At 41.4% G+C, this 143209-nt stretch overlaps 2 protein-coding genes, 3 long non-coding RNA genes, 16 other non-coding genes and 1 pseudogene across 23 annotated transcripts; 13 read left to right on the top strand and 9 right to left on the bottom strand.

Moving 5' to 3' along the window:
- Window positions 1-8250: 8250 nt before the first annotated feature.
- On the bottom strand, window positions 8251-16799 carry LOC138984914 (uncharacterized). Of its 2 annotated transcripts, none has more exons than XR_011462166.1 (3): window positions 16630-16799; window positions 15673-15898; window positions 8251-13591 (listed from the first exon to the last, which is right to left on the bottom strand). It is a non-coding gene; the product is annotated as an uncharacterized lncRNA (long non-coding RNA). The 2 variants fall into 2 exon arrangements; XR_011462165.1 differs by having other exon boundaries at window positions 8252-13591; window positions 16516-16647.
- A 14418-nt stretch (window positions 16800-31217) lies between these two features.
- Window positions 31218-45399, top strand: ZNF311 (zinc finger protein 311). Of its 2 annotated transcripts, XM_070361077.1 has the most exons (7): window positions 31218-31280; window positions 32536-32887; window positions 33206-33281; window positions 38783-38874; window positions 39193-39319; window positions 39944-40048; window positions 42693-45399. In XM_070361077.1, exons 2-7 carry the CDS (start codon window positions 32837-32839, stop codon window positions 44225-44227), a joined length of 1986 nt encoding a protein of 661 aa, XP_070217178.1. In that variant the 5' UTR covers window positions 31218-31280; window positions 32536-32836; the 3' UTR covers window positions 44228-45399. The 2 variants fall into 2 exon arrangements, with proteins under 2 accessions (XP_070217178.1, XP_070217179.1); XM_070361078.1 differs by lacking the exon at window positions 31218-31280 and having other exon boundaries at window positions 31287-32845.
- Window positions 45400-48182: 2783 nt separating this feature from the next.
- Window positions 48183-48264, bottom strand: TRNAL-AAG (transfer RNA leucine (anticodon AAG)). Its single transcript has one exon. It is a non-coding gene; the product is annotated as a tRNA-Leu (tRNA).
- Window positions 48265-51483: 3219 nt separating this feature from the next.
- Window positions 51484-51555, bottom strand: TRNAE-CUC (transfer RNA glutamic acid (anticodon CUC)). Its single transcript has one exon. It is a non-coding gene; the product is annotated as a tRNA-Glu (tRNA).
- A 742-nt stretch (window positions 51556-52297) lies between these two features.
- On the top strand, window positions 52298-52370 carry TRNAF-GAA (transfer RNA phenylalanine (anticodon GAA)). Its single transcript has one exon. It is a non-coding gene; the product is annotated as a tRNA-Phe (tRNA).
- Window positions 52371-63459: 11089 nt separating this feature from the next.
- On the top strand, window positions 63460-63532 carry TRNAM-CAU (transfer RNA methionine (anticodon CAU)). The gene has a single exon. It is a non-coding gene; the product is annotated as a tRNA-Met (tRNA).
- A 2943-nt stretch (window positions 63533-66475) lies between these two features.
- On the bottom strand, window positions 66476-66548 carry TRNAK-UUU (transfer RNA lysine (anticodon UUU)). Its single transcript has one exon. It is a non-coding gene; the product is annotated as a tRNA-Lys (tRNA).
- A 2172-nt stretch (window positions 66549-68720) lies between these two features.
- On the bottom strand, window positions 68721-68793 carry TRNAM-CAU (transfer RNA methionine (anticodon CAU)). Its single transcript has one exon. It is a non-coding gene; the product is annotated as a tRNA-Met (tRNA).
- An 808-nt stretch (window positions 68794-69601) lies between these two features.
- TRNAL-AAG (transfer RNA leucine (anticodon AAG)) lies at window positions 69602-69683 on the top strand. Its single transcript has one exon. It is a non-coding gene; the product is annotated as a tRNA-Leu (tRNA).
- Window positions 69684-74201: 4518 nt separating this feature from the next.
- On the top strand, window positions 74202-74273 carry TRNAQ-CUG (transfer RNA glutamine (anticodon CUG)). The gene has a single exon. It is a non-coding gene; the product is annotated as a tRNA-Gln (tRNA).
- Window positions 74274-74692: 419 nt separating this feature from the next.
- TRNAL-CAA (transfer RNA leucine (anticodon CAA)) lies at window positions 74693-74803 on the bottom strand. The gene is made up of 2 exons: window positions 74766-74803; window positions 74693-74738 (listed from the first exon to the last, which is right to left on the bottom strand). It is a non-coding gene; the product is annotated as a tRNA-Leu (tRNA).
- An 8720-nt stretch (window positions 74804-83523) lies between these two features.
- Window positions 83524-97854, top strand: TRIM27 (tripartite motif containing 27). Its single transcript, XM_070361342.1, is given in 10 exon segments — window positions 83524-84327; window positions 85513-85608; window positions 87539-87769; window positions 91549-91571; window positions 93411-93430; window positions 93433-93525; window positions 93645-93677; window positions 95371-95397; window positions 97025-97354; window positions 97357-97854. Coding segments are annotated over 10 exon segments (1536 nt in total). The 5' UTR covers window positions 83524-83907; the 3' UTR covers window positions 97620-97854.
- Window positions 97855-98809: 955 nt separating this feature from the next.
- LOC106701293 (uncharacterized) lies at window positions 98810-103964 on the bottom strand. The gene is made up of 3 exons (XR_001351773.2): window positions 103675-103964; window positions 103272-103513; window positions 98810-100594 (listed from the first exon to the last, which is right to left on the bottom strand). It is a non-coding gene; the product is annotated as an uncharacterized lncRNA (long non-coding RNA).
- TRNAL-CAA (transfer RNA leucine (anticodon CAA)) lies at window positions 103861-103966 on the top strand. The gene is made up of 2 exons: window positions 103861-103898; window positions 103921-103966. It is a non-coding gene; the product is annotated as a tRNA-Leu (tRNA).
- A 329-nt stretch (window positions 103967-104295) lies between these two features.
- Window positions 104296-109765, top strand: LOC138984899 (uncharacterized). The gene is made up of 3 exons (XR_011462142.1): window positions 104296-104490; window positions 105415-105535; window positions 106826-109765. It is a non-coding gene; the product is annotated as an uncharacterized lncRNA (long non-coding RNA).
- LOC138985159 (U6 spliceosomal RNA) lies at window positions 105928-106024 on the top strand (annotated as a pseudogene).
- Window positions 109766-110102: 337 nt separating the features above from the next.
- Window positions 110103-110175, bottom strand: TRNAR-CCG (transfer RNA arginine (anticodon CCG)). The gene has a single exon. It is a non-coding gene; the product is annotated as a tRNA-Arg (tRNA).
- Window positions 110176-114517: 4342 nt separating this feature from the next.
- On the top strand, window positions 114518-114589 carry TRNAA-AGC (transfer RNA alanine (anticodon AGC)). The gene has a single exon. It is a non-coding gene; the product is annotated as a tRNA-Ala (tRNA).
- A 7819-nt stretch (window positions 114590-122408) lies between these two features.
- Window positions 122409-122480, top strand: TRNAA-AGC (transfer RNA alanine (anticodon AGC)). Its single transcript has one exon. It is a non-coding gene; the product is annotated as a tRNA-Ala (tRNA).
- Window positions 122481-127028: 4548 nt separating this feature from the next.
- Window positions 127029-127100, top strand: TRNAA-CGC (transfer RNA alanine (anticodon CGC)). Its single transcript has one exon. It is a non-coding gene; the product is annotated as a tRNA-Ala (tRNA).
- Window positions 127101-136625: 9525 nt separating this feature from the next.
- On the top strand, window positions 136626-136698 carry TRNAF-GAA (transfer RNA phenylalanine (anticodon GAA)). The gene has a single exon. It is a non-coding gene; the product is annotated as a tRNA-Phe (tRNA).
- Window positions 136699-138245: 1547 nt separating this feature from the next.
- On the bottom strand, window positions 138246-139967 carry LOC102285464 (elongation factor 1-alpha 1). Its single transcript, XR_001351772.2, has one exon. It is a non-coding gene; the product is annotated as an elongation factor 1-alpha 1 (transcript).
- Window positions 139968-143209: the final 3242 nt, after the last annotated feature.

Genomic DNA, 143209 nt, shown 5'->3' with positions numbered 1-143209 from the left:
CAAGATATAAGCACTGACATTCTAATAAGAGCTAAGGAAGTTTTGCCATACAATATTGTAAAGTAAAAAATAAAATAAAAATAAAAAAGAGCTAAGGAGGTCACAGCGATTCTTATAAGGAAACTGACTCTCCCCTTTGCTTTTTCATCACAATTCTGTACCAGTGAGCCCGGCCTTCAGTCTCCCTTAGTGGCAGATTTTTGTCTCCAGATTTTCCAGTTTGAAACTCACCCATCTTCACCAGAGGACCTGCAGCCCATTAACTCTGGCCGAATTTGTTTGGGCATGAGGTTCTTGAGGCCCGGATCACTTTGCTCTCTTCTACATTTGGGATTGCCATCTTCATCAGTTCAGTTCAGTTCAGTCGCTCAGTTGTATCCGACTCTTTGCGACCCCATGAATTACAGCACGCCAAGCCTCCCTGTCCATCACTAACTCCGGGAGTTCACTGAGACTCACGTCCATCGAGTCAGTGATAACATCCAGCCTTCTCATCTTCTGTCATCCCCTTCTCCTCCTGCCCCCAAACCCTCCCAGCATCAGAGTTTTTTCCAATGAGTCAACTCTTCGTATGAGGTGGCCAAAGTACTGGACTTTCAGTTTTAGCATCAGTCCTTCCAAAGAACACCCAGGGCTGATCTTCAGAATGGACTGGTTGGATCTCCTTGCAGTCCAAGGGAGTCTCAAGAGTCTTCTCCAACACCACAGTTCAAAAGCATCAATTCTTCGGCGCTCAGCTTTCTTCACAGTCCAACTCTCACATCCATACATGACCCCAGGAAAAACCATAGGCTTGACTAGACAAACCTTTGTTGGCAAAGTAATGTCTCTGCTTTTGAATATGCTGTCTAGGTTGGTCATAACTTTTCTTCCAAGGAGTAAGCATCTTTTAATTTCATGGCTGCAGTCACCATCTGCAGTGATTTTGGAGCCCAAAAAAATAAAGTCAGACCACTGTTTCCACTGTTTCCCCATCTATTTGTCATGAAGTGATGGGACCAGATGCCATGATCTTCATTTTCTGAATGCTGAGTTTTAAGCCAACTTTTTCACTCTCCTCTTTCAGCTTCATTAAGAGGCTTTTTAGTTCTTCTTCACTTTCCACCATAAGGGTGGTATCATCTGCATATCTAAGGTTATTGATATTTCTCCCGGCAATCTTGATTCCAGTTTCTGCTTCCTCCAGCCCACCGTTTCTCATGATGTACTCTGCATAAAAGTTAAATAAGCAGGTGACAAGATACAGCCTTGACGAACTCCTTTTCCTATTTGGAACCAGTTTGTTGTTCCATGTCCAGTTCTAACTGTTGCTTCCTGACCTGCATACAGGTTTCTCAAGAGGCAGGTCAGGTAATCTGGTATTCCCATCTCTTTCAGAGTTTTCCACAGTTTATTGTGATCCACACATTCAAAGATTTTGGCACAGTCAATAAAGCAGAAATAGATGTTTTTCTGGAACTCTCTTGCTTTTTCCATGATCCAGCGGATGTTGACAATTTGATCTCTGGTTCCTCTGCCTTTTCTAAACCCAGCTGGAACATCTGAAAGTTCATGGTTCACGTATTGCTGAAGCCTGGCTTGAAGAATTTTGAGCATTACTTTACTAGCGTGTGAGATGAGTGCAATTGTGTGGTAGTTTGAGCATTCTTTGGCTTGCCTTTCTTTGGGATTGGAATGAAAACGGACCTTTTCCAGTCCTGTGCCAACTGCTGAGTTTTCCAAATTTGCTGGCATATTGAGTGCAGCACTTTCACAGCATCATCTTTCAGGATTTGAAATAGTTCAACTGGAATTCCATCACCTCCACTAGTTTTGTTTGTAGTGATGCTTTCTAAGGCCCACTTGACTTCACATTCCAGGATGTCTGGCTCTACGTCAGTGATCACACCATCATTATCTTGGTCGTGAAGATCTTTTTTGTACAGTCCTTTGTGTATTCTTGCCACCTCTTCTTAATATCTTCTGCTTCTGTTAGATCCATACCATTTCTGTCCTTTATCGAGCTCATCTTTGCATGAAATGTTCCCTTGGTATCTCTAATTTTCTTGAAGAGATCTCTAGTCTTTCCCATTCTACTGTTTTCCTCTATTTCTTTGCATTGATCACTGAGGAAGGCTTTCTTATCTCTTCTTGCTATTCTTTGGAACTCTGCATTCAGATGCTTATATCTTTCCTTTTCTCCTTTGCTTTTTGCTTCTCTTCTTTTCACAGCTATTTGTAAGGCCTCCCCAGACAGCCATTTTGCCTTTTTGCATTTCTTTTCCATGGGAATGGTCTTGATCCCTGTCTCCTGTACAATGCCATGAACCTCAGTCCATAGTTCATCAGGCACTCTATCTATCAGATCTAGTCCCTTAAATCTATTTCTTACTTCCACTGTATAATCATAAGGGATTTGATTTAGGTCATACCTGAATGGTCTAGTGGTTTTCCCTACTTTCTTCAAGTCTGAATTTGGCAATAAGGAGTTCATGATTTGAGCCACAGTCAGCTCCTGGTCTTGTTTTTATTGACTGTATAGAGCTTCTCCATCTTTGGCTGCAAAGAATATAATCAATCTGATTTTGGTGTTGACCATCTGGTGATGTCCATGTGTAGAGTCTTCTCTTGTGCTGTTGGAAGAGGGTGTTTGCTATGACCAGTGCATCAGAGGGCAGACACACTGAAACCATACTCACAGAAACTAGTCAATCTAATCACAGTAGGACCACAGCCTTGTCTAACAGTGAAACTAAACCATGCCCGTGAGGCCACCCAAGATGGGCAGGTCATGGTGGAGAGGTCTGACAGAATGTGGTCCACTGGAGAAGGGAATGGCAAACCACTTCAGTATTCTTGCCTTGAGAACCCCATGAACAGTATGAAAAGGCAAAATGATAGGATACTGAAGGAGGAACTCCCCAGGTTGGTAGGTACCCAATATGCTACTGGAGATCAGTGGAGAAATAACTCCAGAAAGAATGAAGGAATGGAGCCAAAGCAAAAACAATACCCAGTTGTGGATGTGACTGGTGATAGAAGCAAGGTCCGATGCTGTAAAGAGCAATATTGCATAGGAACCTGGAATGTCAGGTCCATGAATCAAGGCAAATTGGAAGTGGTCAAACAAGAGATGGCAAGAGTGAACGTCAACATTCTAGGAATCAGAGAAGTAAAATGGACTAGAATGGGTGAATTTAACTCAGATGACCATTATATCTACTACTGCAGGCAGAAATCCCTTAGAAGAAATGGAGTAGCCATCATGGTCAACAAAAGAGTCCGAAATGCAGTACTTGGATGCAATCTCAAAAATGACAGAATGATCTCTGTTTGTTTCCAAGGCAAACCATTCAATATCACAGTAATCCAAGTCTATGCCCCAGCCAGTAACGCTGAAGAAGCTGAAATTGAATGGCTGTATGAAGACCTACAAGACCTTTTAGAACTAACACCCAAAAAAGGTGTCCTTTTCATTATAGGGGACTGGAATGCAAAAAGTAGGAAGTCAAGAAACACCTGGAGTAACAGGCAAATTTGGCCTTGGAATATGGAATGAAGCAAGGCAAAGATTAATACAGTTTTGCCAAGAAAATGCACTGGTCATAGCAAACACCCATCTTCATAGGGTCAGGCAATTTTTCCTTCATCAACCAATCCTCCAACCTACACCCAGTTCCCCAGACACATGCACACACACACACACACACTTTTATAATTACACTCTTTCCTGAGAAGATGGCAAACTCTACCCACATCTTCTCGATATCCGCAGCATCTCTAATTCATAAATTTGCTGCAAGAATGTGGTGCAACAGGCATTAGGATAAATACAGCAACATCACACAGTGAGAACCAAATAACAAGATTTATTGAGGAAACACAGGAAACCAAGAGTCAGGAACAAGAGGCAAAGTACTTCCACCCTCTCATAATCTCAGGGAGAGGAGAATCAGTGCCAGGGTCAAGCTGCTCTAGTCCTGACACAACTGCTCTACCTTCTCAAAAGGTAAACTTGAATTCCATTTCTTAGTGAGACATCAAGACTACTTGGTTGCCAGGCAGTCTGGGTTTAGACGCCAACTGTTTGAGGAAGGCCAGCTGCCTGGCACCTGAAGACCATGGATACCTGGGAAGTTGGAGCCTATCCTGTTAGGGAGTATAAGGCACTGGTCCAATGGAAAACTGAGTTTAAGTGCACCACTTCCCTCCAGGAAGAGGGGGAAACCCCAGTTCCAGCTAGCTCCTTTCCTAGGCAACCTAGAGTGAGATCTCAGGATCACTTTTGAGTAGTTCTATTCATTGCCACACAGAAGATTAAGAAAAATATTTCACCCAGTGATTAGTATAGTCTGTAATTAAAGTTCTCAATAAATATTAACTATTATAATTAGTTCTGTTCGACTATTATTTCTTTTATATAAATCCATTAAGAATCTCATATGGAAGGAGTATCAGAAGCAATTCACAGGGATGGACTTAGTCTTTTCTGAATCCACTAGCAAAAAAAAAAAAAAAAATAAAAGTACCTCAAACCAATTGTGTAAAGTGGACTTAAACTATGCACTAAACCAGATTTAACATTTACAAAACATTCCATCCAAGAATAGCAGAACACATATTCTCAAACACCCATCAATATTTTCAAAGATAGATCATAAGAACTAATATTGTTAAAATACTCATACCTACCACCTAAGGTAATCTACAGATTCAATACAATCACTATCAAAATTCCACTGGCATTTTTCACAGAAATAGAAGAAACAATTCAACATTTGTGTGGAACCATAAAGAATCTAAATAGCCAAACCAATTTTGAAAAAACAAACTAGAAGGCATAACACTTCCTGATATCAGACTATACTACAAAGCCACAGTAATCAAAACTGTATGGTATTGGAATAAAAACAGACACATAGGTCAATGGAACAAGAATAGAAAGCCTAGAAATAAGCTCATACATATACAGATACTTAATTTACAATAAAGGAGCCAAAACCAGGCAATGACCAAAGGACAGTCTCTTCAATAAATGATGCTAGAAAAACTAGATAGCCACATGCAAAAGAATGAACTAGACCTCTCATAATACTTAACTCAAAGTATTACATCTCTCACAATAATTTACTCATAAAAGGATTAAATAAAGACTAAAATTTCATGACCTGACCATAAAACTCCTAGAGGAAAACATTATGGGAAATAAATGTTTTTTTGGATATGACACCAAAAGCACAGTTTAAAAAAAATGCAAAGACAACCTATGAAATAGGAGAAAATCTCTGTAAAACATATATCTACAAAGAGGTTAATATATGAAATCTATAAGGAACTCATACACTCAATTGCAAAAAGCAATTATCCAATTTTAAAATGGACTGAGTACCTGAATAGATATTTTTCCAAAGAATACATACAAATGGCCAAAGGTACATGAAAAGATGCCCAACATCACTAGTCATCAGGAGAATGCAAATTAAAACCACAATGAAATATCACCTCATACCTGTCAGAATGGCTATTATTAAAAAGCCAACACAAATAACATGTTAGTAAGGATATAGCAAAAAGTGAACCCTGTACACTACTAGTAGCAATGTAAACTGGTATAAACCATTATTTTTAAAAGTATAATGAGTTCCTCAAAAATTAAAAATAGAAGTACCATATGACCCAGGAATCCCACTTCTGGGTATATATCCAAAGGAATGAAAACAGAACTCAAAATTATATCTGCACTCCCATTTTCATTGCATTGTTATTCACAATAGCCACAATATGGAAACAACTTATGTGCCAATCAACAGGTATGAATGGATAAAGATGTGGTATATATGATGTAGAATACATAATGGAGTATTACTCAGCCATGAGAAAGAATGACATCCTGCCATTTGTGAAAATAGGGATGGACCCTCAGTGAAATGTGCCAGAGAAAAATTTCATGATATCACTTACATGTGGATTAAAAAGAAAAAAAGAGTATAAAAATGGTTGACAGGGGCTAGGGAATGGAGAAATAGAGAAAGATTTATAAAAGGTTACAAGGGGAATTCTTTGCCAGTCCAGTGGTTAGGTTCAATGCTTTCACTGTCATAGACCTGAGTTCAATCCCTGGTTGGGGAAATAAGATCCCACAAGCCACAAGGTGTGACCAAAAAGGAGGGGAGGGAAATGGTTACAAACTTTAAGATACATAAGGTCTGAAGAGCTAATGTAAAACCTGGTGACTGTAGTCGATAACATTGTATTTTATAGTTGAAACTTATTAAGAGAGAACTTAAATGTTCTCACTCCCTAAAATAAGAATAAATATGTGAGGTGATGGTGTATTAATTAACTAGATGGGTGAGGAAGAGGGTGATATCCTTTCATAATGCATACACATATCAAATCACAATGTACACTTTAAATATCCTACAATTTTATACTTCAATAAAGGTGAAATTTAAAAAAGAAAGGCAAAGCAGGATAAGGGGAAACACTCATGGAAAGTGCTATTTAGAAAGGATGGTCAGGAAGTTCTGAGTATGTGATATGTGAGCAGAGACCTGAATGAAGAGTCAGTCTTGCAAAAAAATATAGGAAAGAGAATTCCCAGGAATTGCAAGATATGTTTCACATGTTTGCCAAACAGCAAGAAAGTCAGTGTAAAGCAAGTGGTGGAACTGTAGGAGATTCTTTCTACAGGGACAGAGCTAAAATGAGAGGCCTTATACCTCACATACTATATTCTGAAGGTGATCATTCAGAATGTAGGATGGTTCTATAACAGCTGTTCCCAACCTTTTTAGCACCAGGGGTAGGTTTCATAGAAGACACAATTTTTCCACGGACTCGGGGGCAGGGGGCAGGGTGCAGAAGGATTGCAATGGTTCAAGCTCATTTATTCTGAACTTTATTTCTATTATTATCACATCAGCTTCACCTCAGATCATCAAGCATTAGATCTCAGAGGTGGGGACCCATTTTCTATAAATCAGATTGCCTCAACTCTTTAAACAATCAATGCTGCTGCTGCTGCTGCTGCTGCTGCTGCTAAGTCACTTCAGTCATGTCTGACTCTGTGTGACCCCATAGATGCAGCCCACAAGGCTCCCCCATCCCTGGGATTCTCCAAGCAAGAACACTGGAGTGGGTTGCCATTTCCTTCTCCAATGCATGAAACTGAAAAGTCAAAGTGAAGTCGTTCAGTCCTGTCCGACTCTTAGCAACCCTATGGACTGCAGCCAACCAGGCTTCTCCATCCATGGGATTTTCCAGGCAAGAGTACTGGAGTGGGGTGCCATTGCCTTCTCCCATGAAAGAAAAGTTGAGTGATTTGTTCTAGTTCCACATATCCAAAAGAAATACCACATAAGCAAGAAATGCAAGTCGTATAAGTATTTTAAGTTTTTTAAGTTTTCTTGCAGTCATTTTTAAAAAGGTTTAAATGAATAGCTGAAATTTTAATCATTTAACTAATTCATATATCTAAAATATTATTTCAACATGTGATGAATATAAAAACTGAGATATCTTATTTTTTTCTGTACAAAATAAAAACTGGTATGGATTTTAACTGACAGCACATCTCAATCACATTAATAGCATTCAGCTCAGTAGTTACATGTGACTAGAGTCTACTATATTAGACAGCATTGCATTAGACAGCATGTTGTTCAGTCACTAAGTCATGTCTGACTCTGTGACCCCAGGGACTGTAGCCTACCAAGCTCCTCTTTCCATGTGATTTCCCAGGAAAGGATACTAGAGTGGGTTGCCATTTCCACATAGTTCTAAATCAGACTAAAGAAACACAACTACTGCAATGTGTATACCTTAATTGAATTCTGATCGATGGGGAAAAAACAGCTATAAGACTTCTGAGGATAATGGGGAAATTTGAATGTGGGCTGGATGTTAGATGTATTATTGAATTAGTAATTTTCTTGAGTATGATAATGGTATTGTGACTATGAAAAAGAATGCCACTATTGTCAGGAAAGCATTCTGGAGTATTTAGGGATAAGTATCATATTTCCAACTCATTTCCAAATGGTTCAGAGAGAGGCAAAGTAAATATGACAAAAATGTTTTATAAAAGTGGGGAGTGATGGGAAGCCACTGGAAGATTTTGACAGCACCTGATTTGCATGTTCAGATAATCTGATCAACTGCTCTGTAGTCTGTCTGCATCTATCCTGTAGGGAGACCAGTGTGACATGACCTAAATGGAAACAGTGAGAAATGTATTCAGGATATATTTTAAATATAGCATTAGCATGATTTGCATGTCTTCTTGTGAAAAAAAAAGGAAGACGACTTTCAAGAAAGTGGTATAAACACAGGTATTTATTTTTTCCATTTCACCATCTGCCTTGAAATGACCCCATGAATACAGAAATACCATGTGTGTGGTTTATGTAAACATACTGCTGACATAGAGATGATAGCAGAGCATCATTTAGTTTAACAGGATTGGAGTGAGGGTCAGGAGAAGACACAAACAATTAAGACCACTTGCCTAAAGAATAGAGCATGATACTCAGCCACAACTTAGAACAGGGGAACCAAAAGGAGTCAGCAAAAGCAAGAGGAAAGGAACAGTTGTAAACATTCAAAGGCAACCCTGAAAAAGCATATGATGGAAACCAAACATTCCAATCAAAAAAAATCTTACTGTGCCCCACCACCACCACATTTACCAGACAAGGTTCCAGTGACCTTGAATCTATCAGTAAACAAGAGACTAAGTTTTTTGTCCTCATGGAGTTTATATTCAAGGAAAGGGATAATACATATAATAAACATTATAAATGAAATATGTATTAGAAGTTATTAAGAGGCATGGGAAAAAGTAGGGTAGGATAAAAGCAATTGAGAATACCAAGAGGCAGGATACAATATTAAATAAGGTTAAGTTCCCCCAAAAAATAAGGGTTCCTTGGTGTCAAATGTTACAGGGAGGTAAATATGGATATGGCTGAGAAAATAACACTGGACTTAATTTTTTACTTTCACACTCAGAAAGTTTCTCTTCAATATGTGTTCTTCTCTTATGTTCACTGGGATCTGTATTCACTCTAAAAGCTTTCTCATACTTTTCACATTTATATGGTTTCTTTCCTGTATGGACTTATAAGGTGTACGTTACATTTTGAGCTTGGATGAAAGGTCTTCCTACACCCTACATCCTAAAGAGTTTCTCCTCAATATGTACTCTTCTGTGGTGCCTTAGGCCTAAGCTGTAACTGAAGGCTTTTCCACACACTTGACACTCATAAGGCTTCTCCCCATTGTGGGTTCTTTTGTGTTCAGTAAGACTTCCCACCCAAAGCCTTCCCACACAGGTTACAACCATATGGCTTCTCCCCATAGTAAATTATATTTGATTTCACATCTGCAACTGAAAGCCTTCCCACACTCAGCACACTGGTAGGGTTTTTCTCTTTCTCCAACGTGGATTCTTTTGCATTTGGTAAAGTCTGCACTCCCACTGAAGACCTTCCCATTTCTGCACATTCACAGAGCTTCTCTCCAGTGTGGATCCTCTGATGCATTGTAAGGTAGCATCTAAACTGGGATTGCCAGTCAGAGCACTCATAAGACTTCTCCCCACAATGGATTTTCTGATGCATGGTAAGGCAGCTCCTGGTCTTAAGGGCTTTCCTACAGTCACTGACTCAGAGGATTTCCCTCCATTGTGTATCCTTTTATGCAGAGAAAGGACTGACCTGTTACTGAAGGTCTTCCAACATTCATTACATTCCAAGGGTTTCTCCCCATTATGGATTCAGTGGTGTTTAGACAGGGTTGAGATTTTCTTAAAGGATTTCCCACAGTCCTCACATTCATAGGTCCCCCTCCAGTGTGAATTCCCTTGTGTTTATTAAAATAGAGCTGAGCTCCCACTAAAGGCTTTGTAACACTAGTCACACATACAGTTTCTCCCCACTGTAGATTTTTTATAGTGTTGGATTAGGGCAGAGTTCCAGCTGAAAGCGTTCCCCCACACTTTTATATCTGCAAGGTTTCTCCCCAGTGTGGATTCTTTTATGTACAGTGAGGGCTGAATCACCCTCAAAGCTTTTTCCATATTCAACACATTCAGTTTCTCTTTGGCATGCATTTTCTCATGAAGAATAAGATCTGACTACTGACAAATGTTTTTACAACCTGTGAAGTGAAGTGAAATCGCTCAGTCGTGTCTGACTCTTTGCGACCCAATGGACTGTATGTAGCCTACCAGGCTTCTCCATCCATGGGATTTTCCAGGCAAGGGTACTGGAGTGGGTTGCCATTTCCTTCTCCAGGGGATCTTCCCGACTCAGCAATCGAACCCGAGTATCCTGCATTGCAGACAGACGCTTTACCCTCTGAGCCACCAGGGAAGCCCTTTACAACCTGTACTACACTCAAAGAAACTGTTCCCATTTGAAATTTTCTCATACTTGGCATATTCTGAGCTTATGCACAAGTCTTCCTCTAAATCCTTATCTTTTTGTTCTGAAATGAGGATTTTCTTACCTTTGTCTTTCAGCTTCCTAGAATTTCTATTCTTATTCTTTAGTGTTTCTGTAGATTTTCCACGTTGATTTTTATGAGTATTTGTCAAGATGACCCTTTGTCACTTCTCATTTTCAAAAGATAGTTTTTCAGTTGATTCCCTACCTCCAATCTTGATCTTATCACTGGACACTAAAATAGAGAGAGAGAAGAAGAAGAAGAAAGGAGGAAAGGAGAAAAGAGGAAAAGAAGAAAGGAGAGAGAAAAAAGAAAATGCCACTTGTTTATTGCACTCATGTGGGGGAATGGATGGTGATTATATGGAAGAAGAAAAATGAGCTATGGTGAGACATTTTCTAAGCCTAAACATTGTTTAAATATTAGGGACATGACAACAGACAAAATTAAGAAACACCAGGAGACAGCTATCCAAGAAAGATAAAGGAAAACGAAAATGAGTTGAAGCAGAAAACAAAAGGAAATAAAATACATGATAAAATAAAATGGAAAATCTTAGGCACATAAAGAGGGATTTTTTCATAACCTCAGAATACCCTCCAAACTGAACAAAATGAGACTAAAAGACAGGTTACATTTGCAGTGATCCCACCAAGGAGGCTCAAGAACAAGAGCAACTCAAGGAATCTGTTTAGCCCAGGCCTAATGTCACACATCTCACTTTGAACACATTCTCTTTTGAATGCTAGGTTATTTTCAGTATTTTCTTTCAAACTATATCTCTGAACTCCTCTTCTCTATATATAAGTCACTGAACACCCCTCCTATAGGAAACCTCCCAATTAACTCAATCCAACCTTTGTCATACAACGACTGAGTTTGTCTCTGAGTTCTCTTAAAAATTACTGTTCATGTGTACTAGTATGTGAGTTGCTGTATACATTATTTTGTTAAATCTTAGCTAATTAGGTCATATATTTGTTTTGTCTCCCAAACAAGAATGTAAAGAATACACAGAATCTCTGGCATAGATTCTACCTATTCTAGGAATAATTTCTTCATCAAAATTCAAAATAAAGTTACAGAAGTCCCCTACATACAAATCTTCAAGTTGTGAATCTTCAAAGATGTGAGTGTGCCCAGAGAAAGGACAAAGACAAGAGGAAGAAGTAACTCAAAAACTGAAGACATTCAAAACAGGAAATGGCAAGAGGATCCTGAGGAGGCATTGTTAGTTTTTGAGGCATAAGACTCAAATGTAGAATGGTTTACAAAGGTTGCAGCAGTCATTCAGAATGCAATCCAGTGCCACTATGTCATCTATGACAAGAAAAAAAGCTATGACGCAGACATCATGGAATCATTTTTCAAGAAAGTAGACAGAATTGAGCAAAGCAACAAACCAGAACCAGAACCTGTGCCATCGATGTCAGGTGTGAGTGAAACTGCAGCCTGCCCTATCTCCTATTGCTGACAATCCTTCAGCTCTACCAGTTTCCACATCCTCTCCCATCTCCAGTCAGTAGTTCTTGCCTGTTCACTCAATGCCTGTAGGAGACAGGCCTACTAAAAGGCCTGGCAAAAGAATTAAACAATCTTGCTGAGAGGACATGACTCAGTATGTGACTCCTGAAGGAATCCAAGAAGGAACAAAAATCATCTTGCAAGCAGGATGTATGCCTGGGGATGAAAAGCCATCAACAGATTGTTCCTATCTTTGGCGGCTGGGAAGCACATAAAGATTAACTAGATCTTTGTCCTTGAGGCAGAAAAACAAGGATACAAAAATGTTAAATGTTAACTGCATAGGATTATCACTGAAGGCCATGTGGCCTGCTATGCTCATATAAACAGTCTCAAAAAGTATAGTAAAGCAGACTTGAGATCAGTTTGGGCACCTTCACCTCGTGATGGTGTCGGTCCCCTGATCCCTGCTGTAACTTTCTTGAGTGTTTCTCATTCTTTCGTCATGCAGCACTTTCAGGAACCTGTACTGTCGAGCTGGACTCGACAGATGCCAGCCACTGTAAGCCAGCTGTTGTAATGTACTATTGTACTTTCCAAGGTACTGTACTATAAGATTTAAAATGTTTTATTTTTTGTTTGTTATATATTATTTGTGTGAAAAGTATTATAAACCTATTATTGTACAGTACTAAACAGTTGATTGAGTATATAATTAATTGGGTACCCAGGCTAACCTTGTTGGACTTATGAATAACTGGACTTACAAACACACTCTCAGAACGGAACTTGTTCATGGGACTTGTTCATTTGTAGGGGACTTACCATATCCTCAATATAAGCACATGCATACTAAGTCACTTCAGTCGTTTCCAACTCTTTCCAATCCAACAGACCATAGCCTTCCAGGCTCCTCTGTCCATGGGATTCTCCAGGCAAGAATACTGGAGTGGGCTGCCATGCCCTCTTCCCGGGGATCTTTCCAACCCAGGGATGGACTCTGAGTCTCCTGCATTGGCAGGTGAGTTCTTCAACACCTGGGAAGCCCCAATATAAGTACAGTATAGTTGAACAACATGAGAGTTAGGGGTGCTGATCCTCTGCTCAGTCAAAAATCCACATGTAGGGACTTCCCTGGTGGTCCAGTGGTTAAGACTCCATGCTCCCAACACAGGGGACACCAGTTTGATCATATGCAACTAAGATCCCATATATTGCATGATGTGGTCAAAATAAATAACAACAAAAAAATTTACAACGAGGTACCACTTCACACCAGTCAGAATGGCCATCATTAAAAAGTCTGCAAATAACTAATACTGGAGAGGGTGTGGAGAAAAGGGAATCTTTCTCTACTGATGGTGGGAATGTAATTTAGTACAGCCACTATGGAAAACCGTATACTTCGGCTACTGCTAAGTCACTTCAGTCGTGTCCGACTCTGTGCGACCCCATAGACGGCAGCCCACCAGGCTTCCACGTCCCTGGGATTCTCCAGGCAAGAACACTGGAGTGGGTTGCCATTTCCTTCTCCAATGCATGAAAGTGAAAAGTGAAAGGGAAGTCGATCAGTTGTGTCCAACTCTAGCGACCCCATGGACTGCAGCCTACCAGGCTCCTCCGTCCATGGGATTTTCCAGGCAAAAGTACTGGAGTGGGGTGCCATTGCCTTCTCTGATGGAAAACAGTTTGGAGGTTCCTGAAAAAACGACAAAAAAAAAAGAAAAATAGAATTACCATGTGATCCAGCAATCCCACTCCTGGGTGTATTATCTGGACAAAACTATAATTCAAAGAGATATATGCACCCCATGTTAATATTAGTACTATTTATAATAACCAAGACATGGAAACAACTTAAATGTCCATTTAAGAATGAATGGCTAAAGATGTGGTACATATATATAATGGAATATTACTCAGTCACTAAAAAAAAAATCTGCTTGTAATTTTACAGTCCATCCTCCATATTCGAAGTTCTATATCCTCTCATAAGTCGTGCAGTATGTTTTTTTAAAAAGAAATGCATGTAAGTGGACCCACACATTTCAAACCTATGCTGTTCAATTGTCAACTGTCTATTATGCAATGATGCTGTCTATAGACTGCAGACATAGCACCAACACCTGAAATAGAGACCAGTATATACATGGGCTTTTTCAAAAAGTGTTCATACAACAAATATTTATTAAACACAAATCATATGTCATGATGTTCTAGGGATAACTCCAGTCTCTTGCCGCAAAAATCTCAGTCTAGCACAATGCGTCTCAAATCCTTTTCTCTGATATACCCTATACATATACTCAAACATAAAGCCAAAAATTTTTAAGCCAAATATTTTATTCCCATTTTACCGCTGATCCTACTCCCACAACACCCTATACCTGCTTCTATCACAGTGTTTATCACACTGGACTGTTATCACAGATTTTCTAGTCTGTTTCACTAACCAGACTGAAGTAACTTGAGGTACCATACTTGGTATCAGAATCATTACCTGGCACTTCAAATACACACAACAAATGTGTGAATGAATGTGTGAATGCATGAATTAAATGAATAAATGAATTGTTTAGCATCTGCTCCAGGTGTACAAGGCACTGACAGGGAAAGCTGGTGTTATTAAACTGAAGGTTGGCCTCTCCTCCCATAGATATATCAGGTATAGTACAGCCCAGTGTTCACTTGGGTCTATTTTTTTTTTTTTTTTTAGTAATAGTCATATAGTTCCACTGGTGCCTCAGAGGTTAAAGCGTCTGCCTCCAATGCGGGAAACCTGGGTACCATCCCTGGGTTAGATCCCTGGGTTGGGAAGATTCCCTGGAGAAGGAAATGGCAACCCACCCCAGTATTCTTGCCTGGAGAATCCCATGGTCGGAGGAGCCTGGTAGTCTACAGTCCACGGGATCACAAAGAGTCGGACACGACTGAGCAACTTCACTTCACTTCATATGTGTAACAACCAAAAATCAGCTCTTGGTACCATCATTTTAAAGATATGCTCCTTTTCCAGCAAAATTCACCTCATAAGTAGAAAGATGACTGCTAGCTCCCCACCTCTCTTTTGCAGGATTCAAGAAAAAGGAATGATATTTTCAGGCTGGATGACTACGGGCCAGTGTTGAGAAAACAGTGAATCAAAAGCCAGTGCCAAAATCTCACATGCCAAACTCTGCCCTTCTTGGGTACTGGATGGAACCTAAATGTAAGAATGTCATCAAAAGGAAAGGAGGGACTTCCCTAGTGGTCCAGTGGCTAAGACACTGTGCCCCTAATGCAAGGGTCCAGGTTCAATCTCTGGTCAAGGAACAAGATTTTACATGCCACAGCTAAAAGTTCCCATGCTGCAGCAAAGATCCGACAAGCCACAACTAAGACCTGGCGCAGCCAATTGAATAAATAATTTTTTTTTTAAAAAGGATTACTTACGTGTTAAAATCCCAGTAAAGATATAAAAGAGCAATCTCTCTGGATTACAGTGAAAAGGAAAATCCCAAGTTTCATTCCATTTTAGGAAAAGACAAACAATACATACAGTCTTTCCTACAAAAGCATGCAACTTTGAAGACCATCAATACAGTCAATTACAAAGCAGTTAAGGGAGAATCTCAAATGAGGTATTTTGTCAGTATTTTCTTTAACCATTAAGAAAATCACATCATTCATTGTTTCTCTCCCCTGGTCTCCCCTTACCCATGCTTCTCCATCTAGATCTGGCTCTCAATCTCCCATCACTCCTGTGACCATCTCTCTACTAAGTGAATCATGTAACCATACCCAGTACCGTCTCTCTCCGGGTAGGACATCCAGGGCCTGCTGCTCAGGATAGGCCTCCTCAAGGGAGCAAAAGTCCTGTGAACCCCATCAAAATAACTGCCTTCTCCCAGTAACTGACATTTTGAGCCAAGAGACAGGAGCCGCTCTGCATTTTTTGTCCACTGGCAGTATGGCTTTAGAGACCAGTTAAGTTTAGAAGCTCCACTCTGCATTTTAGGTTACTGGCCTGAAAGAAAAGGGCAGGGAAAAAAAAAGAGAGAGAGGGAAAGTCATGAATGGGAGCAGTACCACATCAACAAAACTCACAAAAGAGCCGAGCAGCCTGACGGGAAAGAAAGTGGCAAAGAGGAAGTTAAAGCTCTAATCAGAGATTCAGAATTCGTGAGGAAACTAGTGTTGAGGTTAATAGCACCATATCGTTTAGGTTTTTTTCCTCACCTTAGCAGGTATGCGACTGTACGTAAGTTTTTAGTATAGCTGGGCTTCAAGTTGCTTATCTAAAAACTGGGGGAGTGATAATACTTACCTCATTGGATTGTTTGAGAATTAAAGGAGTTAATACATACACTGCACTTAGAACCAAGGCCGACCCAAAATAAATACTATATTAACCAGTTTGCCAAATAAAAATTTTTAATTGTAATATTAAAGAACAGCCTAAAGAAGGACGAGCAAGGGCGGGGCGGGGACGTGGGGGGGTGGAAACATGAATAGAAAAAGTAAAGATAAAATAGGCTTCAGCAGGCAGGCCCTCCTACATCCCATCCCACCTCAGATCGCAGGCCCAACCCCAGAAGGCCAGAAAGAGGCTCCCGCCAGAACCCCGGCAAGGGCCTAACAGACCTGCCCCGCGACCTCTGCATCTTCCCGAGTCTTGCCGGTCCTGTCTTCGCCGCGGTGGGGCCGAAGAAGCCCAAGGACCTCCTCAGAAGAGGCCAGAAAAAAACCCATCCTTACCTCAGAGTCCAGGGGCTGAGCCCGGAAGTGCAGATAGCGCCTTTCCAGACCGTGGTCTCTATGGTAATGCGCGGCTTGCCCTTCTAGGACCTCCGGAGGACTCTTCTCTTTGGTCCAACGTTGCAAACCCTGCGAAGCTGGACGGTCCCAGTCCCTGCTTACTAGATTGGGACTGATGCCACGTGGAGAACAGATGAGCTTAAATATGAAACTGATTTTCTTCAGCGTGTGAAGAGGGAAAACAACGAAAGAAAATGGAGCACCGAGTTAATCAGAATTACATGAATTTAAGCTCCACCAGGCAGAGATCTTTGTTTGTTTATGTAAACCAAGCTCTTAGAAGAGTTGCTGAAGAAATTCTTGTTAAATGAATGAATTGAAATGATTCTGAAAAGCTATTGCCGCAAAGCATCATTTACTAATATAAGTATTTGCCTCTTATTGGTAGTTTTATTTAAAAGAGAACTATGTGTCACATACATTGACATATGTTATAATTTAGGGATCATGAAAACTCGCAAGCATACATTATAAGTAACGTATGCTGTATTTTCAAAAATATTATATTTCTAAAATGTTATATTTTCTGTATTTTCCTTACATTATGTTTCAGTGTAATGATTAGCAGAAGAAACTTGAACAGAAAATATTTAACATATGTAAGTAAGCACAAAAGTTATATTTAAAAATTTGAGGAAATGGCAAATACTTTTTAGATTGTCCTTTCTTACACTGGAATATGAATTGGCTAGCGTAAAGTTATGGGACATAATCGTTTTAGAAGGAGAAACTCCAAGAAAATTATTTCAAAAAGACAGCCAATATAAACAAAATGAAATCCATAAACTCAAAGACTAAAAACAAATACTTGCTGAATTCTGAGCTGAACTGGAAAAATAATCAGAATAATAAACAAGATTATTGGAAGGAAAATGAAAAATACCTGTGACATAAGATAAACGAGCTAAAGATAATTTTTTCATTAAGGATAAATCTCAGAGTCATGAAGCTGAGCATGTACAAAGTCCATAATAACCCCTATGAAGCATTCTTGCCAAAAATACTCAACCTAAATCAAATCAAGCCTTTCAAACTTAAATATGTACAGAGTGAAACTATATGTATAAAATTAGCAAAACAGATAAATTATATTATAAAATGTTTATGGCTACCCACATATGTACTAACAATATTTAAATGCGCTTTGAAATAACAACATCAATATCAAGGTAGTAGCTAACCTGAAAGGAAGAGGAGAGGAATTGGAGAAGAGTAGACAAGGGGATATAATTATATCTGTAACATTTATGTCTTAAGATAGATGTTAAGTGTTTCTTACATCATTGTTTTGTAAGACTGAAATATTTGCTGTCTTTTTTTAAAAGCCCCTGAAAATGAATTTAGTAATTTCAACAGACAGAAGAGGGGCTATAGAATTACTTAACACCAATCAGGCTTCTGTTTCTCCATCAAGGATAGTAATCTTCAAATTGGGAATGGTAGGACAAACATTAATATGAGGAAAGTAAATTTCGGGACATACAAGGAGATAATGAAAGAATAACTACTTGCCTTAAATGAGTGCAAGTCTTCATATCCAAATAAAATGGCTATAAGGATTCAAAATACCAATTGCAGGTAGATTGACCACAGGGCCCCTGAAGGCCATTTTTAAGAAGTGTGACTCTTGGCTGAGATTGGCAAATATCCAAATTTTCAAAAACTAAAAAAAAAGAGAGAGAGAGAGAGATGAACTGTGGAATTAGGCTGAAAAGCTTGACATGGATCCCTGGCAAAATTCCAGCATTAATTATTTTAGGAGACTTTATGAGCTTAGCATTAACCAAGAATAATGTAAATGAATTATATCTCAATCGGGCTAGATTATTTAAGTCATAGTCTGAGGATCTGCTGTGTAAGGAAGGTATCTTCATGTCTGCAAAGGTTATAGCAAAGTCTCTCGTAAATGTACCCTGTGATATGTGTACTGGCCGTTAATACTGTTAAGAAGATTTATATCAGGAAGAAAGACTGTATCAACTCAGCCTGGAGGGTGAGTTGTCACGGTCTTTATAGACCGGCACCTGGGAACTGGAGTCTACGAAAAGAAAGACACAGGGGACCCAAGTCTCAAGTGAAACAAGGGTATTTTATTTGTAGCAGCGTGTGCTTTATATATCTCCATACAAGAAAGCTTTAAGCAGCAAAAATAAAGTTGAGCAAAAACAAAACTAGGCTGTCAGGGAATGTTCAGCTTTAAGGGATCCAATATGTTATTCTTTTCTTTTGTGTGCCGTTTCTCAAAGATTCTCTATTCCATATCAGTTCCTGGAAAACAGGAATGAGCAGAGTTGCATGCAGTTCTTAGGACTGAGATCATGAGAAAGGGCACCTTCTTGGATTCCTTTCAGTGACTCCCTTCAGTGACCTTGAAAGTGAAAGTGAAGTGGCTCAGTCATGTCTGACTCTTCAGGACCCCATGGACCATAGCCTACCAGGATCCTCCATCCATGGGATTTTCCAGGCAAGAGTACTGGAGTGGGTTGGCATTTCCTTCTCCAGGGTATCTTCCTGACCCAGGAATCAAACCTGCATCTCCCGCATCATAGGCAGATGCTTTACTGTCTGAGCCACCAGGGAAGTCTATTCAGTTATGCCCCTCTTACTCAGGATATGGAATGCTTTCTGGCCCTTTGAAGATCATTATTTGCTTGGCTATGTTTTTGCTCAATTTTTTTACTGCTTAAAGCTGCCTTGTATGAAGATATATAAACATGCTTTTCTGCAAATAAAGCACCCTTGTTTCACTTAAGACTTGGTTCCCCTGCGTCCTTCTTCTCGTCAACTCCAGTCCCCAGGTCCCGGCCTACAAAGACCGTGACACTAGGCGAATAACAATTGTCACAGGGGCCAGAAGACAATCCATATCCTGAGTAATAGGGACGTGACTGAATAGATTACATTAAAGTAAAAGATCACTGAAGGGAATACACGCATGCACTCTGTCTCATGACCTCAGTCCTGAGAACTGCATGCAGCTCTGCTCATTCCTGTTTTCCAGGAACTGATAAGGAACAGAGGGTCCTTAAGAAACAGCACACAAAAGAAGAGAACAACATGTGGAGTCCTTAAAGTTGAACGTCCCCTGACAATTCCCCCTTTTTTATTATTTTTGTGAAAAAGGCCCTGACCAACTGAGTTTATTTAGTTTGAACAATTTTAGTTAAAAGGCATCGGTATATTACAAATATAATTACCAGGACAATTATCAATGTTACAGTTCCAGACCCAATACTATGAGTAATGCTTCGGAACCATCCTCGAGGGTCTAGCCCAGATAATTGATCAGCTAGCTGTTCAGCTAAAGTTTCCAAATTGTTGGAAGAGGGCAGACTCTTAGAGAAGGCTCTGAAGATTTTTTTTTAATAATTGTACATTTAAGGAAGCATTATCATGTTTGTCTTGCAAGTGAAATTTGATTTGTTCCCAATTATAAGCACTATAGTTGAACCGAACAGGAGTGATACAATTGAGTAGAATTCCAATCACATTTTAGTAATACTTGTTTTTGTAAATCTACTAATTGATCTCTGACCCACTGGATGACTGTTCTCAGTTCCTGTATTTTATCTTGAACTTTTTCACCTATCTGAGCCTGAGTGGCCCACATAGTATGAGCATCTTTGGTCCAATTTTGAATGAAGTTTTGTGTTTGAATTGAAGTTTGTAAAGCGATGCCTGCTACAGTGGCAGTAGTGCAAATGGCTATTAATCCCAAAATGCCAAGAATTAGCCATCCAATGAATTGTTTAGATCACCAGAGTAATTTATTGAGTAACCGGGAGGCAAGTCCTGCCATGAGACCCTCCTCTCAGGGTCGTTGGAGATCTACTGGCAACCACAGACTGCATCAAGATCAAAGAATCAAAAGGGATTCATTTTTTATACAAATAGAGGAATTAAGACAAATATATAGTTTGCAATCTATAGAAGTTACAGAACTTATTGAACTGTAAGTTCCATATGGCTATAACAAAAGGAAGAGGAACATAAGCCTGTATGAAATATAAATGATTATAATGAAAGAAATAGTCACTATGAGTACGATTGGTCCTTGTGAAGTATCCAGTCCAAGTTCCAACTTCTTTGCTGCTCACAGCAAGTTTCTAGATGTCCCTTTGTTCAGGCCCAATCCGTTTATTGAGAATGATTTGAGGGTGAGGAGGTGCCATTCCACCGTCAAGCCAGCCAAGAAGTCCTTTGTCATGGAAATGTTCCATCGTAGTTTTGGTAACCTTCCATGCTACTTGAGTAGCATAATCCCATATAGTGCAATTAATGTCATCTGAGTGGTTAGATAACCACATACCATGGGGTCCCCAGTCGGCAATGGTGTAATTGGCCACAAACATTAATTTCCCTGATTTAGCTTGACATCTATCCCAATAAACAGGAGTATATTTAAAGTTCTTATAAGTAAACCCCTTGCATAATGACTTTTGTCCTTTTCCTAGAGTTTTAGTAGTGTTGACATGGTTCTTATAGAAAGATAGGGCAGTAAACAGTCCAAGCAATGTACAAAAGTTCTTTTTTGGAGGCAGGACAAAAGCCCACATTTGTCAACTAACATTAATACATAATTCTGTTGGACCCATGCATAAAGGAAGGCTTTCATAACCTAGAGAAATATTAATTATTCTTCCTTCTTCCTCAGGATGAGAGGGCCCCTCCAAGCTCCAAGGAGGAGGCATATGTACTGAGTCATTGGTGGATACAACCGGTCCTTTATCTGTCCATTCTACAACCTGCAATAAAGGGGGGTTAGATATATAGGCCCAATAAGTATGCTTAATCAAATCAGCTTGAGTGGGGGAAGCAAAAGCAAGCATAGCAACAAAAATATTTTCAGGATTCCAAGGTATTCCCTGTTGAGAAACCAGATTTTCAGCTTGATTAGTAAGGGTTTTTATCTGTCCCCAAATAGGGAGGACATGAGGTTGATGATGTCGAGGGCAGTGCTTCTTGGAGATTTTTAGAGCCTCCATTGCCTGTATTGAAATTTCTTCCTCCTGGGGATTTTGTCTTTTTTTTTTTTTTTTTTTCTATTTTGAATACTGGAGGCTCCCTTGGGAGAATCTTCCGAAGAGGGAGCCAGTTGATTTTGTTGGATCCACCTAGAGAAATGCAAGCATACCCCTTTCCCTGTAAGACTAATTTTCCAGATTTCCATTGTTTAGTTAGCCTGTCTTGTTACCAAATGTGAAGTCAAGTGGGCCTTAGAAACCATCACTATGAACAAAGCTAGTGGAGGTGATGGAATTCCAGTTGAGCTATTTCAAATCCTGAAAGATGATGCTGTGAAAGTGCTGCACTCAATATGCCAGCAAATTTGGAAAACTCAGCAGTGGCCACTGGACTGGAAAAGGTCCGTTTTCATTCCAATCCCAAAGAAAGGCAATGCCAAAGAATGCTCAAACTACCACACAATTGCACTCATCTCACACACTAGTAAAGTAATGCTCAAAATTCTCTAAGCCAGGCTTCAGCAATATGTGAACCATGAACTTCCAGATGTTCAAGCTGGTTTTAGAAAAGGCAGAGGAACCAGAGATCAAATTGCCAACATCCGCTGGATCATGGAAAAAGCAAGAGAGTTCCAGAAAAACATCTATTTCTGCTTTATTGACTATGCCAAAGCCTTTGACTGTGTGGATCACAATAAACTGTGGAAAATTCTGGGAATACCAGACCACCTGACCTGCCTCTTGAGAAACCTGTATGCAGGTCAGGAAGCAACAGTTAGAACTGGACATGGAACAACAAACTGGTTCCAAATAGGAAAAGGAGTACATGAAGGCTGTATATTGTCACCCTGCTTATTTAACTTCTATGCAGAGTACATCATAAGAAACGCTGGGCTGGAAGAAGCACAAGCTGGAATCAAGATTGCTGGGAGAAATATCAATAACCTCAGATATGCAGATGACACCATCCTTATGGCAGAAAGTGAAGAGGAACTAAAAAGCCTCTTGATGAAGGTGAAAGAGGAGAGTGAAAAAGTTGGCTTAAAACTCAACATTCAGAAAATGAAGATCATGGCATCTGGTCCCATCACTTCTTGACAAATAGATGGGGAAACAGTGTCAGACTTTATTTTTGGGGGGGCTCCAAAATCACTGCAGATGGTGACTACAGCCATGAAATTAAAAGACGCTTACTCCTTGGAAGGAAAGTTATGACCAACCTAGATAGCATATTCAAAAGCAGAGACATTACTTTGCCAACAAGGGTCCGTCTAGTCAAGGCTATGGTTTTCCCTGTGGTCATGTATGGATGTGAGAGTTGGACTGTGAAGAAGGCTGAGCGCCGAAGAATTGATGCTTTTGAAGTGTGGTGTTGGAGAAGACTCTTGAGAGTCCCTTGGACTGCAAGGAGATCCAACCAGTCCATTCTGAAGGAGATCAGCCCTGGGATTTCTTTGGAAGGAATGATGCTACAGCTGAAACTCCAGTCCTTTGGCCACCTCATGCGAAGAGTTGACTCATTGGAAAAGACTGATGCTGGGAGGGATTGGGGGCAGGAGGAGAAGGGGATGACAGAGGATGAGAAGGTTGGATGGCATCACTGACTCGATGGACGTGAGTCTGGGTGAACTCCAGGAGTTGGTGATGGACAGGGAGGCCTGGCGTGCTGCGATTCATGGGGTCGCAAAGAATCGGACACGACTGAGCGACTGAACTGAACTGATACCAAATGGGCAGAGGAAGAGAGGTGCCCTTCAATTCCTCGAAATGTTTTTCTGATCTTGTCAAGATATCTCCTTGTGATAAGTTTAAAAAATTTAAAACAAATAAAGCTGTATTAACAGTCATTATAGGATTAAAAAATATATTGCATTAGAATCTAGTAAAGTCTGCTCTGGATAAGGAAGATAGAAGTGTTCCTGTGTATTCCCCCTTTTTTAATTTTTTTATTTGTAGTCTCAGTGTGTGATGTGCTCATTCAACTATGTCCTGTGTTTGTGAATTATAAGGAATACCTGTAATATGTTTAATAGGAAATGATTGTAAAAATTGTTTGAATTGCCTAGAAACATAGGCAGGACCATTGTCTGTTTTTATAGAACTAGGAGTTCCCATTACTGCAAAACAAGCTAATAGGTGAGTTAATGTGTCGTGTAGCCTCACCTTGAAGAGGTGTGGCCTAGATAAAAGAAGAATTTGTGTCAAGACAGACACGTAAGAAAGAAAATGGAGAAAGTTCAAGGCAACGAGTTACATCCATTTGTCACAGTTCATTGGGTTGTAATCCTCGAGGACTGATACCTTGTGCAATGGGTCAAAAATGTAGGGGTCTACAAGTAGAGCAATTATTGATTTTCTTGGCATGGTGGTATGGAATTTTTCAAATTTGGTGTAAGGAGCCAGCATTATTGTGCAATAGAGCATGTTGCTCCTCAGGAGTAGCAAAAGAGACGAGTTTATCAGCTTGTTCGTTACCATGAGTCATGGGGCCAGGAAGGCAGGAATGTGTTCAAATCTGGGTAATATAAATGGGGGAAGTGCGGCTCCTAATAAGAGACTGTAGTTCGAGAAAAAGCTATTGAATAATAGGTTGATTGGAATTTATAGTAGAGGTTTTTATATTTCTTAATATAAAAACTGAATATAAGGAGTCAGAAACTATATTAATAGGGTAAGGATATAGGTGAATAACCTGAATAAGAGCATATAATTCATTTTGTTGAGCAGAATGAAATTTAGTATAAAAGACTTTATAGTCTTTGAGAGACCAGAATGAGGTTTTGGGGTTTTTAGTCCCATCTATATAGAAAACATCAGCTTGAGGTATAGGTTGTGATGTAACAATGTGAGAGATAATAAATTAAGTATTTTTGAAGAAATTCCAAAGTTTGTTAGAGGGATAATGAAATGAAATTTCTCCAAAATATTCCAAGAAGGCTATTTGGAAATTGGTAGAAGTTTGTAATGCATTCTTGAATTGAGATTTATTAATAGGTATTACAGTTTTATTTATGAGGATCGGAGCCAATTAGAGTCTTAGCTCTATTTCTTCCTTTGATAATGATTAGAGTGATCAAATCAAGAGAGGGTGTAAGTGACCTTGTCCCTCTAAAGTGAGTATATATCCATTCTATTGGGTATTCTTGTTGGGCAAGAAGTCCTGTGGGAGAATGGAGAAAGGAGAATATAAACAACTCTAGAGGTAATTCAAGTCTAATATGAGTAAGAAACTGCTTTTGCAATTTATTTTGTACTAAACAGAGATTCTTTTGTGCCTCTTGTGAAAGTGAACAAGGGCTATTTAAATCTGGATCTCCTTTCAAAGTATTAAATAGATTAGTCAGTTGATAACTTGCAATGTCTAAAGAGGGTCTAATCCAGTTTATGTCACCTAAAAGTTTTTGAAAATCATTCAAGGTTGATAATTTACCAACATGAATCTATGTTAGTTGGGGAGTAATATGTTGTCTATTAACAATAGATCCTAGGTAATGGTAAGGTGTAGAGGTTTGAATCTTTTCAGGGGCAATGATTAATCCAGAGTCTTTTAAGCATCATTGAGATATGTCAAACATCTGTTGAGTTTCTATAACAGATGGAGCTGAAAATAATATATCATCCATATAATGAATGAAAAGAAAGTTAGGAAATTGTTTTCTCACAGGTTCAAGGGCTTTGGCTACATAATATTGACACATGATGGGAGAATTCATCATTCCTTGAGGCAACACAGTCCATTGATACCGTTTATGAGGCCCAATATGATTAGGATAAGGAAGAGAGAAAGCAAATCTCTCTGTCTAGAGGTTGTAAGGGCATAGTAAAAAAGCAATCTTGTAAATCTGTAATAGTAATATGTCAGTTCTGAGGAATAGTGGTATGTGATGGAATTCCTGGTTGCAATGCACCCATAGGTTTCATAGATGCATTAACTTTTCTAAGGTCTGTTAAGAGACGCCATTTGCCAGATTTCTTTTTTATTCCAAAAATGGGAGAATTCCAAGGGGAATAAGATTCCTCAATATGTTTTAATTTCAATTGTGTATCTATAAGTTCCTTAGTAGCCTCTAAGGGGCTTTTGTAAGGGGCCATTGCTCTGTCCAAATAGGCTAGTCATTTCTGGCTTCTTCTCTGATTACACTACAGGAAATAGCAACTTCCAGTCTAGCTGAAAAATCAGCATAGGCTTCATTAGGCCCTTGTAATATCTTAGTGTAGCTACCTTTAGGTTCCCCTTGAGGAGTAATTCAATCCCAAGCTTCAAGGGCAACTTCTTTCAATTGCTCATGCAACAAAGGAGGGCATTGTATTTGAGCTTTCACCTCATCAAATTGCCCTGTACCGGTTAACATTTCAAAAGTAATTTGGTTTGGGGGAGTGCCAGCTCGAGCACTAGAATTGGCACGATCTAGGGCTACATCATTAAACCACATTGTCCACTAAAATCGAAATTGCCTTCATCGGGGAACCAGGGATTACGTTCAACCACCGTTTGGAGACAAGCCTCTATTCGTTGATGTGAAACTGAAAGTCCCTGAACCTTAAATAAATGGTGAGGTAAAGTAGAAAAGTGGTGGGGCTTTCCAGCCGTTTGTCCCATAACCCCGCACTTACTGACCTCCGTAGGTCCTAACAGTCACTCCGTCCACCTGCCAAGGGCGTTCACCAGGTTCTTGTTCAGGCGCCTCTTGTCACGGTCTTTATAGACAAGGACCTGGGGACTGGAGTCGACAAAAAGAAGGACCCAGGGGACCCAAGTCTCAAGTGAAACAAGGGTACTTTATTTGTAGCAGCGTGTGCTTTTTATATATCCATACAAGGAAGCTTTAGGCAGCAAAAATAAAGTTGAGCAAAAACAAAACTAGGCGTATAGTAACAATCATCACAGGGCCAGAAGACAATCCATGTCCTGAGTAATAGGGACGTGACTGAATAGATGACATTAAAGTAAAAGGGCACGGAAGGGAATCCACGCTCTGTCTCATGACCGCAGTCCTGAGAACTGCGTGCAACTCTGCTCCTTCCTGTTTTCCAGGAACTGATAAGGAACAGAGGCCCCTTGAGAAACAGCACACAAAAGAAGAAAACAACATGTGGATTCCTTAATGTTGAACGTCCCCTGACACTGAGGAACCATGTATTGCATCTTTCCTGCAGCCTCTTGCTCAATGCCTTGTGTAGTATTCCCTGAACTCAATTTCAGAATTAGGTACTTAGGGATCAGTCTAATCAAAACCCAATTTCCTTTAGAGGAGAAGGATACATTTGTATTAAATTGGAGAATTGAAGAAAATTTTTAATATGATGATCATTATTTAGCAATTATGAGCTATGCACTTTCATATATAATATATTGTATTTTCATCCTCACAATGTTGTTGTTTAGTTCTTCAACTCTTTTGCAACCCCATGGACTATAGCCCACCAGGCTCCTCTGTCCATGGAATTTTCCAAGCAAGAATACTGGAATGGGCTGCCCATTTCCTTCTCCATGTATGAACCAGCATCTCCTGCATTGGTAGGTAGATTCTTTACCACTGAGCCACCAGGGAAACCCTAACCTTACAATGAGCTGAGATTAAAGAATTTATTACAGTTTTACAGATGCAGCAACTGAGATGCAAAGCAGTTAGATGACTTGCCCAAAATATCAAGCTAGTGAGTGGCAGAGCCAGGAATCAGGTCTTCAAAACATAAGACTGATGAACTTTCCATAGCACTGTTTTGTAACTAATGTGCCAAGTACTTTCAAATCTCTTTTATTTTTGAATAGATAGAAGCCCTGATAGGTCTGAAAGACTGCTTTTTATCAAAATAGCCCCAGTATGAGATCCAGGACTCTGGAGTCATTCGTTTCTTTTCTAATTTTATCCTCCTTTGTAGTTTTAGACAGAATTTTAATCTCTTGGGCCTCAGGTTTCTCAAGAGTGAATGAATGAATCTTACCTTGGTCAAAACTAGGGTCTCTTTCAGACTCGCAGTTCTATTATTTGAATCATGAAATTTGATGCCAGGTAATGTGTTAAATGATTTCCGTATATTGTCTCCTTGGACCTTGCTTAGGTTCTCATGTACCTGATTACCAAGTAATTTAGTATGAATTCAATCTCATAATGAAGTTAATTTTATTTGATTTTGATAAGCTGTAAAAGAAGTTATAACCATTCACAAAGCTATGCAATCACTCATTCCACTGAAAGGAACCAAGACTCCTTGGAGAAATGGCTAATTCCAGGTCTGGAGCAGGAAATAGAGAAAATGATCCTGAAATATCTTGTCCTGCCAGAACTAAAAAAAAAAAAACTATCAAATATTCAGAGTTAGATGAAAAGAACACAGGAAACAAAATAAAGGGACTCCCACTGGCCAAAGATGGAATCACTTAAACATCAAAAATAAAATATAATAATGACTGCAATTAAGACTCATTTGACAAAAATAAGCTCAAAATGGATTAAAGATCTAAACGTAAGGCCAGAAACTATAAAACTCCTAGAGGAAGACATAGGCAAAACACTCCCCGACATAAATCACAGCAGGATCCTCTATGACCCACCTCCCAGAATATTGGAAATAAAAGCAAAAATAAACAAATGGGACCTAATTAAAATTAAAAGCTTCTGCACATCAAAGGAAACTATAAGCAAGATGAAAAGACAGCCTTCAGAATGGGAGAAAATAATAGCAAATGAAGCAACTGACAAAGAATTAATCCCAAAAATATACAAGCTGCTCATGCAGCTCAAAACCAGAAAAATAAATGACCCAATCAAAAAATGGGCCAAAGAACTAAACAGATATTTCTCCAAAGAAGACATACAGATGGCTAACAAACACATGAAAAGATGCTCAACATCATTCATTATCAGAGAAATGCAAATCAAAACCACAATGAGGTACCATTTCACCCAGTCAGAATGGCTGCTATCCAAAAGTCTACAAACAATAAATGCTGGAGAGGGTGTGGAGAAAAGGGAACCCTCTTACACTGTTGGTGGGAATGTAAACTAGTACAGCCACTATGGAGAACAGTGTGACGATTCCTTAAAAAACTGGAAATAGAACTGCCTTATGACCCAGCAATCCCACTACTGGGCAGACACACTGAGGAAACCAGAATTGAAAGAGACATGTGTACCCCAATGTTCATCACACCACTGTTTACATTAGCCAGGACATGGAAGCAACCTATATGTCCATCAGCAGACGAATGGATAAGAAAGCTGTGGTACATATACACAATGGAATATTACTCAGCCATTAAAAAAGAATACATTTGAATCAGTTCTAATGAGGTGGATGAAACTGGAGCCTATTATACAGAGTGAAGTAAGCCAGAAAGAAAAACACCAATACACCAATATACCAACGCATGTATATGGAATTTAGAAAGATGGTAATGATAACCCTGCATGCGAGACAACAAAAGAGACACAAATGTATAGAACAATCTTTTGTACTCTGTGGGAGAAGGCGAGGGTGGGATGGTTTGAGAGAATGGCATTGAAACATGTATATTATCATATGTGAAACAGATCGCCAGTCCACGTTCAATGCATGATACAGGGTGCTCAGGGCTGGTACACTGGGATGACCCAGAGGGATGGGATGGGGAGGGAAGTGGGAGGGGAGTTCAGGATGGGGAACACACGTACACCCGTGGCAGATCCATGTCAATGTATGGCAAAACCAATACAATATTGTAAAGTAACTAGCCTCCAAAAAATAAATAAATAAATAAATAAATAAAAAAAAAAAAGACTCCTTTGAAGGGAAAAAAAAAAAAAAACTCCTTGAATGTTTTTTAAAAACCTGTGAGTTAATGATGCTCAAAAAGAGAAAACAATAAGAAATATTAGTTACCAATTACTGCATAATAAACTACCCCCAAATTTAGAGTCAAACAGCAAATATTATCTCACACAGTTTCTACAGGTCAGGAACCTGAGAGCAGCTTAAAGATTGGTTCTGGTTCTGTCTTAAGGTTGCAGCCGATTTGTTGACCCAGGTTGCAGTCATCTGAAGGCTTGGCAGAGAGCTGACAGTTCCACTTCTAAACTCACTCATATGGCTGTGGGCAGAAAGCTTTAGTTCCTCACCACCTGGGTCTCTCCTTAATGTATGGCAGCTGGCTTTCCCCAGTGTGAGTGATCTGAGACTATGGGAGGAAAAGAGAGACCAAATGGACACCACAGTTTCTTTTATTACCTAATATTAGAAGTAACATCGGAGAACGTAATGGCAACCCACTCCAGTACTCTTGCCTGGAAAACCCCATGAACGGAAGAGCCTGGTAGGCTGCAGTCCATGGGGTCGCTAGGAGTCGGGTACGACTGAGCGACTTCACTTTCACCTTTCACTTTCACACCTTAGAGAAGGAAATGGCAACCCACTCCAGTATTCTTGCCTGGAGAAGCCCAGGGACAGAGGAGCCTAGTGGGCTGCCGTCTATGGGGTCGCACAGAGTCGTTCACGACTGAAGCGACTTAGCAGCAGCAGCAGCAGAAAGTAACATAATATCATTTCTGCCATACTCAATCGGTCACACAAACCAATTGGTATAATATGGGAAGAAGCTACACAAAAGTATGAATACTGGAAGGCAGTGCTCATTGATGATTATTTTGAAGAATAGTTAATGTGTAATAACAGCAGCCATGGCACCTAGGGCACGGCTGTTTACCCTGAAAATTGGCAGTTAAATAGAAAGGTAAACATTTATTTTGTCTTTTCTGTTAGAACTCACATTTCAGAATAACCAAACAACCGTGAATTGATAGGTTAAAGAGATAAAATCCTTCTTTTAAAAGGAATTCCAAATCATAAATATGAAAAAAAAAAAAAACTGAATTAGAAAATCCCGGTTTTGCAATAAAATACTTGATTCAGGCAAAGATCATCAGTGGATGAAACCACCAGATGAAAGGTTGATGAACTTTACCTGGAAGGATCCAACTATTGGAAAGATCCAATCGATCTCAGCCTCACAGAGAGTGAAATTATCTGACTTTATATGCCTCCTAATGTAAAGCAAACGGAAGTAGGTAGCACCACGTAAAAATAATGCTTACCCATAAAGGTAAACCAAACTAAACCTTTAGAGCTAACATCTAGTTAACAAATACAAGGCTAGAGAAACAGATTAAATGGGGATGGACTTAGACCAAGCCAGCATGTGGAATATTCAGGACAAATGACCAAATGTGTACGATAGGGGAGAAAGTGAAAGATGGAGGAACTATTCTAGATCTAAGTATAAAAAGAGTTAAGAGAAATAACCAAATAAAGTACATAGACTTTAGATCTTGATTCAAAAAAGCAGCATATTTTATCTATTTGGGAAATTCAAATATGGACTCAGTATTAGATGGTACCCGGGAGTTATTTTAATTTTGATAGGTGGGATAATGACATTGTGGTTCTATTTTAACAGATGCATTCTGAAGAAAGTAAAACAAGAAATAACACATTTGGGCTGCGGTTGCGGAGGGTTTCTAGGGAACTCCTCAACCAGCGAGTTGATGATTTCCTAGAAAGTCACCGGAAATGATTATTGAAGGACTAGGAAGTGGAGCTAGAATAGGTTCCTTTATTTTGTCATTTCTAGAGGAGAATATCGGCAGGAAGGTCTGTGTCGCCAGCCAACATGGGATGGGACTGTAGCTGACGGGCTCCCAAGCTGCCACTGGGGTCTCCAAACCCACCGAGGGGCGGCTGGAAGGAGGCCGACACCGCCACCTGCTTCACTTAAATCATAGTATTAATACACCTCCTCCCAGGGGCCCGGAACGGCGGGCGGGGGTGGGGCGGGGCTTTGGGGCCAGGTTCCCCAGGATCTGGAGTCCGCCGCGGGCTTTTGCCCCACCAGGGCTTTTTCCTCCGCCTCCCCCGCGCTCTTCTTGCTCTCAGCGGCCCCTTACTTTTTTTTTTTTTTTTTTTCCTCATTTATTTTCCTCCGCAGCATCCATTCGTGCGTTATTTCATTTGGCCAATTTCTAGCTGAGCGACTGCTGGTGCAGGCACTGTTTTAAACGTTGGGAATAGGTCAGTGAACAAAATAGACAAAAAGTCCGTGCTCTCAAAAGCCTAGGAGCTTACATTATAGGGAAAGGAAGACCTACAATAAACAATGGAAAGTATATAATTAACTTATGCACCTTGTTGGAAAGTGCTGTATAGGTGAAAGCAAGGCATGTCGGGATTGGAAGGAGGGGGTAGGCTGTAATTTTAAATAGGGCACCTAGAGTAGGTTTCCTAGGGAGGATTACATGCAAGCAAACAGTTGAAGGAGGCAAGATTATTCATCTTGAGGATAGCTTGAGGTAGAGGGAACAGCCAGTGCAAAGTCCCTAAAATGGAACCGTGCCTAAAAAGGAAGAGAAAGATCTGTGGGACTGAAGGGGGTTGAATGGGGGGGGAGAATAGTAGGAGAGGTAATAGCAACCCTGTAGACTTATATGCCACTGTAAGGACTTTAGCTTTTATTTTGAATGAACAGAGGCGATGCAATGAGATTCTTTAGGGCCTTATATGCTACTCCTTATTTTGAGTAAGATAGACGCTTAAAAGCAGAGAGCTGAAATAATCCAACTAAGTTTTAAATAGCCCACTTTATTGTATTGAGAAAAGACAAATAGAAGACAAAAGACAAGGACAGAAGCAGGAGACCAGTTTGATGGCTAACACAATACAGGTCAAGGCAGGCAATGGTGGCTTGGGCCAAGATGGTGGCAGGAGAAGTTCTGGATTTCTGGATATATTATCATCTTCAATTTGTTCCTCTTCTCCCTCATCTCTCATAGATACTCCAGATTCTCAGTGATTCCTTCTTTTCACTTTGGTCACATCCCTCTATTCTCTCTTCCCTTCATCAAATATACAGGAAAACAAGGTATGGGATCACCTCTAGCTTATTACTGCTGATAAACCCCACATCTAGGGCAGTATTGATACATCAAACCAAAAAGCAGCTGCCCTGTGGGTCAAGAGCAGTCTTTTGACTGGTATCACCAAGGCTTATATCCCTGAAGGGAGGCTGATATCCACTGGAGCCACTTCAAAACTGGTTATCTGGGCAAAGCCAGGATTGACTTTAGGAGCTGGATCCAACCAGCAGAGAAGAAACTGGGACAGTGTTAGAAGACTGGAAAAGAAAAGAAAGAAAGAAGACTGGAAAAGAAGACATGCAGCAGGTAAAAAGAGGAGAATCTGCAGTATATCACAAGGAGAAAGAAGTGAGTCCAGGAAAGGAGGAAAGCATTGGAAGTGTGGTGAGGTTGGATTGACTGTGAGGAAGTTTTCTCCTTCAAAATACTTTTTCTGGATTACCTGGTGATGTTTTTAAGTTATAGAATAATTGGATGCCATTTCTGTTTTTCATAAGGTATATCAGAGACTGAGCCCATGTTTTTCTCACCCTTTTTGGTAGTTTGGAGAGTTGACTTCCATGAATAGAACTTTATAGTTGGTTGCATAACCAACCAATATGCAGCTTCCCATAAATTTTCTGTCCCTCCATAACTTCTCCAAATGTTTTCTATTCCTTGCAATAGATCGTGATATCAGATGAGAGTCCAGGATCACCAAACCAGCTTTGCATCCCTGATAGCATGTTCCTACAGGAAAGAGGTAATGTACACAGGGTATTGTGGCAGGAGTTATGGCAGCTAAAACTGGGGCAGGGACACAGACTAGGTGAGAGATGCTTCCTGGGGCCTGGAAATTTGCTCATTATTGAGTATTTATAGAAAAATCTATTATTTCTATACTAGGCTTCGCCTGGTATTGACAGGAACTAAATTATTCAGTTTCTGCCCTCATCGTAAATCAAATTTGGAAAAAAATAAAAATTCATAAGAAAAGATTCTTCAAAGCAGTTTATGGAAGATAGTGAATGTATTCATCCACTTATTATATGTTCAACTCAATATATATATGACAAGTAGCTTACATATGTGTATATAAATATTTGCACATGTTAAACTTGTATAATTTGGTAACGTCTCCCCAACCACAGTTTTACCAACATGTAAATTTTGATTGTATGTCATTTTATTTCTGTACATCTGTTAACCCTGAGGTTTTTACATTTTAGTATAACTGAGAAATAGAAGATAAAGCCATGGCAAAAGAAGGAGCAAAGGTTTTGTTGTGAAACTCTGGGAAAAATAAAGAAGGGGAAATGTGGGACTGGGCTTTAGATATGCTCTTCGGTGGCATATATGAAGAGAAAAGTGGATAAGATTTGTATGCTGTGCTAAGTCTCTTCAGTCGTGTCTGACTCTGTGCAACCTTATGAACTGTAGCCCACCGCGCTCCTCTGTCCATTGGATTCTCCAGGCAAGAATACTGGAGTGGATTGCCAGTCCCTTCTCTAGGGGATCTTCCCCATCCAGGGATGGAACCAGCATCTCTTACGCCTAACCAGCATTGGCAGGCGGGTTCTTTACCGCCTTGTATAGACAGAGGCTGTTAGACAGAGGCTATTAGACAGAGGACTAGGCACCTGGACACCCCTAAAATAGGCTTTTAGGATGATACATATTACGTGCAAAGAAAAAAAAAGGTAAAATGAATTTCTAAGCATATTATTGGAACTTCCAGAAGAGAAATCTTGAAATTTCTACTGTAAAGTAATCATAAAGGAAAACTTAATACTATAGAACATATTTATCACAAATTTAAGAGGTAGAAAATAATAGATATTGCTTAACATGGTTGTTAATTTTATTTCATTTTTTTAAAGTTTAAAAATATATATAACTTTATGGTTCATATCCTACCTGAGTATTCCAGTCCTTTTTCTCAAAAGATATTGAATTATCTTCCTATAAGTGATTTTTAGAGCCATAAAGTTTACAATTACTTAGCATAATATGTAAATGAGTTAATCTCATCCTGGATAATATCTGTACATTGCTTTAACTAATAGTTTTGTCATGGGCTGAATGTTTCTATCCCCTCAAAATTCATATGTTGATGCCCTAACCCCCACCCCAGTGTTATGGAATTTAGGGGTGAGGCTTTGGGAAGTAATCAGTTTTAGATGAAGTCATGAAGTTGGGACCCCAATGATGAGATGAGTGTCCTTAGAAAAGGAAGAGACTCTCACCCATGTGTGAATTCCCCCAAGTTCATTTTTAACTGATCTTTCAAATTCAGAAACTAAGAAATAAAGTTTAAGAATCACTACAGTGAAGAGAATGCCCTCGCACTCCAGTCGTTAGGACTGCTGCTGTTGCCTAAGTTCAACCACTGATGGAAGAACTAAGATGTCACAAGCCGAAATGCACAGTTCAGTTCAGTTCAGTCTCAATCTGTCCGACTAACCCCATGGATTGCAGCATGCCAGACTTCCCTGTCCATCACCAACTCCTGGGGAAAAAAATCACTACAATGGTTACCAGGGGCTGAGGAGAAGGAAAAATAGAGTTGTTGTTTTGTTGTTTAATGGGTATAGAGTTTCAGTTTTGCAAGATGAAAAAGTTCTAGAGATCTGTTATGATTTTCAGTTCAGTTCAGTCACTCAGTCGTATCCAACTGAACTGCAGCACACCAGGCCTCCCTGTCCGTTACCAACTCCCGGAGTCCACCCAAACCCATGTCCAATGTGTCAGTGATGCCATCCAGCCATCTCATCCTCTGTTGTCCCCTTCTCCTCCTGCCCTCAATCTTTCCCAGCATCAGGGTCTTTTCAAATGAGTCAGCTCTCTGCATCAGGTGGCCAAAGTATTGGAGTTTCAACTTCAACATCAGTCCCTCCAATGAACACCCAGGACTGATCTCCTTTAGGAGGGACTGGTTGGATCTCCTTGCAGTCCAAGGGACTCTCAAGAGTCTTCTCCAACACCACACTTCAAAAGCATCAATTCTTCTGCACCCAGCTTTCTTTACAGTCCAACTCTCACTTCCATACATGACCACTGGAAAAACTATAGCCTTGACTAGATGGACTTTAGTTGGCAAAGTAATGTCTCTGCTTTTTAATATGCTGTCTAGGTTGGTCATAACTTTCCTTCCAAGGACCAAGCGTCTTTTAATTTCATGGCTGCAATCACCATCTGCAGTGATTTTGCAGCCCGAAAAAATAAAGTCTGACACTGTTTCCACTGTTTCCCCATCTATTTGTCATGAAGTGATGGGACCAGATGCCATGATCTTAGTTTTCTGAATGTTGAGCTTTAAGCCAACTTTTTCACTCTCTTCTTTCACTTTCATCAAGAGGCTTTTTAGTTCTTCACTTTCTGCCATAAGAGTGGTGTCATCTGTGTATCTGAGGTTATTGATATTTCTCCCGGCAATCTTGATTCCAGCTTCTGCTTCTTACAGCCCAGCATTTCTCATGATGTACTCTGCATAGAAGTTAAATAGGCAGGGTGACAATATATAGCCTTGACGTACTCCTTTTCCTATTTGGAACCAGTCTGTTGTTCCATGTCCAGTTCTAACTGTTGCTTCCTGACCTGCATACAGGTTTCTCAAGAGGCAGGTCAGGTGGTCTGGTATTCCCATCTCTTTCAGAATTTTCCACAGTTTATTGTGATCCACACAGTCAAAGGCTTTGGCATAGTCAATAAAGCAGAAATAGATGTTTTTCTGGAACTCTCTTGCTTTTTCCACGATGCAGCGGATGTTGGCAATTTGATCTCTGGTTCTTCTGCCTTCTCTAAAACCAGCTTGAACATCTGGAAGTTTGCAGTTCGTGTATTGCTGAAGCCTGGTTTGGAGAATTTTGAGCATTACTTTACTAGCGTGTGAGATGAGTGCAATTGTATGGTAGTTTGAGCATTCTTATGATTTTAGTGTGGTACATTTGTTACAAGCGATGAACCAATATTGACACATAATTATTAACTAAACTCTAAACTCCCTAGTTTGTATTGGAGAAGGAATTGGCAACCCACTCCAGTATTCTTGCCTGGAGAATCCCAGGGACTGAGGCTGCCATCTATGAGGTTGCACAGAGTCAGACATGACTGAAGCGACTTAGCAGCAGCAGCAGCAGCAGCAGCAGCAGTTTATATTAGGATTCATGCTTTGTGCTATACAGTTTCTACAGTTTGTGCTATATGGGTTTCTACAAATGAATAATACTGTATATCTGCTATTAAAGTAGCATGCAGACTATTTTGATGCCCTAAAAATTCTGTTCCACATATTCATCCTCTGCCCCTCATTGTGAATATTTTAACACTATTGAAATACTTAGAAATAGTTAAAATGGTAAATTTCCTTTTATATTTTTTACCACATTTAAAAACAGTGTTTAACGTAAGGAACACTTAGGAAAAAAAGCCACTACAAAGTAACAAAACTTTTGTAATTTATGAAGAAGATATGGTAAAAATCCAAATGGGATGCATATGGAGGAGAGTTTGAGTTAAATAAGAGTATGCTTTGTCAAAAATTTAAGATTTAAACATTTTACTGTATATAAATTTTACTTTAAAAATAATGTAAACAAATATTCAACTTTAGTTAATGATATGTGTCATAGTGTTAGGGGTGATGTATGCTTATGTCTTCAACTTACTTTGAAATGCAACAAAAAATAAAATGAATTTATAGATAGTTAGATGGACAGATACGTGATAAAGCAAATATTGCAAAATGTTAATAGTAGAATGTCAGTGGTGAGTATATGGATGTTCCCTATATAGTTCTTTCAACTTTTCTGTATATTTGAAAATGTTCATTATAAAATGGTGATTGAAAAAAAAAATTGGGAGGTTAAAGTTTATTGATATTATAAGGAAAGAACTGTTATGGAACATTTCAGAACAAAGCGTGTATCTGCTGTGAGCTCTGTGCCTGCCAGGTGGTTGGTTTCCCAACCAACCAACTTTCTGAGACAAAGAGTTATAAAGTAACAGACTTTCAGAGGAGATAGTGGGGAAACTGTGTGGAATCCACAATGATTGAACACAGACCTGTTTTGATCAAAAGCTAAGGGTGACATAGACCAAAGAAGAATCTTCTTGGCATATTTCTGAAGAAAAAAGCCAATTTTTTCCTAAATTGAGGTTTTGGTGAAATTGAAGTGAGAGTTTTGGGGTCCTGAGGCCAAGGGATGAACCTAGAGTCTTACCAATAAGTGACTTCGGACCAGAAAGGAATGGTCTTAAACTGGGGAGTATGTTGATAACTGTAAAGAAAGATAAACCACCATAAACACTGAAGCTACAGAAAAGCCACGTTGGCCTGCAAGGAATAAAACAGGGCCCCATTAACCCGTAATGTGAAACTGTACTTTTTTCCCAATCCATATGGATCATACTTGGTCATTTGTACACTCTGAAAAAGTTTCTTCTGCATTTTAAAAAGTGGTGTGTGTTATACTATACTGGAAGGGCAGTTGGGGGCGGGGAGCAGAATTGCTTAATACTAGGTAATTAACAGGAAAAAGACTCAGAATCAAAGCGGGGAAGTGATTTTCTCTAATAACAAGAGAAAAAATGTTTCTAGTGAACTAAGTGGAGGTAGACCAACTAGTAAGTTACATAAGGAAGTAAGCTTTGGACCTATCCCTTTTTATTTATATTTATTTATATTTCCTTTAAAAAAATACTTATTTGGCTGCATTGGGTCTTAATTGTGGATGCGGGTCTTTCAGCTGGTAGTTGCAGTGTCCAGGGTTCGTTGCTCTGTGGCAAGTGGGATCTTAGATCCCTGACCAAGGATCGAATTTGTGTCCGAACCACCAGGGAAGTCCCTCTGTGGATATTTCTGATGCATACCTCTCCTTTTTTCCCCTCCACCTCCACCCCAAGTCTTTCTGGACAAAATTACTGCAACATTCAAATACAGGAAGCCAAGCTATCATATTAAGCTGGTAGTCAGTGATTTGGGCCTCTTAGGTCTTCTAGGATTAAGGGAGACAGAGTAAAGGATTTAGTAGGTGAGAGAAAAGAAGACTGCACTTACAGTTGGCTTGGCTGCTAGCCAGGTCATGATACCTCACACTGGAAACTGAGACTAGAGGAATATCAGAGAAAGAGGATAGTGTAATGTAGTCAACTTACCCCCTAGATCAGAACTTCATAAGCTTCTAGGTTGAGGCAGGAGAGGATGAAAGTAGGCTTCATTAACACTGTGCTGAATTGACTCTAGGCTTATTTCCCTTCTCTCAGCTCTACCATTTCCTCAGTGCCCTGCCTTAGCCAGAGATGGAAGCCAAGGAAACCTGCCAGGAGCAAAACATACAGTGATGAGCCAGCCTCAAGTGAGCTAAGGCCCCTTCCTTCCTTCCTGAAAATATATCACTGTCTCCTAAATGTGGCCTTGTCCTCACTCCCAAGTCCAGGTGCTCCCTCTCATAAGGGGTGCTTTTTTGGATGACAGACCATTTGTGGATTGTTTGTTTGTTATTTTTTGCTACTGAAAGCCTATGCTCCTTTTCACCTTGTCCCCAGATAAACACCGAACAGTAACAGCCTTTCACTTCTGTAAACCTTCTCCCTACAAATTCTTTTCTTCTGCCTCTGTTTCCTGAGGGAACTATGAAATTTCCTCCCACAAAAGCAGGAACATGTTGTTTCAGGAGTCAGTGACATTTGAGGATGTAGCTGTGAACTTCAGTCATGAGGAGTGGCAGTGTCTGACCCACGCTCAAAGACACCTCTATAAAGATGTGATGTTGGAAAATTATGGGAACATGGTGTCACTTGGTAAGAACGTTCCCTGCACTTGGCTTAGTACTTTCTCCCTTCCTTTTTCTTTTCATTGCTTTGTTGATGAGTATGGGGTCTCATATTGAAAATCAGAGCCCTTGTTCTTTATCATCAGCATCTTCCTCCCAAATTAGTTTTGAGTTGTCCCTGTTTACATAGCAAGATGTAACTTAGTTGCTGTTTTCTGATTCTCTGAAATGAAACTCTCTCTGAATAGAACAGAAATGCTTAGCTTCTGTTCTCCCTAGATTCTTGCCTCCTCAAGCCTCTCATTTTCTATTAAATGCTCTGTATCCATCACCTAGTCATGAACTCCTTCCTAGTGGCTGAAAGCAGATTAGCCTTCCTCTACAAACTCCCATTCTCCTAAAAAGAACAGGGAAAATATAACCAACCAACAGTTTTCCAGAAACTCTTTCTTTGCCTTTGTGAGTATTGACTTCTGAGAAAGTCCTTCAACCTGTTTCATTTACAGGTTACCAGACCCCTGAATAAACCCTTTTCTCTGCCCAAATAAACATTTCTTTCCTATTTTCATATGCAAACAGAGGGATCAAGGTAAATGTTAGGACAGTTCTTTGTTGCTATACACACTTATTCCTTCTTCCTCTGTACAACCAGGATTTTCATTTTCTAAACCACCTTTGATCTCCCGTCTGGAGCAAGGGGCAGAGCCCTATGTTCAGGATCGACAGGACTGGGAGTTCCTGAGCTGCTCCTATCCAGGTGAGTGCTAGAGAAGCTGTCTGTCCCCTTGTGTGTTCCACGTGACAAAATGATTATAGAATGTTCTTAGTGGTGGGCCATCCATCCTCAAGGGCCCAGAGGGAATCTATTTAGGAAATCTTAAAGGCAGAGAAAACATACTATTTGGGTAATTATTCTGTCATTATCTAATTGGCTCTTTGCAACATATCTAATAGAATTTTTTCGATTTCTTGCAAAAAGGCTCTGACAATTTATCTGCCCTCTGTGTATCATTTACTGCAATGCTCAGAGAACATTGCTTTTCTGCCTCTGCATTTTAGGGGGTTTTGTTAGTTTGTTTTTTCTGGACCTTCCCTCTTTCAGAGCCCTGAGCCTTTGACCCTTGTCTTTTTCTATTCTCTCTTGTTGTGAAGCTGGATGCCTGCCACACTGACAGTGCTAACCTTTACCTCTTTCCTGGGCAGCAGTCTCATGTTTCTAACTCCTGATTTTTATTTGAATATTGCATTGTCATCTAGGAAGCAACATATCTAAAGACAAACTCATCTCTCCCTCCAAGGCTGTCTCTTCATTAAGCTCTCCCTATTTCTATATCTGGTTCTACCTCTTTCTTACTTTTCTTTCCATTCCCTGAACCTCTTATGTAGTGAGTCATGAAATATTACCAGCTCTTCATTTAAACTATTTTCTACATTTATCATTCAAAAAAAATTGTCCTTTGCTGACACGGCAACTCCAGCTTCCCTATCCAAATACCTACTCTTCTGTCCTACCTTCCATCTAAAAAGCATAATTGGGCAACTGTTATGTGCCAGCTATTACATAAGGTTCTACAGATAGACAGTCAGATAAGATATGGGCCCTGACTTCCAGAAGCTTGTTTTCTAGTGGGGAAGGCAGATAGGTAAAGAAGTAATTTGGCAAAACTAATACAATTATGTAAAGTTTAAAAATAAAATAAAATTAAAAAAAAAAAAAGTATCTTTATGGAAAATTAAAAAAAAAAAAGAAGTAATTATACAGTCCAGTATAATGGGAGTTACTGAGATATATAAATAAGGATAAGCACCTGATATACATAAACAGAGAGGAAAAACACCTAAATCTGACCTGGGGACCAAAAGACTGCAGGAGGAATGACAACTGAACTAAGTTATGTGGAATAAGTGAGGTCATTTCGTTGAAGGAGGGGAGAGTCCTTCTAGGCAGAGGGGAATAAGAATGTGAACTGTGAATAGTTCAGTATGACCAGAGCAAAGGACTTGCAGTAGCCAGTGGAGACACTACAGGAGCAGTGGACAGGGGCAAGATCATGACTGAATGAGTTTTTGGTAAACTACAGACCTTGAACTTTATTCTTATACTAACAGGTAAGATGATTAAGTACTTATTTCAGTGTTGCAGGTGCTTTACATACATTGACTCATTTCATTATCATGGGTAACCTAGACCCCATTTTGCTGATAAAAACAATGGGTCACAGAGAGAAGTTACATCATCCTCCCAAGTTGGCACAGTTGTTAGGTGTCAGAACTAGGACAGTGAGCTGGGGCTCTTGACTGTACATTTTACTTCCTGTCTGGTTAACTATGGAGCACCATTGAAGTGTTTTAAGCTAAAAAGTGATGTGATTAGATTTGATTTTTAGAAGGAATAATCTAGAAGCAGTGTACAAGATGGATTAGAGAGGAAGCAGACTAAAGGACTTTTGAGGGGTATTGAAGTTAGCTAGTGAGAATGCACTAGAAATAGAAATGAAGAAGGGATAGAGTTAGGAGATAATAAAAGATAGATTTGGACTCTGGTTGCCAATAGTAAAAATTAACTCAAGCTAGCTTAAGCAAGAGAAAACAAATTTACTTATTATTCAGGGTGTCAAAGAACTTAAGAGCAAGTATACAGGAGGCTTAAGAAGGGCTGGAATGCCATCAGGCCCTGCTCTCCAGCTGTCTTCTCTGCTACTCTGTGGGTCTGCTCCATTCTTCTTTCTTGGCAGATCAATCTCTGCTTGTCAGTCCCAGTGACAGAGCTTTCCATCCCCTATACAGCACCCATATCCCAACACCACTCAAATTTAAGTGCTAAAGATCCAGCCGTCTTCAGAGCCGGGCCTTACCTGCTTTCACATCATGATTCCAGAGTTCATGAGGAGAGAATCTGGTCTGGTTTGGATCAGGTCTTCCCCAGATCTAACCTGTCCTACCCAAGTGGGCAGAGGTACACCACAGAAATATGGCTCTCCAAGGTCCACTGTCAGGAACAAAGCAGACATATCCTTACAAAGGGGGCTGCACTGGCACTTGAGCGCCACCTCTGCAGCTCACTTCACCTGTAACATTTGTAAAATGTTAGTGAGTATTAGAATGAGTTGAAAATGATTTCCAGTTTCCTGTTTAGGGGCTTAAGTGTATGAAGTTAGAGTTTGTGAAACTAGGAGATTCTAGAACATGGATAGACTTTGGAAGGATTTATGTCAGGTTTACTCAGTTTTGAATATCTTCGTACTTTTCAGTGTTTCAGCCTCCTTTGACCTTTGCCATAATGTTAGCAATTCTTCAAGCGTGAGAAAGTCATTTACTCTTCCAACAACTTACCATTGCTTCCCCTGTCCAACTCACTTATCTCCTTTCCTCTATCTGACAATTTTATTTTCTTGTTTAAGTATCAGCTGCCAAGACATGGCCTGAGAGTGAGAAGGCAAGATCAGAACAGGAGGTTTTTGAAAATGGAGAAGTATGCTGGGTGAAATTTAAAAGTCTCCTAAAAGTTGTTTCCCAGGATCCAGAGGTTGGAGAAGTTTGTGTACAAGATGTCAAATTAGAGAATCAATGGGAAATGCCTGTGAGAGAGAAATGGAGAGAAGAGAAAGAAAGCTGTGATAAAGTGACTTTCAGGAAAGGAAAGAACCAGAAGGGACTTATAAAACACTTCAGTCCAAACTCAGAATGTATTCTGTATGGAGTTCTTACAGAAAAGAAACAGCATGAATGTACCCGATGTGGCAAAAACTTCAGTTGGCATTCTGACTTAATTCTCCATGAGCGAATTCACTCTGGCGAGAAACCCTATGTGTGTAATGAGTGTGGGAAAGCATTTAAGACCAAAAATCAACTTTCCATGCACCAGATAATCCACACAGGGGAGAAACCCTTTAACTGTACCCAGTGTGGGAAGGCCTTCAGTAGTAGATCCGCTCTTTGCCGACATAAAAAAACCCACAGTGGGGAGAAGCCACACCCGTGCAGTGACTGTGGGAAGGCCTTCAAGACCAGGTACTGTCTCAGGATGCATCAGATCATCCACACAGGAGAGAAGCCTTACGAATGCAGTGACTGTGGGAAGGCCTTTCAGTTTAAGCATTCCCTCATCATCCACAGCAGGAGCCACACTGGGGAGAAACCCTATGCATGTGAGGAGTGCGGGAAGGCTTTCAGCGGGAGTTCAGACCTCATCAAACACACAAGAGTCCACACTGGGGAGCGACCTTATGAGTGCAATGAGTGTGGGAGGGCCTTCAGCTGGAGCTCAGACCTAAGCAAACACAGAAGACTCCACACTCAGGAGAAACATTGTGAGTGCCCTCAGTGTGGAAAAGCCTTCAGCAACGAAGCAGAGCTCACCAAACATAGAAGAATCCACACCAAAGAGAAGCCTTATAAGTGTAAGGAGTGTGGGAAAACCTTTCATCATAACTGTAAATGCCGGGCTCATGAACGAGGACACACTGGGGAGAAGCCCCATCGATGTGGGGATTGCGGGAAAACTTTCCAAGATCAACACTGCCTTACCATCCATCAAAGAATCCACACCGGAGAGAAACCTTATAAATGTTCAGACTGTGGTCGAGCTTTCAGTGGGAAATCAAACTTGACCAATCATCAAAGAATCCACACCGGAGAGAAACCTTACAGGTGTGAGGTGTGTGGAAAGGTCTTTCATCAGAGCTCAGTCCTGAGACAGCATGAAAGAATCCACACGGGTGAGAAGCCATTTACCTGCCATGAGTGTGGCACGTCTTTCCGTCAGAGTTCGGCCCTGATTGGACACAAGCGAGTTCATACTGGAGAGAAACCTTATATATGTGAGGAGTGTGGAAAAGCTTTCAGAGTGAGCTCAAATCTTACTAGACATAAGAAAAGAAAACATAGAGTGTGGGAAACCCACAAACGTGGAGAGAGTGGGAAATCTCTCCAGTAACTGGTTCTCAGACCTTTTCATTCATCAATATTTTGACCACCAACACCTGAGAGTACTGATTCTGGTGTTTACACTTTATCATTTCTTCTTCTACTTCTTATACTGATCACTCTTGTCTCCTGTGTTGGTTCTTCCTGGTTCCCTGACCCCTCTAATTGTGAGATCTCTCAAGCCTTTGTCCTTGACCTTCCCATTCAGTGTTTCTTTGGTGAGCACATTCACTTCCAAGATTTTGTCTATCAATAATAGTACTGTAATACTACATACTAGTGCCCTACACATGCCAGGCACTATTCTTTACAGTTTTAAATAATTTAATCATACAACGTCCCTGTGGGATGAGGAAATTGAGGCATTAAAAAAATTAAGAAACCTGTCACAGATCCTGTAACTGGTAAATTCTAAACAAATGCCTGCTGAATGCTCAGACTTCTCTGAGCAATTTCTATAATCCTGTACCACATTTCTTGAATGTGAGGCTATACCTCAGTTTAGCACAGAACATTTTTTTGATTAATAAACATTGATCACTTTTAGTAAGTTTTTTATTTTTTTATTTTTTTTGGCCACAGTTCTCAGTTCCCTGACTAAGAACCAACCCTGTGCCCCTTAAGTGGAAGTAAGGAGTCTTAACAACTAGACCACCAGGGAAGTTCCAGCAAATTTTAAATTAAAGCTTAAATGGTACTCTTCTATATAGATTCAGAATTTCTGAGATTCAGCAGAGGAAGGAAGACAAGGCAAAGGCAGATTTTTTAAATTACAAATAAATAGAAATCAAGTGTGAGCTTTCCAGGTGTTGCAGTGGTAAAGAATCCACCTGCCAATGTAGGAGATGCAAGAGATGCAGGTTCAGTTCCTGGGTCAGGGAGATCCCCTGGAGCACTACATGGCAACCCACTCCAATATTCTTGCTTGGAAAATACCATTGACAGAGGAGCCTGGTAAACTACAGTCCATGGGGTTGCAAAGAGTTGGATGTGACTGAGTACACACTGAGAAGTCAAGAGTACACAGCTCAAGTGGAAGTTTACATATGGAAGAGCATGAAGCCTGTCCCACTTTGTTATAAATGTACTAAAAGGTCTTCAAGGTGTTGATTTCTTAAATATTTGTTTTATCTATCTGCATGACATATGAAATGCTCTTTCACAAGGATTAATAAATGTATATCTTTTCAAGTCTTTCAGTGTCTCTTAACATCTATCCTTTCTCTTTCAAATGTTACAGATTCTTACTGCAGACAGAATTAAATATACACATGCAATAAGGCTAAGGAAATGGCAACCCACTCCAGTATTCTTGCCTGGAAAATCCCATGGACAGAGGAGCCTGATGGGCTACAGTCTGTGGGATCACAAGTGTCAGACACAACTAAGCAACTAAACCACCACGTTCAATAAGGCTACTAAGATAGAAATTGAAAATCCTAGAAGAGGATGCAAGTGTGTGTCAGTTAACATAATGACCATAATTGAGAATTAAATTTAGTTCTAAGTTCCCTGACTGGTCAAGAAAGAGATGAGCAGTGGGTTACCCAGTATTTGTCAAAGGTGTTTTACAAGCTAATTTTTTTTAAAACTAACACGTTTAGGAAATGCTGGCTAGGTGGGGATTTTTCTTCCCTTAAAGACTTCTCAGGGTTTATAATATGCTGATGTCGTTTCTAAATCTTAAACAAAGGAACTGTAAGAAGCATTGCTTTCCCAAAGGGAAGGACAAAAAGAATCCTGTTTGGAGGAGCACCTTCATGCCCTCTTGTTGCACAGAAAACATTTTGGGAAATGGTTACACCTTAGCTAATTGGACAGAGTCCAAGATATACAATTTCCTAGTAACAAATTCCAAAGGGAATTACATGGCTTATTACACAATAGACAGATTAAACATTGGTCTTCAGGTTCAGTGTCTACAGTATATTAGAGCATGTTCCTTATATAGGCATTTCTTATATAGTTTGTTGAAGAAAACTGAGATGAAAACATTTCGGCTCTAACTCTAAAATTGCTTCTATGGAAGATGAAACTCTGTATATGTGGTTTTCAGATGATAGATACAGTGTGACTTAAGAACAGAGTTCAGGATGTGTCTGGAGAATTCAGAGTGCTTTTCCAGTCTTTTTTAAGTATGAAGACCCCTTATTTGATGATGAAAACTTTTCACCAACACCTCATGCATACACGTACTACAAGTAGTTGTACTTTAATGCTGATGGCAAAGTGTTGTCATGTTCTCCAGAAATCTGAGGTTTCATTAATTACAACAGCGTACATGCTTTTGTAAAATGTATATACATGTTCAGGATGTTTATTTTACCTGCAAATTATGACGTGCATTTAGATTTTGGACTCAAAAGTCCTTAGCCTATCATGAGAACCCTCAAGTGCATCCTTTCATGTCGCTTCTTTAGTCCATCTTCTAACAGAATCTGGCAAAGTTTCAATTCCAGTTAAATTCTGGACAATTCTGGAGTGTTGCTGTTTTGTGTTATTGACTGCACAGTCATGTCTTTCAAACACTGATTAACTGAAGGAGGTGGCAAGCCTGACATCCCATTGTGAAAGTTGAGCAACCTCTGTATTGGGCCCAGATAGAGAGACTTCATCCTCATGAGTCCATCTTCAACATGACTGTTGTCTCCCTAAAATAGTCCTATGATTGTGACACCTGGCTTTATTTGTTTTTATTGAAGTATAGTTGATTACAATATTTTGTTCACTTCAGGTGTACAACTGCCTTTAAAACTCCCAACTGACTCTCAGTCCTGCAGTAAAAACCCCCAAATTACTAGCTCAAACTCCAGGAATCTTTTGATACTTCTTTAACACTGAAAATGAACATTATGAAAAAACGCTTAAGAAGTTTAGGATATTTTACCTGTGGAAAAGTCAGCACATTTTAAAAGAATCCTAAAGTGGGGTGACAGAAAAGGCAATGGCAACCCACTCCAGAACTCTTGCCTGGAAAATCCCATGGACGGAGGAGCCTGGTAGGCTGCAGTCCATGGGGTCGCCAAGAGTCGGACTCGACTGAACGACTTCAATTTCACTTTTCACTTTCATGTATTGGAGAAGGAAATGGCAACCGACTCCAGTGTTCTTGCCTGGAGAATCCCAGGGACGGGGGAGCCTGGTGGGCTGCTGTCTATGGGATCTCATAGAGTCGGGCACGACTGAAGCGACTTAGCAGCAGCAGCAGCAGCAGCAAAGTGGGGTGAATGCTCAGTTACTCAGTTGTGTCTGACTCTTTTTTAGACCTCAGGGACTGTAGCCCACCAGACTCGTCTGTCCATGGGATTTGCCAAGCAAAAACTGTAGAGTGGGTTGTCATTTCTTCTTCCAGGGAAATTAGGATAGACTCGACTCTGCTATATAGTTGTAAATTTCGGAAAATGTTTGTATGCCCTCAGGTCAAGAAAAGATTTTTCAAACAAGGAGCCGAAAAAAGACGATTTTGATACTTTTCTCCATTCCCATCCTATAAGTATTTCCAAATTAGAGAAGGACACGAAGGAAGTGAGCTGAGAGAGGCTGGAGAAAGGATAGTGACTATTTTCAGTATAAATTATTCCCTCGGAGGCACTGACAGGATCTATATTGAATTGCAGGGCATTCCCAGGAATCTAACATCCAGTCATTTGTTTGTAATAAGGATTGTATGCATAAAAGCACTTATTGTTTGTGTTATTGATTGTTGCATCCTCAGGGCCTAGAATGATGCCGAAAATATACTGGCCGCTCAAACAGAATGAACAACAATGTATAGACTAAGAGATTATTTGAGCGCATGTTTTCCGTTGAGCATTGTTTTGGGGTAGTTACCTATGGCCCTTGGGTAAACAGAAGTCAAAATGGGGGAAGATAAGGACTGACTTGTAGAATATTAGAACTGCCCACTTCGGGCATGAAGAAAAGTCGTCTAACATCACGCAATCTCACAATAAAGAAAACAGCCCTGGCAGCGGTGGGATTCGAACCCACGCCCCCGAAGAGACTGGAGCCTTAATCCAGCGCCTTAGACCGCTCGGCCACGCTACCTCTTCCGGCGCTTGTTTCTTCCTCATTTTTACTAAGAGTGATAGTCTTCCCTTTACGGTTCCGTCACGTTCCCGTTCTAGGACATTTATCTGGCGTTCTCCTCACCAATACTGCCATAGAATTCTGCCTGGCATTCAACCACCACCCAGCCTGATCCCTGATACCCTATTTCCCCACAGTTGGGAGCAGCGGGGAAGGAAATCAGGGGATCCGAGCCGCCCGCCCGTTTGTAACCAACCCGGGAGGAAAGAGCTGCAGGTGGTCGTGTGGGTTGCAGGTCCACGGTGGACGGTGATGTCCCCCGCAGCCGCGACACAGCTGAGAGTCCAGGAGTGGTTTTGGATGAGGGGAAGCTAGGGGGAAAGACAACCCGACGAAAGGAGCACAGAGCCCAGTTCTCAGGACGAACGCGGTCTCTGCAGAAATGCCCCCAGGACCAAAGGCACTGGGCGGTTCATTTTGAAACGCCAAGGTTTGAATCAAAACTATAAAGAGAGGCGGGTTCCATCCCTGGGACGGAAAGATCCCCTGGAGAAGGGCATGGCAACCCACTCCAGTATTCATGACTGGAGAATCCCATGGACAGAGGAGTAGCCTGGCGGGCTACAGTCCATGGTGTCGCAGAGTCAGACATGACTGAAGTGACTTAGGCTGCATACATGCATTATCCTTAGCTGCAATAATTTATCAATTACCAGGTGTTATTTTCTAAGGAGATTACCTTAGGAAAATCTCTAAGAAAAAGGGTTCTCAACAGAGCAAAAGCAACATAGTCACCCCCTACTCTTCCTAAAGCTTCTTTCCCTAGTTTCTCCGTATATCCCAAGCTAGGAGCCTCTTTTCTCATCTGCTGTGTCATTTCGAGCCCTCTCCGTGGTTCTCCCTCTCGGTCCCTCACAACACCAGTAGACTCTCCTCCACTATCAGTATTATTAATATGTACTCCCACCAGTCCTGGATGGCAATATGGACATAATTTGATGGAAACTGACCACTTTGTGACAAGTTTAACCCTCAAACACAAAGAGCAATGATATCCTCCTGCTAGGTACTAACTAGTTTAATACTTCATCAGCATCATCTTGATCCATCAAAGGCATCAATTTAGAGACCAGTTTTCTCTTTCTGGGGTTTGCATTCCTACATGGTAAACTAACAAGGGGAAAAAAGAAAATTGAAGAAATAAATTGAGATAAACTGACTATATCAAAGATTGGGCATCAGGAGCCCACTCATTCATTCAACAAGTATTGATCCTGGGCACCTGGGCGCTAAGCTGTACACTGAGTATTCAGTAGAAACATTTGACCAGTGCTATCCTCACCCTCAGAACTACCAGGGAAGGCAAACATTCATCAGGTAATTATAACTCAGGGTTGTAAATAAAGGAGGGCTGCATCCACATTTAGTTGGAAGAGCTAACTTAGCATAGATCTGGAAAGGCCTGGTTGGAAGAATTTATGAATGCACTGAGGAATGTATGTTGGAGTGAGACAGACCTGGTGAGAAGTGTAATAAGGAAAGTTTGGGTGGAGGGAGGCCAGGGTCAAGATTGAACCTGCAACCCATTTCCTCCAACAGGCCCTCTCCTGGAGGGAAGACAGAGATTCATGAAGAAGTGAGAAATGCAAGCAGAGAGAAAGAGGTGAGGGAGAAATGATCTCCATGCAGAAGAAGAAAATTCAGGTAGCTTTCAAAGAAGAGTCCTTTGTCTCTAATCCAATCAAGTTTATGTGGAAAAGTTTTAATATTTAGAAGAGCATTAAACACATTTAAGGGTTCTACCCAGACTCCTCTCTAAAAAACAGATATTAAAAAGAAATGAAGCAAAAGATTCTTGCTACATAGAAAGGAGACAAAATATCATTAAAAGAAGATGTTGTTCAAGAGGTGTTTGCCAAAAAAAAAAAAAAAGGTGTTTGCCATCAGGCCTATAGGTTGATTTCCTCTGAAACATTAAGCAAAAAAAAACACAAAACAGCTTCAGTATACAGAGAAATTCAACAAACTACTACTTTTATGCTTAGAGAAAAATAAAATTTCTTATATAAATTGATATTACATAGGTGTTAAAATGTATTAACATAAGAAGACTGTTGGCAAACTAACAAAGGAGTGTCCCAGCTCAAAGAGGTTTTGAAATTTGGGGATTTATATTTGGGGGTTGGGGGAGAGCAGGAAATGTGCAATTAGTTAGAAAGAGTACTACTGTTTCATTTAACATGATCATAAAAACACCATCTGTTTGTAGAGTAAGATCAGGGACACCATGATTTCTATTTGGAAATTTGTGAAGAGTTCAAATGCACACTGAACTTTTATAAGAAATGAGAAGGAAATAATAAGCAATACACCTGTGACTGTTATTTAGACAAACCAAGTAACAAAGCTTCGTGCCCCAGTACTGTCAGACAGAAGCTAGTTATCACAAAGGCATGAAACTGTCAAAAGTCAGGAGAATAACAGGATCCGCTTTTCCTCAAGTAGTTATCAGTAAATTTCTCAGGTGCGCATTCAGACATGCTCAATACTTTGCCTGTTTCTTAGTTTTTGACAGTTTTCCTTTAATGATCTAGCCTTCCCCTATTTTCTTTCTTAGCAAACCCCAGACAAATTGTAAATTCGTAGCTAAAGAGAGGTGGAGGCGCTGGGGAGATCAGGCAGTCCGGAGCTCGCCTAGGCCCAAGATTCAATTACCCTGCCAGTATTTCTGGCGATCTCCCTTCTCCCAAAGCAGTGAAACTAGAAAATCCACCAGAGAGAGTGCTTTTCAAAATTCCAGCTGCTCTCCCGGATTCAGAAACTCGCCCACAACCAGCGAATACAAACGTCCAGAAAATAGCTTCTCGATTTCTTTCATCTTCATTCGTAACTGTTTTTTCATTATGTTATGCTAATCTCAATCAACTCCTAAAGCTAATCAATTGCCTCCAAAATTTGCCTCTCACTGGATCATCCAATCGAATAGATTAAAATTTTGAGGCATTTAGGAATAGTGGACAGCTTTTTGATCAATGACAAGTAACTAACTCATTTACCCATTCTTTGTAAACCATTGAAATTTACATCATTTGTCATTTTGAGCTTAGAATATCAAAACCATTGCAGGGCTTCTAAACCGAAAATGTTTCATATGGAAATTAAAAGTTAGCTTGCATACACTTCTAAAGTTTCCCCTATGCGGGAACACTGGTAGTAAAATCAAAAACGAGCTATTTCTTCCCTGACCGGGAATCGAACCCGGGCCGCGGCGGTGAGAGCGCCGAATCCTAACCACTAGACCACCAGGGAAGGTGCTAGAAAGCTGTCAAGAAAAACCTACGAGGCTAACGCTTCTTAGGTACAAAGTGACACTGATAGGATCACTTTCGTTTTTACAAGGACCTCCTGTCCGCACCCGGAGAAGGCAATGGCACCCCACTCCAGTACTCTTGCCTGGAAAATCCCATAGAGAAGCCTGGTGGGCTGCAGTCCATGGGGTCGCGAAGAGTCGGATACGACTGAGCGACTTCACTTTCATTTTCCACTTTCATGCATTGGAGAAGGAAATGGCAATCCACTCCAGTGTTCTTGCCTGGAGAATCCCAGGGACGGGGGAGCCTGGTGGGCTGCCGTCTATGGGGTCGCACAGAGTCGGACACGACTGAAGCGACTTAGCAGCAGCAGCAGCAGCCTGTCCGCGCCAACCAATAAAATATGGAAGAGAGGAAGATGTGGCAACGCCGAAGAAGAAGAAATCGGAGCATTGTAGCTTCACAGTCTCTTTCCCTGCTCCAGACCTGTGGAGTTACTCAGGAATAAATTGTACATTTAACGAAGTCATTACAGCAGTTCTTAAAACATTAATTTGTAATTGTCTTCTCTTTCTCCTTATAAACTGGTGAACCATTAGAAGATGAAAGTCCTTTTAAAATTTATCTTTGACTTCCTCAGGCGCTTATCGTGATGTTTATCAAACGAATTCTTAATAAGTAGTGACTAAAAGGACAGAGAATAAAGCCATTACACATTATTTTAAAGGCTTGTGGGCGGAGCCGAAATAGCTCAGTTGGGAGAGCGTTAGACTGAAGATCTAAAGGTCCCTGGTTCAATCCCGGGTTTCGGCAGGAAGGCGATTTATTTTAGTGTTTATTAAAATACTGAATGTACTAATGTAAACAAAATACACACAGAACCAAAAAAATAGGAGACTTTTTTTTCTCAAATTCATAAAGGAAGACACAAGAGGATTGTGCAATAAGACGATTCTTTCAGTCGGAGAAGCCTAGGGATGGACTTCTACATTTAACTAAATGGAAATAGTTCCAAATGTGCTAAAGGAAAACCACTTTCCCTTCTTTTTTGTAATATTTAGTGTGTATCTTCTTTCTTGGTTCGGATTCTGTTCCATTTATGCTATGATCCTCTTTCTTCAAACCTGCATCTTCTTCATTCCCATGGAATTAGTCCAGCAACCGTTAGCCAAAATCAAGGGGACTCCACTTTCTCCCGTTCATTTCTACTTAATGATGTCCCCTTTCCCCCTAATCTTATTCTCTGCCAGATTCTAATGCAAAGGATACTAGTCTCCCAGGTAGATATGAAAAAGAAAAGTTTAATATGAGGAATATCAATTACATTTTTTTCTCGACATCATTTTCCTTCAGTAAAAATTTATTGAATAAGTGGACTCCTATGTAATTCTGAAGAGAAAGAGAGAGGCAAGGCAGGAGAACTGAAGAAAGTTTCCTAGAAAATGAAGTCATCTGAGTTGAATTGAAGAGGTGGCTCCTGGCTGGAAGAGAGTACGTGGCAGGGTGTGTGGTAAACTGAGCCAGAGCCTTGAAAGAAAGAAGACTCATGATACTCCTGTGGTTTATTTTTTCCCTATCTCCTAATTTTCTGGTTCTTCACATATTCCAACCTCTTGCTACTCAGAGGAAAAGTTTTCCCTCATTTCCAAGGTTAATTAATACTCCAGCTGAGCTTTTGACAACCTTCTCCTGAATTCCATTCTACCCTTGTGTCTTTGATCTCTCTCCCTCTTACCTGCCTCTCTTCAGACTACAAAATGCCTAATCCTCATCTTTAGACAAGAAGAGAACACATGCTCTCCTGTCTTGCCCTCAGGTTTCTTCCCCAGAGGCTTTCCTTCCACTCACCACCAAACTTGTGTCAGGAACAGTATTTGTCTTGGCTTCCTTGCCTTAATTGCTCATCAGCTTACTTCTGCCTTCCAATCCTAAGAAAACATTACCATCAGCCACTCAAGTTTCTAATGCTTTGGCTTTTCCCCCAGCCCTAATCTAAATTTTGTGCAGAATGCAAACTATTGACAACTCTTCCTTCTCGACACAATCTTCCTTGGACCTCTGTGCTTTCCGGCTGCTCTGTTTCCATCTTCTCTCTCCCCAGCTTCTAAGGACTCTTTTCAGAAATGGCTTCTTCTCAGTGTTCTGACCTCTGTCTTTTTAAAATTCATTTTTAACTTTTAGATGATTGTAAGTTCACATTCAGTTATAAGAAATAATGAAGAAAGATATCATGTATGCTTTACTGAGTTGCCCCCAATAGTGACACATTGCAAAATTATAATGCAGTATCAGGAGCAGGGTATTGATATTGATAAAGTCAAAGTACAGAACATTTCCATCACCACTAGGGTCCTCAGGTTGCCCTTTTATAGATGCTGACCTCTTACTCCCCCCACCCCAACATCTGGCAACCACTAATCTGCTTTCCATTTCTACAACTTTGCAATTTCAAGAATGTTATATAAATAGAACCATATATACAATATAATCTATTGGGACTGGCTTTTTGCACTCACTGTAATTTTCTGGAGATTCATCCAAGTTGTTGAACCTTTCGTAGTTCGTCCTTCTTATTACTGAATAGTATTCTGTATATTATTCACCACAGTTTGAACATTCTCCATTGAAGGACATTTGGGTTGTTTCCAGGTTTCTACCAGTATGAATAAATATACTGTAAACACTTGCAGATAGTTTTTATGTAAACATCAGTCATCATTTCTCTGGGATATATGTTCAGGAGTGCAGCTGTTGGGTAGCATGGTACTTGCATATTTAGTTTTTAAAGAAACTGACAAAATGTTTCCCAAAGTGGTTGCACCTAACCCTAACCCTAAACCCTAACCCTAACCCTAACCCCTAATCCTGACCCTAACCCTAACCTATCAGCAACATATATAGCCTCATCAACCTTTGGCGTTGTTACTAGTTTTATTGTAGCTCTTCTGATAGGAATCTAGTAACATCTCATTGTGGTTGTAATTTGCATTTCCCTAGTGGCTAATGATGGAGAAGGCAATGGCACCCCACTCCAGTACTCTTGCCTGGAAAATCCCATGGACGGAGGAGCCTGGTAGGCTGTAGTCCATGGGGTCGCTAAGAGTCGGACACGACTGAGCGACTTTCCTTTCACTTTTCACTTTCATGCATTGGAGAAGGAAATGGCAACCCACTCCAGTGTTCTTGCCTGGAGAATCCCAGGGATGGGGAGCCTGGTGGGCTTCCGTCTATGGGGTCTCACAGAGTCTGACACGACTGAAGCGACTTAGCAGCAGCAGCAGCAGTGGCTAAAGATGTTGAAAATATTTTCGTGTGTGTATTTGCCATCTATATATCTGCTTTGGTGAAATGTCTCTTCAGGTCTTCTGTCCAGTCGAGGAAGAACTTTTGTGTACAGGTTTTTGAGTGAGAAGTTCCTGAAAATAACTTAAAGTTCAGACCTGTTGCACATCTGTCTTGGATTATACACTTGTCAGGTAATGCAATATACTGAAGCAGTACTTACAAAATGCAATAGAGCCTCACTGTTTTGCGGAAGGCTGATTTGCAAAGTGCAGAAATCCCCGGGATAATAAGTCATTAAGAAGAGTTTCTTCCAGTTTGCCTGACTGCACCACCCTACCCCTGTGTGCAACATGTAAAGATAAAGCAAACAGGTAGTGTTAAAAAAATAATAATAATAAAGTCAGGCCCAAAATGGAGTCATTTATGCTAAGCCTCATTGTCACCAAGCCCAGACTTAGCGTTTTTGCCCGCCTGGAAATGTAATGTAAAACCAGTCAATCAGGAATTACCTGATCAGTATTAGTTAGATAATCTAGCTCCTGCCATCCCCTAAAGGAAAGAAATTTAGCAATAACTAGGTTCATGCCTGGAGAATCCCAGGGATGGGGGAGCCTGGTGGGCTGCCGTCTATGGGGTCGCACAGAGTCGGACACGACTGAAGCGACTTAGCAGCAGCAGCAGCAATCATCTTTTTTCCCTAATATACCTTCCTTGTTCCTGCTCACTTCTACCAGAGCCTTCCATTTTATACAGCTCCTCGGAGCTCCTTCCTATCCGCTAGATTGGATGCTGCTCCACTGGCATCGATTTTTGTTCAAATAAAATCTTTTTTAAAATTTAAGATGCCTCAGTTTATCTTTTAACAGCAGTATGCGCCCTGAAGTCAGGTGGTTGACCGAGAATAATGCTGAGGAAAAAATGATTTTTTTTTTTTTTTTTTTTTAAGAGAGAATCCTGTAAAGGGAAGGTGAACAAAAGAGACCGGGTCTCGTCGGATGTCCGGGCAGAACTGCAGGCACTGCTCGCAGGCGCGGTCCCACCGCCGCCCAGCACGGGGAGTTTGACCTGCTCCGTGTCCGGCCTGGGCCGGGTCCCCCCCTCCTTAGACAACCTGGTACCCCCGGGCTCCCCCGGGAGCCCCATGTTGGTGCCGGGCCCAGTGCGGACGCCCGCTCTACACAGCGCCGGAGTCCCGAACCCCCGGGCACCCACGATCCGCCGGCCTCAGCCTCCCAAGAAGCTGGGATTACAGGCGCGCGCCACCGAGCCCGGCGCTGGGAGACGAGGCGCCGCGGGCCTGGAGGCCGCGGCCGGCTGCCCTGCAGTGATGCGGTGCGGGACCCACGCGGCGACTCCCTGTTCCCAGCCCACTACCCCCTCAAGATTGCTGGAAGGGGCTCAAGAGACGCAGATAGCAAGGGCAGAGATGTGAATACGCTTCTTTTATTGTGTTGTCCTGGGAATCTTTGCATAAACGGCCGTAAATGTATCAGAGGATGAGCGTTGAGCGTTCTTCGGAAATTTCAATGCGCGTACAAAATCACAGGGGGGTCTCGCCAAAATGCAGGTTCTAATGATATGGATCTGGGGGTGAGCTCTGAGATTCTTCATGTCTAAGAAACTCCCAGGTGTGGCCAATCAGCGGCCCGTGCGGCAAATTCTACACTCTTATTTAACAGTGACAGCTTTATATTAGAACATTATGGAGAAAAATAAAAGATACCCACAGTTGTGCCTTCCCAAACGATCGTAGGCATCTACCCCACCACCCCCACCCCGTACCCTTTTTAGTCCCCGCCCTCCTGCATGCACAACTTTTTGCCTGGTTGAAACCTTGACATATGTACAGTACCATGTTGGATGCATTTGTTTGCTGCTTTGTGCTAAGTAATAAATAAACGCAGTATGTGTGTTAATTGCTTAGTCGTGTCCGACTCTGCGACCCCATGGACTGTAGCCGGCCAGGCTCCTCTGTCCATGAATTTCTCCAGGCAAGAATACTGGAGTGGGTTGCGATTTCCTGCCCCAGGGGATCTTCCTGACCCAGGGATCGAACCTAGACCTCCTGCATTGCAGGCAGATTCTTTACAGAGATAATAATAAATGTAGAGAACTGTTCAATTACTGCTCTGTCAGCCAACATTTACTGAGACCCCTCTTTGTGCTGTCCATCTGGGGAATCAGAGAGTACAAAATGCACTCTTCTGAGGAGCTTATGGCCTGATTAAAAAAAATGCAAACAAATAAATCAGTGAGAATTAAAAATTGTATTCTTCCATAGATGTAAGGGCAGGGTTTTGTGTAGAGGACATCATCAATCCAGGCACCTAACCTAAAGATGGGGAGGGTTTATTGGAGGAGATGATAGCTGAAATGTGTCTTAAAGATGAACTATGATTAGGCAGGTAAGGAAGGTGTGGTCAAGATTTATAATAAATATTATTGGGTCTTCCTCACAGGACACACAGTTTCTGAAACCCTAGGACTTTCCTAATTGATGAGAACCATAAAGGTGCCTTTTGTTATGTTAATGAGGGAATTTTGGAACAACTCACTTGGAGGGGTCAGATTGCAAGGAAACTAATCTTCTGATTGAAGGATTGAAACTCTCAGTCCCACCTTCAACTCCAGGGAGGGGAGAGTGGCTAGTTCAGTTCGGTTCAGTTGCTCAGTCATGTGACTCTGCGCATGGACTGCAGCATGCCAGGCTTCCCTGTCCATTGCCAGCTCCTGGAGCTTGCTCAAACTCACGTCCATTGAGTCAATTAAATTACTGATGGCCTATGATTTAATAATAGTGCCTATATAATGAAGCATCCATTAAAAAAAAATTTTTTTTTTTAAAGGACAGGGTTTGAAGAGTTTGGGGCTGGAAATGTGAGGACTTGGAAATGTGAGGACTGTGACCAGCTCAGAGAAGGGATGAAAGTTCCATGTTCCTTTACCCATACCTTGCCCTTTGCAACTCTCCCTTCTAATTATTCCAGAGCCTCTTATAATAAGCCAGTAAACTCATACAAGCTCAACATTCAGAAAACTAAGATCATGGCAAATGGTCCCATCACTTCTTGGCAGACAGATGCAGCGGAAACAGTGACAGACTTTATTTTGGAGGGCTCCAAAATCACTGCAGATGGTGACTGGAGCCATGAAATTAAAAGAAAGAAAAGTTAGACCAACCTAGACAGCATATTAAAAAGCAGAGACATTACTTTGCCAACAAAGGTCCATCTAGTCAAAGCTATGGTTTTTCCAGTAGTCATGGATGGATGTGAGAGTTGGACTATAAAGAAAGCTGAGCACTGAAGAATTGATGCTTTTGAACTGTGGTGTTGGAGAAGACTTGAGAGTCCCTTGGACTGCAAAGCGATCCAACTATAAAGGAAATCAGTCCTGAATATTCATTGGAAGGACTGATGCTGAAGCTGAAACTCCAATACTTTGGCCACCTGATGTGAAGAACTGACTCATTTGAAAAGACCCTGATGCTGGGAAGATTGAAGGTGGGAAGAGAAGGAGACGACAGAAGATGAGATGGCTGGATGGCATCACCGACTTGATGGACATGAAAAGTGAAAGTGAAGTCGCTCAGTCATGTCCGACTCTTTGCAACCCCGTGGACTGTAGCCTACCAGGCTCCTCTGTCCATGGGATTCTCCAGGCAAGAATACTGGAGTGGGGTGCCTGGGAGTTGGTAACGGACAGGCAGGCCTGGGGTTCTGCAGTCCATGGGGTCGCAAAGAGTCGGACATGACTGAGCAACTAAACCAAACTGAAACTCATATATAAAATGTTTCTCTGAGTTCTTTTATCTAGCAAATTAATCAAACTCAGAGAGAGGAGTTTTTTAAAAATCTCATCTATAATCAGTTGATCATATGCACAGCTGACAACGTGGACTCGTGATTGGCATCTGAAGTGGAGGGCAGTCTTGTGGAACCCAGCCCCTAATTGGTAAAATCTGACATTATCTCTGGGTAGATAGTGTTAGAACTGAGTTGAATTGTAGGATACCCAGCTGGTATAAAGAACTGCTTGGTGATGTGGTGGAAAATCACACATTTTGGAATTATGTCAGATCCATAGGGCATGGAAAGATTCTTTCCATGAAGCATCAACAGGTACAAAGCTGATGATGAAATGATGAAAGTTGCTCAGTTGTGTCCGACTCTTTGCGACCTCATGGACTATACAGGTCAGTGTTCTGGCCTGGAAAATTCCATGGACTGTATAGTCCATGGGCTCGCAAAGAGTCAGACAGGTACAAAGCTGAAAAGGTGTCAAAATCCCTAGTTCCAAGTTCAAGTAGACCTGAGCAGAGCATCAACAATGTACAGGCCAGAGAATAAGATTAAGATGATGTTGCAGATGAAAAAAGAATTAGCTTGTGTGGTAGTTAGTCTCCCAAAACAGACCCCAATGTTGCAGGTCTCTCAGTAATCACACCTTTGTGTAGCACATTTTCACAATTAATCTTGGCTGACCTAGTAGAATTTCATTGAAATGACGTTTTGCCCATTCCAGGCCCATCTGAGTCATAAGAACCCCAGCAGCTTCTGATGAGGTTTCTTGAAATGCTCAACCTGAGAAGCTCCCTTTCAGAACCCAGGCACATGGAAAGGCCACAGTCAGGCACTCTGGGCAACAGTCTCAACGAAACTCCTAGCAGATCACAAACACCAAATGCCAACACCTGTCACATGAGCTGTCCATCTTGAACAAGTCAGTCCAATCAAGTCTTCAGAGGATCGAAATTCCTGCTGACATCTCCTGGAGCAGAGTTGCCCAGATGAGCCCAGTCAACCAACAGAATCAAGAGAGATAATAAAGTGGTTTTCTACTGCTATCACAGCAAATGTAGTGGCTTGAAACAACACAAATTTATTATCTTAGAATTTTGTAGGTCAGAAGTGATACATTTGGGGACTTCACTGGTGGTCCAGTGGTTAAGACTCTAAGCTCCCAATGAAGGGAGACTGGATTCAACACCTGGATGGGGAACTAAGATCCCACATGCTGTGTGTCCAATAATAAAATAAAACAATTAAAAAAGAAGAAGAAGTGAGGGCAGGGTATTGGCAGCCTGCATTCCCTTCTGGAGGCTTAAGGGGAGAATCTGTTTCCTGCTTCACAGAGTTGTTTTTTGCAGTGGTAGGACTACAAAAGAAGTCTCTGTTGTCTGCTGGCTGTAAGCTAATGGACACTCCCATCTTCTAAAGGCTGCTACCTTCCTTGGCTCTTCAAAGCCATGAATGATGTGTCAGAGTCCTCAAAATCATATCTCTTTACCTAGTCTTCTTTTCCCCCACCCCACTTCTAAGGACTCGTGATTAGGATCATCTTCCTGTCTTATGGTCCTTAATCACATCTGAAAAGTACCTCTTACCATGGAAGGTAACATTCACAGGTTCCAGGGATTAGAGAATGTTTTTAGAATGGCCGCTATTCTGCATACCACAAACCACTGTGTTTTGGAATTCTTTGTTACATATTAGTAGATAGTGAGGACACAGTGGGAGCCTTATCTTCAATGCCACACACTTGAACTTTACCTCAAAGTTCCTTCTCTATTTCCTCCTCTTCCCAGTCTCTAAATTATGGAGTTCTCTAAAGTCCCTACCTGACCCCTCATGTATTCCCGGCATTTATCTTCTCCCTTCATGAGCTCACCTGATCACCTGACTTTAAACGCCACCTACACCCTGATGATTCCCAAACTTTAATTTTCAACCCCGCCTCTCCATTAAACAGATCCATTTACATGACTGACATTTCCACTGAATGTTCAAAAGGTATCACAAACTTGGTATGTTCAAAGGTCTCTTGATTTCCTACCCATCCCCAAACCTGCTACCTCTCCAGTTCTCTTAATCTTGATAAATAATCATAGCAGTAATTAAAATGTGTGAAATAAAACTTAGATTCCAAATAAGTTATATTGTACTTTTAGCAAATAAGAAAATTCTGTTTTTCTTGCTATTTGGCTGCCCCTTTCTGGTATTATTATTATTTTCATTCTTAAGTAGTCATATTTCCCAGAAAATGAATCATTTTTTCAGTGTATGAGTTTTTGTCACGATCAACATAACATTAAACAATACTGGAGAAAGAGCATATACATTTCTGATTTACTATAGTACTTTTTCTTATTCCCATCCTTAAAGCATTTCCAAATTAGAGAAGTACATTCTTCTTATCCCATTCTTTGACAATAAAGATTTTACAGCAGGCCAAACCTCAACGTATTTTCTATGGCCAGCAACAATGACAGCCACGTTGGAGGCCCAAAAAGTTTATCTCATTACATTTGTATGGGGTTAAAAGTCTCAGTAAGTGCTTCTGCACATTTTGAAGAAAATAAAACTGACTATAAACTTCAATAAACTATGAAAACCTCAACATCATGAGTAAACAAGCCACAATCTTTTAAAGCAATGCTATATGCACATGGAGTGCAGGACATTTAGCAGATAAGACCTTTTCATATTCTTTGGTAAGGCTAAATAGAATTTGCCAAAATTCACATTTGCACCTCTGCAAATTGTGCAGATAGGAGAAGGAAATGGCAACCCACTCCAGCGTTCTTGCCTGGAGAATACCAGGGACGGGGGAGCCTGGTGGGCTGCCGTCTATGGGGTCGCACAGAGTCGGACACGACTGAAGCGACTTAGCAGCAGCAGCAGCAGCAGATGAACAAGGCCTAGTTTGTAGTTAAGCAAGATATCAACCATCATTTAAGTATGTAGCGGTTTTGTTAAATCTACATACAAATCAAGAATACGATTTTCGACACTATGTTTCAAGCGAAAGTCGTAGGAGCTAGGGAAACATTTTTTGGTTGCCGTATTTTGACACATCACTTGAAGTTGTTATATTGTAGACAGCAAGCTCATCAGACAGAATCAACTCCACGTTGCAAGAGACCAATACATGGTATCGAAATTTACCTTTTTGTTTGCCTCCCAATTGCAACCTCTGAATCAGGACTTTTCAAGTGCTATACCCAACTCTATTTTTGAATGAGCACTGGTGTCATTTGGAGACTAAGAAAATCTGATTGGAAAGTTCTCTCCCGTCTAAACCCAGTTTTGGGAGATTCGGTCTCCCCATGTACTTTCACACCTCCTTTTTCACCATGCCCAAATCCAAATCCTTTTCTACATACTGTGCAGTTGCTTCTGTAATTTACCTCCCTAATCCAGTTGTATGTGTTCTTCAATCCGTCATTTAGACTTTTTCAGTGATCTGGGTCATGCTGGAATTCCCACGGGAGTTCGTTTGTTCCCACTTTCATTATCTAGACTCTTAGAAAATATGGTCATAATATCCGCAATGTTAAACATAAAGCTAACACTATTTGAACAAAAAGCACAACAGTTAATCTACAGACACGGCCAAACTGTTGACGCCCACGACTACGGATAACTTATTTCGCACATTTAAGGTGCAGCACTCAGAGGGAGGCAACAATAGACCGCCCATTGTTGCGAACCAGAAATTACCATTGCCCTTATCAGCGGCCAGGGGGAAACAGCGACTGCAACTACAGAAGCTGAAAAAGATGTGCCGCATCCATCTACGTAAGTCAATGTTCCTTTCAGCCTTCCGGGGTGAGGAACCCCGGGGCTATAAAGTTGTAATAGGATTTTTTGTACTTTCCCCAACCGTCCGTAGCCCATCTCTGAATGGGCTACGAAATGGCCATTCTCTGAATGGCCCGAAAACACTGACTTTTCTCAACTAGAAAAGAGGTTTCCTGGAGGTGGGGCTTTCCCGAGACTTTTCCTGCAAACCAAGTGAAAGTGTTAGTCGTCGGTGGTGTCCATCTCTGTGCGACCCCATGGACTGTAGCCCGTCAGACTTCTCTGTCCCCAGGTAAGAATACTCGAGTGGGTTGCCATTTCCTTCTCCAAGACAGCAGGTAAACCAGGCTTTTCACCTATTCTTGTTTCTGTAACTACAACTCTTATACCAGCAGATTCCCACGAGTTTGCAGCAAGGACACCTTACTCTTTGAACCATCAAGTGCCACATAGTCCGGGAAACCCATTTGGACTTCCTCTGGACGGAGCGGTGGTCGAGGAAGATTGTAGTCCGTTGAAAAACTGATGGGACTGGGGGAGGTGTTTAAAAATGAGGACGAACCGCTTTCTGGGAAATTTGCCTGCGAAGGAGCAAACGATATAGAGCGACGGCTTGAGACCAAGGCGCCGAGTCAAAGGAAATGTTTAAGACAGTAAACACTTAAAAGTGTTCAAAATACTGATGCAGAAGAATCGAGTATTGAAGGAAAGAGGGATCATGAGAAAGGAAGTGGGCAGTTTTCCTCTTCTCTAGAGACCACAGAGATGGACGCCGGTGTAGTTTTAGTGCAGGTTTCTGGGCAAGACGTTAAGGAAATTTTTCTTCGGTTGTGAGAAGTGGAGGTCATCAATTCAGAACGAGCGAGATCAATAGCGACAATCCTCATCTGACGCAGGTTGTAGAAGCTGTTCCACTTGTGCAGAACAGCTTTGCATTTCCAAATTTTAAAGCGAGGGAAATATACAGCAAGACCAAAATTTAAGCAAAGTAAAATCCAGTGTTAAAGATATTTAATGAGGAGGTGTCGCCATCTGCCTCCTTAGCGCAGTAGGCAGCGCGTCAGTCTCATAATCTGAAGGTCCTGAGTTCGAACCTCAGAGGGGGCAGTTAGCTTTTGCCCTCAGGCGTCAAAAAGTTATAGCCTCTCGTCAAAGTCTGCTTACTGGCCATTGAGTTGAAAGTGCCCTCGAAGAGGTTAAGATTAAACTTTATCTTCCTCCCAATTGGTAAGTACAAAAATATGCAGACATGTGCCTCTTTATGTGTAGTGACTTGTTTTCTTCATTTCTTTCCAATGGACAACCTCTTATCCAAATTCCTCTGATTACTATTTCTTCTTGGAGCAGTATCCTATTGGTGCACTCTAATTTATTGAAAAAAATAATGTACAGATATATTAAAATCTGATATTCAGTTTTCTCAGTAAGCTTTTTGTTTCCTCTTCAAATATACATGCCGTCTCCTTGCCCTGGCCTCCCTATCTAATCTGGTTCTAACTGGTTTCCCACCTGTACTACAGTAAATTGTTGTTCTTTAGTAGATAAATCATGTCTGACTCTTTTGTGACCTCATGGCCTGTACCCTGTCAGGCTCTGTCCACGGAATTTCCCAGGCAAGAATACTGGACTGGGTTACCATTTCCTTATCCAGGAGATCTCCCTGACCCAGGCATCCAACCTGCCTCTCCTACAATGGCAGGTGGATTCATTACCACTGAGCCACCAGGGAAGCCCATGGTATAGTGGTCCACAAAAACATCCCCACCCAAAACCTCAGAAAAGGACCTTATTGGAATTAGAGTCTTTGCAGTTGTTTTGGGCTTGCCTGATGTAATCGGGCTTGCCAGGTGACGCTAGTGGTAGAGAACCCCCCTGTCAACACCATAGACCTAAGAAATGAGGGTTGGATCCCTGGATCGGGAAGATTCCCTGGAGGAGAGCAGAGCAACCCACTCCAGTAATCTTGCCTGGAGAGAACATAGAGAAGCCTGGTGGGCTACAATCCATAGGGTCGCACAGAGTTGGACACGACTGAAGCAACTTAGCACAGATGTATGCATATGTAATTAGTTAAACTAACATGAGGTCACACTGGATTGGGGGTGGGGGGAGTACCTTAAATTCAGTGGCTGGTGTCCTTATAAGAAAGTGTGTTTCATCCACTCTTGTATTTCCAATGCCTAGCACAGTATCTGACAAACAATAAAAGTGAAAGTCCCTCAGTCGTGTTCAACTCTTTGCAACCCCATGGACTGTATAGTCCATGGAATTCTCTAGGCCAGAACACTGGAGTGGGTAGCCTTTCCCTTCTGCAATAAAGACTTGTCAAATAAGCCAGTGAATTAAATAGCATATTAAATGCTGCTGTTTTTGTTTTGTGTGTGTGTTTGCCATATTCCCTGTAAGAAAGGTTTTTTTCTATCAAAGGAGAAGTTATAAAAAATAAAGAAGTGATTCATTCTTAGAATAGTTGAACAGAAAGGTATATAGCCAGCTTGTGAATAAGATTCCTAAAATGAAGGCTCATTGCCAATCCTCTGTTCTTTGCATTTCTTGATTCTCCTTCCTCATAAGAACATTTTGGCGGGCTAATTTTGCCGGGTTTATCCTGGACATGCGCAAAGAACTAAAAGAATGGGGAAAGTAGTTAATATAAACCCTCCAATCAGGAACTTAACAAGTGCTACTCGTGGCCCTCATGGAGACCAATCGTCCAATAAAAACTTAGGTGACCTCCAGGAAAGATTTTAACTCTGGTCCTCAACCTATGAGGAGCAAAAGGCGGGAAACTGCGTCTTTGGGATAAAAACCGAGTGGATTCTGTGTTTGCCTCCAGACCTTAGTCTATAGGACTCCCTTCTGCAGAAGTAAACTGCCTTGCCGAGCCGTTTTCGATTTTGTGTCTTATTCCTGAGACCCCTAGAGCATTTCCAACATTCCCTATCACTATATTCAGTTCAGTTCAGTTCAGTCGCTCAGTCGTGTCCGACTCTTTGCGACTCAAGGCAATCAACACATCAAATTTGGATTTTTGCAATAATCCCCGCAAGGAGCCCTACCTACTGAAATTCGTCCTACAGTAATACTTCTCTGGCTTAGTCTGTGCTGGAAAAAGAGAGCACAATACTTAGGCTTCTCCTGCTAACTATCCAGACCTCAGACAGTCTATATTTCAGGGTAGTTCTCTTAACAGTTCATTCTGGTGCAGAATGGAAGAGGTGTATATTGGGGAACATTTTAACCACGTCCTCTTGAGCCTCAGTCTCTGATTCCAGGAGCCTGCATCTGCTACAGTTTAAGCAATGCAGTTACGGATTGCAGAGAGGCCAAAGGATTGGATTGTCTGGCTGTTAGGCAGTTCCTTAGAGAATCTTGATTCTTACTGGAGCCACCACTATTCTGAATCTGTTCCTCTCCTTTATAGAATTAGAAGCTATTTTTTAATTCATTCAGATTTCTTCAGACTTGCAGGACTGATCACAATAGCCAAATATTAGAGAAATTCCAAGCCAGAATATGAACATATTATAGCCATATTGATGTTTGATCAGCATATTCTTTCTCATGTAAAATAAACTCTATAGTGGAAAGCAACCAATATTGGAAGATTGCTCTATGCACCTGTAATCAGAGTAATGGAAGTATAAAATATTAATGACTATGATATCAGGCAAGGATGGTCCACTGTACTCACCACCGAAATAGTCAAGCCAAGCCCCTCAAAACAATAGAATTCCGATCCTATCATGATGTTTTTCTAAATAGGGCCACATTATCAGGTAGATATTCTTTTTACCCTTACGAAGCTTTGCAGTCCAGAAATGCCTTCTCAGCCATCCATTATCAACCAACTCACTTTTAGGAAATTCTTTTGTTCTGGTACAAGGCCGTGTACCCTAAGATTCATTCTTAAACGTTAGCTGCGACCGTTCTGATGTAGAAATCCCATATATTCAGCTCAGCGTTTGCTTGAGAGTCACTTAACACTTTTCCTCCGCGGAAATACTCGCGGAGGCGGAGTCAGAACTGGATATCAAAAGCCTAGGAAAGCGCCCGAACAGGGACTTGAACCCTGGACCCTCAGATTAAAAGTCTGATGCTCTACCGACTGAGCTATCCGGGCTCCCTTAGTGATGGCTTGTTTCCTAAATATCCTAACGTGAAAAAAAGTAAAGTACACGGACTTTAAAGTACAAAGTTTAATTTTGTTCATATTCCTTTATCTTTATTCCTAAATCTATTTTTGCAGCCTTAAATAGAGCTCACAACTACTTCTGCCCCCAGGTCATGAGAAAAAAATAATTCTCATAACTGAGTGATAGTAACCAACTTCTTCTAAATATTGTATGTAACTAGAGATGTCACCTGGTCCATCTTGTCCTTCATCTTCAAAATTTGAGCTCCAAGTCTCCCCCTAAGCCCTTAAGAATGCCTAGCACAAAAAAAGCCTTTAATAAGTAGGCTTTAAGAACTTATTTTGAGCAAGCAGCTCAGCTTTGCCCTCGGCTTATAGAGTGGAAGGCCACCACCTCTGCCCTAGTGGAGTTTTTACTCTTTAGAAGGGAGTCAGCCTTTTAAATGACGAATTACATAATAAGTGTTTGGTTACTGTGATAAATGTGCTTAAGAAAAAGTACAGGTTACTGAGATGTGTAGAGAAACAAACATATAATCTCATGACCTGAATTTCCAAATTGAATGAAGTAATACAAGTAAACTCTTGGAATAGTGTCTGGGATTTGCTAATTGTTCGGTGAAAGGTAAGTGCTATCATCGTTATTATTTTTATTGTAAACTACATGAATTAGAATATCATATTTAATCATTTGGTCATGCTACCTTAGACAAATTACTTAATCTCTCATCCACTTTCCTCCCTCAAATCCTACAACAGAAATTTCTTCCTCAAAGATTGCGTTTAACATGATGATAGGAGATACATTTCCAATTATGTATTTATTCATGCCACTATTCAAAATAGATTTGAGGTGGTCTACACAACTTCACTGTAATAAGATAAAAAGAAAAACATTACTAGACTTAAGTTAGGATAGAGGTAGAAAATTAAAAATCTGCACAATAAAGTACCCCCCGTCTCCAGATCTCCAAGACAGTGGATTATAAGGGGAGGTGACCTCTTCCAGGGGTCAGAGAAGAATTTTCCAAGAAGACAATGTTTAAACTGAGAGTCAAAGGCTTTGTACTGTAAAGTTTATAGTAATAAACTGGACAAAAATGTGGCTCCCACATTCCAGGAAGTGCAAAGAGCAGAACACTTTGAGAACTTAATGAAGGCCTATTGTACTTATGAGCAGATCTCTTCTTGGGACAGTATTGTAAAAGTGGGGGCAAGTTGAACAGAAAGACAGAGACAAACCAGAGACTGACAGGCTCAGAGGCTATGGCTAAGAATGCATCATCCAGACTTTGTTCTTGCAGCAATATAAAGTCATTGGGGATTTTAAGCAGGGAGGAACAACATGGTCAGAGATAATTTCAAATAGAGCATACTGGTTTCACATAAAGAATGTGGCAGCATGGGACAAGAGATGATAGACTTGGCCTACTGACTGACTGTGTGGCAGTGCTGGGGAATGGCAGTACTGGGAACACTTGGGCGCAGACTCTTCCTTGGGACCTAGAGAGGAAGAAGTGTCAAAATCATTTCTCTCTGTAACTCATTGCCCTAATAAGCACTTTACTGGGAGAGGCAGAAATAAAAGAGAATAGGAAAGGGCACTTTGAATCTTTTGCGAATTCTCTGGAAAGCATAGAGTGTTTGCTCTGCTTTTGATCTGCCTTGTGGATACCTGAGGGTTCTGCCACCAGCAGCAGCAGGCAAGCTCTGAGTGATCAGAATACTGGAAGGAAGTGACCTTCTCCACAATTGTCAACATGAGATAACTGCATATGTGCTGAAGGATTCCAAAAACTTGTTCAGCTGATTGCATTCAGATCGGATCTCCTGAGGTTGCTGTTAAAAATCCAGATTTGTCTTGTCTGTCATGTCCCACTCAAACATAGGAAATAAATTCCATGAGATCAGGAGCATCTTCTGTTGTATACAGTGTGGCATCCTTCAGCCCCTATGTTATCAGTCAAGGTCTACAACTGGAACAAGAATTTTGGAGTAATCCTACTGAAAATTACTATTTTGTGTCTGAATCTTACACGGTTCTGTAAAAGAACAATTACCCGTTCGGTTTCATCAAAGCGAATTTCTTCGGTTTTGTGTTTATTTTTTTAAGACCTACGGAAGGAGAAGAAAACAAAACAGAAAAGTAAAACTGTAGGCTGCCCCCTCTGAGGTTCGAACTCAGGACCTTCAGATTATGAGACTGACGCGCTGCCTACTGCGCTAAGGAGGCAACTGTACCGCCCCTTTCAACAAAGGGTCTACCAACTTTATTGCAAGAAAAAGATTCTCGGAATCACAATGCCTCAAAAGAAGATGGAACTATGGTTTAATTCGCGTCTAAAATATCCAAAATTTGGAAGGCAGAGCCACGCAGCCCAGCTCGTTTCCCCTGAAAACTGTCCTGCGAAGACTTAGGGGCGGTGAGGGCAACTGAATCTGGACTTTGCAGAAGTTCTGTTTGCTATAACCAGGACCTGTGGAGATGCGCTACCTTCTGAAAAGCAAACAGGACTTCAATAGCAAGGACTGCAGTCTCTGCCTCCCTCATGAGGTTCCGTGGAGGAGTTTGGTCTCTTGAGATGATGGAGGGCGGGAAAGATGGGACCCTCGAGATTCTTTCCTCGTTTTTTTTTGTCAACCTTTCTCCAGGCTCAAACCAAACTCCCGGACTTGCTCACTCCTGTAGTCCGGGGGCTTACTCCGGAGTCCACGTGGATCTGGAGCCCACAGCATTCACTGGAACTCTCAGTCTGCGTGACTCTTTTTTCCTGTATTGGTGACAGATGGGGCAGGTGCCTCTTCCCGCGCCACCTGCGGCGTCACCATTCAAGATGAACCTGGGAGCCATGAGAAAGTAAAGTGTCAGGGGTCAGGGGGTTCTCGGGCTGTGGTGGGAGTGGGGAGGGGAACGCTGGAGGAAGGGCCCCGGGGACAGTGCAGAGTGGCGGGGGTGTGGCGGGGCGAGAGAGAGGAAAAGGACCTGAAATGGGTAGCAATTTGGGTCAGATGATATGGACGTAAAAGCAGGGTTCGTAGGAGGTAGCGTGGCCGAGCGGTCTAAGGCGCTGGATTAAGGCTCCAGTCTCTTCGGGGGCGTGGGTTCGAATCCCACCGCTGCCAGGGTCATTTTGCACCTCAAGCTTGTCTAGGTGTTCCAAGTCCAACTCACACAACAATTCTCACAGGCTCCAACTTCAGGTAGGTTCCTCTCCTCCTACAACATCTGTTTTCCTAGAGACCAGAGAGAGATGACAGCTATAGGCACTGCCCCAGAAACAGTGTCCACCTCATGATAAACCTTCAACTGATTATTCCAATGAACAAAAAGTTACTGAGCATCTACTGTGCATGGTATTTACTCCCTCGTATTTTCATCACCCAGCAGTATAGAACACATAACAGACTTTCTTTAATTCATTCTTTCATGTAAAAAAAAAAAAATCAGATCCTACTGCGTACCACCTCCTAAGTACTTACTTAGGCCCCGTAAATGCAGTAGTACTTATTATGGATGCATTATTCCATATATGGTGGACTGATGAACGGCGGTCAGTCTCCCTGAATCCATTTGCAACTGGAGACAGATCCTGCCCGGCCGCAGTTCTCAGCATCACTGCAGCCTTCTCATTTCACATTTTAAATCCTATTTATGCTGATCTGAGATGTGGGGGTTCTTCTTACACTCCGCTGCCCTTCACCTCACACTAAATCGAGGCGCTTTCCCCACTCAGCAGGTGTCTCTGCGTCTTCTGTTGGGCGCCCTCGGTCTCTGCTCCAAGCAATTCCCCCTGCCCTCAAAGTTTCTTGCCCTTCAGCTCTGTAGTTGCTGTCTCCTGGAAGCCTCCCTTGATCTCTCTCCAGAATCACAATTAGGCACTGAGCACCTGGATGGGAACAAGGAAGGAAGTCCCTGCCCTGGTGCCTAGGAGAGAAGACAAGCAATAGAGGCATAATGGCCACTGCTGCTGCTGCTGCTACGTCGCTTCAGTCGTGTCCGACTCTGTGCGACCCCATAGACGGCAGCCCACCAGGCTTCCCCGTCCCTGGGAGTCTCCAGGCAAGAACACTGGAGTGGGTTGCCATTTCCTTCTCCAATGCATCAAAGTGGAAAGTGAAAGTGAAGTCACTCAGTCGTGTCCGACTCTTCGAGACCCCATGGACTGCAGCCTACCAGGCTCCTCCATCCATGGGATTTTCCAGGCTAGAGTACTGGAGTAGGGTGCCATTGCCTTCTCTGATAATGGCCACAAGAGGGCACAATTTCCACTGGTAAAGAATCCAACAAGGAAACTATGAATGACATTGTAATATATAGTTACTAAAACAAAGAACATTACCTCAAGACAATGTATAGAAGGACATACTTCAAATTGTTTCCAGTGGTAACAGTGTTAGAGGACAGGGAGATTATAAATTGTACTTTAGACACTTGTTTGAGTTGTTAGATTGAGTGGATATTTATTTTATAAGTCCAATAGGTGAATTCACAAGTCTTGTAACTTAAAAAATTTTTAAGCCCAATCTGATAAATACAGCAAAGAAGAAATGGAACAAGCTGGGGAGCTTGTAGCAGGCCTCAGCTCAGCCATCCCTTCCTCTGGCAGGTTTTCCTCATTGCTACCTGACACTAATGGCGTATTCCTGTTGTTTTGCATTGGTCATGCTCTGTTATCACTCTAGCCATCACTTATTTTAGTATTTACCATAACTGTTGGAATTGGAAAATTTTGTGTAATTGTCTGCTTTTCTCTATGCATCATAAGCTTTGTCAGGTATAGAACCATATTTCTCTCACTTCTCCACATCATGAAAACTAAACATATTTCTGGTAAGTAGTAATGAATAAATAAATACATGAAAGAATATCTTCCTCATTTGTGAAGTAAGGTATATAGAGCTGAGGCACCAGGAAGACCTTGAGATCTTCAGTTTGAGGTAGGGTCATGGGTTCTAAAGCCCAATTTCTACAGGACACTCCAGCTGAACTTGGTTCTTGACCACTGATTTAGCCACACTGACTTGCTCTTTTTGGATTCAGCTCTGCTACTAGGTAAGTGTAAACCGTTCTTGCTCAGATTATGAGGGAACAGATTGCTTCTGGATTGTTGGACCCAGTCATTTCTTCCCCTAGACATTCCCCTCAGTGGTTTTTGTTGACATTCACCTTGCGATATGAGGTTCACATTCACCTTGTGAACCAACCATGGATGATTCCAAGGGAAAAGAGCAATCTTCTGAACTCCAAACTCATGAATAAATAAACCAACCCATGGCCAGATCGGAGAAGGTGGTGGCACCCCACTCCAGTACTTTTGCCTGGAAAATCCCATGGATGGAGGAGCCTGGTAGGCTGCAGTCTATGGGGGCGCGAAGAGTTGGACACAACTGAGCGACTTCACTTTCACTTTCCACTTTCATGCATTGGAGAAGGAAATGGCAACCCACTCCAGTGTTCTTGCCTGGAGAATCCCAGAGACGGGGAAGCCTGGAGTGCTGCCGTCTATGGGGTTGCACAGAGTCTGGACATGACTAAAGTGACTTAGCAGCAGCAGCATGGCCAGATGCCCTATCTTCCAGCTCCATAACCACTATCCTTCCCTGAGATAAAAAAATGTGCTAAGGTTGAAAAAACATTGATTTATGCCCCTTTTTGCCTTGTCTAGCCTCAGAGGACAATTTAAAGGATATTGCTGAAGAGTAGGCTTTTGAGGTTCTGGTTTAATTTTAAAACCAACAGATACAATAGAATAGAGAGTTGATGCGCATGGAGTGAAGAATTTAGGAGAACTGTATAGTGACCTGGGCAAAGTCTTTGAATTTCATTGTTGCCCTCTCTACCTCCCCAAAGATATATTCACTTCAATCCACATTTACTGAGCACGTGTTTTGTGACAGGCAACTTGCTCGGTTGTAAATCCAGCAAAAGGATGAATGGCAGAAAAATGATTCAGGAATTCATAAGCAATTCATTCTTAGGAGACTACCAGAGGTCCATGAAGAATGTAGGGTCAGTAATTAATATTTAGACTGACTAAAGTAGTAATTTATACTGAGTATTTTTTCCAGTGATGCTACATGTATGATCTCTTTATTATATGTTGTTCTTAACAATTACTAGATAAATAATCATGCTATGTCAATAAAATGAAAATTTAGAGAAATAAATGACCATGCCCAGCACTATGACGTCCTCTCTTGGCCATCCACATTCCAGGACACGTTTGTGGGGCCCTATGGCTACAGTCCATGGGATCGAAAAGAGTCGGACACGACTGAGCGACTTCATTTCATTTCATTTCATTTCATTTCATGGCTACTGGAATGTCGTACCTGGGAGCTAGAACCTGGAAAGGAACCCTCTACTTGGCAAAAAGCCACAATTATGTCCTTTAGACTTGTCAGATTTAGCCTATGGAGAGAAGGAAAAAGACACCTCTCCAAAAAAGTCCGACTCTGGGCTATTTATTCAGTCCTTCTTTAATTCATGCAAGCATTCATTGATTCATCCTTTAATCTATGTGTTCATGCAGCAAGCGGAGAAAGAAATGGCAACCCAGTATTCTTGCCTTAGAGAATCCTGTGGACGGAGGAGCCTGGTGGGCTGCTGTCCATAGGTTCACATAGAGTCGGACACGACTGAAGCGACTTAGCATGCATGCATGCATTGGAGAAGGAAACAGCAACCCACTCCAGTATTCTTGCCTGGAGAATCCCAGGGACAGAGGAGCCTGGTGGGCTGCCGTCTATGGGGTCACACAGAGTCGGACACGACTGAAGCGATTTAGCAGCAGCAGCAGCAGCATGCAACAAGCCATAGATTAAGTTTCTATTAATACTATGTACCAGAACCATCAGGTGTCAAAGGTGAGAACCTGTCCTGTACTTAAGGCATCTCAGAGCGAAAGGACAGATTTTAAAATGGCAAACCCATAATTACACCTAAGCAGGAAGCACCAAGAAACTCTGAGGTTGCTCTGGAGGCATCTGCAGGTATGCTAGAATGAAAAGCGAAGCTGTAGAAAAAATACATATATGTTAATTTTTCTTTTTTCCCTTTTGAAGGGCAAGATGGAAATCCACTTTGCTTTTGCATGTGTCGGAAATAAAGACAAAATCAAAACCGCCAGAGGTAACCGTTTTCTCAGATCAGGATCCTGCCCTTACCCAGACATCAAGGGAAAGAAATATGGGAAGAAGTCTCAGGGAAAACAACCAGGGAAGGTTTCCCCTCCCAACAACCTCCCACAACCTCCCACCCTTGTGTTTGGCCTCTCTATCGCCCTTCGCCTTAAAAGTGCCAGATTTTCCATCCCTCTTAAAAAAAAAAAAAAAAAGCCCCCATAAATTATAAAAGAAGAAAAAATCAATTAGGAAGAAGAGCAGAGCTTTAGGTTAAAGTGGCAAGTTTCATTTTAAATTGTTTTTTATACATCTCTGTTGGTAAAAATAAATAATAAAAAGCACAGGGATAGAATAATTTTAAATGAAATGCAGCCTATAAAAATTGTGGATCACTATGCTGTGTACCTGAAACGAACATTATAAATCAACTATACCTCAATGGGAAAAGGAAAAAAAAGGGGGGGGGGGGCACAAAGAGATATCAGATGGACAGTGTATCAAGTCAAGAACAAGAGCGGTTCCATGGTGTAATGGTTAGCACTCTGGACTCTGAATCCAGCGATCCGAGTTCAAATCTCGGTGGAACCTTCCCTGCTTCTTTCCTTTTCACATTCCCATCCCTTAACAGAGTGAACCAAGCTACTTTCAGTTTCTGTACTTTTAATTTTTGATAGGTTCGGCCAGTGAGAAAGGGCATGAGACTACGATCCCAATAGCCCGCGAGCTCAGGACAGTCTGTAATCACCGAGTCTGTGTACATGTCTTTCCGTTTCCATCAGGCTCCTTTTGCTGCCAGGACGCCCCTAGGTTAATAAGCGTTCGGTGAAAAGCGCCTTTCATGACAAATCGGAGCACAGAGAAAAACGGGATCCATGATAAGTAGCAACGGAAAAGAAAGGGGTCGGACCTCATTAGGGGTCAGTCGTTAGGGCTGAAAGGCGGGGAAAGTAGAAAGAAGAACGAATGCAATGGCTGAGAAAGTGTGATCAGGAGAGAAAAAAAAAGTCTGTCAGAAGTGGGATTCGAACCCACGCCCCCATTCGGGGACCAGAAACCTCTATCAGAGGAAGCTTGTTTGAGCTTGAGTCTGGCGCCTTAGACCACTCGGCCATCCTGACAGGTTGGCTATCCTCTATAAACAAATAAAACCTTCAGATTCGCTGGACCTGCATTCCTCACGAGCTATTGAATTCTTTGGTAGTTTAAGGTTTCTCCGGAAAAATGGGAATCCTTGCTAATTAACTAAACCTTCTTTCTCAGTAGAGTCAGCAACTTTGAACCTCTGAATCCCGGGTATGGTTTGACGTTTGTTCCCTCTCCTTCCCTCTGTGCTTCCCTGTAACCCCAGGATGTTTAAACTCAAAGATCCTACTGACCTGGGACCGATCCCCGACTGGACAGGAGCGAACTCCCTTTACTCGTTCCCAGAAAGGACGCAGAGTGCGAGCTCTATTCGCGAGAAGGTTCCTGGCAAACCAACCGAACTAGCGGGAATTCAACGACGAAGTAGTGACGGAGCCCGTGTAGACCTGGGGAGAAAACTGGTGAGTTAGTATAGACCAGAAAGGGGACAGGTGAGTGGGTTTTACAGACCTTGAGCATGAAGACTGGATGTGGATGTGAGTTTCAGAAAGCAGTAACCAAAAACAGGAAGTAGCAACCAAAAAGAAAGTTGATAAAGTGGAATCCATCAAACCTAAAAACTTTGGTTCATAAAGCTCTTTCTCGGCTCCATCTTCATGGTAGCAGCAGTCAGATCAGATCAGATCAGTGGCTGAGTCGTGTCCGACTCTTTGCGACCCCATGAATCACAGCACGCCAGACCTCCCTGTCCATCACCAACTCCCGGAGTTCACTCAGACTCACGTCCATCGAGTCAGTGATGCCATCCAGCCATCTCATCCTCTGTCGTCCCCTTCTCCTCCTGCCCCCAATCCCTCCCAGCATCAGAGTCTTTTCCAATGAGTCAACTCTTCACATGAGGTGCCCAAAGGACTGGAGTTTCAGCTTCAGCATCATTCCTTCCAAAGAAATCCCAGGGCTGATCTCCTTCAGAATGGACTGGTTGGATCTCCTTGCAGTCCAAGGGACTCTCAAGAGTCTTCTCCAACACCACAGTTCAAAAGCATCAATTCTTCAGCGCTCAGCCTTCTTCACAGTCCAACTCTCACATCCATACATGACCACTGGAAAAACCACAGCCTTGACTAGACGGACCTTTGTTGGCAAAGTAATGTCTCTGCTTTTGAATATGCTGTCTAGGTTGGTCATAACTTTCCTTCCAAGGAGTAAGCGTCTTTTAATTTCACGGCTGCAGTCACCATCTGTAGTGATTTTGGAGCCCAGAAAAATAAAGTCTGACACTGTTTCCACTGTTTCCCCAACTATTTCCCATGAAGTGGTGGGACAGGATGCCATGATCTTCGTTTTCTGAATGTTGAGCTTTTTTTTTTTTTTTTTTTTTGAGAGTAAAGAGAAAGTTGGCTTTATTACTGATTAAGTTGGTGGGGAAACATGGATTTAAATGTGGGCTTAAGAGGCTTAGAGATACTCCTGCTAAGTTCAGAATGCTTCCTCCAGTTGACCCTGGCTCAGCCCACACAACAGGGAGCTCCTTTCCTTTAGCCGAACAGAACATCTGGTCTGAAGGCCATGTCTCCCTAAAGCAACTGAGCCTGGCCCTGCTCAGCTCTGTCTCCTGACCTCACCTGTCGGATGTGTCTCTCCTGCCAACAGGAGCAAAGAATGAAAGGTGATGAGCAGTTTTCCCCAATAACTTTCACCTCTGGGGTATTGAATGCACATCATCTGCTCTCTTTAGAACATCTCAAGTTGAGCAATAATGTCTTCCTTCCAATTTAAGTGCATCTCTGCCTCAATGAATGTTGAGCTTTAAGTCAACTTTTTCACCCTCCTCTTTCACTTTCATCAAGAGGCTTTTGAGTTCCTCTTCACTTTCTGCCATAGGGTGGTGTCATCTGCATATCTGAGGTTATTGATATTTCTCCCAGCAATCTTGATTCCAGCTTGTGCTTCTTCCAGTCCACCGTTTCTCATGATGTACTCTGCATATAAGTTAAATAAACAGGATGACAATATACAGCCTTGACGTACTCCTTTTCCTATTTGGAACCAGTCTGTTGTTCCATGTCCAGTTCTAACTGTTGCTTCCTGACCTGCATACAGATTTCTCAAGAGGCAGATCAGATGGTCTGGTATTCCCATCTCTTTCAGAATTTTCCACAGTTTATTGTGATCCACACAGTCAAAGGCTTTGGCATAGTCAATAAAGCAGAAATAGATGTTTTTCTGGAACTCCCTTGCTTTTTCCATGATCCAGCGGATGTTGGCAATTTGATCTCTGGTTTCTCTGCCTTTTCTAAAACCAGCTTGAACGTCAGGAAGTTCACGGTTCACATATTGCTGAAGCCTGGTTTGGAGAATTTTGAGCATTACTTTACTAGAGTGTGAGATGAGTGCAATTGTGCGGTAGTTTGAGCATTCTTTGGCACTGCCTTTCTTTGGGATTGGAATGAAAATGGACCTTTTCCAGTCCTGTGGCCACTGCTGAGTTTTCCAAATTTGCTGGCATATTGAGTGCAGCACTTTCACAGCATCATCTTTCAGGATTTGGAATAGCTCAACTGGAATTCCATCACCTCCATTAGCTTTGTTCATAGTGATGCTTTCTAAGGCCCACTTGACTTCACATTCCAGGATGTCTGGCTCTAGGTCAGTGATCACACCATCGTGATTATCTGGGTCGTGAAGATCTTTTTTGTACAGTTCTTCTGTGTATTCTTTCCATCTCTTCTTAATATCTTCTGCTTCTGTTAGGTCCATACCATTTCTGTCCTTTATTGAGCTCATCTTTGCATGAAATGTTCCTTTGGTATCTCTGATTTTCTTGAAGAGATCCCTAGTCTTTCCCATTCTGTTGTTTTCCTCTATTTCTTTGCATTGATCGCTGAAGAAGGCTTTCTTATCTCCTTGCTATTCTTTGGAACTCTGCATTCAGATGCTTATATCTTTCCTTTTCTCCTTTGCTTTTCGCTTCTCTCCTTTTCAAGGACAAAGAACTGCAAGTCGGTGACTAAACCGTGGCTACTAAACTGTGGTTACTGCGTAGCCACGGTTTAGTAGCCACAGTTTAGTCACCGACTTGCTGTTCTTTGTCCTTGGTCAATAGCTACACACACTGGACGTGACAGGCCAGGAGTTGTGGTTGTTTAGTCTCTAAGTCATATCTGACTCTTTGTGACCACATGGACCAGCCTGCCAGCTTCCTCTGTCCATGGGATCTTCCAGGCAAGAATTCACATCTTCTGCATTGGCAGGCCAGGAGACGGTCACCCATCTAAGTTCGTGTAGCCTCCCTCAAGGACATCACTCAAGTTGTGCCCGTGGCAGGGATGCCCCCAGAGGATGAGGCTACCCTGGGCCAGTGTGGGGTGGAGGTTCTGAGTACCCAACAAGTAGCTGGCCACATGCTTACAGGTGAAGTCCGTGGTCCCTGCTGATGCTGGGTCAGAATCCCAAAGTGGCCAAACAGGAGAAAAAGAAGATGGGCTGGGCCAAGAAGTATATGCAGTATAACCAGAGCTTTGTCAATATTGTGCCCACCTTTGGCAAGAAGAAAGGCCCCAAGGCCAACTCTCAAGTCCTTTGTAATCCTGGCTTTCTCTAATAAAGCCACTTAACTCGATCAAAAAACAACAAAACACACCATTAGAAAAGTGAGCACCAGAGGAAAGGCTGTGTGAGAACCAGAAGGTGACTGCTTGCAAGCCAAGGAGAGGTACCTTAGGAGAAATCACCCTTGCTCACACCTTGACCTTGGACTTACACTCTCCAGAAAATATACTGAAAAAATTAATTTCTGTTGTTTGAACCACACAGGCTGATGTTTTGTTACAGAAGCCAGAGCACACTAATACAAACATCTTCCATGGTAGCTGAAGACTCTTAAGAGTCCAAGACAGAAGATATCAGTCCTCTGTAGGCCAAGCGCAGCATCATGTAGAGTCATTCTGCTATACTCTGTGGGTCAGAGCATTCTAGGCAAGTCCAGATTCAAGAGAAGAATAGAACTGCACCTCTCAATGATACAGTGTCACTATGCATTTGGAGAGGAAAGAAACTGATGGTGACACTCTTGGAGGTAGCTAGCCATCCCTGCCCCTACCTAGCCCCAGTGGCCTGTGAGCTTAATAAGGGCAGAAAGCAGAGGGTATTTACCAGTCATTCAGTGAAATCCCCCAAGTCTTGCTGTTTGAAAAAATGGGTCAGATTAGCTTTCTTCCCCAATGTCTCCAAAGATTTTATCCTCAGGAAATGGAAGACAGTTAAATTTGGGGAAGCTAATTGCCAATTCAAAAAGAAATCATATTTAGAGAATTCCCTGGTGGTCCAGTGGTTAGGACTTGATGTTTTCAATGCCAGGTCTGGGAACCAAGATCCCACAAGCTGCACATCAGGGCATGGCAAAAAAAATAAAATAAAATGACTAAAGGAATCACATTTTTCAGTATCAGCATTACCTGAATATGCTTTGAATTCTCCTAACCTATATCTGCTGGATCATGGAAAAAGCAAGAGAGTTCCAGAAAAACATCTATTTCTGTTTTATTGACTATGCCAAAGCCTTTGACTGTGTGGATCACAATAAACTGTGGAAAATTCTGAAAGAGATAGGAATACCAGGCCACCTGACCTGCCTCTTGAGAAACCTGTATGCAGGTCAGGAAGCAACAGTTAGAACTGGACATGGAACAACAAACTGGTTCCAAATAGGAAAAGGAGTACGTCAAGGCTATATATTGTCACCCTGCTTATTTAGCTTATATGCAGAGTACATCATGAAAAACGCTGGACTGGAAGAAGCACAAGCTGGAATCAAGATTGCTGGGAGAAATATCAATAACCTCAAATATGCAGATGACACCACCCTTATGGCAGAAAGTGAAGAGGAACTCAAAAGCCTCTTGATGAAAGTGAAAGAGGAGAGTGAAAAAGTTGGCTTAAAACTCAACATTCAGAAAACGAAGATCATGGCATCCTGTCCCACCACTTCATGGGAAATAGATGGGGAAACAGTGGAAACAGTGGCTGACTTTATTTTTGGGGGCTCCAAAATCACTGCAGATGGTGACTGCAGCCGTGAAATTAAAAGATGCTTACTCCTTGGAAGGAAAGTTATGACCAACCTAGACAGCATATTCAAAAGCAGAGACATCACTTTGCCAACAAAGGTCCGTCTAGTCAAGGCTGTGGTTTTTCCAGTGGTCATGTATGGATGTGAGAGTTGGACTGTGAAGAAGGCTGAGCGCTGAAGAATTGATGCTTTTGAACTGTGGTGTTGGAGAAGACTCTTGAGAGTCCCTTGGACTGCAAGGAGATCCAACCAGTCCATTCTGAGTCAGCCCTGGGATTTCTTTGAAGGAATGATGCTGAAGCTGAAACTCCAGTCCTTTGGGCACCTCATGGAAGAGTTGACTCATTGGAAAAGACTCTGATGCTGGGAGGGATTGGGGGCAGAGGAGAAGGGGACGACAGAGGATGAGATGGCTGGATGGCATCACTTGGGCGTGAGTCTGGGTGAGCTCATTGGTGAAGAGGTTGACTCATTGGAAAAGTCGGACATACTGATGAACTTGAACTGAACCTATTTTTTTTTTGTAAATGACAGCAATACTGATATTGGATTTTTTTTTTTTATTGTCTAGCAGATACCTGGGACAGCTAGAGAGGACACATATTGTAATGGTTAGAACTTACTCTCTGGGGCTGGTCTACCCAGATTCCAGTCCTGGCTCTGTCATTCACTGACTCTGTGATCTTAGACAATTTAGTTAACAATTTCCCCAGCCATAAAATGAAGATCATGATACTAGTATCACCTTGCAGGATCTAGAAAGATTTTGTGCTTTAATGAACAGAGTGCAATATATAATAACTTCTTAATAGGTACTTATTAAATGAAAAAGTTGTCTCTCCTTCCCCATCAACCTGGAAGAATAAGAGGAAGAATTGGTACAAATCAATTATTCTTAAAAAATTTCCTGAATTTCCCCCCCCTCCTCTTATTCTCAGTCCTCCTTTAGATCCATAGTAGTCCATTCTGAGAGTTTGCCCTATGGGTTCTCTTTTGGTAGGGTTGCTGGGAGATGGTCAGAAAACCACAAAGCCACACTTGTTGAAAAGGAGAACTTCTATCGCTTTCCAAAGTGCAAGCAAATCCCTCTTTCTTTTTTTCTAAGTTTTTATTGGAGTATAATTGCTTTACAATGTTGTGTTAGTTTCTACTGTATAGCAAAGTGAATCAGCTGTACATGTACATATATCCTCTTTTTTTGATTTCCTTCCCATTTAGGTCACCACAGAGTATTGAGCAGAGTTCCCCATGCTATACAGTAGGTTCTCACTAATTATCTATTTTTCACAAAGAATCAATGGTGTATATATGTCAATCCCAATCTTCCAATTCATCCTCTACCCCCAAATCCCTCTCCTTTATCAAATGTCTTACTCTCCTCTCTGTTTCCTGCATACTTCACTACTATACACCTCTTTATTGCTCTGTCTTAAGATGCCTCTCTCCTCCTTGCCTGTTTCACCTTCATTTTCCTTAGAAATACCTGAGGAGAATGGCACTGACTATCTTGATTCTTTTCTAGCCTACCTGCCCATTCCTCTGTTCCTTATCAGCTCTTATTCTACTAATGTCCTCTTGTGTCACTATTGCATTAGTCTCTAGATGGGTCCTCCTAGTTGCTATTACCTTACTATGACCCGCACCATCAATTTGTCATTTGTAAATTGTGTTCGCAAAACATCAATGGAACCTCCTCCCAGACACAGAGTCTGTCCTCCACAAGCAATTTTATCACCATTGTTTTGTTTTCATGACTTTATCTAACCAAATTTATCAGTATTGTCTGTCCAAATTTTCTTTCACGTATTCACTCCTAAACACTCCAAATCAGATTCTCTTACAGTTTGCCAATACCCTCCCAATAGTTTACTTATTAACGCTCTTACCCAACTCAATGGACATGAGTTTGAGTAAACTCAAGGAGTTGGTGATGAACAGGGAGGCCTGGCATGCTGCAGTCCATGGGGTCGAAAAGAGTAGGACACAACTGAGTGACTGAACTACAGGAAAAAGAACTGATGCTTTTGAATTGTGGTGCTGGGGAAGACTCTTGAGAGTTCCTTGGACAGCAAGGAGATCAAACCAGTGAATCCTAAAGGAAATCAATCCTGAATATTCATTGGAAAGGCTGATGCTGAAGCTGAAGCTCCAATATTTCAACCACTTGATGTGAAGAGCTGACTCACTGGAAGAGACCTGATGCTGGGCAAGATTGAGGGCAGGAGAAGGGGGCAACAGAGGATGAGATGGTTGAATGGCATCACCGACTCAATGGACATGAATTTGAGCAAACTCTAGGAGATACTGAAGGAAAAGGAAAACAGGTGTGCTTTAGTCCAAGGGGTTGAAGAGTCAGACATGACTTAGCAACTGAACAACTGTGATAAAGATAAGAAGTATGCATAGAATGTGACCCTGGAACCATTAATTTTTAGCCTAATAATCCAATAAATATTGAAATCCTTTCATATAATTATATACAAGGCATAACAGCAATCCAGGAGGTCTGGAGAGAAGTCTCTGTCCTCACAGAGTTACTGAAGTATCTGATCTCAGTTTCTTTGAAAACATTGTGTAAATAGGCTACAGAAAAAGCGTATAAACAAGGAAACTGGTGGAATAGGTAACATTCAACCAGTTACTAACTCATTTAAAAAAGATTTGTAAACTGACATTGTTGAAATCACTTAGTTCAAAACTATAATAATGGAAATTAAAACAAACAGACAGGCAAGGCTGTCCAAATTCAATTAAATTTAGAGGATGAAGGACAATATCGAGAAAATAGCAAAGGAAAACAGGAAACACCAAAGTAGGGATAGGCGAACAACGCAAAATTTTTCTAAGTTTGTTGGATAATGAAAACAGCCTGTGGATTATCATTCCCCCTATACTTTGGGAAGGAGCAAGCCTGTTTAGTTCTATTCACTACAGCTCTAGGCAGTAGGTATTTTATTAATGAGCAAGTATGTTTAAGTTCTATTCAGTACAGTTCTAGGCAGTGGGTATTTTTTTATTTTAATGGTAAACCTCTTTAGGGTTAAAAAGTTGTACGGAAGTCTCCCTCTTCTCTGGGGTATAATTACTCCCATTTCACCAGAGAGGAAACTGAAGCTCAGAATGGTAGACCACTTTGCTTAGGCACAGTAGGAGGTAGCAGAACTGGGCTTGCCTGTTTCTGTCACAGAAATATTTTCATCTAATAATTAAGCCTTTCTTTTACGAAACAGAACTGCGAGCGCCTGTCAATGGGGTTGTTTGATAAAGTTCCTCACAGACTGGGTGGGGCTGAGTCGGCTACTCCCAGCCCTCTGGCCTACCGGGGAAGCCAGATGTCTCTTCTTCCCACACCAACACAAAGCTAGCTTTCTCTCGCCGCGGCAGAGGCCTGGGCACCAGAGAGGAAACCCAACAAAAGACCCGGGATCCAGGTCCAAGGCCCAAGGCTCGGCGGGGGCGCCCGGAGCGGGCAGGCAGGGGTTATACAGACCCCGCCGCACGCCCCGGACACCACCTGCCTCTAGGACCCCGTAGCCAAGGAGCTTCTGTCCGCGCGTTTCGCCCCCGCGCCGGCGGCGAGGCCTCCCGGGTTCCCAGTGAAAGAAACCGTCCAGGCCTGAGGCCGGAATTTCCAGCCTCACGCAGGAGGTCCGGCCCAAGCCCCGCCCCCGAGCCGCCCCTTCCGCTCGCGCAGGGGTGGGGCCTGCGCGGCCGCTGGGATCCGCTCCGACGCGGCCACGTTGTCCTGCGTGTTTTGAGCGCCAGGCTCCGGGAGTCCGATCGGCGGCGATCTTGCTGTCCCTTCGCATAGTCGCTGGGCTCGGTGGGGCCGCGGTACCCCCATACTCCCTCCGCCGGGCGCAGCGGCTCAGGGAGAGGCCCGGCCACCCCGCGGTTCCAGCGCGCGGGCGCGTCTGGGATCGGCCCGGGAGGCGTCGCCCTCCGTCAGCCCGGCTGGCCTTTCCGCACCGCCCAGAAACAGCGGACAGGAGGGAGCGCAGTCGAGTTGGGCTCCGCGCTGGGCTGGGCACCGGGGCCCATGCCCGTTCGCCCCCGCGGGCCCGCGCCATGGCCTCCGGGAGCGTGGCCGAGTGCTTACAGCAGGAGACCACTTGCCCCGTGTGCCTGCAGTACTTTGTGGAGCCCATGATGCTCGACTGCGGCCACAACATCTGTTGCGCCTGCCTCGCCCGCTGCTGGGGCGCGGCGGAGACCAATGTGTCGTGCCCGCAGTGCCGGGAGACCTTCCCGCAGCGGCACATGCGGCCCAACCGGCACCTGGCCAACGTGACCCAGCTGGTGAAGCAGTTGCGCACCGAGCGGCCGTCGGGGCCCGGAGGCGAGATGGGCGTGTGCGAGAAACACCGCGAGCCCCTGAAGCTGTACTGCGAGGAGGACCAGATGCCCATCTGCGTGGTGTGCGACCGCTCCCGCGAGCACCGCGGCCACAGCGTGCTGCCGCTCGAGGAGGCGGTGGAGGGCTTCAAGGTGAGGGCCGGGCGCGCGGGCCGGGGAGGGGCCGGAGCGCGAGTCGGACAAAGGGAGGAGAGAGCCAAAGGGGCTTCCTTTTTTCCGCCTAGAAAATGGCTGAGCCGGACGTGTGGTTCACAGCCGTCATTTCCTCTGTCCGCTCCAGAGCCTCGGCACTGAGATTTGGGAGGAAAACCTGTAGCTGTTGATTAAGCCAGAAGTCTCCCCACCCTCATTGCGTTATGTGCCTCTGTGTTTACCCTCTCACGGGCACATTATACATGACGGCCCATGGAGACCCCTCTTGACTGTATATAAGATAACTGTAAAACCACGTACGCAGCGACAAGCTTCAGAGACGCTCGCATTCCTGTTGGCTCCTAGATGATCTCAGACAAAACACAGTCGGACGTTGCCTGGCTGTATTCACATCAAATAGATGCCCATCACCTCTCCTTTCCCCCAGCACTTCCCTGTGCTCCGTCCTCTTCTAGAACCTCCCGGAAAAGAACAAGTTCCTTACTGCCTAAGTCATTTAACCACTGTGAGACTCATAGGAGATAAGACTTATGAAGACTGAGTGAAATAAAATGCTGTGTGGATCCCCTTGTGAACCAACAGATAGGCACAGCTCAACAATAACATGGGAATAAAGTATTAAATATAAAACAGTTGTAAGACAACATTCAAGGCGTGCACATAATCTGTGTTTGAGGACTGCAAGAACATGCACACAATTATGTACATGTGTAAATGTGAGTACATTCATGCAAAGTTATTCACTGAACATTTATGGTGCTTTCAAAATTACGATTTTACTCACACTGAATACTCTAGTAGGTTGAGAAGGTGGTGTTGGCTCATGTCACACCAGGGGAAAATAGGAGAAGTCCTCCTTTTCTCTCCCTACCCGTCCCTGAAAGCTCGACAACTAAAGCCTTCCAGTCCATTCACCTTTCGACTAAGCCATGTGGTATCCTTCCAAAGGCAGGTAGGTGACCCACCATTTAAGATACAAACTTAAAGATACAAACTACCAAAGGAGAGATGTGGTGCCACGGTGATGGCAGTGTGATCCAAGGACAGGCTGTCACCAAGAACTTGGCATCATGAATGTGGGTTGCACAGGTGATAAGCAGAAGAGTCACACTGGTGCTAAGGCCTGCCTTATCTTGAACTGTACACCTGTTTTTGCTTTTTCAGGAGCAAATTCAGAACCAGCTGGACCACCTAAAAAGAGTGAAAGACTTAAAGAAGAGGCGAAGGGCACAGGGAGAGCAGGCTCGAGCTGAACTCTTGGTGAGGTTCCTGGGAATTCACAGATAATATCAGTTCTTTTTTTTTTTTTTGAGGGGCAAACTCATCGTGACTGCTGCTGCGGTAGTGGGGAAATGCTGCAGGATACTCGCTGCCGACCCAACTCTCGTGCGACCCTCGGGACTGAAGTTTTTTTTTTTTTTTAATATCAGTTCTGTTGGTCACTCTTTTATATTGTAAGACTTGTAAACTTCCCTTAACCTTGTGCAGTCAGATCACCCAGAACTTAATAGGTACGGGTGGAACAACCTTACATGGCAGTTGGGAATTCACCTGGAGAACCAAGGGGCTCCCACATTTGGGGGGAAAAGGATGAAATAGTCAACTTTAAAACCCCTGGAGATCTGACCTAGCAAAAGTTTAATCTGCTAGCTTTGTGCAGATCAGGGTTGATCCAGGTGAAAATCTTGGGCGTTGGTTAGTGGCCTTTTGTATTGTTCTACAGACAGATGCTGACAGTGGCTTTCCATAAACTTGACTGTTGCTTCTTGCTGGAATGTTCTTTTTCTTGGCAATGATTCTATTCTGAACTTTTCTCTTTGTTCCCTTCTCCTAGTTTCCCAAGGCCTTTGTGGTAAGGATATTTGGGGGAGAGGGTGGTTGTTCTGGAAAAAATAGTCCCTTACCTTTCTGTAAGGACTGCTGCTGCTGCTGCTAAGTTGCTTCAGTCGTGTCCGACTCTGTGCAACCCCACAGATGGCAGCCCTGGGATTCTCCAGGCAAGAACACTGGAGTGGGTTGCCATTTCCTTCTCCAATGCATGAAAGTGAAAAGTGAAAGTGAAGTCGCTCAGTAAGTGTCCGACTCTTCGTGACCCCATGGACTGCAGCCTACCAGGCTCCTCCATCCATGGAATTTTCCAGGCAAGAGTACTGGAGTGGGGTGCCATTGCCTTCTCCCTGTAAAGGACTAGAGAGTAAATATTTTTGGCTTTGTGGCCCCTATCTCTATCACAACCAGTCAGCTCCCTTGTCGTAGCTCAAAAGCAGCTAAAGACACCATTTACATGAGTGGATCTGTTTCCCAATAAAATTTTACTCCAAGGGAGTAAACACGGGAGTTTGCTGACCCTTTATTCCGAAATAAGCTTTTGTGGAGTCCCTCAGTTGGGACAAGTGAAGGAAGGACAGACAACCTTTGGCAAACAAACTGTGCCAGTAGAGAATTATGCTCAAAGCCAGTGAGACAGAAGGCCAGATTGAGGGAATGGATTACATGTGAAAGGTTTAAGGAAACTAATCAAGGTTATTATGTGAGCATTGTTGTAGAAGTTTTGCTTGTATGTTCCAAACCATCCTCCACAGGGCACCCATCTGATCATGTGACTTCTCTGACAGCCTTTCGTGGTTCCCACTTGCAGTGAAGTCCTGCCAGGCTTCTCATCTCTTACTTTATCTGCCGTCTTCACAAGCACTCATGTGCTCCAGCCAGACCCCATCATTTGCCTTTCCATTCTTTGGCCCATGGCATTTCTTCTGCCTGGAAAGCTCTCCCGTTCTTTGACCATAAAGTGAACTTCTAGTCATCCTTCAAGACTCTTTGTGAACACTGCTTCTGGGAACTGTATCAACTTCTACTGAATGCTGTCACCCTACTTTTGCTTATCTAGCCATGATGACATGTATCACATGAACCTGACTCTCACTTGACTGAGTTCCTTGAGAGCAGAGACTGTGGCTTTTTTTTTTTTTTTTTTCAGACTGCCTTGATTATCACTGGGGTAATTCAGTTCTCTGCCATTGTATATCCAGTCGATAAAGACTGGAAAAGAATAAGTGAGTGAACAAGATGCCTGTTTTAGTATACTGGGATGAAATAATGAGGTCTTGGGGTAGATAGACAGGGGAGAAATGTGAAGGGCTCTAGAAGCAGCCTTTCCTCTCTTCACTGCCCTTCCCTGTGGTCTACACAGAGCCTGACCCAGATGGAGAGGGAGAAGATTGTTTGGGAGTTTGAGCAGCTGTATCACTCCTTGAAGGAGCATGAGTATCGCCTTTTGGCCCGTCTTGAGGAGCTAGACTTGGCCATCTACAACAGTATCAATGGTGCCATCACTCAGTTCTCTTGCAACATCTCCCACCTCAGCAACCTGATTGCCCAGCTGGAAGAGAAGCAGCAGCAACCCACCAGGGAGCTCCTGCAGGTAAGACTGAAAGCCCCCTGCCAAGACAGCTCCTGCTCTGCCAAGCAGTATCCAGGGCCCCCTACTCCCTTGTTGAAACTCTGATTGTAGCAAGGGCATGTTGGAAGGGAAATGTACAATAGAAGCCCTGGTTGGCCCAACTTGGGTCAGTCAGTTGCACCGTGTCGTGGAAAGGTCAAAAGGAAGAAAGACCTGTCCTGCTCAAGCCTGTCCTGCACTGATAAGAGGTCTGATCACAGGCAAGGCTCTTGACCTCTCTGGGCCTCAGTGAACTCAGTTACTCATGTAATGAGGAATTTGGCCCACATGTCATTTAAAGATTATCCTCACCCCAGTATCCTATAATTGTAACATGTATGTGCGCACTATGACAACCACAAAATAACAAGTACCACAAGAAGTGGTCAGCCCAAGCAGTCTTGGGATTTAATCTTGGTTGTATGGGTGATAAAGCTGCAGTAGACCCAGACCAGCAAGACCACAGGAAATGAGCTGATTGTTTGTTGTTTGTTCGTTCAGTGCATATGAATTTTCTGTTCTGGGTCAAGCAGTGGAATTAAGTGAATAAATAAGCTCTCCTGAAATTTAAATTCTGATGTCAAGATCATATGATAAAGAAGTGAACAAACAAGTATCATCAGTGTTGCCATTAAAAAGAGGCTGATGGGTTTAGGGTCAAGAAACTATGGCCCACCACTTGTGTCCTGCGAGCTCATTGTGTTTTTTAGTTTTGAATAGTTGGGGAAGAAAAATCAGAAGAATGTTTGTTATTTTGTGATATGTGAAATTGCATACAATTCAAGCTTCATTGTCCATACATTTTTATTAGAACATAGCCATGCCCATTTATTTGTTTTGTATTATCTGTAGCACCAGAGTTGAGTAGTTGTGCCAGAGACTGTATGGCCTTTTTCTTAGAAAAAGTTCACCAACTCCTACTTCAGATTAAAAAGAGAAGGCTTAATCTTGAGCTTTAATGAACACCAATATTTAATAGCTAGAGAGAGAAGGAAGAGCTTGCAGGGGAGACAGTTTACCAGAGAGGCAATATGTGATCAGGGAGGAAGAATGTTTCTGGAAGGAGGGAGTGGACAACAGAGTCTAATGTAGTTGAGGTGAAATAATATGAAGGCTGAGATCCATTTGGTTTAAAAACATGAGCATCCTTGATAAACTTTGTATAGAGCTGCCCGAGTGGAGCAGTCTGGGCAGGAGCCACATGAGGAGAAGTTGTAGTGACAAAGTGAATGGAAGATGTGAGAGTAAATGACTATTTCAATAAATAAGGCTATGAAAGAGACATAAAGAAAATACTTGGAGATGAGGTCGAATTGTGGGGCTTTATGGGGAGAGGATGCTTAAAGAAACCAGTTAAACATATCTTTTTAAAAAATGTGGGAAAAAAAATGTGGAGAGGAGCATCTGTTGTAAAGATTCAGGTGAAGAAAATTTACTGAAGCTCTAAGGATGAACTCATCTCTGATGCACTGTTTCTGAGAAGGCAGAAGGAAGGGTACTGAAGCATGTAGAAGGGACTTAGCTTTGAAGTATCCTCTGTTGTATAAGAAGAAAGGAGGGTGGGGACAGGTAGATGCAGCAGGTTGTGAGGATTGGTAGCAAAAACGTCTTGGCTTCTATCCTCTTCTGCTGCCATTGAGCAGGGGTTAGAGAAAATGAGTTTGAGGATTGTGGGAAAGTTCTGAAATTACTGTTTCAGAGTATGGGAAAGCAAATTGGTTTGCAAGACGTAGTTGAGTTACTTGGTCAGTGAACGTCAGTTTATATCAGAATTTGTCCAGTTGTGTGACTTTTTCCCGTCCCGGCTTTGCATTCTATGATTGTGACTGTTCTGGTTCCAGGCCTAGGGAAAGCTGGTAGTTGGGTTCATCCAGGATTAGGGCTTTGCAAGATGTGAGAGGTTTTTTTTTGTTTTTGGCCTTAGCCACACTATTTATAGGATCTTAGTTCCTTGACCAGGGATTGATCCTGGGCACATGGCAGTGAAAGCACAAAATCCTAACCACTGAACCGGTCAGGGAACTCCCCCTGTTCTGGCTTTTTGATTATGATAAAAAATACATAACATAAATTAACCATTTTAACCATTTCAAAGTGTACAACTTGGTACATTTAGTAAACTTAATGTTATGCAACCATCACAGCTGTATAGTTCCAGAACACATTCATCATCTCAGAAGGAGACCTCATACCCATTAAACAGTCACTCCTCATCCCTTTCTACCCAGTGGCAACCATGGGTTTGCTTATTTTTTTAAGGTATTTGTGAGAATATTTCTGAACACATGGACCATGAAATCAAAACTAGATGATAAAGAAAAGTAGAGAAAGAAGAGGGCAAGTTGTGGACTCCATGGGGGAGAGTGGTCATGGTAGAAGTCATTTGAAAAGTAAACTGAATCTTAATGTGGAGAACGAGAGCATTCGCACTAAGGTCAGGAACAGGGCAAGATGGCCACTGTTGTCTAACTGTATTTTAACGTATGAACACACACACAGAGGAATGTTATGCAACTATAAAAAAAGAAAAAGGAAGATACCTATGGTATAACTGATACAGAGGAGTTTCTATAATGTATTGGGAAGTGAAAAAAATCAAAGTGCAAAATATAGATTATGCTTTTTGTGTAAGAAAGAAGAGATAATTAGAAAATACATGTATCTGCAGGTATTTGCAAGGGAAACACTGGAATGATAAACCAGATAATAATGGGGAGAATGGGATGAGAAGAGATAGGAAAAAAGTGACAGATTCTCTGACCAAGTCTCAGATTTTTTGAGCACCGAAATAATTAAGAATAGTGATGAGTTATAACCCATTGAATAAAGTAGGAATTGATGGGTCCATACTAATAATAAATAAGGGAAAATTCTTCCTTCCAGTAGACTGTCGACTAAGTAATGTACAAGGAATTTTGAGGCAAGAAAATGATCATTTGGCAGCTATCATAGTGAAAGGTAATTTAGACAATAATTATCTACAGATGCTAAATCTGAGAGGGAGTTCGATAAGGGCTGGAATGTTAATTTCAAAATGTCATTTGAGATTACTTTTTAATTACAAAAGGAAAAATAGTAGCTATAACATACCACCAATAAAGAAAGTAAATATCAAGTATTTAGAAGGAGACATAATGTAAGCTTGAATTTAATCATGGGGCAATACCTGGGAAACCCAAGTGGAGAGATATTTTTAAAATAATTAGCCTGTATTAAGGCAATATCGGGGTCTTCCCTGGTAGCTCAGCGGTAAAGAATCAGCCTGCCTGTGCAGGAGACATGGGTTCGATCCCTGGGTTGGGAACATCCCCTGGAGGAGGAAATGGCAACCCACTTTAGTACTCTTGCCTGGAGAATTCCATGGATAGGGGAGCCTGGCAGGGTACACTCCATAGGGTCACAAAGAGTCAGACACGACTGAAGCAACTTAGCGCACACACACACACACAATAATAGGTCAAAGAAAGCAAGCTGGGCAGGCAGGTAGGCAGTTGTGGTCCAAGAGTGAGATGCTTGAGTTAGTAGATTTGAAATCTTGAGATCTTTGACCAGCGTGCAGGATGGGAATGCAGGAAGGTGCTGGAATAACAAATAGTGTGTATCCCAGTTTCCTCTGCCCAGGTTTTACACAGTGTGTGCTCCTTGTCTCCCTGGTTTTGCCCAGGAGGGCCAGCCTGTAGCTCAGTTCTAACAAACATCTATGAGAGAAAACGGATATTATAAATGATTTCTCATGGTTTTCATTTTCCTTTCTCTTGTAGGACATCGGGGACACATTGAGCAGGTACAGTTTTCTCTTTCCCCAGTGCTAAATCAAGCCTAAGTAGACTTTCCCTCATACTTAGAAACTCTGGAAGGAGCCCAGAGCCTGAGGACATCTTACCAAATTTGACACATATCCTGTCTGTCCCCGAACTGAGTCACTAGTGTGCAAAGAACTAGATGGACTGCAGCTCTTCTCAGTAAAACTAAGGAATTATTGACAAATACTGAGGGTGAGGAGTGAAGTGGGGGCCCACTTGAGAAGGTGCTGGTAGTCTATGAGGACACGTCTGTGGAGAGGGTGGAGGCACAGGGCCTCGGGCAAAGTGCAAGGGTATTTTATAGTTTTTGTTTCAGAATCCTTTCTCTTTTGTTATCTCTGTCTTTGTTTCTGGTTCTCTTTTTTCTGTAATGGAGAAAATACAGGCTAAGAAAAGTGTGACCAGCTCAGAAATGAGTCATGAGTTACCTGGATTCTGGCTCTTGTTTTTATTATTTCTCTACTGTATCATCAGATGGACAGTGAGGAAGAGCTACCTGGAAGTTGGAACATGACCAAGCGGGAAAAGCCCAGAATGGGCAAGAAGCCACAATTAAATTGTTTTCAGTGTTAGATGGCAAGGACAGATGGGATAGACCTTGGGGAATATAATGTTTGTTGTAGGAATGCCTACTGGGGTAAAGCCTGACTTTGAGGAAACTGAACATTGAAGCTAAGTAAAACCCTGAAGGGTGAAAACCCTTCAGAGGAAGTGCAGCTTGATTGTGAGAGAGCATTGGAGGAGGAGATGGGCTGGAAGGGCCTTGTGAATAGAATTATTGATAGAGCTGAGCTTTTTGAGGGCTGCTGAGATGGGATGGTACTGAGCTAGAACTGGTACTAGTCCCTGCCAACTGGCCCTAACAAATACTGCCCTCACTTGCTGCTTTTACTTTTTGGTGTCAGTCTAGTTCTGAACTAACACAGAGATAGATCCTTTAGGTTCTAGCATCTTTGAATGTTAAGTTCGGGTTTGACTCTGAAAAAGTTTTGACTTAATCTTTGACTTGACTTAAACATAACTAAAACATTCTGCCACCATTAAAGAAATGTGCAGATAGCTAGCCCAGGGCTGGTTTGGTGGCTCCAGTGATTATCATCAGACTCTCAGGTTTCTCTCCATTTACTCTTCTGCCATATATAAGCTATGCTCCTCATTCTTACAGCCCAAGAAACTTCCTAGAATGCTAACCAGTAGGAAAGAAATAAGTCACATTCCATTCCTTTTTAAGCAGACTTCTCAAATTAGTGCAAGATACTTGTTAGCTCTCATTGGCCAGAGGTTAGTCACATTCAGACTAGGCAGGCATGAACCTAGTAAAATTTGGAAGGTGAGAGAAGGGATATTGGGTGTGTAATTAGCAGTCAGTGTTTGCCAGAGACCCTTTGAGGGGGAGGTGGGTAACTGGATATTGTCCAGAGAGTACCCGTCTGTCTGAAAATGTCATTCTTGCCATATTTGGGAACCTGAGGGTTATGGGTCATTGCCTGCCATGAATATCAAGGACTTGATCATGAAATCTAGTGCTTTCTGGCAAGGTCAGGCTTATATTCAGTTTAATTCAGTGAATCTTTCTGAGGGCATATGCCATTTGAAAAGCCAGAAGCTAATGCTGTGGGAGAATATGAAGGTAAGATGACTCCCCTATTCTGGTCCAGAGGATCACAGTCTAGGAAGAGAATAGGAAAAGGGCTCTACTGGCTCTATTAAAGAGTGTCCACCAATCCACTGACTGGCCAGCTTAGCCCAGGCTTTGTCCTAGACCCTGAAAGAAGTTTGGGTGGGAGTGGGGGATTCACTATGGATTTTTTTAAACGTAGGGCTGAAAGAATCAGGATTCCGAACCCTGGATCACACCTCCAGACCTGCAAGAGAAAATCCACATTTTTGCCCAGAAGTGTCTGTTCTTGACTGAGAGTCTGAAGCAGTTCACAGGTAATGTGAGAAGAGGGATCTCTGAGGGTTTATGCTCTGAATAACTGTATTGCCTGAGAGGAAGTGTTTTCCAGCTAGATAATGGAATGCAAACTGAATATCTTCTTTTCTCCCCATAGAAAAAATGCAGTCAGATATGGAGAAAATCCAAGGTAAATTTATCTACTTAATGGACTTTTGATGTTAAAGTTTCCTGGAAAGATAAACATCTGCACCAGAGTATGGGAAATGGGAAATGGCTGGCTTCCCCTAATATTTCACATCTTTCTTTTGGCTTTGTTAATTTTTTCCAATTTGAAGTCTTTTAACTAAATACACTCATTTCTCAATCTACATTAATGGAAGAAAAAAATATACAATCCAACAATTAATGCAGAATTAATTTGGTTATTTAAAAATTATTTTTAATTGAGAAAGAGAATCAAGAGAAACTATTCTAGCTATATTCCATTTTAGCTAGTATTTATAGTTATAATTTATCAAGTTTCTGCTGCATGTGGGCACTCGTACTGACCGGGAGGAGGAAGAATTGAGCATCACTGGTTGAGGCAACACCTCGAGGGCAGGAACCTGGGTAGGAACAGGGATTCAGGAGTCTGGCTGCCTGGGTCCTGGGCCCACCTCTGCCACCTGATAAGCATTCTACACTGTATTTTCCTCATTTGTAAAATGAGGAAGATAATAGCTCCTACCTTACAAGGCTGTAAGGATTAGGTTTACTTACAATTTCTGAAGCGTTCTAGAATGGAGCCTTCATGTATATTTATTAAACAAAGTACTCTAGGTATTAAAAGGGCACTCTTCAAATATAACATTTTCTGCTCATGGTAACTTATAAGCATGTAACACATATGCGTGCATGCTAAGTCACTTCAGTCATATCCAACTCTTTGTGATCCAGTGGACTGTTGCCTGCCAGGCCTCTCTGTCCCTGGGGTTCTCAGGGCAAGAGTGGGTTACTATGCCCTCCTCCAGGGGATCTTCCCCACCCAGGGACTGAACCTGCGGCTCCTGCACTACTGGTGGATTCTTTACCACTGAGCCATCAGGGAAGCCTTAGCCCATATGGCTGTTTTCAGCCCAAAATGCTGAAATTCCTAGGCAGCTTGATATAATCTGAAACCCTTATATGTACTTAATCACTTTTCATCTTTACTATAAATTACAAGTCCCCATAATTTTTATAATTTTCTATATAAAACTTTATTTGTATGGCATCTTTTCAGATACATACGTTTTTCACATCTGGCAACATGGATTTAGGGAATGCTCACAAGCAGAACAGGGACAACAACACTTAATACCAAAAGTGGTTAGCTCAGACACGACATTCCTTGATCGGACTCTCCTTTATTTTTCCTGCTCTTCTCCTGCACTTAAGTAGCCCATTGAGAACATACCTGTGAAAATGCTTTGTCAACTGTAAATGGTGGTGTTTTGCCCCAGCTTGGTAGTGGGTGTCACTTGAACCACACACCCCTAGAACAGGTAGCTTATGAATCCAAGAGTTATGTATGATGTGGACTTAGAACCATGTCTCTCCCTGCAGAGCCAGCTGACCCACTGAGGAGTGGAATCCTTAATCTTGCCTCAGTTTGACCCCATATGCTTCCAGTGCCGAGCTTGTGTTATCTTTATGCTCAAAGTTCCCAACCCCTCTTCCCTTTGAGCTCTTGGCTGGAAGATGGAATCTTAATGCTGTATGAAGAAATGAATGCAGGACTGACAGCAGGGGTTCTAATGGAAACCATTGCTTTATGATGACTCCTAAAGCTCCTTCTGTTGGGTACTTTCTACAAATCACAGATAACTTCCATAACTTCTTTTCTCTTTTGTTTTTTTCAGAATTGAGAGAGGCCCAGTTATACTCAGGTGGGTGATAGGAGACAAAACCATTTGGAAAAAGGAGTAAAAATCCTTATCAACCTAACTACTATTGTGAATGATTTTGGAAAGTGCCTTAATTTGAATTCTTTAGGTTACATTTATTTTTTAAAAAATTATAACAATCACAAAAATTTGTTATTTCTATGTGTTTGTAATATTTGCTTCCTCAAATGCCTCAGATCTGAAAACATGGACCTTTGAAATATGAGGAAATTGAATTCAGGTGCTAGGAAGGATTATAGAGTTGAAACTGTGGTTTCCAAAAATTAGCGCACTGCCACTGCTAGTACACTGGTCCACTGCTGTGCCCACCCAGCCTTGGGCAGTGTGTGGTTTACAAAAAGCATCCTTCCAAAAAGATTGAACTTGCCTCTTATTCTGAGAGCTAGGGAAAGTCTAGGAAAAATCTGCCATTGTCCCTTCTCTATGGCTCAGATCTAGAGCTGAAACTCTCCCTCCCCTTGACAATCACCTTCACCTGAGGTTCACAGAGTGGCTAAATCTATGATCTCAAGCTCATCTGAGGTTTGTATTCACTTGACCACCTTCTGTTTCATGGGATCTTCTTCATGGACAAACAACATGTGTGTTAGTTGCTCAGTCGTGTCCAACTCTTTCGCAACCCCATGGACTGGGGCTTGCTGGGCTCTTCCATCCATGGGATTCTCCAGGCAGGAATACTGGAACAAGTTGCCATTTCCTTCTTTATCATGAACAGAGAAACTCTACAAACAGCAGGTCTTCTTTCATTAATGTCCCCTGGTTGTGATCCATATTTAATTCTTTCAAGATTGAATATGTTGCTTATGTCTTGCATTTCCTAATATTGCACTGGGTACAGTAGAGGGAACCAAAGAGCACTGACCTACCCTTAGAGTTAAATGTCTGGTTGGAGGTATGAGGTCTACCCATGACATGAGGGAATAAATGGGCAACTGTTGTGAACAGATTGTTGAACCAAGAACCGTGCCTTGAGGTTCTTGGTCACCTCCACCAGTTGTCATGAGCCTTTTGTGGGAGACAGTCAGCCTACCTGAACTATGGTTCAGAGAGATAATGTTAGGGAATCTTCCTTCTGAACAAGATATGAAGAACAAGTGAGAGAATAGGTCAGTGATTTTAAAACTGGAAACCACCACATGATTGTCAGATGCATGTGGCATTATTTAGTGTCTTTATCTGACATAATATGAATATCTGTATGTTTCACAGCAGATCTGTTAGTGTTGGTTGTAGAGTGCTACACCACACCGTGTCTGTCTAAATACTGTAAAGTTCCAGCCCCTGAGGCTTTCGGATTAAGGGGTTGGACATACACTTAAGAAAACCTTAAATTCAGCTTATAACGGATATTGTGGTTTAAAATGTGGAAAAGCAAGTGGAGGTAAAAATTTCAGTACTTCCAATATATCCTAGCTAAATGAGATAACTAGCTAAGCCAAACAGTAATTTTGGGAATGTCTGCTTCAGGGTGGACTTGAATGTATAAAATGAATGTGTCTTTGCTGGAGAGCTCTTACTCTCTTCTCAGGGATAGGAGAAAAGCTGGGTGTTCAGAGTGGGCTGTCTTGGTGCTCGGCTAATCCTCCTCTGCCCCTGTGTTTCTCTGCAGTGGATGTGACTCTGGACCCAGACACGGCCTACCCCAGCCTGATCCTCTCTGATAACCTGCGGCAAGTGCGGTACAGTTACCTCCAGCAGGACCTGCCTGACAACCCTGAGCGGTTCAATCTGTTTCCCTGTGTCTTGGGCTCTCCATGCTTCATCGCTGGGAGACACTATTGGGAGGTAGAGGTGGGAGATAAAGCCAAGTGGACCATAGGTGTCTGTGAAGACTCAGTGTGCAGAAAAGGCGGGGTAACCTCGGCCCCCCAGAATGGATTCTGGGCAGTGTCCTTGTGGTATGGGAAAGAATACTGGGCTCTCACCTCCCCAATGACTGCCCTCCCCTGCGGACCCCTCTCCAACGGGTGGGGATTTTCTTGGACTATGATGCTGGCGAGGTCTCTTTCTACAACGTGACAGAGAGGTGTCACACCTTTACTTTCTCTCATGCTACCTTCTGTGGGCCTGTCCGGCCCTACTTCAGCCTGAGTTACTCTGGAGGGAAGAGCGCAGCTCCTCTGATCATCTGCCCCATGAGTGGCATCGATGGGTTTTCTGGCCATGTTGGGAATCATGGTCATTCCATGGAGACCTCCCCTTGAGGAGGTGAACTCAGGCCAGAAGGGCTGCTGGCCGTACTCCCACCCCAGGCATGAGGCATCTTGTTGCCTTGCCACTTCCTGCCCATCACAGCTGGATGTTCTTACTACTTTCCATGCCCTGCAGTGCAAGACAGGATGTCTGTGTTCTCTGCCATCCCCTCCCTTCCCACGAAAATTGTGAGATGTAATAAGTTATCGAGATTGCCCAGAAATAAAAACCAGATGTCCACCTCCAGTGTTCCACACTTCTTGGTCTTACACATTACTGGAGGGGATAAAGAATATGGATAATCTTGGGTTAGGAGAGCCATTCAAGATACTTTCACCTGGGCTCAGCCCCATATAGTGATCATGGGTATTTGCTGTCATTTCTGAACCAGGGCTTCTTTCTGAGAACCCACAGTTGGGCTATAAAGTCCTGTCAGCATGGATCCCTTTGTCCCAGTTTTTCCTTTGGGATTAGTACCTCTACTCCTGATTCTCAATCTGCTGTAGTTTTATTAACTCCATTAAAGAGGCCTGTATGTGTTTTGATTACAGTTATTTTACAGTAATGGTGGGAAATAGCCCCACCTCTGTTAGGCTATAATGTTCTAACCAATGTGCTCTTTGCCTCTATCTTTTTGAGGGCTTTGTCAGCTCCCTTCATTCTAATGAAAAGTGTATCCTGGTCCTGGATGCACATCATCCGGGATTATTTTCTGCTCAGCACCACTCATTGTTCCTACCTCCCCTCCCACTTCCATTTGTGGACTGATGGTCAGTCATACCCTATCCCTGGAAGAGTTCTGGGGCAATATTCCAGGGGATTCATTGACTTGTCTCCATTTTCCCTTCTATTTCGAGGGAAGGGGGAGTTTACCTTTCCAATGTATGTACATCAAGGGGCTATTCCATCCCCATGGCCATTGGGTCACGAGGCATTCTGAGGTCGGAAGGTCAAGGCAGATCACTAGCGTAAGCCCCCATGATGGTTCTTAGTCTTCTCTTTCTTTGGGTACATGCTCCTCTGTTTAAAAATAAAGTGAGTATGGATGTTGTTTACACTGTTGTTGTTTTCTGGGTCTTGGTAGGACTGGGTTCATAGATATTGGAGGAGGAGGCATGGTTAATGGTGTTGATTTCCTCTATGGGTTGAGAATCTCATTCTGGTCAATATTTTACTTTCAACTGGATGATAAAACAGTACCATGTCACTACTTTCTACTGGTGCTTAGAAAGTAGTGTTGGACTGCCACAGCCTATAGCTTTGTATTGGCGAATCCTGTCACTTCTCTGGGAAAGTGTTCTCTCAAGTCCTTATTATAACTGACAGTGGGTGTGCAGCGATGCTTGGTATAGATCAGAGCGCCCAGAGCTTGCTTCCCACCTCAGAAGCAGCGGCCTAAGCCCTTAGGGTCATGGAGGTCACCACATTCTGAGGGGGAAAACTAGGCTGAGAGGACAGCTCTTTTCCAGGAGGTTTTCGATCTTTTCTGCTTTTGGACATGACCTCAAGACGACAGATTTTGTGGTCTTAGTCTTGTACCCAACATTGTAGTTCATGGCTGAAGATCATGCATTGGTGATATGTCCTGATACATGTATTTATTCAAAGGTTTTAAGAGAAATAACCAGGAGCTACAGAGAGGGGCTTCCATGAGGCTAGGTTAGCTTTTGCTGAATAGTCTCAATAGATATAAATACATGTGCTAACATATATATTATTATGTATATAAAATACTACTACACAGATATAGAGCAGTGCTTAGCACATAGTATGAAGTGCTTTGTGTACAATGGCTTATTTAATGCTCTTAACAACCCTACAAGATAAAGTGGATACTGTTGCCTTTATTTTACACAAGAAAATTGAAGCATAGAGAGGGTAGTGATTTATCCAAGGTGTACAGTTATGAAGCAACAGGGCCAGGATTCAGACTGAGGTGAAATACATGTCCACGTACATCATATCCTGCCTCACAATATCTATGGATTATGCTTTTGTGCATGGAAAGGTAGAGACTGAGGCCTTGGGATGCCAGTCTGTTGACCTGGGATACCTGCCTTTAACAGTAAGTCTGTCTATTCTAGATTCAAGAATTCGCAACTGGAAAACTGCGTAAAGAGACCCAGTCAGAATGGCATTTCAGTTTCACTTAATATAGTCCACTGGGACAAGGATGAAGAATAAGAGCCCATAAAGAGGGCACCTTTCTTGGTACCAGTCCCAAGAAAATGTGCCCCTAGGAAAGATTCCCTGATCCTTGCTGCTTGACTGACGGAGCTGTCTCCAGGCTAACAAAAGGTCTCACACTGGATCTGCTTTATCTCCAGTAGACTCAGTGCTAATAGGAGCAGCATCTTAATGAATTTTTATTACTAACAGCAGCAGCTGGAGCAGCGGTAAGCAACCTCTTTGGATTCAGCAAAGCTACTTTCAATTTGAACTGGGATATACTACAAGACTGAATATTACTAACAATGCTGAATGGGAAAATGTCTCAAAAAGACTGTATACTTTACAGTACCCTTTCTATGATATGGACAAAAGGTTTGTGGTTACCAGTGGGCCACGTGTAGGACAGGGTAGAGAAGGAGGGTGTGAATTGATGTGTTTTGTACTGTTTATCTTATGATTCTTATGGGTGGTGGGTTTAGAGGTATTAAAAAGAACATTTTTTAACCTGTCATTTTGAATGAAGTTAAATGAACTTTGCAAATGATCTGCAGGAAGGTAAGCATTTGAATTCATCAGGTCACAATATGGACCCCTTTATGCAAACATGGGATCCAGTTCTTTTGGTTCCTCTCTGGTCCTTAGAACATTTGAAGTTAATTACATATTACATTTGAAGTTGAGTGGTACTTCAACCACTCATTCTTTTGTTTTTTTGTTGCCTCAGGAAAATTGTGTTTGTCTTCAGCTGCTCTTGTTTTTTCTGATACTGATCTGGTGGGTACAGAAGAGCATCTTCCCCAAGAGCAGACAAGGCCTAGAAGGGAAAGTTTCAGAGAATGAAAGGAAACTGCCATCTAGGATACGCAGTTGACAAGATGAGAGAATGCACATGACAGTTGCCTTAAAGGCAACATTTAAAAGCACTAAGAAAGTAAGAGCAAGAGCTAGCATATAGTAAATAGATCCATTTGTTAACATCTTCATCAGTGATCGTGACCAAAGTATGGATGGAAATCACACATCTCCCAGCAAAACTAGAAAGATTCTTAGTGTACCAATGATTTGTGGGTTGCTTCTTCACAAATGCATGACAACAATTCATTCATTCAAAAAAAAGTTAAACAGTGTTAGGTGCCCCAGATGAACTTGACTGTTGAGAATACAAGAGAACCTAACTCTGTCCTTGGAAAAATTAATAAAGTCAATTAAGAGGAGAAAAAAATAACATGAAATAGTGGGATGAGGCAAAAGACCATTTGTGGGTAAGTGAAACACTGTGCTTTCAGGAGACCTCAGTGCCAACCATGGTGGTCAGGAGAAACGGAAAGCCTAGATCTGCATTTCTTCCTTAGGGCACTTTTTCTTGAGGTTGAGAGGTTAGTACAAACTAACATGGCCCTGCAATAAATTTTGACTTGATTATGCAATTAAATCACTACACTCTTGCACCTCCTTTAACCCGGTAATTTCTTTGAGAGGTCTTTGTAAAGAATAATGAGAAAGTTCAGTCAAACCAGTGTAGATTATTCTAGGTGAACTGACTTTGCTAGAATATTAATAAAGCATTAATACCTTAGATTTTACATTGTGCAAACAATACTTAAATATAACAGTATTGCCCCAAGTACATTTCCACATAAAACAGTGAAGAGATTAATTTCAAGGTGGGAAATTAAATCCTATTCTTTAAATTGGTATAAGCAAACATAGTCATCTTTTTTTAGTCCCCTCCACTCTTGAAAATTTTTTTTGTTGTTGAGCCCCGAGGCATGTGGGATCTTAGTTCCCCTGTCAGGGATGGAACCTGTGCCCTGCACAGTAGAAGCAGAGTCTTAACTACTGACCACTAGGTAAGCCCCACCCTTTTAAATTTTGAGGCCTTTCAAAATCCTTCATTCAGGTGTTTTCAAAAAATGTACACTGGCCTCTGGGAAGATCTGTTGCCCAGTAAGCATTGTTAATAAATTGTAAAATTGTTTACATATTTAATTATACCTTACCTATTCCAGAAAGTACTTCAAATCATTTAAAGCATAAAATCAAAATATCAGGAGTTTAATATTCCATAAAGGAAGAAAGAGATGGAACTAAAAAATGACCAGGAATAAAAGTAAATGTTAGCAATGGTAACATTATAAGCACATTAAATGTGGGCCACAGTTTGGTTTTTAAAGACTCACATAAGAACCTTGTAAAATTTATAGCTCACTATAAAACTAGAGTTTTATATCTATAGTTTCTATACATGGAAAGTAGTGTTTAAGGGACTTAATAGGATTCTTATTAGTAAAAGAAATTTCTTCTTGGGTTCTTAGTAAATAAAGACTATCAGAAGGGTTTATTTTTCGTAAAATGAGTTTCACAATTCAAGGAAGGATGAACACCTCAAAGGCTGGGTAAGCAATTTAGAGAAGAATATAAAAATCCTTGAAACATGAATATTGAACCTCACTAATAAAACTGTGTCACCCAGCAAAATGTTTTGTTGTTAACCGTTTAATCACAGTATTCTGTTGGTCATCTTTGGGTTATCTTCTGTAATGTGCGTTCAGTCCCTGGGTCCAGAAGATTTTCTGGAGAAGGAAATTGCAGTCCACTGGCAACACACTCCAGTCCTCTTGCCTGGGAAATCCCATGGACGGAGAAGCCTGGTAGGCTAGAGTCTACAACTGAGACTTCACTTTTCAGTATTCTTGCCTGAAAAACCATGGACAGAGGAACCTGGCGGGTTACAGTCCATGGGGTCGCAAAAAGAGTCAGACATGATTCTGCTGCTGCTGCTGCTAAGTCGCTTCAGTCGTGTCCGACTGTGCGACCCCAGAGACCGCAGCCCACCAGGCTCCCCCGTCCCTGGGATTCTCCAGGCAAGAACGCCGGAGTGGCTTGCCATTTCCTTCTCCAATGCATGAAAGTGAAAGGGAAGTCGCTCAGTCGTGTCCGACTCCTAGCGACCCAATGGACTGCAGCCTACCAGGCTCCTCCGTCCATGGGATTTTCCAAGCAACAGTACTGGAGTGGAGTGCCATTGCCTTCTCCGAGACATGACTAAATTGCTTCAGAATTTGGGGAGGTAGGTGGGCAGTGTGTATTAAAAGCTTTTAAAACTGGATAAACTTTAAGAATGGATATATGTATACATGTAACTGAATCACTGAGTTGTACACCTGAAACTAACAAAACATTGTAAATCAACTATACTCCAATATAAAGTTAAATTAAACTGGATAAAGATCTAGTGACTCCACTTGTAGAATTTAAGGTAATAATTACGGACATCTGAAAATATTTCGCTTTCAGCCTAGTTGGAAGAATAATTTCTTACTCTTTGCCCTTCAAGGTTTCATTAAAATATGTGACCTTCCAGACTCAAAGCTCATATTACTTTGCACAAAGCTGAGAAAGAGCTGAAAAAGTCTGAGTCAGGAAGTGTGGCACGTTCCCCTTATTTTCACCCCGCCATCCCTTTTAAAAATCGCCATTTTATCTACTACCTGGCAATGGACGCCACGGAGACTTTCAATCAGGAATATCCGAGAGTGACCAGGAAGGTCGGGAAGCAAGCGTGTCACACTGAGTTTCTCCGGACCTGGGACAGGTCAAGCTCTTGCGTAGAAACTGGTCTCATCAAGTCTTGCATCGGCGGGAGTTGTCGCCCTACAGGACTTTCCAAGGCTGTTCCTCGGCCGTCACTTTCGGAGCCCCAAACAAACACTTCTCCAGTGGCAAGGCATATCTGGGGACGAAAAGGAATCAGAGACAATAAAATGGTCTATGCCATAATATCTGGGGCTTTTGTTGGATTTTTATTGTTCCTCAAAAACTGTCTTCAAAAATAAGCCTGGGGCAAAAACCACGCTCAGGGTTTCGGTAAAGATGAGAGGCTGGAAAACCTACCAAGTGACTTGGGCTATAAACGTCGTTCGGTTCTTTCTTTCCTTCCCTCCAGAAACATAAGCTGTTTTCCTTTTCAAGCCACGGGTGGCCTTTTAGTCTCGATCCGGAAGTTAACTTCTTCCTGGACTATACGTCACACAGACGCTGATCTATTTTAGTGGAAAATCTTTCTGTTTTTCACGAGGTGTCAGGATGGCCGAGTGGTCTAAGGCGCCAGACTCAAGCGAAGCTTCCCCACCTTGGGGATTCTGGTCTCCGTATGGAGGCGTGGGTTCGAATCCCACTTCTGACACATTCCTTTTTTCCATCTTCTAATTTCTAAAACAAAATATATTGAGAAGAGCAATATGCGTATGTAATTTACCAACACAGTGTTAAAAACGGACTTTAAAAAATTTCTCACAGGGACTGCTAACGAAAAATAGTAAAAGTTGAAACATCGCGATATTTTTGGAAGTCACGAGATTTGGGGCGAAGGATTAATAATGACGGGAGAGTACAAGAGGTTGGTTTTTCTGAGACAGCGCGAGGAAATGTTAAAATAGCGAGATTTGGAACTCAGATAGTTCCCTTTCCCTTGGTATTGGAGAAGAAAGTGGGCGTGGTCCGGTGCCCCGCCTGTTTCTCCTGGTTGCTCTTCCGCTTCTTCCCAGACAGGCCCGGCCGTGAATACTTCCTGCAGCACTCCCTGCCAAGCCCACTCACCTGTGGCTCACGTTAGTGCTCGTGTGTGCTCAGTGGTTCAGTCCTGTCCAGCTCTTTGGGACCCCATGGACTGCAGCCCTCCAGGCTCCTTGTATCCATAGTGTTTTCCAGGCAAGAATACTGGAGCGGGTTGTTATTCTAGGGGATCTTCCCCACCCAGGGGTGGAATCCGCGTCACTTGAGTTTCCTACAGTGGCAGGAGGATTCTTTACCACTGCACACTGCTGTCTGCAAAGATATTTTATATAGATGTTTAATATAGATCGATTGCATTTTTATTGATTTTAATATAGATCTATGGATCTATATTATTTATAAGAAATTAACGATATATAGATTTATGGATTTTATGGGTCTATAAATATATATAAATTTATGGATTTTAATATAGATCTATTTATTTTATATTGAACATGGTCTCTCCGTGTTCAAAAGTCATGAATTAGTTCTCAAACATTTCCTTTGTAAATTAGGCACAATCACACCCTCGCTGGCATCTAATAATTATTGTTTTGTTTCCTAGTCAAAACTGAGTGCCGTTTTAACTCCTGAATAAAATATGAAAGTTACACCTTTCTTCTCCTCCAAATCTAACCACCAACAATATTTTATTATATTTTGTACACTCCTATTTTCTCTGAATTCATGTATATATAATATATAAATATTTTGTTTTTACAGAAATGAAGTCATAGGAAGTATACCATTCTCTGACTTTTTTTTTAAACCTAATGTATCTTGGGCTCTTTCCGTGTAAACACTATCTTTTTCCTTAGAATGAAATGTTGCAAATAAGTACACAGGATAGATATAGTCTATTTCATTTATCCACTTTTTTTCCCCCTAGACATTTAGGGTATTTTTAATCACCATTCTTCCATCAAGTATATCATGAGTGCTTTTTATGTACCAAGGAATGCAGTTCTGGAGCCATGGCAGTAAAAGTATAAAAATAAAATGGAATAGGATAGAATTAAAATTTAATTTTTTTAAACTCGTAAAATAAACTTATACCTTATGTTGCTTATATTCCAGTCAAATGACTGATTCTGCTCAGGAACACCATATTCCAGGATTTCCTTATCTCTCAGGAGAAGAATATACATATCCCAGATTCCAAGACTAATGACAGCTATTGAAGATTCATATATGCATGGTAATGTATTTCTGTCATTATGACCACTCATGACTGTACTTGTTTGATCATTGATTTTTATCCTGAAATAGTCAAAATGTAAGAGACTAGGTGGGTGAAAAGAAAGCTGGTTTATTTAAAAATTAAAGCCTGTAGATATTTGAAAACTTTGAAACTCAGAAGATAGGTGAAATATTGGAAGTATTCATTTACTCTGAGACTTCCCTTGTAAAAAGAGTTGTTTGTATTACTCTCATAATTCCCTGCTTTCTGTTTCAGAAAAAGATGTTAAGTATATCAAAAAAGTTTAGAAAACACATGATTGCATACTAGCTAAAAATTGTTTGCAAGGTAATCGGGAATGAGTGCCTGACTTGTTTGGCTTTTAAAATGTGAATAAATAATGCAGAATGGTGCTCGCCTTGGCAGCACACATACTAAAGTTGAAAATGATTCGCATGGCTCTTGCTCAAGGATGACACGCAAATTTGTGAAGCATTCCATAATTTGACAAGAAATTAAAAGTTAAAGTATCAATAAGTGAAGGTTTGACTAAGCTATTCTTAGAATGATAAGCTTCATCCTAGTAACTGATTTCATATGATCGACCTAACCAATATTGACTAGCATAAAGCAAGTCTAAGATTTTTAAAGTGAAGTTAAAAATTCAACTAAATTATGGATAACTCCAGCTGAAATAAAAAAAGATACTTAAAAAAAATGTGGAATACCCAATATAGAAAGTAGGTCCAAATGTGACCAAACTATAACCACTACAACACAGGCCTATTGATGAGTGGATATACAGTTGTTTCTTTGTATCCATGGTGTTCCAGGACCACCAACAGATGCCAAATCCGTGGATACTTGAGTCTCATATAAAGTGGCATAATTATTCGCTTATAGCCTACACACATTCTCTTTTATACTTTTAAATCATCTCTTGATTAAATACTTAGTACAGCGTAAATGCTATGTAAATAGTTGATGGTGCATGGTAAATTCAAGTTTTCCTGTTTGGAACTTTCTGGAATATTTTTTCTGAATATTTTTGATATGGAGTTGTTATAATCCATGGCTGCAGAACCTGCAGATATGGAGGTCTGACTAAAAATGAGATGAGTGTGGTCTACCATCAGAGGGTTCCTAGGAAAGCCATAGTACAAGTCTGATTTCTCTATGAAATTTACTAGAGAAGTCAGTTAACTCATCAGCTCTAATATCCTCAATTTCTTATAAATGATATAAAAAAGTAGCACTTGAAATGACAGTATTCCTATTTTAACCCAACTTCATACATTTTTATTACAGATATCTCCATTTCATGGAACATGAGGTGAGAAGCAAACTGTATTTCACCACTTAAAATATCATGCCCTTCTTCAATATGATAAAGAACATTTATAGAAAAAACTACAGCTAACATCATTCTCAAGCAATTAGACAAGAAAAATAATCAAAGTCATTCAAATGGAAAGTATAGAAGTAATACTGTCTCTACTTACAGATGGCAATATCATGACATGATCACAAGAAAACTACAACTGATAGATGAATTCAGCAAAGTTGCAGAGTATAAGATCAACATACAAAATCAGTTGTGTTTCTATATCAGCAATGAACAAACCGAAAAGAAAATTATGAAAGCAACTTCAATTATAATAGCACATAAGGAATAAAATACCCACGAATGGATTTAACCAATGAAATGAGAGACTTGTACACTGAAATCTACAAAACATTGCTGACAGAAATTAAAGAAGACTCAAATAAGTGGAAAGAGATTCCAAGTTCCTAAATAGGAAGACTTAATACTGTTAAGATGTTAATACTATCCAAAGTGATCTACAGATTCAATTTCATTTCTATCAAAATTCCAACAACTTTTTTTACAGAAAAGAAAAAGCCATTCTTCAAATTCATACCAAATTGCAATATGAACATACAAAAATCTTGAAAAAGAAGAACAAAGGCGGAGAACTCAGACTTCCTCAATTCAAAACTTAGTATAAAGCTATAGTAACCAACATGATATGGTAATGGCATAAAGACGGACATATAATGCAATTGAGAATCCAGAAATCATCCCATACATTTATAGCCAACTGGTTTTTTAACGAATATTTATTTATTGTAAAAAAAAGTCTTAACCATTATAAATGTACTGTTCAGTAGTTTTAGAAATATTCATATTGCTGTGGAACAGATCTCTAGAACCCTTATCTTGCAAAATTGAAATTCTGTATCCATTAAACAACTGTCATTTTTACCTCCCTCCCATAAAATGGTAATCACCATTGTACTTTTGATTATTTCATATATTCTATGATGGAATAGAATTTAAGTTTTTAAGGCTGCACAAGAAAATTTGAACATAACATAGTCCCTGTCTGACAGGGCCTTCTTTAATGTACAATGTGCACCTGTACAAAGATAGGAATGTCTGCTTGACCATGCCAGTGGTGTAAATATTATCCTTCCTTAAAGGATAATATTGTTTTCCTAATTCTGACTCCTTGGAAAAAGACTCTGATGCTGGGAGGGATTGGGGGCAGGAGGAGAAGGGGACGACAGAGGATGAGAGGGCTGGATGGCATCACTGACACGATGGACATGAGTCTGAGTGAACTCCGGGAGTTGGTGATGGACAGGGAGGCCTGGCGTGCTGCGATTCATGGAGTCGCAAAGAGTCGGACATGACTGAGTGACTGAACAGAACTGAACTGAACTGAATTCTGAGGGGTAATGGTTACGTGCTGCTTCCTTTAAACAGGTATATCTGGACTATGTATCTTTGGAGAAATAAAGAGCCTCTTGATGACAGTGAAAGAGGAGAGTGAAAAAGTTGGCTTAAAACTCAACATTCAGAAAACTAAGATATGGCATCTGGTCCCATCACTTCATGGCAAATAGGGAAACAGTGGAAACAATGGCAGACTTTTATTTTGAGGGGCTACAAAATCACTGCAGATGGTGATTGCAGCTATGAAATTAAAAGACACTTGCTCCTTGGAAAAAAAATTATGACCAATCTAGATAGCTTATTAAAAAGCAGAGACATTACTTAGCCAACAAAGGTCCATCTGGTCAAAGCTATGGTTTTCTCAGTAGTCAAGTATGGATGTGAGAGTTGGACTATAAAGAAAGCTGAGCACTGAAGAATCAATGCTTTTGAACTGTGGTGTTGGAGAAGACTCTTAAGAGTCCCTTGGACAGCAAGGAGATCCGTCCAGTCTATCCTAAAGCAAATGGGTCCTGAATATTCATTGGAAGGACTGATGCTGAAGGTGAAACTCCAATACTTTGACCACCTGATGTGAAAAACTGACTCATTTGGAAAGACCGTGATGCTGGGAAAGATTGATGATGGGAGAAGAAGGGGATGACAGAGGATGAGATGGTTGGATGGCATCACCAACTTGATGAACATGAGTTTGACTGAACTCTGGGAGTTGGTGATGGACAGGGGAGCTTGGTGTGCTGCAGTACATGGGGTCACAAAGAGATGCACACAACTGAGCAACTGAATTGAACTGAACTGAACACTTGTGTCAATGGACACAAAGTATTTGTCTTTTTGTGATTGGCTTATTTCACTTTGAATAATGTCCTCAAGGTCTATTTCTTTCTTTTATTTAAGACGATAATATTCCATGGTACATACCACATTTTATTCATCCATTTATCCTTCTAAGGATATTTAGGTTCATTCTACCTCTTGGCTATTGTGAATAATGCTGCTATGAACATGGGTGCAAATATCTCTTTGAGACTCTATTTTCAAATCTTTTGAATATATACCCAGAAGTGGAGTTTGCTGGATCATACCATAGTTTTCAGTTCCATTTGTGGCATTTGCGCTCTTGCTAAAAACTAAAGGTTCATGACTACACAAAAGTTGCTCCAGAGTACAGTTCAATTGGAATAAAAGCCTTTGGTGGCTTCTGCCTTTATGCTTTTCTAAAGGGAGGAGGTAGAGGCAATTATATTTATGGTAGCTAATGAAAATCTGGAGAACATCTATTTCAAACCATTCAGAGCTACAATTATAGAAATCCTAGTCAGATATTTGTTTCCAGAAATTTAGCTAGCCATTTCCCCATTTAGTTGATTTTTTAAGTGATCCCTGCCCCCTCAAAAGTTCAGTATTTCAGCTTTGTAAAGACCAAGTGCCTTCATATTCTCAGCGAGCTATTATATCATAGCACTATTATTCCTTAAGCCAGGATTAATAAAATTCCGTCTAAAGAAGCCCCCATCCCTAATTTTTTATTTCAGCCTATAAATTATTTCTTTCATAGGACGTGAAACAAGTTTTAGTTATTTTGTTTCTGTGTTTATTTCATTTGTCGGGTTCGGTAGAAAGTAAGCTCCTTGAGGACACGTGCTAGTCCCTCCTCGTTCATGCCTATAGCACTCGTCAAACATCAGGCCTCCAATATATAATTGTTAAATAAGAACGAATTGACCGATTAATTGATTGAACTCACTCACAACCGGGCAACAGCATCAAGAGAGGAGAGGAAACAAATCAGATTTTAAACCTCTCCAACCTGGCAGGGAATCAGACCAGCAAATGGAAAAAAACCGACCACGAAGGGACTCGAACCCTCAATCTTCTGATCCGGAATCAGACGCCTTATCCATTAGGCCACGCGGCCAACTGCGAGAGACCCTTCTCACGTAAAGTACAAAAGTTATGTAGACCGGCGTGGGCGGGGGCCTTTCTACTGACTGGACTGAACTAAACTGAAACGGGAAGAAGGAATGCATCTTCTTTTTTCAGAAATCTAGGTAATGGTCAGGCTACTTGCCCCAAATTTCATCTTCACACAATCTCTCTAAATCAATTCTGTCCCTCTCCTTTGCCTCCACTACTTTGACTGCTTAACAGATTTTTCTTCCCCCAACCATATTTAGAAATCACAGTATTTGCACTGCATAAAAAGAACTTTAGAGTTTAAAACCTTAGAGTTTACATTTCAGAGAGGTAAAAAGGAAATGGAGGCAGATATAAAGCTCAACAAGCTATAGACCTGCCATTTTCAGTTCTGTTATGGACGATACTGCAGAAATGAAACCATTTTGACACATGATTTTAAGAAAAAAACCTTTTAGAGTTTGTGACCTTATTAATAATCTTTTGGCCAAGAATGAAAATACAGACCGAAGGAATTTTAATACCCTCTAATAAACAAATTTAGAAATTTGAAGGCAAACTATTGATGCTAGCTGGAAATGAGTTTTACACAAGTTGCACTCTTTGGAAACAGATGACTATATTCCAGAGGAGAAAACAAACTTTTGAAGTCTAAACTCCTTAGTGGATTCCTTTGGATTTTAATCTTGGTATCCATTCCATTTGCAAGCAAAAATTGATCTCCCCTAACTCATATTACTTTGCCAACAAAGGTCGGTCTAGTCAAGGCTATGGTTTTTCCAGTGGTCATGGATGGATGTGAGTTGGACTGTGAAGAAAGCTGAGTGCCAAAGAATTGATGCTTTTGAACTGTGGTGTTGGAGAAGACTCTTGAGAGTCCCTTGGACTGCAAGGAGATCCAACCAGTCCATTCTGAAGGAGATCAGCCCTGGGATTTCTTTGGAAGGAATGATGCTAAAGCTGAAACTCCAGTCCTTTGGCCACCTCATGCGAAGAGTTGACTCATTGGAAAAGACACTGATGCTGGGAGGGATTGGAGGCAGGAGAAGGGGACGACAGAGGATGAGAAGGCTGGATGGCATCATCGACTTGATGGACATGAGTTTGAGTGAACTCCAGGAATTGGTGATGGACAGGGAGGCCTGGCGTGCTGCAGTTCATGGGGTCGCAAAGAGTCGGACATGACTGCACGACTGAAGTGAACTGAACTGAACTCAATTTTGTACCTTTTTTTTTTTTTTTTTGGTACTTTTTATTCCTTCCTCCTCTTCATTGTTCAAGTTTTTAATTAATTTTTAAAATTTAGATATTTTATCATAGTGTTAGTCACTCAGTCCTGTCCAACTCTTCAAGACCCCATGGACTGTAGCCCACCAGGCTCCTCTCTCCATGGAATTCTCCAGGCAAGAGTACTGGAGTGCATCTCCATTCCCTTCTACAGAGAGCTTCCCAGCCCAGGGATCAAACCTGGGTCTCCTGCACTGCAGGCAGATCCTTAACACTGAGCTAGGGAAGCCCTTAATATTAAAAGCAACTGAATTATATCTTTTTGCTGTACCCCACCAGGAATCTTTAGTTCCCTGATCAGCTATCCCACCCTTCCCCTTCCCTTCTCCCCTCCCCTCCCAGGAAGCTTGGAGTCTTAACCACTGGAACACCAGGGAGGGTCCTGTGTGTCTTTTTTTAATGCCAATACCTTACCATACTGTTTTGTTTACCATAGCTTTGAAAGACCCACTCCTCAGCAGTCTTCCTCCCACAATTCTGTCTCCTGCTCAAGGGTACCCTTTTTTCCCTTCTTGTTTTCTCCTCCTCCTGTATTAACTTTTCCAGGATCCTAGTTCATGTCAGTTTCTGTTCCTAGAGTTTCAGGTCCAGTTGTTCCCAAACTAGTTTAAGTTTGTTTATCATATTCAATTGAAGGACATTTATAATTTTAAAAAGTTTATTGAAGTATATAATTGACTTACAATGTTAATTTCTCCTGTACAGCAAAATGATTCATATATATATATATATATACACATTCTCTTTTATATTCTTCTCCATTACGGTTTACTAATGGCACCCCACTCCAGTACTCTTGCCTGGAAAATCCCATGGACCGAGGAGCCTTGTGGGCTGTGGTCCATGCGGTCGCTAAGAGTTGGGCACGACTGAGCAACTTCACTTTCACTTTTCACTTTCATGCATTGGAGAAGAAATGGCAACCCACTCCAGTGTTCTTGCCTGGAGAATCCCAGGGATGGGGTGCCTGGTGGGCTTCCATCTATGGGGTTGCACAGAGTCGGACTGAAGCGACTTAGCAGCAGCATCGGCAGCAGCACAGAACATATAGTTTCCTGTGCTGTACAGTAGGACCTTGATGTTTACCCATTCTATATAGAACAGTCTGCACCTGGTGGTGGTGGTTTAGTCGCTAAGTCATGTCCAACTCTTGAGACACCATGAACTGTAGTCAGGCTCATCTGTCCATGGAATTTTCCAGGCAAAAATACTGGAGTGGGTTGCCATTTCCTTTTCAAATCTGCATGGGCAAATCTCAAACTCCCAATCCTTCCCCCCTCCCCCTCAAGTCTCTTCTCTATTTCTGAGTCTGTTTCTGTTTCATGGATAAGTTTGTGTGTCATATTTTAGTTTCCATATATAGGTGATACCATATGATATTTGTCTTTCACTCTCTTACTTCACTTAACATGATAATCTCTAGGTCCATCCATGCTGCTGCAAATGGCATTCTTTGTTTCTTTTTTATGGCTGAGATATATTCCATTGTATATATGCACCATATCTTCTTTATCCATTCATCTGTCCATGGGCATTTAGAATACTTCCATGTCTTGGCTATTGTAAATAGGGATGCAATGAACTTAAGGGTGCGTGTTTATTTTGAAACATAGTTTTGTCTGGGTATATGCTCAGCAGTGGAATTGCTGGATCAAATGGCAACTCTGTTTTAGTTTTCTGAGGAACCAACATACTGTTTTCCATAGTGGCTGCACCAACTTACATTCCCACCAACAGTGTAGGAGGGTCCCTTTTTCAGTTGAATAACGTAAGAACCCAAGATTCTGAGAGCACTTAGCATCTAGAGAGTGGGGCCCAGCAATCCATAGTTTTATTCAGTTCCTCCAGGTGATTTTCCATCTTTATGGATCCCCCCGACAATCCCCTCCCCCCCTCCACAGTGTTGTCTAAAAAGCATTCATATGTCTCTTTAGCCTCTCTGAGAGTCGCCTGTGGCCCAAGCATTGTATACCCAAAGGCAGGAGAAGGGGAAGACCAGATGATTGGATGGCATCACAGACTCGATGGACAGGCGTTTGCGCAAGCTCCGGGAGATGGTGAAGGACAGGGTAGCTTGGTGTGCTGCAGTCCACTGGGTCGCAAAGAGTCGGACACGACTGAGCGACTGAACACCAAAATCCGATGACCCCTCAAGTCCTCTAGGGCTCTGCCGGGTCGGATCCGCCAGGACGGGCAGATCCGGAGTTGGGGAGGAGCCGAAAGGGAGGTGGTAATTTGAGGTCTCCAAGAGTCCACAGGAGTGAGAATCAGAAGAAAGCTTAGATGGAAAATGATTTAGGATTTGCTCCCAATACTCATTTCTGGGTTGACCCTGGTACCCAAAGTCAGAGAACAGCGGGAAGCGCCTGAGGGTTGCCCCTCGGAGGTCAAGGGGTCTAACTACTGCAGTCTCCTGAAGGGTTTATACAGTTAAATCATTTTGCGGATCAAGCCTAAGCCTTAAAACGCCTTCCTTCTGGGTACCGTTCAGTTCCGACAGGGGGCGCTCTAAGGCTGCTCGGTTTCTTTCTCTCCTCTTCCACACGCACGTCTCGGTGGTTCTCGAGACCAGAGGTTGAAAGCCCGGGAGACGCAGCCGCCATGCGTGTCCCCGACTCTGAGTCTTGACGCGCGAGCTTACCCGAATGAGGGAAGCGACCGACGCGGGCCTAGTCTTCTCTCCTACCTGGACCTAAATCCCTATGGCTCCTTTTAGGGCTTCTTTTTATCCTCCGGCTTTATACTTTCGGTTTTCTGGCAACCTATTTAAGCAGAGGTCTTATCCCAGACCTTCTCCCTGGGGGCGGCCAGTCAGGAGCTCCCCATTCGCCCCAGGCATGGCCGTCGAGCTGGTGTCCGAGAGGGTGACCCGTAGTGAGAGAGCTCGGGACCAGACGGGACTTTCGGTATAATATTTAGTTTTCGTTCTTATAGCCTAGTTACAAGACAGTATTCAGTAGAGAAAGTTCAAAAACTGAATTTCGTGACGAAAAGTTTCTTTTGCGGAAGATATATTGACGGGTCATAGGAATAATTCTGAAGACACCATGGCGGGAGGGGGTGTAGCTCAGTGGTAGAGCGCGTGCTTAGCATGCACGAGGCCCCGGGTTCAATCCCCGGCACCTCCAGTTTTCTTGGGGAGGTGCGGAATTGGTTTTAGGTTCTAACAGCATTAGACGCATCCTCGTTTGCTAAGAACGTCCACCGCCTGTCTTCTTTTCTGGTTATTTTGTTCTCGTTCAGGTCTTTTAAGTCACACAAAAAACAAGAACCATTTTGTTTTTAATATGGACCCATTTTTGCCCTAGGGCCTTAACACCACCGTGGGTAGCTGAGTCAGCTGGCAAAAGATATGGACTGCGGAAACCGAAAAACAAGCGAGGTACCAAATTAACAAGTCCAATTACAATAGTTACATTTAGCAGTATCATCTAAGAGCAAGAAACACAGAAAGCAGAAAAAATAAGAGCAAATGTGAAGTCCACAGGAAATTTTCTTTAGATCCCTTCGTTTTCTGGGCTGTTGCTGGGTCAAGGAATAGATTTGAGGAGAGGAAGGAACGCTTTCCTTTGTTTTTCGCTACCACTCTTACCCCATTGCAGCCTCCCCTTCTTTCCCTGCTCTCTCCTTCTGTTTTTATATGCGCTTCTTTAACTCATTGCTCCTGAGTAACTTTTAAATTATAATATAAGCTTCATGTCTAGATAGAGTTCTTATTGTGTTAAATAAGTTCTGCCCTTTTTACCTGACGAAGTAGAATGTGAAACATTTAATTTTTTAAAACTTTGGACAACTGAATGAAATTTATTTGTAAATATCCAAACAGCCTTTGAGATAAAGGACTGAAGCCTTGCCATAACTTTAGTTTTCTTTTTTTCTTTTTTGGGAGGGGAGGTATGATAAATACAGATAGCAAAGATTCAGCTACCCAAAGAGCTTCTTGCTAGGTATTCCTAGTAATAACTTTGAAGAGTTTGGAGGAATTTGTCCTTGCCCTTGTAAATGCTTTCCTGTACATGATGTAAGCATCAAAGTTCTGGAGAATGACTTAGGTGCCACCAAATGGTCATCTTGGGGACACCAAAACCCGTTGCTATGTATGAGTTCTGAGATGGCCAAAATTTCCCTGTAATGGTAGATTGTTGTTTTTTAATATGTCCTTCTAGATTCTTAAAATCATGTTTCTTGGCATTTTTCTTTAGCTTCAAAATTCTGCCTTTAGAGTAGGATTCAGTATTCATGAAGTGAAGTGAAGTGAAATGAAGTCCCTCAGTTGTGTCCGACTCTTTGCAACCCCATGGACTGTAGCCTACCATGCTCCTCCAGCCACGAGATTTTCCAGGCAAGAGTACTGCAGTGGGTTGCCATTTCCTTCTCCAGTCAGTATTCATAACTGAACTATTTTTCCTCTAAGAAATCATTAGCATTTTCATTTCTTGAGAAGATGGCCATGCCTTCTTTCAGTTCCTTGACTAGGGATTGAATCCAGGCCATGGCAGTGAAAGTCTAGAATCCTAACCACTAGGCAGCCAGGGAACTCCCAATATTTTCCAATTTTTAATTGAGGTTGCCAAGACAAATAAAAAATCTCCATGTTTCTATATTATAGCATTCCAAAATCACAAAAAGCCGAGATTATATGTACTCTCAGTATAGATCAGTTCAGTTCATTTCAGTTCACTCAGTCATGTCCGACTCTTTGCGACCCCATGAATCGCAGCACTCTAGGCCTCCCTGTCCATCACCAGCTCCCAGAGTTCACTCAGACTCACGTCCATCGTGTCAGTGATGCCATCCAGCCATCTCATCCTCTGTCGTCCCCTTCTCCTCCTGCCCCCAATCCCTCCCAGCATCAGAGTCTTTTCCAATGAGTCAACTCATCACATGAGATGCCCAAAGTACTGGAGTTTCAGCTTTAGCATCATTCCTTCCAAAGAAATCCCAGGGCTGATCTCCTTCAGAATGGACTGGTTGGATCTCCTTGCAGTCCAAGGGACTCTCAAGAGTCTTCTCCAACACCACAGTTCAAAAGCATCAATTCTTCAGCGCTCAGCCTTCTTCACAGTCCAACTCTCACATCCATACATGACCACAGGAAAAACCATAGCCTTGACTAGACGGACCTTTGTTGGCAAAGTAATGTCTCTGCTTTTGAATATGCTATCTAGGTTGATCATAACTTTTCTTCCAAGGAGTAAGTGTCTTTTAATTTCATGGCTGCAGTCACCATCTGCAGTGATTTTGGAGCCCCAAAAAATAAAGTCTGACACTGTTTCCACTGTTTCCCCATCTATTTCCCATGAAGTGATGGGACTGGATGCCATGATCTTCGTTTTCTGAATGTTGAGTTTTAAGCCAACTTTTTCACTCTCCTCTTTCACCTTCATCAAGAGGCTTTGTAGTTCCTCTTCACTTTCCGCCATAAGGGTGGTGTCATCTGCATATCTGAGGTTATTGATATTTCTCCCAGCAATCTTGATTCCAGCTTGTGCTTCTTCCAGCCCAGCGTTTCTCATGATGTACTCTGCATATAAGCTAAATAAGCAGGGTGACAATATATAGCCTTGACGTACTCCTTTTCCTATTTGGAACCAGTCTGTTGTTCCATGTCCAGTTCTAACTGTTGCTTCCTGACCTGCATACAGGTTTCTCAAGAGGCAGGTCAGGTGGTCTGGTATTCCCATCTCTTTCAGAATTTTCCAGTTTATTGTGATCCACACAGTCAAAGGCTTTGGCATAGTCAATAAAGCAGAAATAGATGTATTTCTGGAACTCTCTTGCTTTTTCCATGATCCAGCAGATGTTGGCAATTTGTTCTCTGATTCCTCTGCCTTTTCTAAAACCAGCTTGAACAACTGGAAATTCGTGATTCACGTATTGCTGAAGCCTGGCTTGGAGAATTTTGAGCATTACTTTACTAGCGTGTGAGATGAGTGCAATTGTGTGGTAGTTTGAGCATTCTTTGGCATTGCCTTTCTTTGGGATTGGAATAAAAATTGACCTTTTCCAGTCCTGTGGCCACTGCTGAGTTTTCCAAATTTGCTGGCATATTTGTTACCTCCTAAATCTTTAGCAAAGATCCTCACATTAGAACTATTAATGCAGTCATCTGAGTATATATTGGCAAAGGGGTAGCTTCCTTTACAGAGTGTTAAGAAGTTGCTACGTCTCCAGCACAGTATACCTTGAATTTTTGAAGATATAGACCATCAACAAATCAGAGTTGTCTAGGGGGAACATTAGTCAGCGTATAGAAGTAGGGATATAGGCCCCCTTTCTCTACCTGAGAGAGGGATCATAGGAGACTCATTAATACAGTCATATCAATAGATAACTCTGGTGATCTCAGTCTGCTTCATCAGCTTTTGAATACACACATATCTGACCTCACCAGACCGCCTGCCTCTGAAAAGCTTAGCAGTCAGCCTAGACAACTGCCTCCTCTGGTCTCCATCTTTTTTGGATTCTTTTTTAGAATTTCCACATTGGTAGGTTCTTGCTCACATGATCCATGTCTTTTCAGACCTTACAAAAACTGCTGAGACAAACAACTGTCCCAACGTGAGAAGAACCATTGGTTCTAAGTAAATATGACTGCTTGGTCTCTGGGACAGTGAAGTGAGAGGGACCTAGTGTATTAAAAGCAGTTCCCCACTTTAAATCATTCTTCAGGGCAAAAGCCTCAAGAGGACCTCTTGGGATTTAAGTCAGAATCTCCTTTCAGTTTTTAACCAGAAAATTCAAAAGGCAACAGAACTCTTACCACCTATGAATATTTTCTGTCTCTCTCTCTTTTTTTTTTTTTTTTGGTTGAAGACAGCTACCTCGTACCAAAAACAGCACATGGCATCAATAATTTCTCTCTCTCCTCAACCAAATTATTTTGACTTCTATTCTCATTCCTGATTTTCAATAGATTTAATGTTTATTAGAATGAGAGGGGCTTATTTTAGAATACATGAGGATTCTGTTATAGCTGCTGCAACTGATTAAGATAGGCATGCTTTGATTTCCTTCTCATTTCCCTTTGTGTATATTCTAGAGCTGTTTGTGGTTATCAATACAATTACGTAAAACCTCTAAAAGTTGTAATAATCTTTGCCCTCTCCTACTTCATTACTGATGACACAAAATATCTTTTATATGGTATAATCATTAACTTAGAGTTATAATTAAGTTTTATGATTTTTAAATTCTATACCAGATTTAAAGATGACTGAGCGACTTGACTTTCACTTTTCACTTTCATGCATTGGAGAAGGAAATGGCAACCCACTCCAGTGTTCTTGCCTGGAGAATCCCAGGAACGCGGGAGCCTGGTGGGCTGCCGTCTATGGGGTCACACAGAGTCGGACACGACTGAAGTGACTTAGCATAGCATAGTGTAGCATATTACATTACAATTTTACAGGATTCTATATTTATCTGTTTTCCTTTACCAAGGAGTGCTATATTTTTGTTCAGTTTTGTATTGCTGTTCATCAGCTTCTTGCTTCAACTTGAAGGAGTCCCTTCAGCTTTTCAGCTGGGGCAGACAGTAGCATACTTTTTTCTGAGTAACACTCCTGTTACAGTAGCTGGGTGCTGGGCAAGAGGCAACAGCCTTAGGTCTTCTTGGCAGCTCTCTCCTGGCCTGGAACCTCGGTCTCATGATGGCCATGAAGGGGCCCTACGATAAAATAGAATCCGTGTTCCATGAGTGGAAAGATGAGAGCCCTCACCTCTTAGCTGCACTTTCCCAGAACTTAGTCTCTGCAAGAAGGAGCTGAGGGTATGATTAGAAATGGAGGAAAGATACTAGAGCTCTCCAAATGGAAATGGGTTGGGGGAGGGGGAACTTTGTTTCCTTGGCTGTATGGTTTGGAGTAGAGTTTCTGTCAGCCTGGCCTGGGAAGAGAGAGGGAGGGAGTAGATTGTGATTCAAATGACACAGATTCTCATTGTTATTACTGAACTTTAGTACATTTTCTTGAATTAACCTTTCTTAATATGACATATGCCTTTAGAACCATTTCCAGATAATTTATAAAATTTCCACAATTTCTCTGATGAACACATTCATAGAGTTCTTCCTGCTGCCATGCTTCTGAGTTGTGTGTGTGTGTGTTTTTAATTTATTTCTGAGTTTGTAATTAACCAGATTACCTTACATCTGTATCTCCTTTCAAATAATGCCTCATCTTAGTTTCTGGTGGCTCCTGGCAATCCTTGGATTGTAGCTGCATCACTCTAATCTCTGCCTCCATTGTCATACGACCTTGATCCCTCTGTATCTCTGTCTCTGCATGTTCTCCTCTTGTAAGGACATCAGTCATTGGATTTAGGAACTCACCCTAATCCAATATGAAGTCTTTTAAACCAATTATATCTTTAAAGACACTATTTCTAAATAAGGTCACATTTTCAGGTTCCAAGTGGACATGAATTTTTTCCGGACATTATTCAATCCTCTACAGTGTTGAATATATGTTGACTTTTGTCAATGCCTATTGTGCAACTATGGAGATGATCATGTATGGTTTTTCTCCTTACTTTTATTAATTTGATGGATTATATTAATGTTGTCAAAGATAAACCAGAGCTGGACAGTAGATAAGAGGTAAAAATGATTTCATTCAGGAATATTGTGATGGGGGAAAGGCCTCAGTACAGAAATAGAATCAATTTCAAATACAGCATTGGCAAGTGGGAATTTATAGCTAATCACCAGGGGAGGGTGGGTTGAGGGTCAGTGGATAGAAAAGTACTAAGAGGAAACATCCGAGGTAAGGCAGAATTCTGGCTAAACCAACCAAACAGGATTCCTGCTGAAAGCAGTCCAAGGTGATCAGACATTACCTAGGGGATGGTAGAGGATAAGAAACACAAATAGATATGAAGGGTAACCAGATATGCAAATAGAGGATTCTAGCCAAACCAGCCTAACAGGATTCTTGCTAAAAGTGAACAACACAGAGAAGAAAACAAAAATCCAAAAGTCAAGTTCTGTTTGGAAAAGAGTTAAGGGAATTCTGAGTAGAGATTGGTAGAGGAGAGAATCTTTGTTAATGTCTTCCTTGATAATGAGTGATCTTTGTATTTCTGGAATAAACCCCACTTGGACATTCTGTATTATGTGAAATTAGACTATATTTGTCATTTTCTGTGCAAACTGAAAAAGTTTGTGATGAACATCGTACTCATAAAATGAATTGGAAGAGCTCCTTCTTTCTCCATGCTTTGAAAATTTTAAGTAGCATCATGATTTTCTGATATTGGGAAAATTTCTTTGTGAAAGTACTTGTGCTTGGTTCCCTTTTTGGGGAGTTGCCTGTTCAACTGTTTTTCTATAGTAATGACATGTTTAGACTTTCTTACTCTACAAGAAGTAATTTGGGTATCAGTTCAGTTCAGTCGCTCAGTCATGTCCGACTCTTTGTGACCCCATGAATCACAGCATGCCACGCCTTCCTGTGCATCACCAACTCCCAGAGTTTACTCAAACTCATGTCCATCGAGTCAGTGATGCCATCCAGCCATCTCATCCTCTGTCGTCCCCTTCTCCTCCTGCCCCCAATCCCTCCCAACATCAGTCTTTTCCAATGAGTCAACTCTTCGCATGAGGTGCCCAAAGTACTAGAGTTTCAGCTTTAGCATCAGTCCTTCCAATGAACACCCAGGACTGATCTCCTTTAGAATGGACTGGTTAGATCTCCTTGCAGTCCAAGGGACTCTCAAGAGTCTTCTCCAACACCACAGTTCAAAAGCATCAATTCTTTGGTGCTCAGCTTTCTTCACAGTCCAACTCTCACATCCATATATGACCACTGGAAAAACCATAGCCTTGACTAGACGGACCTTTGTTGGCAAAGTAATGTCTCTGCTTTTCAATATGCTATCTAGGTTATAGTGCATTTATAAAATCCACTTTATCTAAAGTTTTCAAGTCATTTGCTGAGTTGTGTCTTTATGATTTTTAAAAAGTTTTTCTGTTTGATAGTTATTTGATAGATATTTCCTCCCATCAGTTCTAGTTTTGTGTGTCTACACTTTTTTTTTCCTTTTCTTGATTACAATGGTTAGAACTTTGTCGACTTTTCGAATATTCAGTTTTTTTCTTTAACTAGTTCTACTTAAAAAAAAAAAAAAAAACTAATTTTCTCGTTTGTCTTTATCAACCCTTCCTTCTTTTTGGCTTATTTTGTTTATTTCTAACATCTTGAACTGAGTTCATTATTTGACATTATTATCAACATCCTTTTCATCTCTGACTAGAGAAGTATTTACCTCAATACCTTATTGTGTCTTTTGCCCGTTTAAGCAACTTTCCCAATGTTAACTGAGGCTCTGTTGGTTTATGGGGCTGGACGCGAGAGGCTCAGAGCCTGTGAGAATGATGCGGTGAGTGAACTAGTCCAGCAGCGCGAAGAGTTTTTAACCGAGGGTTAATGCGCATCACATTAACCTTCTTTAATGGCCTTCTATTCTACCCCTAAGGGGGTGCGATCGTAACCAAGGAGCCCCCTCTCTCGGCGGCCGAAGCAAACGGCTCTCCATTTGTCCTTCCATCTTCTCTCTTCTGGAGCTAATTTGGTTGCTTTCCACCTCATTATATACTTTGTGACTTTCTGGCAGTCCTTTAAAGCATCTAGGGAAGAGAAAGTGAAGAAAGGAGAAAGTGAAGAAAAGAGAGAAAGTATTTCATCAGGCTCTTCTAACTGCGGCAGGGCCAGACAGACAGAAGCAAAAAGGTCCCAGGACCACCAACAGGGGCTCTCCGTCTAGAATGCAATTTACTCTTCTTTTAGCAAAGCATGATATAGGACCTATATTTAGGTTCTAGTTTTAAGGTTTTTGGAAATTAGTAAAATTTGACACAGTAGACTTTAGTTTAATGTTAACTCTTGTAAAACTGACCCAAAACTGTCTTCTGTCTTGAATATATTCCCGAGAGTTCGCTTTCGGGTAGGGGGTGTAGCTCAGTGGTAGAGCGCGTGCTTAGCATGCACGAGGCCCCGGGTTCAATCCCCGGCACCTCCAATTTTGAACTTTTTCCTTGCTCAAAAAGAAAGTAAACCTATTTCACAACTATTTGCTATTTGCTCAAAAAGAAAGTAAACCTATTTCACAACTATTTGCTATTAGTATTAGTGCTGTTCTTTTTCTACTCCTCCGGTTTGGCAACACTCAGGATGGCTGCGTAAGGAGGAAAAGACAAAGCCTGGGCTCATTCAGCAGCTCGAGATTCCGAACAGAAAGTCCGTCACCAAATTGACGAGCCTTTTTGCCTTTGGTTTCACTTTGCAGTATTATTAATATGTAAAAAGCAGGAAAGAAGAGACAAGGATGACAGAATTTAACAAAAGAAAAACACACGATCTCAAGCTAATTTTTTTTTTTTTTTTAGCGTGTTTTGTTCTCTGAGCCGTGTTGGCCATGATTAGACTGCAGATTGAGCAAGAAGACAGCGTTCCAAACTTGGAAATCGAGAAATTTATTTTCATCAGTGGATATGAAGAAGTTTACACTTAGGCATCAATAGCCCCATTGGGAAGTACCTTGGGCTGAAGATCTCAAACGTCAGAGATTAATTTCCAGTTTTGGTCTGTTTTTACTCTTACCGGAGAATAGGACTTAACTAGATAATTTAGTTAAGTTACAGAAGTAATTTTATCTGAGACTGTTGCGCCCTCTATCGGAAAGAAATTTTCCAGACCCTGGGTCCTTGAACTAAAGCTGTTGGTGGTACCTTGTTAGAATGCAGGATGTCAGTTCCTCCTCAAACTTACTGAACTAGAACCAATATTTCGACAGGATCCCTAAGTGTTTCCTCTGCACGTTAAAATTTGAGTCACTGGTTTGAGTGCTCCAATGTGGGTTAAAATGATTATATATTATAAATCTATGGCTTATTTTATTAATAATTTTCCTACTTCCTATTCTAATGTAGTAAAAACAATTGCAAAAATGTATTTCTATTGTTGAACCAGTTTTGTATTCTTATGACTGACACTGTTTCCCCTCTCATGGTAATATGATATTTACTAGTATTTTTAAATCAGTATACATAATTGAATTAGATGTCAAGTTTCTTTTAAATAAAATGTTTTGCAGGTTTGCAGTCAAGATGGTGCTAACTTCCAATACGAACTAGGAAGCTCATATCTTTCTTTCTGCTCAGCAACTTTTTAAAAAAACTTTTATTTTGTATTGGGTTATAGCCTATTAACAATGTTGTGATAGTTTCAGGTGGACAGTGAAGGAATTCAGTCATACATATACATGTATCCATTCTCCTCCAAACTCCTCTCCTGTCCAGGCTGCACATAACATTGAGCAGAGTTCCATAGGCTATCCAATTGGTCCTTGTTGCCTATACATTTTAAATATAAGTGTATACATGTCCATCAAAAGTCACTAAGTATCCCTTCCCCTCATTCTTCCCCCCTGGCAACCATAAATTTGTTCCCTAAGTCTGTGAGTCTCTTTCTGTTTTGCAAGTTCATTTGTATCCTTTGTTTTTTAGATTCCACATATAGGGGATGTCATATGATATTTCTCCTTCTCTGTCTGACTTACTTCACTCAGTTTGACAATCTCTAGATCCATCCATGTTGCTGCAAGTGGTATTATTTCATTTTTAATGGCTGAATAATAGTGCATTGTATATATGTACCACATCTTTTTTATCCATTTCTCTATTGATGGACATTTAGGTTGCTTCTGTTACTGTAAACAGTGCTGCAATGAACACTGAGGTGCATGTATTCTTTTAGATCATGTTTTTATCTGGATATAGACCCAAAAGTGAGATTGCAGGGTCATACGATAGCTCTATTTTTAGTTTTTTAAGGAATCTCCATATTTTGCTTCATAATGGCTGCTGAACCAGTTTACATTCCCATCAACAGTGTTGGAGGATTCCCTTCTTTCCACACCCTCTCCAGTATATATTGCTTCTGGATTCTTTTAGGATAGCCATTCTGGTTGGTGTGAGGTGATATCTCATTGTAGTTTTGATTTCATCAAAATTTTAAGTAGGATAAGATATTTCCCAAGTTAAATGTCTTAATTTTAGGATTTACCTCTTCAAAGAAAGAGTAAGAGCTAGTGCTCAGGAGCCAGACTTTCTTTAATAGGGGTAATAGGTCATTTTCTATTTTGTTGACATATTTTCTCTCTTTTTGTTTTCTAAGTACAATTTTATGATGTCTTTTTGCCACTTGTATCTACTATGTTAAGAGAAATGTATTCACATGCTCCAAACATAGGACTGTGTGGATCACAAAAAACTTTGGAGAATTCTTTAAGAGATGGGAATAACAGACCACCTTTCCTGCCTCCTGAGAACTCTGTATGCAGGTCAAGAAGCAACAGTTGGAACTGGACATGGAACAACAGACTGGTTCCAAATAGGAAAAGGAGTACGTCAAGGTTGTATATTGTCACCCTGCTTATTGAACTTCTATGCAGAGTACATTATTAGAAATGCTGGGCTGGATGAAACACAAGCTGGAATCAAGATTGCGGGAGAAATGTCAGTAACCTCACATATGCAGATGATGCCACCCTTATGAAAGAAATTGAAGAACTAAAGAGCCTCTTGATGAAAGTGAAATAGGAGAGTGAAAAAGTTGGCTTAAAGCTCAACATTCAGAAAACTAAGATCATGGCATCTGGTCCCATCACTTAATGGCAAATAGACGGGGAAACAGTGGAAACAATGACAGACTTTATTTTCTGGGGCTCCAAAATCACTGCAGGTGGTGACTGCAGCCATGAAATTAAAAGACACTTTCTCCTTGGAAGTAAAGTTATGACCAACCTAAACAGCTTATTAAAAAGCAAAGACATTATTTTGCCAACAAAGGTCCGTCTAGTCAAAGCTATGGTTTTTCTGGTAATCATGGTGAGAGTTGGACTATAAAGAAAACTGAGCACTGAAGAATTGATGCTTTTGAACTGTGGTGTTGGAGAAGACTCTTGAGAGTCCCTTGGACTGCAAGGAGATCCAACCAGCCAATCCTAAAGGAGATCAGTCCTGAATATTCATTGGAAGGACTGATGCTGAAGCTGAAACTAATACTTGACTACCCGATGCAAAGAACTGACTCATTGGGAAAGGCCCTGATGCTGGAAAAGATTGAAGGCAGGAAGAGAAGGGGATGACAGAGAATGAGATGGTTGAATGGCATCACCAACTTGATGGTCATGAGTTTGAGCAAGCTCCAGGAGTTGGTGATGGACAGGGAAGCCTGGCGTGCTGCATTCCATGGGGTCACAAAGAGTCAGATACGACTGAGCAACTGAACTGAACTGAAGCACAGGAATTCATCAAGTTGCAAAAGGCAAATAGACTAAACATGTAAAAGAATATCATGAATTTTCACCACTGGTTTTATGTATTATATTAGGGCTAAGGTCCAAATGGAATTTTTTCCCCCTTTCCAATCGTAGACTTCTCCAAGGAAATTCACCTCTGTAATTTAAGGGAGAAGAGGATTGAGTGGAAAAGTCAGGAACTTAGTATGAGAAAACCATAGGAAATATAAGGTAGAAATTTCAAAAGATTATATGCAATACAATAAAAGTAACATGTGGTTAATGCAGGGTACACAGCCTGGTCCAGTTGGAGTATTACTCAGCCATTAAAAATAATACATTTGAATCAGTTCTAATGAGGTGGATGAAACTGGAGCCTATTATACAGAGTGAAGTAAGCCAGAAAGAAAAACACCAATACAGTATACTAACGCATATATATGGAATTTAGAAAGATGGTAACAATAACCCTGTATGTGAGACAGCAAAAGAGACACAGATGTATAGAACAGTCTTTTGGACTCTGTAGGAGAGGGAGAGGGTTGGATGATTTGGGAGAATGGCATTGAAACATGTATAATATCATATATGAAACGAATCGCCAGTTTTTAAGACTCCTTACTTTCACTGCCAAGGATGCAAAAGAACAACTAACTTCTCTTTTGCTTTTCTTCCTATTTCTTGAGTGATGGGTCTCTCTTTTATGTGCCTCCCACTTTGTTTCTTGCTCTGTAAATCCAGTAGGTCTCTCCAACCTGTGTCTTACAACCTACTAACTTGCTTTTAAAATTCCACACTTCTTTCCATCCCTGAATCTGCCCGTTTAATTTATACCTTGAGCACTATTCTCCTAGACCATTCTATAAACCTTCTTAGTTGCCTTCAGGATGTAACAAAAATGAATAGAGTGTTGGAAATAAATCGCTGAACAATTGATGGTGATTTTTATTTTCACCTGGGGTTTCCCATTAAAATCTTGTCCTTAACATTCCTGTAAAGCAAACATCAAATAGCAATAAGTGTTTTATCTAAGGAAAACTCGGTCAATTTTCTGACACTTTTTCAGTATTTTTTTGTTCCACTTCAAGTTTTATTTGCTAAAGAATCAGTATCCTTCACAACTCCCTGACTTCCTTTGTCTTAAAGAAGTCGTAAATCCTGCTGCAACACATACTACTACTAAAACAACAAACACCAGTTGGGAAGAGGCCCACAGAATGTAGTGAGCTATTTCCTGAAGAACCCTCAAAGACAGTGACTCAGGGAGGGGGTGTAGCTCAGTGGTAGAGCGCGTGCTTCGCATGTACGAGGCCCCGGGTTCAATCCCCGGCACCTCCAGCTGTGACTTGAGTTGTATTTTCTTCTTTTACTTACTGCCTGCTCACAGGAACCTAAGACATTCGTTTCAGTGGTGCACTCTTTAGACTTCATGACCCTCAAAACCCCTCAAGATAGCTGGCCAGAGTACAAATCTATTAGTATCCGACAGAGGCCATAACAAGTTAGCATAAACCTGGTGGCTTAAAACGACAGAAATTTGTTCTTTTACCCTTCTGGAGGCCAGAAATCCAAAGTTAGTATCACTAGATAGACATCAGGGTGTTGGCAGAGTGGTGCTCCCTCCAAAGGCTCTGGGGTGTGTGTGTCCAGTCTTGCCTCTTTCAACTTCTGGTGGCTGGTGGCATTCCTTAGCCTGTGGCGGCCTTACCCCAATCTCTGCCACCGTGGTCACACTGCCTTCTCCTCCCTGTATGTGAAATCCCTCTGTCCCTCTCTTTTAAAGACACTTGTGAGTACATCGGGCCTAGCCATATAATCCAAAGTAATCTCCCCATTTTAAGATCAATAAGGAAATATTGGACTTAAACTACACATCAGATCAGATGAACGTAACAGACATATGCAGAACATTTCATCCAATACCCCTGGAATACACATTCTTCTCAAGCATACATGGAATGCTCACCATGATAGATAATGTGTTAGGTCACAAAACAAGTCTTAACAAATTTAATATAATTGAAATTACTCTAACTTTATTTTCCAACCACAATGATATGACAATCCATAACAGTAGGAAAGCCAGACATATCACAAATGTTTTTGTCATTTAGTTGCTAAGTCATGTCCAACTCTTGTGACCCCATGAACTGTAGCCTGGCAGGCTCCTCTGTTCATGAGATTTCTCAGGCAATAATAACTGGAGTGGGTTGCCATTTCCTTCTCCATGTAAATGGTGATTTTAAAACTTCATTATTTCCCCTGCATTTATTAGTTGGCATACCACTGTAAAGAAAAAATTCCTTTCTTCCACATTTATTCATTTAAGTATCCAAGGATTGTAATCATTTATTGTCATTATTCATCTCAGAGTGCCCCTGATCTGACCAGTGAGAGGCCCTTCAGGTTGGTTTCTGGATCCTTTTGAATTATCCTCATGATTTTTGAGCACTTATATTATAGTATGGAAAGGCACCTTCAGTTCAGTTCAGTTCAGTCGCTCAGTCGTGTCCGACTCTTTGTGACCCCATGAATTGCAGCACTCCAGGCCTCCCTGTCCATCACCAATTCCCGGAGTTCACTCAGACTCATGTCCATCGAGTCAGTGATGCCATCCAGCCATCTCATCCTCTGTCGTCCCCTTCTCCTCCTGCCCCCAATCCCTCCCAGCATCAGAGTCTTTTCCAATGAGTCAACTCTTCGCATGAGGTGCCCAAAGGACTGGAGTTTCAGCTTTAGCATCATCATTCCTTCCAAAGAAATCCCAGGGCTGATCTCCTTCAGAATGGACTGGTTCGATCTCCTTGCAGTCCAAGGGACTCTCAGGAGTCTTCTCCAAAACCACAATTCAAAAGCATCAATTCTTTGGTGCTCAGCTTTCTTCACAGTCCAACTCTCACATCCATACATGACCACAGGAAAAACCATAGCCTTGACTAGATGGACCTTTGTTGGCAAAGTAATGTCTCTGCTTTTCAATACGCTATCTAGGTTGGTTATAACTTTTCTTCCAAGGAGTAAGCATCTTTTAATTTCATGGCTGCAGTCACCATCTGCAGTGATTTTGGAGCCCAAAAAATAAAGACATCTTAGGTACATCTTATACTGTCTCTGGTCCATTCCTAGAGTCTGTGAATCCTACTGGTAGCTCTCTTTCTTTTAGTGGGGATCAGTTTTCAAAAATCAAGATATTGGGCTAGCATTACTTATTGATACTGAGGTATTAGCTTTCCTAGCCCTATTAGACAGATCTAGAGGGAAAATGACAGATACACATACATACTTGCATGCACACACATATATACATTTCCTATCCAGTGCCAACAGTTACTTGTTACTTACCTCCTTCACCCCATAGTGAAAGCCCTGAATTTCAACAATATATGTATTCATTTCCCCAATCACACAAAGGTAAATTCACACATACCAAATAAAAGTAAAATTCATACAAAATATCAGAATTGACATACCCTTAACACTACAAACAATAACCCTTCTACACAGAGGTTATGACTTGTTTGCTTTTTTTTCTTGTCTTTACAATTGAGATAAAGTACTGTGTAAAACATTTACTTGGATGTGTTCTCTATTTTTCTCTTGAATGAGGTTATATTATCCTTTTGAAATTCAGTTAGATTTTTTCTATTAATATTCAATTGGAGTATTTTCACATGCACTTAAGTAAATTTTATTTTATTTTTTGGAGTATGTAATGTATCCAAGAGCCCAAATACAGAGAATATTCAAAAAGATTGCAGGAGAATGTTCTGTCCCAGGACTCACCCAAGTGATAGAATGGAAGTGCAATTCAGGCAATCTAATCTGATGGGAATCCAACGTTGAAGCAAGTTCCTTGCACATATGGTCCCGATCCTGCTTTGCAGCACTGTGTCAATAGTGATAAGTTAGTTTAAGTAAAGACTGCCTCTGACTGCCAAATGTTAATCAGAAACAGTGCCTTTCTTTCTATCATTAAGGTTTCTTTCTCCTGGAACAACCATGCCTGAGAGAGGATAAAGCTAAGAAGTTTAGAAATAGCAGAATTGAACTTAAGGTTGTTTTGTTTTGATAAATTGGTCTTCAGATGCAATGCTGGTCACTAGAAGGTATGAAAAGTCTTCTGAGAACTCACTGAGGACCTGAGGGTATGGCTCAGTGCTTAGCATGCATGAGACACTGGGTTCCATCCCCAGTACCCACATTTTCATATATTCTTCTTGCCCACGTACCCTAAGACCTCTTACTTCCTGAAATATCTTTGTCACACTCAATCTTCTTGGCTATGGCAATTCTTTCTCAACCTTACAGAGGAAGGAATCGTGCCCATTCACTAAGGTTACCCATTGTTAGCTCTGTTATTGACCGAATTTCTCTAAGCATTCTCAGCAGTTGCCGCCACCAAAAAGTTATAAAAAGCAAGTAGCAGTTTTCCCAACCATCCAATTCCCACTTGTATGGAATCTGAAAGTATCAGCAAGTGGCGGTCTGTGTTGACCTAGTGGATAGACCACCTGATTCCTTGTCAGAAAGTTAAGCACTCAAGTTCTTTTGTGGTTCTTTTATTCTAGCTCCTTCCTAACCCAGGTTGCAGGAGGCTGAAGAAGATTTCACTAAAATATTTCACTAGACTTCACTGCCAGTGGTTAACAACTTGATGCACTGGTGGTCACTTTTTCCATCAGAGACCCTCAAACTCTGGAGCTTACATAAAAGTTGTTTAACTACAAACAAATGATAAATGAGGAAAAGATAGCAGTCACCTCAGCAGAAATCTATAAAGGGAAATAGTGCTTTTCTGGGTATTCTAAGGGGCTTCCCAGGTGGCACTAGTGGTAAAGAACGCTTGCCAATGCAGGAGTCACAAGAGACACGGGTTTGATCCGATCCTCTGGAGGAAGGCATGGCTATCCGATTCCAGTATTCTTGCCTGGAGAAGCCCATAGACAGAGGAGCCTTGCCAGCTATAATCCATGGGATTGCAAAGAGTCTGAAGAGACTTAGCACACACGGGTATTTTAGGGAAGTTTCCAGTCTGAAATGACAAACGTTCTGAACTCCAGGGTCCAAGATCAATCCAGGGGAAAAGTCATTTCTTTGTTTTCCACAGACAGATAATGAATTCTTGTACTCCCAATCCCAATACATCCATTTCAACCTCAATCTACTTACTCTCCAGGGACACCCTTCTTCCAAACTACTGAACAATGCATATCTCCAGGTTAGAGCTGTTTGTACAGTTTCAGATTCTGGCCTCACAATGCCTAAGCAGAGATCCACAGGAGGATACACTTAAAAAAAATTTTTTTTTTCAACCACAAAAGGGAAAACCAGGCAAGAAATCTGTTAAATGTTCAGAAAACAGTCTCTTTTTCCATCTACAGAAGCCAGGAAACCTGGAGATCTTCCATAATGCACCCTCTCCTTTTCTTAATCTCCAGAGGAAGCTATAACTGTCCATCAGTTGTCACAAGTCACCTGTACAGCCAATTTTGAGGTCATCCCCTTGGCCTGTGAAGGACTCCTCTATATTGCCTTTGTGCCTGTACGAGGAGTGAGGGGAGAGTGGTTTCCTCTGTAGGTATCACCCTTTGTTCTGTGACTGGCTTTCTGCAACCAAGGTCTTCAGTTCCTGTTCTGCTCTTCAGACTCCTTTGAGACTCCTCCTAGCATCATGTAAGGAGTAAAGGAGCCTGTTGCAAATGTTAGGAAGAGTTTCTTCAGGAGAAAGATTTGGAAGTATGTGGAGTGAGCAACAGAAACTTTCTCATATTTCGCGTTTCAAGCAAAGCCTTAAGACGCTTCCTTGGATCTCAAAGCTGCAGCTGCCACCGCTCGACTGTCCCACAGCATCCAAGCGCGAAAACCGGGGCATCTGTGCAGCTTCCAAGCTACCCATCCCAGCGGTTCCGGGACTTTAAATGAAAACTCACCTCAAGTACGTCCCCAAGGCACTCCACTTGTCCATCCAACGATGCAAAGAGCTGCGAGGCCCTCCCAAAGCCAAGATAGTCTTGGACTAGAGGAGCCAGATCCTTTTCTGCGACAAGCCTACATCCCTTGAGAGAACACATCTCTCCTCTCATACCTGGACGAAGAGACGGAAAGATATGGAGCCTGGACCCCCAGACTCCCCTCAAATCCTAGTAATTTTGAGGATGCTTTTCCTCTGCCCCTTCCTTTCCGTCCCTTTTCTCCTTTTCTTCCTGCACTTCACCCCACCCCACCTCTTCCTTCTTGGGTGAGCTGGGCTCCTCTCTTTCTTTTTTTTTCTCTCCTTCATTCTGTGTGCTCCTTGATGGAATTTGCAGAGTAGTTTTGCACACTTATAGTCTCATTTCCACGCATTTTAATCTCCATGTTGAGACACTCATGTGTAAATTTCCACATCGTTCTAATTACTTTCCTTAAGTTTCCAGCTCAGCCTTTCCCCTGCATAAGCTGAGGCTTGGTCTGATTGGGGGCGAGGTGCACTGCTGGTGGTAGTGGGTAAAACCCTGGATTGGTAGAGGAATGCTGAGGGAGAAAGAATCTGTAAGAGAATCTAAAATATTTTTTAGAGGTAGCTGTCTAAAGACTTGTATCTGAATTTACACTCCCACCAAATTTTAGCTAAAGGCAAAAAGCTCAACTCTTTCTGAATCAGAGACTGATTTGAGAGCTTGTCCAGATATACACATTTTATTGCAGGCAGATTCTTTACCATTTGAGCTGCCTGGGAAGCCCTACACATTTTATTAATTTTTATTAAAATTCACTTGGCAGGTGCCTCTCAGGTGCTGTCACTTCCTCATTCCAGAGATTATTATTTCTGAAATTCTGAAAGCCCCTGAAATTGTTTCTACTGTATTCAACAAAAGTAGTCCTATGTCCTGGTATTGTCCACTTTATATAAAAAGTTCCTCATGCTCTCAAATGGGTAGAAAACAATTCTTAGCCAGATACCAGTCTGCAGACCACAATCTGAAATTCAAATACTAATAAAGAGATAAGATGTACTGGAGGCAAAGAGATATCCAAGGAGATCTTTTTTGTTCCTTCTCTTCTTTTTTTGTTATTTAAATTGAGGCTTAATTAATATAAACAAAAATGGATGAAATTTAATTATTCAGCCTCATGGGTTACATGCCATGTAATCAATAGCTCTGGCAAAGATAAATGATATTTCAACCCCCGGTAGCTTCCTTGTGACTCATCCCAATCAATACCACTCTCTAACTTCTATCACCATGGATTAGTTTTTTGTGTGTTTTGAAATAATATAAGTAGAATCATACAATATGTACTAATTTTAGTATGGATTTTTCATTCATTTTTTTAAAAGTTGGATACATCCATATTGTTGCTAGTATCAGTAGTTCTTTTTTCGTTGTTCGTAGTAATCCATTGTATGAATACTATGCATCAAAACTTTTAAATCCATTTTACTGTTGATGTATATTTAGACTGCTCCTAGTTTTGGTCTGAAATGTCTAATGTGGTCACTGGCATTCCTGTATATGTCTTTCAAGGAAAATACTCATGCATTTCTCTTGGGTATAAATGCAGTTGGGATTTTTTTTTATTGGGTGGGGGCATAGCTTATATGTGTATTTAATTTTAGTCTGTATTTCCAAATAGTTTCCTAATGTGTGTGCACCAGTTTACAGTCTCATCAGCAGTGTGAGAGTGACTATTCCAGTTGCTCCACATACTCAACAGCTCTTGATGTTATCAGTTCTCTTCATTTCAGTTCAGTCGCTCAGTTGTGTCCGATTCTTTGCGACCCCATGAATCGCAGCATACTAGGCCTCCCTGTCCATCACCAACTCCTGGAGTTCACTCAGACTCACGTCCATCGAGTCAGTGATGCCATCCAGCCATCTCATCCTCTGTCGTCCCTCTTCTCCTCCTGCCCCCAATCCCTCCCAGCATCAGAGTCTTTTCCAATGAGTCAACTCTTCGCATGAGGTGCCCAAAGAACTGGAATTTCAGCTTTAGCGTCATCATTCCCTTCCAAAGAAATCCCAGGGCTGATCTCCTTCAGAATGGACTGGTTGGATCTCCTTGCAGTCCAAGGGACTCTCAAGAGTCTTCTCCAACACCACAGTTCAAAAGCATCAATTCTTCAGCGCTCAGCCTTCTTCACAGTCCAACTCTCACATCCATACATGACCACAGGAAAAACCATAGCCTTGACTAGACGAACCTTTGTTGGCAAAGTAATGTCTCTGCTTTTCAATATGCTATCCAGGTTGGTAATAACTTTTCTTCCAAGGAGTATGCGTCTTTTAATTTCATGGCTGCAGTCACCATCTGCAGTGATTTTGGAGCCCCCCAAAATAAAGTCTGACACTGTTTCCACTGTTTCCCCATCTATTTCCCATGAAGTGATGGGACCAGATGCCATGATCTTTGTTTTCTGAATGTTGAGCATTAAGCCAACTTTTTCACTATCTTCTTTTACTTTCATCAAGAGGCTTTTTAGTTCCTCTTCACTTTCTGCCATAAGGGTGGTGTCATCTGCATATCTGAGGTTATTGATATTTCTCCCGGCAATCTTGATTCCAGCTTGTGTTTCTTCCAGCCCAGCGTTTCTCATGATGTACTCCGCATAGAAGTTAAATAAGCAGGGTGACAGTATACAGCCTTGACGTACTCCTTTTCCTATTTGGAACCAGTCTGTTGTTCCATGTCCAGTTCTAACTGTTGCTTCCTGACCTGCATATAGGTTTCTCAAGAGGCAGGTCAGGTGGTCTGGTATTCCCATCTCTTTCAGAATTTTCCACAGTTTATTGTAATCCACACAGTCAAAGGCTTTGGCATAGTCAACAAAGCAGAAATAGATATTTTTCTGGAACTCTCTTGCTTTTTATATGATCCAGCGGATGTTGGCAATTTGATCTCTGGTTCCTCTGCCTTTTCTAAAACCAGGTTGAACATCTGGAAGTTCACGGTTCACATATTGCTGAAGCCTGGCTTGAAGAATTTTGAGCATTACTTTACTAGTGTGTGAGATGAGTGCAATTGTGTGGTAGTTTGAGCATTCTTTGGCATTGCCTTTCTTTGGGATTGGAATGAAAACGGACCTTTTCCAGTCCTGTGGCCACTGCTGACTTTTCCAAATTTGCTGGCATATTGAGTGCAGCACTTTTATAGCATCATCTTCCAGGATTTGAAATAGCTCCACTGGAATTCCATCACTTTCACTAGCTTTGTTCATAGTGATGCTTTCTAAGGCCCACTTGACTTCACATTCCAGGACGTCTGGCTCTAGGTGAGTGATCACACCATCATGATTATCTTGGTCATGAAGATCTTTTTTGTACAGTCCTTCTGTGTATTCTTGCCACCTCTTCTTAATATCTTCTGCTTCTGTTAGGTCCATACCATTTCTGTCCTTTATCGAGCCCATCTTTGCATGAAATGTTCCCTTGGTATCTCTAATTTTCTTGAAGAGATCTCTAGTCTTTCCCATTCTGTTGTTTTCCTCTATTTCTTTGCATTGATCACTGAAGAAGTCTTTCTTATCTCCTTGCTATTCTTTGGAACTCTGCATTCAGATGCTTATATCTTAGGTAATTTATTCCAGTGAAGAGAAGTATTATTTCATTGGGTTTTTAAATTTACATTTCCCTCAGGGCATATTATGTTAGGCACCTTTTAAATTGCTTATTGGCTATTTTGGGTATCCTCTTTTTGTGACCTGCTGTTAATTTGTTCTTAATGAGATTTTAGTCTTTTTCTTAGTGTTTTGTAAAAGTTCTTCACAGATAATGTCTTTCCTTAAACATAAGCATTGAAATACCTTCTCTCAGACTGTAGTTCATCTTTTCTTAAGGAGGAGAGGAGCTGAAAATTTTTATAAGAATAGGAAAGAGAAAAGGAGAGAAGTTGACGTCAGGGGAAAAGTTCCACTCGGAAATCTTTCCTGGTCGTTGCAGAAAAAAATGCCTCCAGGTAGTTGGGGTTCCTGCTGGGGCGGGAACCTTAGAAAGAACTGATGGGATGAAATGTCTTAAGAGCAGAAACGGTATTATTTGGTTTGCTATCCTTCCATTTCTCCCAGGGTCGCAGCTTAAGAGGATATAATTTAAAGGTTTAAGAAATAGTGGGATTTGAGACAATGGCTTTTGTATCCGGCCAACTATCCAATCTTTGAAGACTTCCTCAGAAATATGATTACTATTTCAAAAAAGATCCTCAGGATCTTTCTGTTATGAGAGGTGTCGTTCAGGAGTGGTGTATCCTTTCTTTACGAGAGGATTGGAAACCATACACATGCATCTTCTTTTCTCGTTTAAAAAACACGTTTTGCTTGCTCACACGGAAATAAACACATTGTCCGACGGATTGCCTTTAAAAGTGATTCTGGTTTCTGTTCTCTGGTCCCCGCACTAACTGGCCACGTGTCATCATAAGGAAAGCCAGGAAAAGAGAGTAAATAAAAGAGAAGAATTGGCTCCTTCCGAATTTCTTCCATCCGAAGCAATAAGTCGGTCTCCACATTAACGTGCCCAATCACTCTTTTAGCCTTGTCATTAAAGAGCAAGACAGAAAAAGAACTGAAAGATGAGTCAATAATTTCATTCTGAATTCCCTCAGTTTTCTGAGCAGTCTTTGAATTAGTGGAGTAGCCGAAAGAGATCAAGCAGAAATATATGAAGCTTTTTGTTTTTAATCTTTTTCTCTCCCTTTACTTCCCTCCTTTTCTATCAACCCATCCACTGTCTCCTAAAATTGGATCCTATTTTTAGACATGGATTTCAGGGGAACCAGTATATATGGGCGCGAATGCATGGACGATATCGAATGAGGTAAATTTAGCCCTCACGACTGAAAACTCTGCTATTTTGGGGAAACAACTAAGTACATTTTTCGCAAGTGGCCGAAATAGCTCAGTTGGGAGAGCGTTAGACTGAAGATCTAAAGGTCCCTGGTTCGATCCCGGGTTTCGGCAACTTGGTTTTACTTTCGTGTAATTACGAACCCGTTAGATATGTCTGTATCTGACAACGGTGTTTACGGCTTTTCGCAAATGCAGTTTTCGCAAATGCAATGTGTGTGTGTGTGTGTGTTTCGCTCCCTCAAATGCAATCAAAGATGTGTGTGTGTGTGTGTGTGTGTGTGTTTCGCTCCCTCAAATGCAAAGTGTGTGTGTGTGTGTGTGTTTCGCTCCCATTTGGTTTCTATTCCACTGAGGTATTTTATTTAAAGTTTTTTTTTTTTTTTTTTTAAAGGAGAATATTATTTTATTTATTTATTTTTTTAAATTTTATTTTATTTTTAAACTTTACATAATTGTATTAGTTTTGCCAAATATCAAAATGAATCCACCACAGGTATACATGTGTTCCCCATCCTGAACCCTCCTCCCTCCTCCCTCCCCATACCATCCTTCTGGGTCGTCCCAGTGCACTAGCCCCAAGCATCCAGTATCGTGCATCGAACCTGGACTGGCAACTCGTTTCTTACATGATATTTTACATGTTTCAGTGTCATTCTCCCAAATCTTCCCACCCTCTCCCTGTCCCACAGAGTCCATAAGACTGTTCTATACATCAGTGTCTCTTTTGCTGTCTCGTACACCGGGTTATTGTTACCATCTTTCTAAATTCCATATATATGCGTTAGTATACTGTATGTTTTTCCTTCTGGCTTACTTCACTCTGTATAATAGGCTCCAGTTTCATCCACCTCATTAGAACTGATTCAAATGTATTCTTTTTAATGGCTGAATAATACTCCATTGTGTATATGTACCACTGCTTTCTTATCCATTCATCTGCTGATGGACATCTAGGTTGCTTCCATGTCCTGGCTATTATAAACAGTGCTGCGATGAACACTGGGGTACACGTGTCTCTTTCCCTTCTGGTTTCCTCAGTGTGTATGCCCAGCAGTGGGATTGCTGGATCATAAGGCAGTTCTATTTCCAGTTTTTTAAGGAATCTCCACACTGTTGTCCATAGTGGCTGTACTAGTTTGCATTCCCACCAACAGTGTAAGAGGGTTCCCTTTTCTCCACACCCTCTCCAGCATTTATTATTTGTAGACTTTTGGATCACAGCCATTCTGACTGGTGTGAAATGGTACCTCATAGTGGTTTTGATTTGCATTTCTCTGATAATGAGTGATGTTGAGCATCTTTTCATGTGTTTATTAGCCATCTGTATGTCTTCTTTGGAGAAATGTCTATTTAGTTCTTTGGCCCATTTTTTGATTGGGTCGTTTATTTTTCTGGAGTGAAGCTGTAGGAGTTGCTTGTATATTTTTGAGATTAGTTGTTTGTCAGTTGCTTCATTTGCTATTATTTTCTCCCATTCTGAAGGCTGTCTTTTCACCTTGCTAATAGTTTCCTTTGATGTGCAGAAGCTTTTAAGGTTAATTAGGTCCCATTTGTTTATTTTTGCTTTTATTTCCAATATTCTGGGAGGTGGGTGATAGAGGATCCTGCTGTGATGTATGTCAGAGAGTGTTTTGCCTATGTTCTCCTCTAGGAGTTTTATAAAACTTTTTTTAATGGGTCTCAAATTCTGTGACAGATTTTTGGTCAAGTTGTTTTCATTAAAAAGTACTGATTTTAAAAACTAATAACTTAAACTGCCACACACAAAACATATGATCCACAAAAACATTCTCCTTTCCTTCTGAAGGTTTTACGATGCATTGTTATCATCAACCAGTCTTTTACTATTAAACTTAAATGGCCAATTGAGACAAACAGTTCTGAGACCGTTCTTCCACCACTGATTAAGACTGGGGTGGCAGGTGTTGGGGATAATATTCATTTAGCCTTCTGAGCTTTCTGGGCAGACTTGGTGACCTTGCCAGCTCCAGCTGCCTTCTTGTCCACTGCTTTGATGACACCCACAGCGACTGTCTGTCTCATGTCACGCACAGCAAAATGGCCCAGGGGAGGATAATCAGAGAAGCTCTCGACACACATGGGCTTGCCAGGAACCATATCAACGATGGCAGCGTCACCAGATTTCAAGAATTTAGGGCCATCTTCCAGCTTTTTTGCAGAACGACGATCAATCTTCTCCTTCAGCTCAGCAAACTTGCAAGCAATGTGAGCTGTGTGACAATCCAGCACAGGTGCATATCCAGCACTGATTTGGCCTGGATGGTTCAAAATAATCACCTGAGCTGTGAAGCCAGCAGCTTCCATGGGTGGATCATTTTTGCTGTTACCAGCCACATTGCCACGACGGACATCTCTGACAGACACGTTCTTGACATTAAAGCCCACATTGTCCCCAGGAAGGGCTTCACTCAATGCTTCATGGTGCATTTCTACAGACTTCACTTCAGTTGTTACATTGACTGGAGCAAAGGTTACCACCATGCCAGGTTTGAGAACACCAGTCTCCACACGACCCACAGGGACAGTACCAATACCACCAATTTTATAGACATCCTGGAGAGGCAAACGCAAGGGTTTGTCAGTTGGGTGAGTTGGTGGCAGAATGCAATCCAGAGCTTCAAGCAGGGGGGTTCCACTGGCATTGCCGTCCTTACGGGTGACTTTCCATCCCTTGAACCATGGCATATTAGCACTTGGTTCCAGCATGTTGTCACCACTCCATCCAGAAACTGGCACAGATGCTACTGTGTCGGGGTTGTAGCCAATTTTCTTAATGTAGGTGCTGACTTCCTTAACAATTTCTTCGTATCTCTTCTGGCTATAGGGTGGCTCAGTGGAATCCATTTTGTTAACGCCAACAATTAGTTGTTTCACACCCAGGGTGTAAGCCAGAAGGGCATGCTCACGGGTCTGCCCGTTCTTGGAGATACCGGCTTCAAATTCACCAACACCAGCAGCAACAATCAGGACAGCACAGTCAGCCTGGGATGTGCCTGTAATCATGTTTTTGATGAAGTCTCTGTGTCCTGGGGCATCAATGATGATAACATAGTACTTGCTGGTCTCAAATTTCCACAGGGAGATATCAATGGTGATACCACGCTCACGTTCAGCTTTAAGTTTGTCCAAGACCCAGGCATATTTGAAGGAGCCCTTTCCCATCTCGGCAGCCTCCTTCTCGAACTTTTCAATTGTTCTCTTGTCGATCCCGCCACATTTGTAGATCAGATGGCCAGTCGTGGTAGACTTCCCTGAATCTACGTGCCCAATGACAACGATGTTGATGTGGGTCTTCTCCTTTCCCATTTTGGCTTAGGTTTAATGGTGGTTTTCATGACACCTGTGTCCTGGCGGCAAACCCGTTGCGAAAAAGCTATTTAAAGTTTTAAAACCCAGGAAATTATTTTCCTAGGAGCTAAGAAATTACAATATGCTACAACCTCTTGCACTTACAATTCATTTCTGCTTTGATGTGTGTGTGTCTAGGAGACAGGCCTACTAAAAGGCCTGGCAAAAGAATTAAACAATCTTGCTGAAAGGACATGACTCAGTTATGTGACTCCTGAAGGAATCCAAGAAGGAACAAAAAAAACATCTTGAAAGCAAGATGTATACCTGGGGATGGAAAACCATCAACAGACTGTTCTATCTTTGGCACCTGGGAGGCACATAAAGATTAACTGGGTCTGTCCTTGAGGCAGAAAAACAGGGATACAAAAATGTTAACTGCACAGGATTATCATTGAAGGCCACTTGGCCTGCTATGATCATAGAAAGATGTACAAGCAAGTCTCAAAAAGTATAATAAAGCAGGCTTGAGGTCAGTTTGGGCACCTTCACCTCCTGGTGGTGTTGGTCCCCTGATCCCCACTGTAACTTTCTTGAGTGTTTCTCATTCTTTCGTCACCTGGTGCTTTCAGGAACCTGTGCTGTCGAGCTGGACTCGACATGTGTGTGATCTTTTTAATCACAAAAATTGGTGGTGGTGGGGCGGGGGGAAGCTGTAGAAAAAGAACTACTACACTGTATAAATGTATATATGTGGAAGTGGTATACACAAGAAAAATTTTCCAATCAGAAAATACGAGTTTTCATCTTGAGTCCACCCCCTTTTTAAACTGTTGGAATAGGAGCTTTGGTGAACATTCTCAAACTTTTAAACAATTACAAGACCATCGCAAGTTTTGTTTTTGACAAGACATTCCTTCAATCTTGCACCTCTAGAATTTACACATCTTATTTCTATTTTATTATCTAGGAAAGAATGAAAATAAGCACTTCTTTAAGAATTATTCTGTTGAATTTTCACAAAGGGACCAAGAATACTGAAAAATGAAAGCAAATGGACAGTAAAGTCATCAAGACTCAGATACAAATACATTTTTTCCTTTTTATTTCAACTTTTTTCCCTTGAAGCTCTTTGTTATCCTTTATGTCATTTTGAATTATTTTCTTCTTTTTGAATTTCTGTTTTAGTTTCACAGTGTCTGTTTTCTACTAACAATTCTTGGACATTACATCAGAAGAAAATAATCAACAATATTTCAACATCAGAACTGCATCAAGTTGCAAATTGAAAATTGTTACAAACTTAGAAGCAATAGGGGGCCATATAGGGACATTCACTATACAGGAACTTGATGTTAGAAACTATCCATTAGCTACCTATCCCTCCTCAGTTCAGAAGCTTGCATTTTATCTCATAAAGAAACATGTGATTGGACAAACAGCATCATTGAGTATTTTATTGCCTAATTCAGTAATGATCCCTTTATATTCTATTGAAGTGAGAGGTCTTGGGTAATTCACAAAACATAATTAGTTTTCCATTCAGTATCTTAAAAATAAGGCTAATAGTGTCTATGTCAAAAAGACTACTATAACCATCAAAGGAAATCATGCAAGTAAATGCTTTGTGTCATGTCCACACATATGGTTCTTGGATTCTCCCAGAACACCACCTAAACATGTAATATCTTCTTGTAGCTATGGCTGTCCAATAGCAATATAATAAAGCCATAAATGAGTCACTTTTATAACTTTTAATTTTGTAGTAGTCTCATTAAAAATAAAAATAGATGGTCTTGGTTTAAGAAGACTATATAAATGACTTGGTATATCAAACATCACTTAAATAGTCAATAAAAATTATTAGTGATATGGGTTAAATTTTAAATATCATATTAAGTCTTTGAGGTCTGGTATATATTTTATACTTACAGCAAATCTCATCTTTTCAAGTGTTTAATACTCAAAGTGGCTAGTGGCTACCATTTTGGACAGTGCAGCATTAAACCTGTATGTCATTGATTTTCAGATTTTCTGAATTGAGTATATATGGCATGAGTGTGTTCTGTCTCTCAATTTACAAGTTTAATTCCTCATAAGAATTATGTATTAAATGAATCCATAGTCTAGATTTTTTTTTTTTTTGAATTGAAGTATAGATGATTTGGAGAAGGCAATGCACCCCACTCCAGTACTCTTGCCTGGAAAATCCCATGGATGGAGGAGCCTAGTAGGCTGCAGTCCATGGGGTCGCTAAGAGTCAGACACGACTGAGCGACTTCACTTTCACTTTTCACTTTCATGCATTGGAGAAGGAAATGGCAACCCACTCCAGTGTTCTTGCCTGGAGAATCCCAGGGACGGGGGAGCCTGGTGGGCTGCTGTCTATGGGGTCGCACAGAGTCGGACACGACTGAAGTGACTTAGCAGCATAGATGATTTACAATATCATATTAGTTTCAGGTGTACAAAACAGTTACTCAACATTAATTTTTAAAATTCCAAACTTGTTCATGGGGCAAAAAGAAAAAAAAGTATACCTTATTATTATGAATCCCTGAGAATCCAATAGACATGCAGTTTTCTCCAGGAGCAACACATTATGACCCAGAAGTGTTTCTGCAAACCTTCTTAATATTGGAAAGAATCATATTTTATAGCACCAATCACAGTAATCCTCCTTAGCAGTTCACAAGCTAAAGAATACTGAAGGTACAAGCCTGTCAGGCAAATTATATTCTTCAATTTCAAGAGGAACTCAAAATTATTTTGTGAATATTGGCAAAAGTTCATTAACAGGCAAACCAGAAGGAGAAGGTATTAACCACTAGAAATCTACTGTCAGAAAATCTGTTTTCTTGTGGTGTTGTGTAGTTCAAAGAACACAGTTTTAATCATAGTAGATCCCAGTATTCAAGAAATGTCCAGGAACAAGCTTATTTTCCTTCGAATATCACTAATGAGCACACTTTTCTGTCTTTATCCACCATCCACATCCATGTGTCTACTGATTACTCACAAATCCAAGGCTGGGAGTAATTGAGTTTGCCATGTAATGTTCTCTCAAGTGTGCACCACATAGATCTTGAGTTTAACAAGAGCAAAGCTGGCTCATCTTCTCCATTTCCAATCTTTCTCCCACTTCCAAAAGAATTTTTAAAACATTTTCTGCAGTTTTTTTTTCCATTTGTAGTGACATGGCTTTTCTTGCCTTCCTAAATAACTGAATGACTGAGCAAACACACACATATTTTTTCTTTATCCCTAATATCTTGTGGTTGTATGTCTTTGGTCTCACTCTCATAGTCTAACA

This window comes from Bos mutus, chromosome 23 (genome assembly GCF_027580195.1).
Source record: "Bos mutus isolate GX-2022 chromosome 23, NWIPB_WYAK_1.1, whole genome shotgun sequence".
Lineage (NCBI taxonomy): Eukaryota > Metazoa > Chordata > Mammalia > Artiodactyla > Bovidae > Bos > Bos mutus.
Note: the sequence above shows the minus strand (reverse complement) of the source record. Positions and strands in the feature narration are given on the sequence as shown.

Excerpts from the sequence above, each read along its gene's own strand:
- ZNF311 (XM_070361077.1), top strand. The coding sequence starts at position 32,837 with ATGCAGCAGGTAAAAAGAGGAGAATCTGCAGTATATCACAAGGAGAAA. Across the intron at positions 32,888-33,205 it reads TATATCACAAGGAGAAAGAA|ATCGTGATATCAGATGAGAG; the intron begins GTGAGTCCAGGA and ends TCCTTGCAATAG. Across the intron at positions 38,875-39,192 it reads CAGTGATGAGCCAGCCTCAA|GAGTCAGTGACATTTGAGGA; the intron begins GTGAGCTAAGGC and ends ATGTTGTTTCAG.